Source organism: Artemia franciscana, chromosome 7 (genome assembly GCF_032884065.1).
Source record: "Artemia franciscana chromosome 7, ASM3288406v1, whole genome shotgun sequence".
Lineage (NCBI taxonomy): Eukaryota > Metazoa > Arthropoda > Branchiopoda > Anostraca > Artemiidae > Artemia > Artemia franciscana.
This window is the reverse complement of record NC_088869.1, coordinates 52,177,729-52,321,907: the sequence shown is the minus strand read 5'-3', so window position 1 is coordinate 52,321,907 and position 144,179 is coordinate 52,177,729. Positions and strand designations below refer to the sequence as shown.

Below are 144,179 nucleotides of genomic sequence, written 5' to 3'. Positions count from 1 at the left end.
TACTATCACCCCTGGGAAAAAAAACAAACAAACAAACAAAATAAATAAATAAAAAAAATAAAATAAACACGCATCCGTGATCTGTCTTTTGGCAAAAAATGCGAAATTCCACATTTTTATAGATAGGTCCTTGAAACTGCTACAATATGGTTCTCTGATACGCTGAATCTGATGGTGTGATTTTCTTTAAGATTGTATGATTTTTGCCCCCTTTTAGGGGGTGTTTCCCCCTATTTTCTGAAATGAGGCAAATTTTCTCAGGGTCGTAACTTTTGATGGGTGTAACTGATCTTGATGAAACTTATATATTTAAAATCAGCATTAAAATGCGATTCTTGTAGATGTAACTATTGGTATCAAAATTCCATTTTTTAGAGTTTCGGTTACTATTGAGCCGGGTCGCTCCTTACTACAGTTCGTTACCACTAACTGTTTGAAAACGATACGATTTACGTCATACCACCACCAAACACATGAGTGCTTAGGAGAAGCTACTTGTTGCTATACGTTAGTTTCGTTTTGTTCCATCCCAACCATCTTATCACTACGATATTTAAGTCGTTAGAGAAAATATTTTTTTCATGAAAAGTAAAGAGTGAATGCCTTAGTTTTGTTAATCGTCACTCACTTTCTGAATAGTAGTTTCAACCCACCCACTTTATCACTGTTCGTACTTAGCAAACTAAAAAAGAAGTTTTACCCCCAAAAAGTGAAAAGGGACTAGTTTAGCTTTTCTACATCCCGCCTGCTTTCTCACTATCCATACCTAGCCAACCCACTTTTGTTCTATTCATACTTATAATTTGAAAGTTTCTCCATGAAAAGTAAAAGAGCTGAACAGAATAAAAAAAAAACTACATGCATCAAAGTTGTCGTAAGGACGTATCTGTAATATCTAAGGAACAGCCAAGGGCATTAAGTGTAACAACACTATTTTCACTACGGTATATTACAATTTTGTCAAGTTAATGTGATTTTACTAAACTTTTAACAGAAAATCATTCTAGAATAGTAAAACAGTCGATTAAATGACTAGTTTTTCTGCAAAATTATTTCAACCCCCTCCTCCCTCTGTACATCTTTTCCCTGGATTTTAGCATTTTAGGCATGAGATATTTCAACCTGTAAAGGTTAGGCTGGTTTACTTGTTTACCTAAAGTAATTACCAATAGACCAATTTTATTTATAACCACTGTATCTACATATTAAAAAGTGTTTCTGTTCTTTCTTATATACTTTCTAGTTATTAGGTGATTTACGTTTTACTGCATTAAAAAGAGAAAGAAATTAAAACTAATACTCTGAATTTAGATTTAAAATGATAGTTTCGTCAATACGGCTTTTGTCTTCTCCATAAGATGACTTCTCGCCGTAAAAACAAAAGAAAAAAAGTTCGTTAATAGAACACACATTTAAGAGCCTTATAATTTTAGTTAGCAAATGACCAATCTCTTATCTCTATTAATTAAAAAAAAAAAAAGAAAAAAAAGCTTTTCTGAGGGAAGTAAAGATCGAAGTTGGAACTTAAGAAAAAATTATTACTTAATGGTCTATTTAACATATATCAATAAAATTAGTACAAATAAACCAACTTATGATATTTCCCATGCTTGTAGAATTATAGAAACTATCGCTTTGCTGAAAACACAAACAGCATAGGAGTTAGTACAGTAAAATTAAACAATTCAGGAAACCTTTTGCACTACGAAAATAAAGCATTTTAGGAACATTTCAGGATTATCTTGTGGAAATAAAGCCATCTTGATAGTATTATGACTATAAACTATCTTAAGAATTTGTATCATAACTTGAAATTATGCGTTGTATAGAAAGAATAACTTGATTTTCGGAGTTCATATTATCTTTTTTTTTTCACTTGGAATTCTGAATCCTGTATTATTCACCATTAAGTAATACAGGAATTACTCCATTTTGAGTTCTGATTTACACTATTACTCACTATTGGTATTGTATCTGGTGATACTATCTATATCAAGTTTTTAAGATAGTTTTAATTTATACTGAAAGTTATTGATATCACAGATGGTGTAAGACTATGGGAATCTTTATAGATTAGTTTTTTGTTATGACGCTACGGTCTCACTTTTAATTCCTAAATCAATATCCTTTGTTTACTTGGCTTTTGTGTTTTCAGTAAAGCGCTAATTTTCTATAATCCTAAGAACATAAGGAAACATCATAAGCTCGTTTATTTGTACTAGTTTTATTGATATATTGTAGATGGACCGTGATGTACTAGTTTTTGTTCATTTTAAGTTGCAACTTTGCTCTTTATTTCTCTCAGAAAAAAAATTTGTTTTTAAGTTATTTCCGCCTGTTTATAAATAAAAAAGTTGTTAATTAGAAAGCTCAGTCGCCCACTCCCTTGCAAATCCTGTGGACATGGTCGGTCTTAAATCTTTTGAATCAATTTTCGTCTCCAATTGCCTAAATTTGCACGATTTTGAAAAACTAGATCTTCTCTGAATACACATAAATGACGCGACAAAACACGTTTTGAAGCAGAAAAATCTGGGGACTGCGGGTATAGCGTACCTGGAAGCATAGTTCCTAGACTTTTGACAATTTTGAACAAACCAACCATTTAAAAATTTGGATTAGTATTGCCGTGTTGTATTTAAAAAGAAAGAGGGGACGTTTTGTCTTCCAAGAACTTTTCGATATCTGCCTTAGCATGTCCTGAAAGTTTCAACTTGATACGTTCAGATATTTCTAAAATATTACTGATGCGCCCTTTGGCGACCGGCCTGAACATAGTGTTTTTCCTTCGTTTTGCTCAACTTTCCCCTCAACATTTCTTGAAAGTAGTTGCAAGCAGAAGTAGTCACAGACGCAAGTAATCACAGTAGCAAGTAGTTCCAGTTGCAAAAAATCACAGTCGCAAGAAAGTCTAAATCGTAGTTGCAATTATTCGCAGTAGTAGTATTAACAGTGGCCCAGAAATTTTCAAGTGCTGTTCCTAAGATATTGCAGACACGTCTTTTTGATAACCTGGATGTACGTAATGCCTTTTGATATAGCTCTCATAGTTATTCACAAATGGGTTCAGCCATGAATAGTCGCACTTGCAAGTAGTTGCAGTTGCAGTTGCAGTAGTAGTAACAGAAATAGTGGCCCTGAAAGATTCAAGTTAATACTAAAGTTGATTATTCTCTGAAAGGTCAACTTAATGACCATAAACGTTCTTACGATATAGCAGATATGCATATTTGATCATTTAGATTCATATAATATCTTTTGATTTAGCTCTGCACATCCCCTAAGTTTTCACCTTAATACCCTCAGCCTTTTCAAAACACAAAGACCAAACATTCCTCCTTTTCCCAATGACAAACCTTGACTGTGAACAATAGACAAATGCCATAGTTTAAAACCATTACCTTGGGGGCTGTTGGATAATCAAACAGTTCGTGGTAACGAACTGTAGTAAGGAGCGATCCGGCTCAATAGTAACCAAAACTCTAAAAAATTGAATTTTGATATAAATAGCTACAATTGACACCATCAGATTCAGCGTATCAGAGAACCCTACTGTAGAAGTTTCAAGCTCCTATCTACAAAAATGTGGAATTTTGCATTTTTTGCCAGAAGACAAATCACGGGTGCGTGTTTATTTGTTTGTTTTTTGTTTTTTTCCCAGGGGTTATCGTATCGACCAAGTGGTCCTAGAATGTCGCAAGAGGGCTCATTCTAACGGAAATGAAAAGTTCTAGTGCCCTATTTAAGTGACCAAAAAAATTGGAGGGCATCTAGGCCCCCTCCCACGCTCATTTTTTTCCCAAAGTCAACGGATCAAAATTTTGAGATAGCCATTTTGTTTGGCATAGTCGAAAATCTTAATAACTATGTTTTTGGGGATGACTTACTCCCCCACAGTCCCTGGGGGAGGGGTTGCAAGTTACAAACTTCAACCAGTGTTTACATATAATAATGGTTATTGGGAAGTGTACAGACGTTTTCATGGGGATTTTTTTGGTTTTGGGGGTAGGGTTGAGGGAGGGGGCTATGTGGGAGGATCTTTCCTTGGAGAAATATGCCATGGGGGAAAAAATTCAATGAAAAGGGCGCAGGATTTTCTAGCATTACTATAAAAAAAAAACAATGAAAAAATAAACATGAAAACGTTTTTTCAAATGAAAGTAAGGAATAGCATTGAAATTTAAAACAAACAGAGATTATTACGCATATGAAGGGTTCTAAAAATACTTTAGCATAAAGAGCGAGGTATTTAGGAGGCGATAAATACCTCGCTCTTTATGCTAAAATATTTTTAGTGATTTCAACTATTTATTCTACGGCATATTTGATTCAGGGGTCATTCTTAAAGAATTTGAACAAAACTTACGATTTAGTGTAAAGAGCGAGGTATTAACGAGGGTACAAACCCCCTCGTACACATAATAAAAATATAAGAATATAAAAGTTTGTTACGTAAGTTAATTCTTAAGTTACGTATATTTTTTACTAATAAAAACGTTCGTTGAATATTAAAAGTTCTAGTAGCCTTTTTAAGTAACCGAAAAATTGGAGGGCAGCTAGGCCTCCTTCCCCACCCCTTATTTCTCAAAATCGTCTGATCAAAACTAAGAGAAAGCCATTTAGCCAAAAAAAAATTAATATACTAGTTTCATTTCAATAATTTATGTGCGGAGAGCCAAAATCAAACATGTATTAATTCAAAAACGTTCAGAAATTAAATAAAAAAAACTAGTTTTTTTAACTGAAAGTAAGGAGCGACATTAAAACTTAAAACGAACAGAAATTACTCCGTATATGAAATGGGTTGTCCCCTCTGCAGTCCCTCGCTCTTTACGCTAAAGTTTGACTCTTTGCCACAATTCTACTTTTTAAAACAACTAAAAACTTTAGCGTAAAGAGCGTGGGACTGCGGAGGGGACAACCCATTTCATATACGGAGTAATTTCTGTTCGTTTTAAGTTTTAATGTCGCTCCTTACTTTCAGTTAAAAAAACTAGTTTTTTTTTATTTAATAGCATCCTAAGATGCGCATTTATCAGGCCTGTTGACTATTTTAAATAAAATAGCTTTTCAAAATTTCAACGTGGGACACCTTAAAGGGGCAGGAGGAGGGGCAGGTTGCCCAGTGATCATTCTTCAACATCTTTCTTAAAGTACCATCAAATTTTCAACTTGAAACTCCTCCCCCGTTTCTTAGATTTTGCTTATACGGCCTTTTTGAAAACCAACATGCAGATGATGTGTTTTGATTTTGCTCAACGCCCCTCTCAACGTTTCTTTAACGTTTCACCTTAGTACCCTACCCCTCCCCCTCAGTTGTAACTATCATTTTATGTTACATTTAAAACCACTGCTGGTTTTTAAGAAAAATCACTCAGTTTCTGAATTTTCTTACCGGCTAATAACAAGTCAAAATCTTTTTGATTTTGGATGTTGGATTACGTCTTGGATCTTGATTTTGTTCAACGTCCCTCTCAACGTTTCATTAACGTTTAACCTTAGTACCCTACCCTTCCCCTCAGTTGTAATTATCATTTTATGCTACATTTAAAACCGCTGCTAGTTTTTAAGAAAAATCACTCAGTTTCTGAATTTTCTTACCGGCCAATAACAAGTCAAAATCTTTTTGATTTTGAATCTTGGATTACGTCTTAGAGATGAGATGATGTTGTGTCGTGTGTGAATTTTAACTCAAAGGTTCGCTTGTTTCAAAAAAAGAATCAATAGCAAATTGCCATAAATCTTTCCCAGGGGTATTCAAGAAGGTATGTCCCTCAGATAAATCTTACATTAATGGCAAAATAAAAGGGCTAATCCATTTGAAACTAAAAAAATTTTCGCCTTGGAAAGAAAGATGATGCCGTAGCCCTCCGTAAACATATAAAGAACGGAATACATCGGGCTGGTTCTCGTTATGTTAAGGCTAATTTTGCCCCATTCCTCCCAAAATTTCTGTTACTTGTATTAAACTACTTGGGGTGATAATTACTGCTGACTTGAAGTGGGGTGTCCATGTTCAGAACATCCTCAAACAAGCCTCCCCCTCGATTTGCTTCAGAGTATATTTGTAAGATACATATTGCTTCAGAGCATATTTATAGTGTTAAAGATATCCCAAAACGAGCTCTTAGAATCATAAATGGTGAAGAGAAGGTTCCCCATAATTTTCTACTAGGCAGGTTGGAACTCACCACGTTGGCTGCGAGAAGGAATCTAGTCTGCCTCTGTTTCGATACCCTGTCTGTTTTCCGATGTATATGAGGACAGTGACCCCCCCCTCCTCAATACCAATCTCTTTAAGCTACAAGTTTGACTTTTTGCCCCAATTACTTAGAAATGACTCATAAAACACCAGGGCCGTTTAATAAGAATTAAATAAATAAAAAAAATATTTTAACTGAAAGTAAGGAGCGACATTAAAACTTAAAACGAACAGAAATTACTCCGTATACAAAAGGGGATGTTCCCTCCTCAACATCCCGCTCTTTACGCTAAAGTTTGACTCTTTCTCTCCACTCTAATTCTTAAAACACTAAAAGACTTTTGCGTGAAGAGCGGGGTGTTGAAGAAGGAACAGCCCCTTTCATATACGGAGTAATTTCTGTTTAATGTCGCTCCTTACTTTCAGTTAAAAAAATTTTTTTTTAATTTCTGAACGTTTTTAAATTAAATGACGTCTTGATTTTGTCTCTCCGCACAAGAATAATTAAAACGAAATTTGCATATTCATTTTTTTCTCTCATAGTTTTGATCGGACAATTTTTAGAAAAAAGGAGTGGGGGATGAGGCCTAGTTACCCTCCAGTTTTCGGCTACTTAAAAAGGTAACTAGAACTTTTAATTTCTTACAAACGTCTTTATTAGTAAAAATATATGTAACTTACGAATTAACTTACATAACGAACTTCTATATTCGTATGTTTTTACTGCCTATATGAGGGGGTTCGCCCCCTCGTGAATACCTCGCTCTTCACACTAAAGCTTAGATTTTGTCCCAATTCCTTAAGAATGGCTACTGAATGACAAAGGCCGTAGAATAAATAGTTGAAATTACAAAAAAATACTTCAGCGTAAAGAGCGAGGTATTAGGAGGAAGCGAATCCCTCAAGTGCGTAATAATGTCTGTTCGTTTTAAGTTTCAATGCTGCTCCTTAATTTCAGTTGAAAAAGTTTTTCATATCTTTTTTTTAATGCTGGAAAATTCTGTTGCCCCCTTCATGGAAATTCTCTTCCCCCATGACAAAATTCCTCCATGGAAATTCCCCTCCTCTCAACGCCTCCCCCCTCCCCCAACCAAAAAATTCAGCTGAAAACGTGTGTACACTTCCCAATAAACATTAGTATATGTAAACACTGGTCAAAGTTTGTAACTTGCAGCCCCTCTCACGAGGACTGTGGGGGAGTAAGTCGTCCCCAAAGACACAGTTATTAGGTTTTTAGACTATATTGAATATAATGGCTGTCTCAGAACTTTGATCCGGTGAGTTTGGGGGAAAATGAGCGTGGGAGGGGGCCTAGGTGCCCTCAATTTTTTTGGTCACTTAAAAAGGGCACTAGAACTTTTAATCTCCGTCAGAATGAGCCGTCTCGTAACATTCTAGGACGACTGGGTCGATGCGATCACCCCTGGGAAAAAAACAAACAAAAACACAAACAAACAAATAAACACGCATCCGTGATCTGTCTTGTGGCAAAAAATACAAAATTCCACATTTTTGTAGATAGGAGCTTGAAACTTCTACTGTGGGGTTCTCTTATACGCTGAATCTGATGGTATGATTTTCGTTAAGATTCTGTCACTTTTAAGGGGTGTTCCCCTATTTTATAAAATAGGGCAAATTTTCTCAGGCTTGTAACTTTTGATGGGCAAGACCACTTTTGACGTATCCATTGTTATCAAAACTCTATTTCTTAGACTTGGGTTACTATTGAGCCGCATTGCTCTTTACTTACATTTCTATACAACGAACTGTTTTGACAATTGGCAAGTTGTGTAAGTCAGATCCCTTGCCCGTGGGGCTGAAGAGAATTATGCCATCCCTGGAAGCATACTTATTTTAGCTCTGAACTATTTTGAACAAAATGGCTATCTCAAAATTTTGATCAGATTTTCTCAAAATTTTGATCAAAATATTTATCCTATCTTTGGAGGAAAAGCAGCTAAGAAGGGCGTGAGATATCGGCTAGCTACTCTAGGATCCCTTTTAAATATTAAGAAGGGCACTAGAACTTTCAATTTCCGATCGAATGAACCGCCTTCAAAGACTATATGACTTATTTAGTGCCTCTGAGAAAAAGTAATAATAAACAATTAACACATTGAAAACTTGTGGATCCTTACTATAGGCAACGCTTTAGTGCTGCCTCTTAGTTAAAATCGTTTGACAAAAAAAAAAACAAAGATAAATAAAAGAAAAGCAGAAGGGAGCAAAAATTCGAAAGAAGAGATAAAGCTTTCTTATCATTGCGCTATAGAATCAATTCAAATTTTTACCATAATGAAGTCTATGGGTATGTTGAACCAGAGATGAAGAAGAGGAGACAGTTGCAAACGCTCAAGGAAATGACATTCTCGATGGGCATTAGGCCTTACCTATAAATTTCCTTTCGTAATAAACTTCAACTATTTCCACTAATCAAAATAATATTTATCATCTCTGAATCAGCTTCAACCGAAAGTTGTTTGCACTAAAACGTCGTTATTTCAAGACACGTTTTTAAATTTCAGCTATTTTTGACTGTAGTTTGCTCTTTATCAGATTGCTAAAGGGGCTGACAGGGCTAACGCCAAAAAGTAGGGATTTCAGATCATGTTGATTTGCATGGTACCTTTTTAATGCTTCCCAGCATTTCTACTCAAAAATTCTGACAGGAAGTTTTATTTTTGTTGGTATATTTCACTTTATGATAGAGTTATCAAGATGAATTTATAAACGCACGTAGTTATGACCAAGAGCTTTACAATGAGTCATTAAAAATATCTCTACCATGTTGCTGTAGACTTCTACTTCTGCTACTCAGCCTACGTTTTATGAAATTTACTTTGGAATAGGAGGGAGAGCAAACAAGAGGGAGGAATGTAAATCTCAGGTTTAAGTTTTTCGACCATGAAGATTAAGCCACTCAAGATTTGGAATTACCATTTTGGTACTATGTGACATTGTTACAAAGACAAAATTACAAAACCACGTAAATTATAAAAATTATCCTTTAAATGAGACCTGAAACACAGTAGATGACAGTAGATGACAGTAGATGATATATTAAGAGGATAGATATATTAAATATTAAGAGGGTTGGGAACGGACTACAAAGAAAAGGAGGAGGCATTGTAAATCTAGATTTTAACCGTAGAGAATATAATAGTACCATTTTCATTCTTCTCAACCTTTACATTCCGGAAATGGTACCCAGGGTGAAATTTTCGAGTGCCATACGGCGCTCTATGAGGCCGTTATCATTTCAAATTTATAAACATCGATTAGATATAGAAAGATATTTAAATAAGCAGCTCCCTTTAATATTCCAATGCCCAGTTACTGACGAAGAAAAAAAACAATAAAAGAAAAAAAAGAGGGCACATCAGTGCTACCCATGCTAAAAAGTAATTTTCCTTCTTCCTCAAGATGAGGGGCTGTAAGTTTTCCATTCCAGGTTTTCACCAATGGCAATTCCAATGGTGGGCTTTTTATTTCGATCCGACACCCTATTCGAGGGATTTTAGGCTATTTTTCAAAATTCCTGTAGATCTGTTTTCAGAATATTTTACTATTAAGATTAATCAAAATAATAACTACTATTTTTCAATCAATTACGAATATATTTTTTCGCACTAGACAGTCCGTAATAGAACTGAATTTTAAGCTGTTGGACCATATGGACCATAGCTCACTCTTTACTAGGTCTCAGCTATTCCTTCAGCTATGATTGGAAATTATTTCAAGGTACTTATGATTAGATTGTATGTGCCACTAAAATAAAACTGATTTTGATTTTATTTTTAATAAAATCAAAGCGGATGGACATTATTTTTTGGCATTTATACAGTCTGCCTGAAGACATTTTTGCTGCTTTTTCCCTCCTCGGTCTTAAAATACTTTCTATGCACAAAAACAATGTGGCAACTCTGCTTGTAGTTACGGCAGCATCATCTTAGGGTACCTGTTCGATTAATTATGCATTTATTGAGCCACTATCAAATAGTATAAGGGCTCAAAATTATCTTTATTTGACTAATTTCTAATTTATAGGCTTTGCTTTTTATTCGCTGTCCTCTTGTTATCACAACCAAAGAAACGAAAGCTTAGTCAACAGCTACCCAGACTACCTAATCGATCCTTGTCCAGAGACAACTCATCGTTGGACAGCTGAAACGTTTCCATTCCATTCTAATGGGTTTTCTTCCCCAGAAGCAACACTTCGAGTTGTCAACTTTTTTCAACAAATTAATAAGGATTTTAACGAGTTCAAAAAACACATGGTAAGATGGTTATGAATTCAGTAGGCTTGGAGCTTTATCTTTGCACCCTAGAGGCTGGTAACTGGTCCCTAATGAACAAGAAGCTATAATTTAGGCAAGACAACTAATATCTAAAGAGAAATGCGAATAGTTGGGGAAAACAGAAACGTTGTGACTAGTAAAGTTAATAGGGGCTTTATGTGTGGGCTTCCCTGGAATCTTGGGGCTTAGTTAAAGTCTTTTTCTTATTTATAAATCCCTCACAATTTGCCAAATCCAAGGGTATGCATTGTTCAAGAGTGTCAAAAATTTCACAGAAGTAAATTTTAACTTCAAGATACGAGGTTTTCAAAGACTAGTACCTCCAAACCTATATCCCTCATTGCAGCTAATACTGGACCAAAAACACTTACCTTAAAAATGCCATATATAAATGATTTCAAAGGATTTCCTAAATACGCACATACAAACTTTCCATAATCCATCAGCAATGTGAAAAGAGATATCGCCAGATCCAAAATATGTAGGTAATAATACCAACAGTAATAAAAGAAAATTCAAATAAAAACATTAAATATATTTACTTTGCTTCAGGATGGCGAACGTAGTTCATTTACGCAACAAGCGTTACACCGGAGCTACCGTTTTCAGAAACTGGACCGGCATGCCTTAAATTTGAACCGCGAGTTGAGTAAAATTTCGGTTTTGGAGGGGAAAATTTTTATAATTCTTTCACTAGCCAGTTCTTTAAATCTTTCGAAAATGACTTCTCTTTTAGATAGAATTAAATCGATGATTTTTATAAATATGCAAATTTTTGCTGCAGTTTCAGCTTTTAGAAGCTGAATTGGGATATATATGCACAAAGATAATGTCTAGAACAAAGTTCTTACGTTGATATGCTGAACTACTCCCGATGTGCTTTTTAGTCAGTCTGGTAAAGATTGTTTATGAATTTAGCAGTTAGTTATGTTGTAGGGGGAATAATTACTTTTCAAACAAACCTACATAGAGAAGACAGCCCATTTCCGTTCATTCCGTTCATGTTTAAGAATAAAACACTTTGTCTAGGTGAACCGAATTTTTGGAGATTTTTAGGAGTTGATTTTTGATTTAATTTATAAATATTTTATTTATATAGCTCAACTATTTTCTTTGAAATATTAAGGAAAGATTAGCCCTTTTCAAACCTACTTTGATTAGCCCTAATACGTTCATTTGTTGGCTTAGCCAAAAAAATTATTGTACGAGCAACACTTTTTTTTGTTTCTCGGCCAATTAAGTGCTGTAGTTGTCAACTCCTCAACACCTTTAAAATGGTATTCTGGAAGACATTTTTTTATTTATTTACAACCTCCTTAAAACAGTCATTGCCACACGCTGTAAAAAGAATTTGCTACAAAAATAAATTACGATTGATAAAAGGAAAACTTCAGTAAATAAATAAAGAGAAGAAGAAATTATTTACTTTTATAAATGTATTGCAATGTTAATCAATGTGGCATTATCCTATTTATTTTTAAACGTTCAGATTAGTTAATCAGAATAGGGTTCGGAATGCTTTTTTGTTACAGTCTGGTTTTATTTGAACCGAAATCTTCAGTTATAAATCTGTCTGCAGAGACCCCCCCCCCCCGGGAGCAAAAAGCTATTGGAACATTTGGGATAGGCGGCCCTACGTATGGCCCTCCTTATAAAATGATTTTTTTTTCGTGTTCAATCGACAAGAGCCTTGAACAATGAGTGGAAATTGCGCTTTGCATCATTCGCACCTAAATTTGCGTCACCAAGCAAATTAGTAGACTACGACCCGCTAAGTAAGAAGTAAGTATACAGTATTAAGAGGACAGATACTGCTAATCTTTTTTTTTCTGCCAGAACTCCTTGATGTTTCGTTGGACTCGGTGTTGCTTAGGTTCTCACACAGAGGTAGAGGGGCATCGTATTTTCAGCTGTATAAAATCTACAGCTTTCGTCCTGCATCATGGAAATCTGGGCCAAAGATCATTCACCGTATTTGTCCTCTTCAGAAGAATATTTAACACCACTGACAGTCTTTCAACTTTCTATCATAATACAAAATATATATTTAATGGACTAAAAGAGGAAAAACTTTTGGGCTGACAAAAGTGATGTTAAAGTCTTCGAATTTTCACATCTTCTAAAGTATCTTCAAACTGCACTGAATCAAGCAAATCTCGCTCACATGACATAAAAAAGAATGCTTGCAAGAGATCATCTCATATTGTGGTTCTTGATCTAATCTTAATGAGCTTCAGTTTGCTGAAGGATATTTCACAGCTGACTTGAGAAACAGAAAGTTTCAGCAGATATTTGTAGGCTATAAAAACTGAAGCGTAACCAGATGTGCACAGATTGAGCCATAATAGCAGCCGATACGTGTAAATTATTCAGTTGTTGCACGAACTGTAGGAACTTGAATATCGCCTGTAGGCCTCTCCACATTCAGCTTAAAGTTCAATTCTATCCTCATATTCTGCACTGGGCCTATGAGGCTATTTTTATGACCGTGTTAATACTTTCGTCGTAAACTGAAGCAAAGCATTTCAGCTCTGACCTCAGTTCGTCATAAGAAACCTTCGCTATCTCTGCAACGTTTCGAAAGGCAGACTCTGACATTTCACCTCGGTAGACAGGCTGAAAATGGGGGACTGCAAGTAATATTCGTCGGAAATAAGCTGTTTGTTGCCTGAAAATCTTTATTTCAGGCTAGTTGTTATTTGGTCAATTACTAACCTGAGCACTTGACTCGAAGTCGCAGTTCCAAATCTTCAGGTCCGAGAATCTTTTGTTGTTCTTCCCACCATGTACTTTTTCTCGGCATCTCGACAAGCTGGTAGCACTTAGCTAATTTCAAAGTCTAATGAAGTGGTCTTTAGAAGGCCCTGAATCTTTGACACGAACCAGGAGGCGTTTTCTTTGAAGCTTTCGAAGAAAATAATCTCTAGATCCTTTCGTTCTCTGTCAACCATGTTCAAGGCCGTCAAAAATGTCAATACTTTTGACAGGAGATACCTTGAAATAGGGCCAATGACTTCAGATATTGCAAGTAACAAGTAAGCGCTTAGGATTGTTTTGTACTCCATAAGCTTACTCGGCAGTGAGTCGGCTTCAGATTCCGTTTTCTAATTGAAAGAATTGCTTTTATGAGGATAAAACGTGCACTGTGTCTAAATCGTCACCGGAAAACATCCAAATAAGCTACTTCTCTTCTTCTCACCAGCGAGTTTCACCGATTTTCTGTAACCATTTTAACTTCGACTATCCTTCTTTCTCGTTCTATACTTGTTATCGCCACTGGTCCATTGGTTTTGTGCGACTCATCAAAGAAACTTGAAATTTAGTTCATGGGGCTTAAGAGTAAAATTGTCTGTTTTGAGTCTTTTCTAGCCTCGGAAAGTTCTTTTCTTCTTGACAGTCTCAGTTTTTCCGCACCTCCCTTAACTTTTCCATCAGTCACTGTTCATTTTCCCAAAATTTTAAAAATGATGAAAGCAATAGCCAAAATGCTACACTTTTTCTAAGCTAAAATCCTTTTACTTAGGAAATTTCCCCTTTACTTACGAAATACTTCCTAACCGAACTCCTTGACGCTCCAGTATGTACTGGCTCTCTTACTACCTTGTAACGGAATGGGCACACAATAACAAACAAAAATCCAACCTGAGTCAAGTGACAACCTCCAGGTTATATTTTATTAGATTCCAGCCCAAGAATGAACCTGTTTGACAGCAGCATCTGTCCCTTCCTAGGGCAGGATGCCGGAATCTACGCTAAATCTTTACGAGGGCGAATGATAACGCAGTTGAAAAATTTGTCAAGCGTAATTTATCGTCGTAGATCATGTCGACTGCACTGTTGTATTTAGAAAAAAATGAGTGACTGGCTTGAAGTGGCCCAAAACTGACTAGCCAAGGTTTCAATTGCCCTATTGGCCCCTGTTTCAGTCTGCCTTTGTTTGTCTCCAGAGTCACTGATAGTAACATTATAGAAAAGTTTACTGTTTATTTAACAGTGAAAAAGGGGCGCTAAAGATAAAAAAAATATTGGAAGGCAATACCACGCGTACGAGATTACTAACTAAGATTGTCAGTCTTCATATTACTTAAGTCAACATATAATTAAGTTTCAACAACAATTAAGTTTCATATAACAGTGGAAGTCAACAACAAGAAATTTTAGAGTATCAATATTTGGCGTAATCTTTAACATAAGCAATTAGATAATTTATTTTTATTTATTACTTCACTAGACACCACTCGGAGATAAAGGTAATAGAAAATAGAAAGAGGAGAATGTTCAGTGCGGAAGAATCTGAATCTACAAATCAAATTTTCAGAAGACAAACAAGTGTGGGTATAAAAGCTCATTAATGGCAAGGGCACCTGTGGGCATCTTAAAACCTTGAAAAAAGTTTCCAGGTTTTAGTGTTGGACTAGTCCAGGGGATCCTAAAAGAAGTTTGGTAGCTTAAACACTTTTGAAATGGAAGAACTCGGTCTCTTTCCCTTTCTATAAGAAAAACGATAAAACCAAGTGCTACATGTAATAGACACTGTTGCATTTACCATCGAAAATAGATATATTGTGGAAGTATTTCGGGTAATATTATTGAACTATTGTGATAAAGTTTACTCGTGAGCAACTTTATTTCATAAAAATAAATGTTTTCAAAGATGTAGTGTTTTGAAGGTTCGAAGTGGCATTACCTGTTTTCTTACATTTTGTGTTCGGTTTCTTGCAAGCTATTTAGTCAAAATTGTTTTTAATGAACATAAAAAATGTTCGTAATTTCAAGCTACAAAGAACTTTTGATGCTAAAATATGATATTAAAAACTTCTTAAACAAATTTAAATTGTTTCTCAAGTTTCTAAATATGATTCTACTCCCCAATAATTCACTATAGTAATTACAGATAGCTTAAATAGAGCACATAGTCTACAGCACCATATTACACGCTATTTAGCCGCTAATGAACACACAGAAATAGCTCTAAGGAAAATTTCGAAGGAATAATTGAGCAAAATCTTCAGCTATGTGGGATAAAACAAATTTGGCTACACAACTGAAGACACAAAAAAATTGCTTCTCTTATATTAAATTGTTTCTATTAGCATTAAAGCAACATATGACATTTTCGGCATTAAAATTTTACGACATATATTTGGCATTGTTTCTATTCTTTTAGAGTCTTGACATGTGTGAGGATTTTTCTCTCCGATCATTGGATCAACTTCAATCCCATATTCTAGGACTGGTAAGTAGACAATTTTTTTCCACATTTAATTCTTAGAAAAACTGAACAAAGGGATAAATGTTTCTGCCTAACTCTATGAAAAAAAAAAAAAAAGAAATCATACGGACTATGGACTTTGGAGAAATGAAATTGAAATCAACAACTAAATAAACATGAGCGCACTGAGTGCCCAATCTAAAATCTCTTTACAGACGACATGAAGCAACAAGAATGAGTGTCCTCTAAGGTTTAATGATAACAACTAAACAAAAGACACATCTATAAACATGAAATTTTCACTAGCAGCAAACTTAAAACTGTCTTGAATGAGCAATTATTCATAAAGAGATGTTGATCATCTTCATCATCGGGAAGTTAATAAAAAAATCATTTACGAGAATTGTCAAATCACAATCAGAACGTTTTTTCCAAATACACTTGTAAATCATACACGAATCGAACAAAGTTATTTATTTATTTTTTGAAGATTGTATCAAATAAACTAGCCTTGATTTCCCTATGTTGAAGCTGGGTAGTAATTCTAATGAACGGTAACCACAGTCTCTTTTCCTTCAGTCGGATAGTCTGTTAGAGCGTTTCCAGCACTAAATTTCATCGGTCACTAGAACTAAATAATCTTCTAAGCTTGTTTCGGTGGGAAACAGTAATTAATTGAGTCACGCTCTCTTTTATTACTTGAATCTGCCATTTTGAATCAACCCCTGAAAGGTGTCAAGGCAAAGGGTAACGGGGTAAGGAATATAAAAACAGTTTCAGGTCATGTTTTTTTCGGGGGGTAGGACCTCTTTGACAAGCTTTCAACTTATTGGAACATACTATCACTTTTTGAATCTAGATTACAACTCGGTAAATGTAGTTTGACAGAGACGCCGTAGTCCTCTCTTTTGTTAAGGGATTGTCATCGGTAGCATTTCCAATGCAAAACTTTAACACTTCCAGGAATAACGAAACTTTCATACACTATTTTAGACTGTATGGAACACTATTAACGACCTGTTTGGACAGTATTTGGACAGTATTAAAAAACAACAGTCTGTTGAAATGTTGGGGAACATTTTCCTTTGCTATCTGAAACGGCGATAGTAATAAAAAAAATTGCTTGAATGAACTCTCTATGGATTTATAATGCTTTTTGTTTGAAGCAAAGACCTTTGAAATTCCTTTCAGATTTTTTGCGAGGAGGGAAACGCTCGGAAATACCAAAACATTGCTACCAACGAATAATTGCTGCTAGTGGGCAACCTGGAGCTAGTAAGCAACTTCCTTAAGTTTTATATATTGGGCAATTTTTCCACATTTATAATTTTACTTTCCTTAATGGCCTATATTTTTTTTGTCTTTCTCTAAAGTTTTTTTGTTCTGCTTCATTATGCTTGACTTTTTTTTTTTATTTTATCAAATAGCTTATGCAGCAAAGTTATTTCAGAGTCATGATTTTCCAAGAATTTCATGAAAACATCGTTTAGTAGAACTAGAGGTGCTTAATAAAAATCTACTATCTTCTTTGGACTGTAGTATAATACCCCCTCCTCCTTCCTTCTCCAGTTTCAATGACACAAAAGTGGTATTTCCACTACTCTGAACTTTTAAGAGTACAAAGAGATTTAGGGTAACAAATTCTTTTTAGTATTTTTTTTTTTTTTTTTTTTTTAGAAGCAGTTCCATCTGACAAATTCCCTTATATTGGCCATTGCACACCTGAAATTTCTTTACCGAGATTCCGACATAGAGGCAACTTCGTGTACAGATGGATACCCCCAGTTAAAATATCGTTTATTGACATTTAAGTAAGTGCCAGCAGGAACAACCTGATACAGTATGAATGTATATATATATGTATATATATATATATATATATATATATATATATATATATATATATATATATATATATATATATATATATATATATGTAAATACATTGAGTATGTATTTATGTGTTAATTTATTTAATTATTTTTTCAAGAAAACGGCTCTATGTTCTTATAAGAAAGTTGGTATCCTGGATTTTTTTGGCCTAAAAATAGATCTGTATAGGTCAGAAGTTTGAGAAAATTCATTAAGAGTCTTGATTTTGGTAGAAATATTCATGTCAGTGACGTCATATTTATGAATTCATTCGAAGAACATAGATCCGTCATATTGGCCTCAGTAGTAGTTGCATCGTTTTTAGTGTTTATGATACAGGCAAAATTACACAAGAAATAAATTATGGACAAGAAAAATCATATGATTGACGCCATATTTATGAGTGAATATGGCTCAGTATAATATTTAATTATCATTGTTCTTAGTTCCGAAATATGTGTCGTATGGAAAATTCAAAAGAAGTTTTATTTTCTATCAGGTTAAATCCACTTATATCATAAAAAGAGAGATAAAACAGAATAAATACCAGTAAACTTACAGTTTTCAATGCAACAAAATAAACTTGACGAAATTGAATTACCGGAGTTAAATCTATGACATGTGAAACATTTTAGAAGCAACATGGATTAGTATTTTTTAGCTTTAAAGTTTGCATTCTAAATTAGGTTTCTTTTTTATGTTTTGCTTGTGTTGTGCTGAGGACATCCCTTGGACATACGGCCAAAATTTTCATTTAAAGTTGCATTTTACTGTCTTATACAAAAATTTCCTTATTGTTCAACTGTTGTTTAACTTTCTCTCTCTCTCTGTCCGAGAAGAGAAAGCAGCATAAGCTGATCAGACAAAGAATTTCTATTCTCTTCGTGATCGAATAAACTCTGCAGCTATTAAATCTGAGCTACGCATTGTGGCCTTGTGTTATAATGCCTAATAAAATGTGAATTTTTAGTCTTTTGGCTATTTTAATTTGAAGCTTTAATCTCTTTTTTTAGAGAAAATGCAGTTTGAGTGTTTTTCTTTTTTTTTAGGTTGTCAGAATCCTTGACTAAGTTATTATGTATTGAGACGCTACGAACAAAATTGGAACCAGAAACAAAAGGTGAGATATATCGCCATCTATCTTCAAGAAGTATTCTACGATTTCATGAATGTTCACCTAGGCAAATGAGGGATTGTGTAGTTGCGACCTTTATTAGTAAGGTATTAAATGTATTCCAGTCTGGTATAAGGCTTGAATCTCTTGAAAACGAGTGATAGAGCATGTTGTTTTAGGTACAAGAAGGGCCAGATTTAAGCTAAGGCTGGAATTGTCACACAATGAATTTTTCATGTTCCAACTAGGAGTTTGAACTTTAAAGAACAAAAACTAAGAAATGATGTAATAGCAACGGACAGTAAAAAGTATATATAAAAATATATAAAGATATCGCCAATTTTCATTTTTCAATGAAAAGGATGGAAAAACCTAACAGGTATATATATAATAAATAAAAATAAAAGGGAGAAGGAACGTAGAAAGAGTTAAAGAACTTTAAAACCACAAGAAGAAAAGATGCGCTCTTTGTGCTCATACCTGTGTGCTATCAAACATTTACTTAAATAAGAGTACAACCTTTTATGATCGCTGAGCATCAAGAATTAATAGTCACAAGCAAACCCAGCATCCCCAGAAAAGCCAAGATCAGGCACAATTAGAAACAGTAAGCATAGAAATCAAACAAAAACCAAATTATTTCCTATTTAAGGAAAATGTAACTAACCAATAAATAAAAGAATTAATAGTTAAAAAGGATAAATATCCCGCTAAAGATTATAAAAGAAAGGCTCCACACAAAGATCTGACTAGCTTATATGGGTTTCTTCGCTGTGATATTTCTTAACTCTTTAAAAAAAATTTAGGTAGGAAAGCTTTAAAACTAAAATTATATCGTAGCCATTGAAGTCTATTTTAAAGTTCATATGACTATTTTTCTTTTAATAATTGCAAGTCCACACACTAGAAAAAATAGCATCAAAGCCAATAAAAATAGTTGCCAAACCATTAAAAACTACTATGGATTGATTTTTGTATAAGGAAAAAAAAAACATTACTGAGTGATTTTCCTTCCTTTATTGTCCTTATACTCCATAATTATTACCCTGGTTATATGTTCCATTGTAATTCAGATATTTTAAACGTTCAAACTTGCTTACACTTTTTGATTTCCATTTTTGAGGAAAAACCAAGTATCATTTGTCAGCGTATTCTTAGCGTGGGACCTCTTTAGAGCAGTGCTACCCTCAAATTTGTATTCAATAATTTTAGAAATTCTATAATATCAATTTTTGTAGAGAATAAAACTCATTTGTGAAGTGGATAGGCTACTCACCGTTTCTTCAACATATAATGAACAACCAGAAGCCTTTCCTATCATCATCATAAAACGAATATACTTTTAAGTAATCTGAACTTTTTTCTACTTTTGTTTAACAGGTCTCTACCGTATTTGTCAGTACTTATAAATGCTTACACTTACACAGAAATAAATCTTCTTATTTCAACTTACAATCCTTCTTGTAACTATCTTTGTAAGAGTACATGCATTCAACTCTACAAAAAGCAATGTCAAAATAGTGTTGAAATTAGATCCTGGGAACCGAAATCACAGGACTGAAGCAAGGTTATTGGTATTTAGCATTGACGAGATTGTTGTTTCTTTAGGTAGAGAAAAATATAATTTTTTTTTCCTAGCATCTCAATGCTCTACGACAAATTGCAAATGAAAGACTGAAAGACCCTCTGATTCTGAGGTTCTTACATTTTTAGATTATTAAATTCTTAGATTTAATCAAACATTATATCAACCTTAGAAAAAAATAGCGTAGTTTGACGTAAATTTCAGTATTTCGATTAGGGAGGGGGAGGAGGGGCTCTAATTTCAGGGGTCTGTGGGGTATGGGATATTCTTCGGGGCAAATAGAGGTTTCTTGGGTCCTCCCCATGGAAAATTTTGCATATCTATTTTCGCACACTCACCATACCTTACCTTATCAAACTTCAAATAAAATTAGTGCAATCGTAAACTTTGCCGTATCGATTTGAATTTAATCGAAAGTTAATTCAAAATTTAGTTCTTAACCTAGCCCAGTTCCATGTTTTGAAATAAAAAGATTAACACTTAACCAGACCAAACAAAGCCAAAGGCATAACCTAACACAAATCCAAGACCAAACATAACCAAGCACATAGCCAAAGATTAACCCATAACCAATTACCATTATTAGGTTTATTTAATAAATTATGATAGTTCCAAATCATTGGGTTGGCGACTGCCTACCTGCCTCCCCCAAGTGACGGCTAGCCCAACACTATTTTTAGAGACTTAGAGACGGTTTTAAATTCTGTCTGAACTTAACATAAGCTAGAATATCTTGCATATAAGAGAAAAGGCCTATTACTATAATTCATTTTGACTTTTCTACTGCCATTTTTACAACCTGAGAGACCTCTTTAACGGTATATCTGAACTTGCCTTGGCACTCTTTTGTAATAATCTCCTTTAGAAACTTAAAGTCAATTGAGAATGATAAGACAATAAGAAGCAGAAAAGCGACAATAGGGAAGGGAAGAAATCAAAGAGAAAAACACCATTTTTCAGGCTGACAAACCTTTGACTAGTATATCTATAAAGAATGTTTGGCTCACCATGACACTCAGATTTTCCTCCATTGAAAGTAAACTGCAATAACTTGTTTTATCAATTAATAATGGCTTTGCTAAGACTATGAGTATCTTCCCAGTGAGTCTGGACATTCAAAGACACTCGTTTAGAATACTGTTCTTTCAAAATTGAGGGTGTATGACGATAAGTAAAAACGATAAAAAGAGATAGAAATGAGAGAGAGAGGTAGGGGAACGATTAGAAAAGAAATCACCGTTTCTACTGGCTAAAAGATCTTTTTCCAGTTAATAAAGCAAAGGGGGAACTCAACTGGAGCCTTACTTAGGATTTTATTAATCGGAAACTAAAAACATATTTCATTAATTTTGTATTTTATTTTTACAAGCTGAAAGATTGGCTGAATAGATGGAAAACAAAATATGACAATTAATCAAAAACTCGACAATTTTTGTAATGTTGTCTGTTCAAAAAACTACTGTAAATGCAAGTGATTAAAGGAAGAAAAATGAGATAGAGAAATGAAAAGGATTAGAGAAGAAAAAGTGCTGTTCTCAAGGACTTAAAGACATCAATGTGTAAAGTGTGTTTCAACCATGGCAATCATTTAATTTTTTCTAATTGGAAAGTTGAAGCCATGTAGCGATAAATGTACTCAAGAAGAGGAAATAACAAGAAAGGGAGAGAGGGATGTAGTTGAAGGAGATATAGTTGAAATTGAAGGAGCCAAGTTTTTGAGCAAAGCATGGAAGGGATGGGAAAATTTGTAGCTGGAGCTGTTTCTAAATATTAATAATTTGCTCAAACTTCTGACAGATTAAAGGCTATGTTACCGTGAATGTCCATAATTGTTGGATGTCGACATTCACCGGTGAATGACAGAATTTTTTTCTCCTTGGATTTAGTCAGCGCTGCTAGTCAACTTTTTCAGTTTTAGCAAAGTTTGCTGGTACAGGTTACATTAGGTCGGGTTGCGTTAGGTTGGGTTAGTTTAAGTTTTTAACCCATTTCGAGATTTATAGCCTAACATAACTTTAACTTCTATCATAAAAGCTTGCATAAGACTGTAGAAGCTAATTAGCAAAGCTAATTGAATCCAAGCAGAAAAAAATGAGTTTCATACATTCACTCTCGAATGTCGACATTAACCAGATTTAGAACATTCACAGTAACAGCTACACGAGATGGATAAGTAACATAATTCTTCTACAGTGGCTTAAATTTCTAATAGTTACGGTGAATACAATTAATTTAGTAAAAATTGGACTTTTTTTCTTCAATTGACAACATAAACATCAATAAACTAAAATTCTTATTTAATTTTTCCTTCCGTTTAACCGTATCGCTAGCATTACCTATTTTTCAATGCTATGAACGGTCTTATCTTATTATGCTTTAACTTGAATCTACATTTTTTATGCTTTAACTTGAATCTGGTCTGGATTGGAATTTCAAAAATTTAATTTTTCACTGGTGTTTGGAGTATATTGTATATTATTACCATATGAGTGTGTATTATCATTTTCTTTGCAAGTGCATTTCTTTGGCTTTAACGAATTTATTTTTTTACGTTTTAATCCAATTCATGTATATTTTGAAATATTAAATGTGAAATAAGACAGCAGCAGGTATTTGTGTGTGGGGAAAGATGTTTCACAACGTAAAAAAGTATTTTCGGAAGTTGCAGACTCTAGGTATAGATGAAAGAGATAATTCAAAGCAAAACCCTTTAAAAATGTTGCAAAATCATTTGGCTCTATTGTATTCCTTTTGGGTCAGAAATGGAAAAAAAGACCTGAGAATTCACATAATGTCACTGAGAATTCATGAAATGCAACTGAGATTCCTCCTTATGTCACTCAATTTCTTTTTGTGGACTTGAGGTGTTACTATTTTAACAGAACTTTAATTAAAAAAAAAAAAAAAGGCATACCAAAATATGGCCGAGACCAAAATCCTGAACCTAAGATTGCCCAAAATGTAGCTGGGATTGGATGAAGTATCGCATGGACTCACAGGCAACCATGATTGGAAGGGAAACGGATATTTGACCCTCCCCCCCTAGATTTTGAAAGATACTTCTTTTTGCATCTTCTTTATAAAAGATAAACGGAAGAGCCTTGTTTATCTTATATATCCCCCCCTTAGATTTTCGTGAGGTTATGCCACTGATTGAAGCCAAATTAAGAAAAATATTAAATTTGACCTGTTGGATTTCTTAGAGAATCGACATTAGCAAGCTGTTATCCTGACTTTAAAGGTGTTTATGTCCCAGAATTGGCAAACTACTACCCCATATTAAATACCCCAGAACACCGGCTTGGTCACAGAAAGCCTGATTTTAGTGATAACATAAATAGATGCCTTAAAATACCATTTATATTTTTGTGTCTGTAAGCCAAGAGGGAGAAAATAGTCTTTCTCTAGAAAACACTTTGCCAGCATGAATAAAAAAAATCCTCAGTAGCGTTTACTTCCCCCTAGGTCTGTGCAGTTTTCTCTTCTATTCATACAGCTTTGTCGGACCATAAACTAGATTCCACAATTATTTCAAGTTCTGAAAGGAGTTCCATCTTTTTCATACGCAAAACAGTCGAATATATGGCGTATTTCTTTGGGTCTATTTAGGAGATGAGAAGTGCTGTCCCTAATGATAATTCTTCTACAATCAAAATCCTTGAAAGAGTGTTTTGACGGATGATTTTTTTTACAGATAACGGAAAATGTCACACAAACCATCGAAAAATTTTGGTATGAGGGAGGGAATTTTCTTCAGCTTAAGACAGTTTTCCCTTATATTAATACGAATTTTTCGCGCCAAAAAAGAGAGATAAAAGATATAACACTTAATCTAGTTTTTGAGAGGAGTTGAATTTTTTAGAAGTTAAATATCCATATGTAGGTAAAATTCTATAAAATATCCATCCAAAGGCCTCGCCTCTTTGCTGAAGAATGAAAGTATTATACTCTAAAATACGTTTTGTAACGGTGTGATCCGTGTTTCAAGAAATAGGTTTGCTCGTAATCTCGGCTATCGGTCTTGCAATTTCGGCTCCACTTGTCAATTCTCAGTTACACTTCTTACAATTCTTGGTAATAGCACCTAAAATTTCGGCTTCAGTTTGTGCAATCTCAGCAAGTGGTTTATGCTATCTGCGATTAGTGGTTTCGGTAGCATTTCGGTATTCCTAGGATAGCTTTTATTTTTTGCCCTTTTAATAAAGAAATCTATAAGAAAACTTTAATAATCCATGAGAAAACTAAGGGACAAAAGCACCAGTTTTGGTTGCATTTGACACAATCACAGCGACATTTTGTGCATTTTTATCTGCTTTCTTATACAATTTTGACCCAAAACGAATATCAAATACTTATATAAATTTGGCTTAAATTGAAAAACTTCTTGGAAATTTTAGTATGTGTAAAGCAATTCTTAGGAACGGGATCACAGTTTCAGGAGCCTGGATTCATGAATAGCCTATAAATAGGCAATTTATTGAATACATATATAATTATAATATCCCCTCCTTCGCCGTAAGTCTTCAGGCTGCGAACTTTTTTTCTTGCAGATATTTACCTAGCGGCATCTTACATATACCTACATGTGTTGATATAAATTTTCATTTAGTTAGCCTAATTCTATTGGCATTTCATAAGCCTTTCACAAGAAATGTTGCCTTAATGAGAAAAAGGGAAGTAAATGAAGTATTATGAGAAATAATTGAAGCAAAAACTTACCCTACCAAAAAATTTTTCATCAAAGCTTACTAATTGGTGAACGATGAACTTTTAGTGAGGATGTAGCTGTATTAGGCGGACTAGTTCTGATTTCCATGCGCACATTTTGATTGATAGTTGCTTCTGAGACCCTTTTGTGAACTTTCTGGAACTGTCCTCAAATGTAGCATCTTTATATTTTTGTTTGTGAAGGCATTTGAACTATATACTTATAGCAATGTTTAAGCGAAATGTGTTGAACTTAGTGCACCTGAAGTTTGCTCATTTTAAGCAGAATTGAAGGGTCCAAACAGATAGATTATAGTTGATAGTGGCTAAGCATTAAACCTTTGATTCGTAAACGAAATGTTTGTTATGCTGTTACAAACATGCCTTTTTGAAATTAATATAAATACTAGAAATTCCATAACTGGGTTTATAGCCATTTAAATTTTCTTTTTCTTTTTTATTCTTTTTATATCTTAGCTCAAAAGCCCAGACTCATATTGTAAAAATGTAATCATACCTTATAAAGTAATATAATAAATATGATTAGTAATATAATAATATGATTATAAAGTAATATAATCATACCTTATAAAGTAATAATACCTTAGATGAAAATCGATGCTTATATTTTTAAGGGTGTTGATTCTAAGTATATTTTTCGACATATATTTATTTCTCTAAATACTTTTAAAGTTACATCAGGTTCACTGATGATAATTGCGCCATAAATCAATACAAACACCAACTAAAAGCCATCATTCTTGAATTAAATGTTTTGTGCTTTATGTTCATTCTTATAAACTGTATTCAATGTCACAGATTTATTGGATCTTAGATGTTTTTGGAAGGCTCATTTTTATTACACTAAATCAAGGTTGCATTAACTATGTCAATTTGATAGCTAAATCATTCTGGATTTATATTATTTATTTTTTTAGATTAATTTATAAGACAAATTTTTTGATTATTTATTATTTAGATAAATTATTTCGATTACGCTAGCCTAGATTTAGGTGACCCACATGTCTTCACTGATTAAGTATGTTTCAATTTTTAATTAATAAGTTTTGAGTCTTAGGCGCTTTTTAAGCATGCGTAGTAAGCCTAAAATCAACACATGTACAGTGCGTTAAATGTTAGCAGTTTTAAAAGTTTAAAAGTCCTTAAAAAGAGTTTTAAAATTAATATGCAGCATACTAATTCCTAATATAATTCACGGTCAGTGGCTTTTCCCTAACCAAGACATGTCCTACACCCAATTCTAACATTTAAACAGGTAGTTTTATGAAAAGGCTTATGGTATTAATGTGTCATTCAAAGACTTGGAGGGATGTGTTAACACATTAGCTTTAAGACGTGTATCAATTAAAGACGTATATTAATATATACAGTATATTTGTACAGTGACTAAGCATATGAAAATCTTATATGCAGCTTTTTTGGCCGAACTAGGGTTTTTTCCGCCAGGCATTATACAACCTTTACTTGGGTATTATACAGGCTTACAAAAAGGGAAAAATATGTTCTGCCTAAAGAGGGCTGGCTGTTTAGGCTTTAGTTTTTTGTGAGCGTGTTATCACACTCGAGTTTGAAACGCAACAACATTTCAAATGTGAGTAAAGCGGCAAAATGAAAATATATAGTTGGCTTACGATGCCAGACAATTTATACCTTTGCTTATTTATTTCGGTTTTACTTATTTGAGTCTTATTCTGGGTTTTGATTTCAATTATCTGTTAATTCTTTGGTATAAAAAATCAAATGGGGAGTCCAGAGTTTGGTAGCAATGAGGGTTATTTCAACCACATTAAATCTAACCAACTTTTCGTTTCATTTAAGTTGGTAATTGCAGTGACTTCATGGTAATTATTTTTAAAGGTGAAATGTATTTAAAGGGGCAATAAATGTATTTAATAGGGCTATTAGTGAATAGGAAGGGTTATCAAGGAAACAACCAAGGAGAATAAATTCAAAAACTCGGATAAAATATTAAGACGACATTTAAACTAGAAAAATAAATAAGTAATGTCAATTTATCACAATTTCACAACCTGTAAAATTTGTTTTGACACAATTATTATGTAATGTCACAAGTTTACATATTATTTTTCTAGTTCTACTCCTGCCAAAGGGTTTCTCTTTTTCTTCTCAGCATTTGCTTCTATTTCGATTGATCTTAATTCTAAAATTTGCTCTAAACAATGATGTCAATTCACATAAATTAGAGGGGGAGCAAACATATTGATAACGAAAGTACCAACACAATTTTCAATGAAAACACCCAAACATAGATATTTTTCAATATCTAGGCAGACAAAAATCTTAGGGCCCCTCCTCCTCCTATTGGCACCACAGACTCTAAAAAGTTCAAACTGACAAATGGCAGAGTAACTATTTTTGATATTTGCTTGGCAGTTTGGAGCGATCCAGGGTAAAAACGGTGATATAACCTTACCTATGTGGCATTACTGAATACCAGTTGATGTCTGTATTCTTGAAACAAAAGTATAATAGAAATTCATTATCGTCTTTAAATGAAATACTGGTCTTAAAGGATTTTGACACTTTGCTGTTTTATGTTGAAGTATTTCCTAATTTATCTGGAGATGTTGCTACGGAGGACCTGTTTTGACTGACAATTCAAAATTTTTTCATATTTGTGTGTTTAGTTTGAATGTATGAGCAATGATCAAAGGTTTTCAGCCTCCTTGGCTAATTTAAAAAGCATCAACTGCTGTTCAATAATACAAACGAAAATTAGGGTTCGAGTTCAGTACAGGTCATCAGTACATAATAATCAGTAAAAATATTCATGTTTTCAACATGTATTTATTCAACTCCATGATTTTAGTCAATTTATAAACTGAATAAAGCAAAAACTAAACAAATGCAAAATGTAGCGCTAAAGTATCCGCTTAATATATCTCAACTATCTAGGACCTTTTCGTTTCATTTAGTTTCAGGAAATTCAATAAACCGTCAATATATTCACTGTTATATTTAATAAAATTACTCAAAATCAACAAAATCAAAATTACTCAAAATATGATAAAATGCTAATATTTAAGTTTTAAGCTAATATTAAGTTTAAATTAATATTTACTTTTATTTTACTAGTTTAAGTTATCTTTATCATTATTGTAATTCAAATGTAAAGTAAGCTTACATTTACGTTTACTTTAACCAACTTCAGCACCATATCAATGTTTTTGATGGCTACTGATTATGATATAATTTGAGGGGACTTGATTGCCAGTTTTGGATTTTATTCTGAAAGTGCACTAGCTGCAGAAAGTAATGATACACCCCTGAAAATATGGCAGGCCATCTTTTATATCCATTTTAATTACATTAAATTTAGATTCTATTTTATCTGGGAATTATCTTTCAAGTACAGATTTTCAAAAAAGATGCATCACCACATATTCGAAAAAAAGAGGGATATGCGATTTACGAGCACTCTATAGGAGTTACCAGCTATTGTATCACATTTTCCAAAAACTAAGAATGCCATAAACATGAATAAGTATTTTCAAACACGCCTTTAAAATTCCAGAAAATTTCAGAATGAAGCTCTAGATTGTCACTCTGATCGTTTCCCCCTATGTTTAAAATTAATTGCTAAAATACCTACTTTTTTTCTTTTTTCTTGCATTTAAATAAAACTAAGTAATTTTTTTTTAATAATAAGCATTAGCTATTTATGGTGTTACCAAGAATAAAAGTAATTAAAAAAAAGAATAATAGTATTTATACTTATAACCTTTGATCATTGCAACGAGGATGATATGTTTTTGAGCCACATTTTTTTCTATTTCCTAAACAGTAGTACTGGTGACACTTCTACAATCACGGACTGTCAAACTGATTAACAACAATGACATGTAAACTTAATAGCATATATTAAAAAAAATAGCAGCCACTGTTGTCAGTTGCCCATTACTACACGTTTTCTTATTCGATCAATCAATAGATTCACAACAACAACAAGAAATTTCAACATAGTTTCCCCAAAAAGGCTCTATGGCCAGGGGAAAAACAGGGGAGAAACGAAAATGAAACAAATACATAAAAAAAAGAAAATGATGCTTACTTTATATGTATTTTGTTTGCCACTCATAGAGAGAGAGTTATGTACTATTGATTGCAGTACCAACCGAGGTGGACACTCAACAAAAAAGAACAAAATTCAAAAACTCAAAAACTCCTTCACAAAAATAAGTATGAGATTGACAATAATTTTTACAAAAGAATAATATCCACTTACTATTTTTATTGGTCGTTAATCAAACGCATAAGAGTTATGACAGAAAAAATTAGCTTTGAAGTTCAATTCTTCAAATGTTCTTTTCACGAATTTCACGAATTAGATTTAGTTTTAGTTTTAGTTTCAGTCGCTAAAATAAAAAAGAGAACAGTGTCCTGTCACGTTTCTAAGTATAATTTGTTAGATTTATTTATTATTGAAGTCCACTTCTGCAAAGGCTCTTATGAACAACTTATTTACGAATTTGATGCCGTTTTAGTTTCAGTTGCTAAAATAAAAAATAAAAGAGTCATTCGACTTTCAAAGAGGGAAACAGTTTAATTTGTTTATTTATTTCTTTTTTGTAGAACAAAACATAATTTATTACATTAGTTCTTTTTTATTTGATTGTTGTTTACTACATCAAAATGAAGATAAATATTATGAATTACGATGTTTGTGATTCTAACTTTTTTTTTGCTGCAGAGCATCAGTTTTTTTATTTATTTAATTTTTATTCTTATTCTAAGGATACTTGTTAATATTCTAATTAATTTATCGTCTATAGTAGGTTCTGACAGCAGAAAAATTGCGCTTTGGCATCCAGATTTCACCCCCCCCCCAACACAAAAATATATATATTTTTGACGCCAAACGTCTGATTTACTTCTTAGAGTTTAAAAATTATTGTTTCCAGCGGGTGAATTTGTGGTTAAAATTAATTGAAGCTCTTTGTTTTCACCTTTGCAGCCGAATTTTACGTCCTGGGATAAAAACTGAATATCTCTATTCTGCTGAGTATTTAGTTCATTTCTGTGAGAGCTTTGAGTCTTAAAAACTTTTTCTCCGGTTGGGAAAATTGTATTTAAATCAAATAAAAGCTTCACAATTTCGCTCTGATCACCGTATTTTATATTTCCCAATGCATATTTGCCCTTATCTGGGATCAGAGTTTGCAAATTCCCATCTCCGATGGGCAACTTATGGTTAAAATAGACGAATCTTTTTGCTTTCACATTGGCAACTGGATTTTAAGTCGTATATGAATAAATTGTACTAGTAAGAATGCTCTATTAGTATCCTTTTTAAATATCTTCATTTTTTCGAGAATTGTTCTAGAAAGAACTTTCAATCCACCAGCCAAAAGGCATAGAGTGATATCAATTACTTAATATCGCCTACAGTCTTCTGTCAGAACTTAGCTTATGGTTTAAGAAGGATTTTACTTTTGGCTAAAAAGTATAGTAACTTATAAAAGTGGAAACTGGTGCCAATGCCGAGAAAATACACAAGCACTATCTAAATATATGGTGTTTCTTGGTGTTTTTTTTTTTCTGTGCAAAACAAGGCAAAATTTGTGTATTTAGTGTAGCTGGCAAAATTAAAGTAGTCCGAAGTGATCTCAGATGTTAAAAAAAAACAATTTCGAAGTTCAGAAAAAAATCCACGAAACGCCAAACACTAGAGGGTGTTGTTGGTTCTTCAAATGAGCACTAGTTCCAACTTTTATATGACCTATACTTTTTGTTTTGGATACGAAAAAAAAGTTAAAGTTTGACATACTTGGTGTGTTTAACATTCCGTAGATAGCTGACCCATTTTTGACCATAAGCTGAAGCTTATCTGCTAAGTCAAGGTTTGCTGTGATTCTTGTAGATTAGATTTAACTTGTCTGAGCATAATAGTACAAAATCTGTCTGTATGTATCTTTTGTGTGTTAAACTGTATTTATTTATGTGTAAAATAAACAAGCAGCAATCACAAAATTGTGGTCATTTTAGTTAAGTTTATTTTAACCTAGTTTTCTACTTATTTTTGTTTTTCATTAGGCCAAATAAATAATACAAAAAAGAAGGAAATAACGTATATAGGTCAAAATGATATATACTAACGAAAACAAAAACACTAGTTATTTAAGTTAATTAATAAAAATAAAACTTAACCAAATGCATGCAAATATCTATATATATATATATATATATATATATATATATATATATATATATATATATATATATATATATATATACCAGCTGTTGGGGTGGTGCTTCGCTCCACCCCAACACCTAGTTCGTAGGGGCGCTGCGCAGCCCCCCCCCCCAGCGCGTAAGTCTTTACGCGCCATATTAGTTACGCGCCATTGTAGTTGTGTCCCTGTGTCCCACCTGTGAATATAGATATATATATATATATATATATATATATATATATATATATATATATATATATATATTTAACTACGTAAAACTTGCGAATATACAACATTTTTGGCTGTCCCATTGTCTGTGCATATAAATAGATTTTCAGGTTTACCGACTCTTGAACATGCAACATATAATTGTCCATGGGAAAAACAATCTGTATTCAGATCTATACTTCATTATTCTAATGATTGCCCTTGAGCTTTGTTGATGGTGATTGCTAATCGAACATTCCCTGTGTCCCCGTCGTCATTTATATATCCCCCTGTGCCCCGGCGTCCCCGTTGTTGTTGTTTCCCTGTGTCCCGGTCGTCATTTGTGTCCCGGTGTCCCAGTCTGTAATTTCTCTTTGAGTGTCCCGGTCGTCATTTATATTCCCTGTGTCCCGATGTCCCGGTCGTCATTTGTGTTCCGGTGTCCCGGTCTGCAATTTCTCTTTGAGTGTCCTGGTCGTCATTTATATTCCCTGTGTCCCGGTCGTCACTTGTGTCCCGGTGCTTTGTTGATGGTGATTGCTAATCGAACATCCCTTGTGTCCCAGTCGCTTTTTCTTTGAGTGTCCCGGTCGTCATTTATATTCCCTATGTCCCGGTCGTCATTTGTGTCCCGATGTCTCGGTCTGTAATTTCGTCAGTCGACAAACATGACGTCAGTCGACACACAGACAAACAACTTATTTTTATATATATAGATAAATACATATATATATATATATATATATATATATATATATATATATATATATATATATATATATATATATATATATATATATATATATATATATATATATATATATATATATATATATATATATATATATATATATATATATATATATATATATATAATATATACATATTTATATGTGTAATGTATATATATATAACAAACAAATACAACGTAGAGACAATAGGGAAAATTTCAAGACAGTGGAAATTATTTCTGTAGATATTTTGGCCCTATGTCCAATGGCCGTCTTCAGCACAATACAAGAATAAGAGAGAAACTATATATATATATATATATATATATATATATATATATATATATATATATATATATATATATATATATATATATATATATATATATATATATATATATATATATATATATATATATATATATATATATATAAAAGAACTTACATCAAATTGTGAGGATTAAAACTGAATAATTAAAAACACTTTTTAAAACTTTTTTTAAAAATAGCCCTAGCATCCTTACTTCAACTAAGTTCAACCAGGACTGGCAAAAAGAATGAAATGAGAATATAAGCTCATTTAAACTGAAGAGAATAAAATGATTAGATGCAATTTCTTAAAGCTAATCTTGCTGGTTTAGCAGCCTGTCTCAAAGGTCTTTTCGTAGTCGGTTCAGTACTATTATAAATCGGTTTAGTAAAATATTTTGTTAGATCATTTTTAATTAAATTTGAGTATAAAGAATTTAGTGAGTATTCCCCCAATTCCCTGTTCAAAGAAATATTATTATTTATTTTGAGATTAATTCATATATAAATGCAGAAATAAACTTTATCAGAGATATTCTTTTTGGTAATGGACACCCCATTCCTTTTGTCAATAAAATAATTAACCTTAACCATAGAATAAAACGACATTCTTGTAAAATCGAAGAAGATACTTCACAATGTGAGGCTACTGATAAGCCCTCAAATATTGTCTTTCTTCCGTATATCCCAAACATCACAACAAAATTAAAAAATATTTGCACAAAAAATAATCTGTACGTAGTTTTTACTAATAGTTTTAAAATCATCAATTTCTTAAACTCGGGTAAAGATAAGACCCCAGTTACTCGCCAAAGAGGGGTCTATCAAATACCATGTGATTGCGGAAAATACTATGTCGGCAGGACCCATCAGAATCTAGACAAACGGTTACAACAGCATAAAAATGACATAGACAAGGCCTTAATTTCAAATAGTTCCAACAACTCCTTTGATTCTGCTTTAGGTTGGCATATATTTAATAATCCGTCCCACATGATACTTTTTGAAAACTCTTCACTCATTAGTAATGATTTGGGAATAAAACAGGTGGTTCGAGAATCAATCGAAATTAATCTCAAAATAAATAATAATATTTCTTTGAACAGGGACTTGGGGGAATACTCACTAAATTCTTTATACTCAAATTTAATTAAAAATGATCTAACAAAATATTTTACCAAACCGATTTATAATAGTACTGGACCAACTACGAAAAGACCTTCGAGACAGGCTGCTAAACAAGCAAGATTAGCTTTAAGAAATTGCATCTAATCATTTTATTCTCTTCAGTTTGAATGAGCTTATATTCTCATTTCATTCTTTTTGCCAGTCCTGGTTGAACTTCGTTGAAGTAAGGATGCTAGGGCTATTTTTAAAAAAAAGTTTTAAAAAGTGTTTTTAATTATTCAGTTTTAATCCTCACAATTTGATGTAAGTTCTTTTATATATATATATATATATATATATATATATATATATATATATATATATATATATATATATATATATATATATATATATATATAGTTTCTCTCTTATTCTTGTATTGTGCTGAAGACGGCCCTTGGACATAGGGCCGAAATATCTACAGAAATAATTTCCACTGTCTTGAAATTTTCCCTATTGTCTCTACGGTGTATTTGTTTGTTATGGAAAGGCAGTGTGGTCTTCGTCGCTATTTATATATATATATATATATATATATATATATATATATATATATATATATATATATATATATATATATATATATATATATATATATATATATATATATATATATATATATATATATATATATATGATACAAAACAAACCAAGTCATTCAACTAAATTTTCTAGTCTGCCCTTGAACTTGCAAAGGCAAGTTGTCCTAGGGGCGTGTCAGGAACAGAAGAGAAAAGTGGAAATTTTAGTACTATTAATAACCAGAAATTAAATATGCCAGAAATACGGATAGTGCAAAAAAAAAATATATATGTGTGTGTGTGTGTATAAGTAAAAATACATAATTGTGTTACAAGAGCAACACTTTGGTTTATTCCTGTTTTTTTGTTTTTTTTCTATCCCGCCGATCTCGGCTTATTTCTGGAAACTGGTAAGGGTCTAACCTGTGCGGTTTTTACGGAAAGTGTGGACCTCAGGCCGAATTGATGAATATGACATTACATTTTGGAAAGCTCCACAGAACTCTTGCCTGGGGCTAAAAAGGATGGTTTTTGCTTTTCCACGAGCCAGAGCCTATGGTGTGCGAAGTGAAGTGGAGTTATATAGCCTATGTCAAAGAGGAGTATCTGAAGTTGTGCAGCCAAGCTTTCGCTTCATCAAACCATGTTTCTGCTTTCGAGTGAAAAGCTCCGTTCTAGCAGGCGAGCAGGCAGGCACCACTTTCAAATTGAAGATGAACTAAAATTTTAAGTGTTAAATATATGCGGTAGTTACCCAGCCCCACAGCCAATATATCTTCTTTGAGTGATAAATAGTAAAATTTACAGAAGCAAAAAAGCGGCATTTTCCCACGGGTCCGAAAGTGCTGCCGTGATTTCGGCTGGGTTTATCAATTGTTTTTTCGGACTTGGGATTGAGGTAGAGAAATGTTATCAGATGTACCTCTTAAACTTTAAAAGTTCTGTCATTGCTAAAGAAATTGGAGCTTATCCTTTGCTCCTTTCTAAGTGGTGACGTTAAAAAGTTGGCCTACGGCAAAAAAAAATCAACTTTTGAACAAAGACATATAGAATTTTTTTCGACGGCAATCGATAGCTCTTGATGAGCTGATCAAAGCATATGTCATCTATTTTTTGGTACAAAAATTCCTTCATGAGATATACTAGTTTGAAAGTTTCAAGGGGATGACAACTTCAATAGTAGGGTACACACTGAAACTTCTTAACGCAATCAAACGGTTTCAGAAGGTTTCTAAGACTTATCCGTACACTGAAATTATAGCCAGCGTGGGTTTGCAAAGTGTATTTTCCCGACTGTATGAAAGTGCCATGCTATTTGGTCCGAAGTGTCATGCTAAAGACCACGGGCGTCACACTTCAAAAACTCTTTTCTTTCCCGCACGGAAAGATAGTGATCTTGCTTAGTGAAGGAAATTCTCCCTATACAAAACTAATCTAATCTTAGCCTATCCCTACGCTCTTGACCCTAGTCTATACTTAGGCGAAAATAAGTCTAAGGTAAGATTAGAAAGAAAGCTTGTTATTGACGGCATAATTCTACACTTTCAAATCAGAGACAAGACTAATACAACAGTACACAAACACCTCACAGGTAAATTCTGACGCATAGGTAAGTTCCAAGCTTCAACCCTCTGGCTATGAATGGCAGATTCCAATTCAATTTACCAAACATCCTTTGCAACTGTGTGAGTTATCTCTGTCTGTCTTTTTGAATCTGGGATAGATTAAAGAATTTAACTTCATAAATGAAGCTAAATTTACAAAGAGGACATTTTTCTGATCAAAAGAAGGGCCAAAGGTTCCAGCACCTCCGTCCTAAGAAAAATTCAGAACATAAAAGACGAATCATAAAATATACACCACCAACTTCAAAATCACTAAATTTTGATTTATTTTCTCTCTTTTCTTCTTTTTTACGTCTCCACTACAGCTGCCGCTTGGCCTAGCTTCATTGCAATTCCATGTCTCCGCAGAACTAGTTGAAGCTATTGTCTTTCCATCCCTCTAGGTTAAGTTTGGGATTTCAAAGATGGAATAATCCACAAGATTTGTGGAACATCATCGTACTTACCATGATTAAATCGAAACTTTTCTCGCTCTCACAAATGTACAAATGAGAGTAACGTAGAATCAGGTTCTGGCATATTCGATGATGACAGCCATCAAAAAAGATTGACTGAAATACCCTCTTAATCTCCAACGGTGAAAACAACACCACATCTCAGTTAAAACACAAATCACCCCTTGGAATAATTTGAAAATATTCATGATTGGAAATACAAAGGCCTGCAAAAATGATAGGGGCACGAGGAAATCAGATAAAAATCTGATTGAACCAATAATCTCTTTTGTTCTGTGTCTCATCTCCTGCCAGAAATGAATGAAGAAGAAACAGCGATGGGAGCTGAACATCAAACTCGGAAGTATTGCTCAGGAAACCGTATTTGGAGGAAATCATTGTCCGTTTCATTTGGGGGGTAAGAATAGTGAATGGGAATACAGGGTAACGATTTAAACGAGATATTTTGTATCGGCTGGTAATGGGAAGAGTTTCTCCCTGAGATTCAAGATTGGGGAGGAAAGACCTCGGTAATGGGATCACAGCTGGCCAACTAGTTGTACATTGAGGGAAATGGCACTTTTCACGTCTTCCCACAGGGGTATCCTCCCTAAGGGATTCCTCTCCCTCATAAAAGAACAAAGCCTCTTTAGAGTTCATAGGACCAATCTCAGATTCCTTTCCGAGCTTATCCAGCCCGAAATTAAATATCTCCTTACTTTTCCATGGCCTATTGTAGTTCATTCAATTCTACCCATTGACTATCTTGTTTTATTCCCAATGGGTCCAGGACATATTCCTCCCTCCTAAGCTTTTTCATCTTCTCATAGTTTTGTAATTCTCCCAAACCTTTATTCTCCGCAACTACCGTCTGAATCTGCAAATTTTATCTTTTTTACATTTCATTTTTCTTTTTTACTTTGCTCCCATTTCCTTGTTAAGCAGATTACTTCACCTTCAACTTTAACTTAGACTCTCGTGTTTCTTTTCTTAGATTGAGTTTCTTTGTACTTCCATTTTTATTTCTCAATCTGAGTATTCCCTAACTGTAAATAATTCCTTCTGAGTCTGCAGTCTATTTTGTTCTCCCTCCACCGGTCGTACTAGAAATCGTCCTATTCGTGAGCTTGTTGGAAAGTTTCCTCCCTGGCACGGGTCAGAATTGGCTGTTTCAACCCCTGAAAGATATTGGGCTCCACTTGATGGTGAATTCCTATAGATACTCCCAGCAGGAGTCCAGCATAAATATGAATCTGCAAAGAATTTTTTTCTCTTTCACCGGTATAGCTTTTCTCGAATTAATTTCTAATTCAATTAAGTTTTGCTCTTTTCTAGACCTTATGTTAATATTCTCTTTGTCCGACATTATTTCAAAATTCAGCTAGCAACAAATATTTCAATTAACATAAAAATAGTCCTCCAAACGGTCAAATTCACCTCCGGTATTATCAAACAGTTTGTGGTAATGAACTGTAGTAAGGAGAGACCCGGCTCAATAGTAACCAAAACTCTAAAAAATTGAATTTTGATACCAATAGCTACACCAAAAGAATTGCATTTAATGCTGATTTTAAATATATAAGTTTCATCAAGTTTAATCTTACCCATCAAAAGTTACGAGCCTGAGAAATTTGCCTTATTTTAGAAAATAGGAGGAAACAACCCTTAAAAGTCATAGAATCTTAACGAAAATCACACCATCAGATTCAACGTATCAGAGAACCCTATTGTAGAAGTTTCAAGCTCCTATCTACAAAAATGTGGATTTTGTATTTTTTGCCAGAAGGGAGATCACGGATGCGTGTTTATTTTTTTTTATTATTTTTTTTTCCCAGGGGTGATCGTGCCCTTTTTAAGTGACCAAAAATTGGAGGGCACCTAGGCCCCCTCCCACGCTAATTATTTTCCCAAAGTCACCAGATCAAAATTCTGAGATAGCCATTCTATTCAGCGCAGTTTAAAAACCTTATAACTATGTCTTTGGAACGACTTACTCCCCCAAAGTCTCCGTGGGAGGGGCTACAAGTTACAAACTTTGACCAGTACTTACATATAGTAAGGGTTATTTGGAAGTGTACAGACATTTTCTGGGGGATTTTTAGGTTGAGGGGGGATGAGAAGAGGGGGATATGTTGGAGGAACTTTCCTAGGAGGAATTTGTCATGGGGGAAGAAAAGTTTCATGAAGGGAGCGCAGGATTTTCTAGCATTATAAAAAAAACAATGAAAATATAAATATGAGAAAGTTTTTTCAACTGAAAGTAAGGAGAAGCATTAAAACTTAAAACGAACAGAAATTATTACGCATATGATGAGCTCACCTCCTCCTAACAATTCGCTCTTTACGCTAAAGCATTTTTAGTAATTTCAACTATTTATTCTACGGCTTTTGTGATTCAGGGGGCATTCTTAAGAAATTGGAACAAAATTTAAGCTTTAGTGTAAAGAGCGAGGTACTGACGAGGGGGCAAACTCCTTCATATACGTAATAAAAACATGAGAATACAGAAGTTCGTTACGTTAGCTAATTTTTAAGTTACGTAAATCGTTTACTAATAAAAACATTCGTAAAAAATTCGAAGTTCTAGTTGCCTTTTTAAGTAACCAAAAAATCAAGGGGCAACTAGGCCTCCCCTCCCCGCTCCTTTTTTTCTCAAAATCATTCGATCAAAACTGAGAAACCCAATTAGCAAAAAAAAATATGCAAATTTCGTTTTAATTATTCATCTGCGAAGAGCCAAAATCAAAACATACATTGATTCAAAAACGTTCAGAAGAAAAATAAAGTTCTTTTAACGGGAAGTAAAGAGAGACATTAAAACTTAAAACGAACAGAAAATACTTCGTATATGAAAGGGGCTGCTTCCTCAGCAATGCCCCGCTCTTTACGCTAAAGTATTTTACTGTTTTAAAAAGTAGAGTTGAGAGAAAAAGTCTAACTTTAGGAATATCACAGCTAACACAGGTAGACATATACACACTGCCCTAATACTGTGGTTTTTAAGCCATTGTAATTTCAGACGCACTATTTCATTTTGGGTACGACAAAATTCATTACATTGATAATTGATAAGAGATCCCTTCTAAAATATGTCCATGATACTCTGATGCCCAAAAACTATGACCTAAACGTTGGCAAAATTACGACTTGGTTTTTCCTCAGATTCTTTGGTACAAAGGGGCGTCTTTTTTTACCGGGAGGTGGCAGTTACCCCCCGAACCATTTGGAGAAAAAAATATTAAATATCCCATGCCCCTTGACCATCTGGTTATGTACCCATCTTCCTCCCCCCGATAAAAATGCTGGAGATTCGCCCCTTTTGGTACACTATTGATTAATTCTTAAAGAGAACAAACTCAAAAAATCGTAAGGGACATCAACTATCTTAAGTTCAAGCCTGATAATGACTACAGTAGAACTAGATGGTGAAAGTACAAATTCTTTTATTTGGCTATTCCATAATCACTAAGGAGAAGAACAGAAGGATTTTAAATTCTTTAAAAAAACCCACAGAGTACAAATTCCTGAAAGGTCCAAGTGAAAAATTTGGTCAAAGTGATCAAAGACTTGAAAGCATAATTAGAATAAAGCCAAGACAGATAGTCTCTGTGAGAGACAAAGATGGCACAGATTTTTCAGAGTGGTAGAAAAATGTTTATTGACAGTTATGAAGGAGAAATTTTGTTTCTTTCTTGAAAATATCTAAAAATTTTCAACTGTTAAACCTTGCAATTAGCTATTTCTAAAAATCATATAGAAATTAATATTTTATCCAATAGTCTAAATAAAAAGCATTGTCTAAACGTTATGAAGTAAAATCTTAAGGAAATAACTTTTTAATTTAATTTAAATCCCTGAGTTATAATGATTACAAATAAATAAGTTTAAAATAAAATATATTAAGTATTATATCACGTTTAATAGTACATTAAAATACAAAGAGCAGCTTTTTGTCATCTCAACTTTTTATTTCGCAAAAGTCTATTCACATTAGTTGGCCTATTACTTTTCAGCGAACTTATACACGAGTGAATTCGTGAGAATCCAACGTTCTCAATACATGCTTTCATAAATATGGCCTTTTGTGCTAGCACTATGTTTAGTGATGAATAGATTAACAATCTGCTTACGCCCTCTTTTCTTCTACTGGTATCTCATTATCAGGTATAGTATGGAAGGCATTGTTTACAGGTCGTTCTCTGTTTACTAGCTTATATATACTTAATGCAACATCATCACTGGAAATAGTTTTAGTTACAAACCCTTCAAGAGTGGATTCACTGCTAAGCCTCTTATCCAAGTCAAAGGCCTCGATTGCTGGAGTGGTTGATTCTTGTTCAATATTAGGAACAATAACAGATTCATCAACAGGAAATTTGCTACGAATTCCTGTATTCAAGTCAGTGACTTGGTCTGGTGAGACTGTTGTTGTTACTGCTTGCGATATAGAATTTCTTTCAGAATACTCAACAGTACCTGTATTTCTTATTGGAATTAAAGAAGAGTTGGAACCGTTGATGGAAGTGAAATTTTTCGCGAATCTTATTTCGCATCTGTCCCCAAGTGTATTTTCTGGACATTTACAGGAAATCTCACTACTTGACTCAATGCAGCTTCCCCCATTTAAGCAATGGTCCGGATGAAGACTGCATGATATTAACCCTAAAACAAAAAATTATAGTAACTAATCAACATATCGAGAGTCGTAATTAAAAAGACACTATGTTAAAAGTTCTCGATAAGCTAGATTTAAATCCCCTTCCCTCAAACAAAACTGTTTCTGAAGATTGGTTCGGTTCTGTTTTCTCTAACTTATTTTGTTCTTATGATATTTTGAGGATTCTTTTTTTTTCCGGAATATGGTGTGTTCTATTCTTTTTCTTGCTGATTTAGATGGATATTAGAAGTTCCGATACAATTTTTTCATATATTTGATGCTAAAAGTGTTCTAATTTTATAAACAAATGCTTCTTAATAATGGTCAATAAGCGCGAAACTCATTTTTCAGTTTACTGACCTCCAGAAAAGGCTATGATATGAAATTAAAAAAAGCTGGTAGCTCAACTTTCGATAAAAATTACTATGCAATTATTATAAAATTTATTAGGGAAAAATAAATTTTTCCATTACGAGAAACTATTTTTAACCAAGGTGTGCTTAACCAAGACGATAAATGTATGCTTTTATCAAGCCCTTTCAGTTTAATAGAACACGATAAGAAGGTTTTGCAACAAGACACAACAAACTAAATTAAACATTAGTCTTGTAGAATATCAGCCCTGGCAATTAATTACAGCAAGGGGAAAGGGTCATTTCCACAGGAATTAAAAAACTCAATGAAACGTGAGAGGATTTTGGATTTTCATCCCCTTGAATTGAGATAATAAAATTATGGTTGGATACTAAATTGACCAAAATTTTGCAAAACAATACTTTTGTTGGTTAGATGCCTTCTGGAAACTTGTATTTACGACTTGGTATATTAAGAAATAAAATTTAAATCAAATATAAATTTGCTTAATTAGCAACCTTATCAATAAGACAAAATAAAATAAAAAGTATTTCTATCGTAATTCAAACAAGGGAAAAAGTTAGTATTCGGTGATACACCCCCTCCCATTGAAAAAATAAAATTATATTTAGCGTCGTCACTTCGTGACGGTCGTTTCAATCTCCTTTTATTGATAAAATCTCTGTAATCCTTCCTCAAGACTAAATTTCTTTTTAGCTAACATCTACTACATGAGGCAACACTATAGCAATGCCTACAGTAAAGGCCAAACGGCTCCAATGTTCATTACTATTATTATTTTTTCCCGGAGGCACTTCATATGGAAGGGGTGGTCTTACAAACTTTGGAGAGGGCTCATTCGATTGGAAATTGGAAGTTCTAGTGTCCTTTTTAAGAGTTAAAGTGGCCTGAGGGCCACTAGCCCCCCCCCACGCCCTTTACCCTAAATGCATCCGATAAAAACTTTGAGATAGCCACTTTGTTAAAAATAGTTCAAAGACCAGATAACAAAACTGCAGGTCGACACAACCCCCAAAACCGAGGGGAAAGTGTTTCAAGTTATGGTCTGGGGGCACATAAGGTTTTTACGTAAGGGATGATCGTATAAACTTCATAGATGGCTCATTTGATTCGAAATTGAAATTTCCTGTTACCTTTTTTATGAATCAAAAGGGAACGGGGGACATATAACCCCCCCCCAAACACACACACAAACACACACCCTCTTTTCCCCAAGTACATTTTGAGATTGCCAATTCATTGAAAATAGTCTAACGATCAGATACAAAAATCTTTTCCTCAACTTCTATATTGAGATGTTTGAAATAGTGTTTGTTTTAAATAGTCTAATGATCAAACAACAAAAACTTCGAGGTCAACATACCCCCCCCCCCTCCCAGAGCCCGAGGAAAGAGTTGTAACTTATACCCTGGGGGCATAAAAGGTTTTTATTGAAGAAGTTGTTGTATAAACCTCGGAGGGGATTCAAATGATTAGAAATTGAAATTTATAATTCCTATTTTAAATATCAAAAGTGATCCGATGGCAACTAGTCCCTCCCCCAATCCTCATTTCCCCAAATGCATCCGATCAAATTTTATACGGCCATTTTGTTCAAAATAGACCAAAGATCAAATAACAAAACTCCACGGATAACAACCCCCCCAGAAACTGGGAGCAAGTGTTGTAAATTATGCCCGGAGGCATATAATGTTGATATGGAAGGGATGGTCACATAAACTTCAGAGGAGGCTCATTCGACTGTAAATCAGAATTTCTAGTGCCATCTTAAAGAGTCAAAAGTGATCGGAGGGCAACTAGCCTCCCCCCCAGGACCTTTTTCCCTAAATGTATCCGATCAAAATTTTGAAATGGCCATTATGTTTAAAAGAGTTTAAGAGTCAAATAACAAAAATTCAGGGGTCAGCACATCCCCTCAAAGCTTGGGGGAAGTATTGTAAGCTATGCCCCGGGGGCAAATAAGGTTTTATGTAAGGGGTGGTCGTATAAACATCAGAGTTGGTTCATTTGATTGGAAAATTGAAAATTCTAGTTACCTTTTTAAGAATCATCAAAAGTGATCGGCGGAAATATACCCCCTCCCACACACACACTTTTCCCACCAAATGCTCCCGATCAAAATTTAGAGATATCCATTTTGTTTTCATAGCCAAAAGATCAGATTAAAAAACTTTGGTGTTAACGTACCCCCCCCCCCCCCCCTCTCCCCCCAAAAAAAGAAACGAGATAAAAAAAATAGGGCATATAAGGTTTTTATAGAAGAAATGGTCGTATAAATTTCGGAGGGGACTCAAGTTATTAGGAATAAAATTTCTAGTTCCTTTTTTTAACTGTCAAAAGTGATTCAACAGCAACTAGCCTCCCCCAGCCAACCCTAAGGCTCCAATGTTTTGCTTGTTTTTCCCAGAGGAACTTAATATAGAAGGGACGGTTGTATATAATTTGGAGGGGGTTCATTTGATTAAAAATCGGAAGTAATAGTGACCCTTTTAAGAGTCATAAGTGATCAGAGGGCAAAAAGCCCTCCATGCCCCTTTTACCCAAATGTATCCGAAAAAATCTTTTAAAATAGTTCCAAGATCAGATAAAAAAAATCTTTGGGGCCAATACAACCCACCCCTGGCCCAGGGGTAGAGGTTCTAAATTATGTCCGGGGGATTTATGGAATGGATGTTCGTGTCAACTTCAGAGGGGCTCATTTGATTGGAAATTGAAAGTTCTAGGTTACCTTTTAAGAGTCATAAGAGATCGGAGGTCAAATAGTGCCGCTCCCAAGCCCGTTTTTTCCCAAGCCCATCGGAAAAAGATTGAGATTGTCATTTTATTGAAATTAGTTCAAACATCAGATAACAAAAAATTGAAATTGATCGGAAGGCAACTAGCCCCCACCCAAGGCCTTTTTTCCGCAAATGCATTTGATCAAATTTTGAGATATCCATTTTGTTCAAAATAGTTTAAAGATAAAATGAAAATAAAACTCCGGGGTTAACATAACCCTCTAGAGCCCAGGGGCAATTAGTGTAAGTTATGCACCGGGGGCATGTAAGGTTTTTATGTAAGGCAAGGTCGTATAAACTTCCAAAGTGGCTCATTTGATTGGAAATTGAAGGTTCTACTTACCTTTTTAGGGGGGTTAAAAGTCAACGAAGGGCATCTATCCCTCCCTCTTACACACACTCTCTTTTCCCCAAACGCATTCAACCGAAATTTTGAGACAGTCATTTTGTTTGAAATAGTCCAACGATGAGATAAACAAAAACATCGGGGTCAACATAATCCTATTCCCAAGAGCTGGGATGAAGGGTTGTAACTTATGCCCGGGGGTATATAACTTTTTCTTTATCGAAGAGGTAAACTTCAGAGAGGATTCAAATGACTAGACATTGAAAGTTCTATTTCCGTTTTGAGAGTCAAAAGTAATCTGATGGCAACTAGCCTCCCCACCAACCATTTTTTTTCCTAAATTTGTTCGGTCGAGCTTTTGAGATCTTCATTTTGTCAAAATAGACCAAGGATCATATAACTGAAAATCAAGTGCTTACAACCCCCCCCCCCTCAGAACCCGGGGGCAAGTGTTTTCAATTATGCCTCGGGGTCATGCAAGGTTTTTATGGAAGGAATGGATCGTATCAACATCGAAAAGGGCCCATTACATCTGGAAATTGAACGTTCTAGTTTCCTTTTTAAGAATCAAAAGGGAACGGAGGGTACCTAGTCCCCCTGCCTTCTTTACCCTAAACCCATCCGATCGAATTTTGTAAGATTGAAATTTTGTTAAAATAAGTACAAAATACGTAACAAAAACTCCAGGGTCAACACAAATCCCCAGAGCCGAGGGGCAAGGGTTGTATACTTTGTCCTAGGGGCATATAAGGTTCTTGTGTGAATATCAGATAAGCCCCCCACTCCCACTTAAAAACATAAGAGCAAAATTTATTCCAAAACTTAAGGGAGCTGACCAGCTGACCAGCTGACCCCTGCCCTTCTCTTTATGGTCCAACCCCCCATCGCCTAAAAAAAACAACGAAAAACAAGCTTTTTAACGATATTTTATTCCAAAATCATTGTAGCTATTTTCGCAAATGGTAACTATATAATTTCAAAAAACATGGTAAATATTTTGCTATTGAATTATAAAAGAAACCCAAAACGAACAGAAATTAAATAAACAATCATAGCAAAGAAACATACAATAGGTACTAATATAAATGAATAAATAAATCTTAAAACGAGTGAAACTTAAATTGAATACCGTATGCAAATCAAGGTTGATACAAGCAAAAATAACTACAAATAAGTATTTGACGTATGAAACCAAGAAAGAAAAAGAAATAATAAAGGAAAAATAAAATCAAATAGGTGAGCAAACGTGGATTTTGTCAGCCAGTAGCAAAATATGAAGACGAAAAATAAGCGAATATTTCGGCAAGGATATCCGCCAAGTCATCTTCAGTGCTCAAAAAAAAATCTAATCTTTCGAAGTGAACTTTGTTGTTGTTTTTTTTTTTTTTTTCTGAGCACTGAGGACGGCTAGGCGGAGGTCCTTATCGAAATATTTGCTTGTTTTTTGTCTTCATATTTTGCTACTGGCTGACCAAATCCTCGTTTTCTCACTTATTTGATTTTATTGTTTATTCATTATATCCTTTCCTTTCTTGGTTTTATACATCATGTATAGACAGTGTGGTCTTAGAATGTATTTACAACAAGAATTGGGGTTTTGCCTCCTTCTGTTAATGTAAAAGTCTAAAACATACTTTGTCATTGGCACTTTACTGAAAACGAGTTATATCACAAATACGTTCTTTTTTACTTATTACAACATTGGAAATATCCATAAAAATACGAGTAAAATTAAATTTTGAACTGTTGAGGTTTCAGGAACCATTAAAGACAAATGTTAGCTTCACTACAAACAAGAGTTTGGATACTACCCCTAACTGTAAGATTCTAAAGCCAACTGCGTCATTGGTGCTTCACTGAAAACGAATTATATTACAAATATTTTCTTTGTCAGTTATTACAGCACTGAAAATGAAAATAAATTACAGTAAAATAAAATCTTGAACTGATAATCCCTCAACAATTAATAGCATTATATATCACACATACAGTTTGATTTTATTTGTACTTACCAAGACTGTTCAAGACACATCCAGTTTTCAGTAAAGCGTCAATGACGCAGTAGATTTTAGACTTGTACAGTGAGGGAAGGAGGCAAAACCCAAACTCTTGTTTGCAGTGATTTTTTTTTTGGTTCAAAATTGACTTGCATATTCAATTTAAGTTTCACTCGTTTTAAGATTTATTTATTCATTTATACTAGTACCTATTCTATGTTTGTTTACTATCACAGAATTTACTGAAAGACTCACTTGACAATTTTTTCCAATCTCGATAGGAAAATCAATTGGATTCTGTATTTTGAGCCACAGCTAGGGAGGAGTAAAAGCAAGTAGAGATAGGAAGGTGGTCAAAATAGAATCCTTCTTTTAAAACTTCGACCTTGTCCACTGCCAAACGAAGCAACAACATTGTCTAAGTTAGAAGTTGAGGAAAGCGGCCCAATATTAGTGGAGGAAAGATACGGAAAAATATGGTCAACCCTCGGGGAAATTGCAACAGAATTTTTTTACACCAAAATGTTCAGAAAAATCAGTTTAATCATACAAAAAAATCCCCCCGAATCCCCCTTGCACAAGTATCCCAAATTTACCCTTGAAGGGGAAAAATGAGGGGGAAAACCTGACTTTTGTGTTTATAAATATTTTTGAGTTTAAATAGTCGTTTCCTATCAAATCAAGTATGCTGACTCCAAATCTGAATTCAGATTTTCCTTTTTTCCGCACCCTAATGCCCATTTCTACCCTTAAAGGGCGGGGGGGGGGCAAAACTCGAAATTAAGAGGTTGTTGCATTATTTGGTCGTTTCCTTTGGAATCAATGGCGGTGAATTCGAAAATGAAGTTAAAAACTCGATTTTATCGGGTCAAGTACCTCATATTACCCAAGTTGGCTGTGAAAGTTGACCTACATGAACTAGTAATTTTAATCATTTGTCAGTTGATTCACCATTTCCGATCAAGCTAGGAATGGCGCCTTAGAATATGAGTCTCGAACAGTCTAATTTCAAACCAGCATTCCAGACCCCCCCTCCAGTTTGCGGTTTCCATTTCTTAGTGTCATTCTTTGGGTGATCTAGTCAGTGGAACCATCTTTATAGTACTTGCTAGATGATTGGCGTGTTCAAGGCTATATACAAGGTTTGTACCCTTTTATTTACCTCCACAAAGAAAAGACAAAATAATAAACTGGGATCCGCGAGCCCGATATGACAAAGCAGCATCAAACCCGGTGAAAACACTGCCATATTATCCGAGAAAGGAGCCGATACCGTGAATAACGCAACCAAAGAAAGAGGTAGTAGCATAGCTGTGACGACTGGAAATGAAGTTCATACCGCGTGCCGTCGCAACTTCTGTGACAGACGTCGGATCGACAGAGACAAGAACGCTCAAAGGAAACTTGAGCAGAAAGAACCGGTTACAGCCCCCCGACCAGATCTTCAGCTCCACGCTTTGACTTTTCGAAGAACTGCCTATTCTGTGGTCAAGCAGTGAAATTATGCAAGATCACAAGTCGTGAATTCTCTGAAGCTTATGCAATACGAACTCATAGCTTCGACTACTCTATTAATGAAATGTGTAAGAGCAGGAACGATCAGTGGGCCATGACAGTGCTTGGTCAGAAAAATTCAAAGACTTTTGACCTTCATGCAGAGGATGCCGTTTATTATCAAACATGCTCAGTGAACTTCAGGACAGGAAAAGAGATTCCAAAAAATTCCGTAGTCAAGAGGAAGTGAGTGACGTGCCTCCACCAAGAAACGGAAGGGAAGACCGTGCGATAGTGCAAGGAAAGCCGCTCTCGAAGAAGCGCTTTGGTGCTATGCCAACAGTGAAGAACCTGCACCTCTGACGATCATTTTAAGAAAGGTGGCTCATATTCTCTCTGAAACTGACTGTGATAGTTTGGCCTACGGCTTTCGTCAAGCCAAGGATTTGCTAGTCAGTGAGTATGGTGAACAAGTGGTTGTGTCCGATTCAAATGGTAAAGAGACACTCGTAACATTGAGATACGGTTGACAGGATATTACAAGAACTTCACCAAGAGGAAAAAGTAGAATGTCAAAACAAAGAAAGGGATCAGCTCATCAAAGTCTTTGGAAAGATAATAAGAAGTGAAATCAAATCCATCACGACAAGGAAGGATTCCTACGAATTCCTTAACGAGATATCGTCAGTAGAGAACTGTTTGAACTTCGTGTGCCCATCTCTTTGTCTACTGCTTTCATCGATAGGGGTCGACACGCCTGGTCTAATATCTTCTATCGGACAGGCTATAATGGAGGCATGCAGACCACGTGGTTTAATGTCTCCTGTACAAATGGGACTGGCTTCGCAGCTGCATCACCATTTTTCTTCCTAATTTTTAATTGAAACACAGCACAGTATCGGCTTCTACTCTTTGTGCTTAGAGGTAAACAAATTTGAGAGATGTGCAGCAGAAAATCAAATGTTGGTGGAAGAGTCTGAAGAGAAACCACATTTTTTTCAGTATGTAGGTGACAACCTTGATCATGATATTGTTATTATCAACGGCCTGAATACCTTTCATGGAATGGGACTTATTGAAGTATCTACACCTGATTTGCCGGCAACGGAGCTTTCAGTCCCAAGAAAAGAAGTAAGTGGAGATGAGATGAAGTCAATCGGCACCGTGCCATTCTACACCTACCAAAACCCCGCCAAATCGCAACCAAGGACTTTTGTCTGCTTGACAAATAGTGGTGACACTCATGACAATGAATGGAAAGGTGAAACGCTCTGGCGCATCTCTGGCTTTTTCAGAAGCTCATACATGAGCTGGTCGGCCCTCATGTGGTCAATATACTAAAAACTACCTCACCCGGGAAAGTCGAATACTCGTTTTTTGCCAATGATTAACCACAACCCAAGCGACATCTCCTGTGTTTATTCTACACTTATGCATGCTAACGATCGCGCTAGTCGAGCCTTAAAAACTCTACTCATTACCTTTGACCAGCCGCTTTACTGGAAGGCGATGTGTATTGCTGATGCAGAGCCTGCCACAAGTGCTTTAAGAAATGTTATTGCTGTCCTATGTGGATTTCATACACGCATGAGTTTCCAAGGTGCCATTGACTTCCTTATGGCTGACTCGGGACTTTTGGAAATCCTAAGTCAAGTATACGCGCCTAACACTGTGCGTAGTATGCTACAAGGCAAAGCTGTCTCTCGTGCTGTGCGAGGCCATTGTCTGTTGGAGGTACCCCTTTATGTGAAACTTTTATCATCAGAAGAGGATAGCAGAGCGTTTGATGGCAATGACATGCTACCAGAACCCCTTGAAAAGGCAAAACAGGCGTACGAGTCACTCCTTGAAGGGGATAACATCGACGAAGCGCAGGTGTCAGAAGCAACAGAGCTTATCTATGAAATAGTTCCGGATGCAGAAGAGCTTATCTATGAAATAGTTCAAAGTGCAAAAGAAATATTATCTGAGTCCAGAACTGCCCGTCTTTGGTTTCATTATCTGTACCTACTTGGAATCCTGGGAAAGAACCTGAGAACTGAACGAAGTGGCAGCCTCGAGCTTTATCTGCAGTCGTTGTTGGAAATGCTTCCTTACTTTGCTGCTTCCGAACAGTATATGTACACGAAGTCTACTTGGTTGTTCATGCAGTCCATGCTTCAGAAGAGGAAAGACAACTCAGAGCAGTACAGAACGTTACAGGAGTACCTGTTCATCCGAAGAACTGACAACTACTGGGCGGCACTTTCTCCTTATTTGGTGATCGAACAGACGTTAATGAGAAGTATGAAAACGAGTGGCGGTCTTACGAGAGGTAGAGGCATTACTGAATTGCAGCGGACAATTTGGACATGTACTATGCCGACTCTGGTTCTCGTTATGCATGCAGAATCTGACTGGCCTCACGGAATTGACTGTTGAAAATCACGCAGAAGCGATATCTTCGAGGAGAGTTAGAGATTTGGCGGACATCGAAAAGATAGTTCTTTACATTGAGCCCCTAGAACCCTTTAGGCAGGAATCACAGCTGTTGAGCGTGGTTACTGGTGTCCGCGCTTCATCATCTGTAAACACAGACGATGCCAGATATGTGTGAGGAGCCATTCTGAAGGATATCAAAGCGAAAGACCTTGACAAATATGTTTTCAGGAGAAAGGAGAAAGCTGTAACTATGGCTGAGAGGTCATCCGTGGTGAAAGATAGCGAAATGGTAATGGTCGACTTAGCTCTAATCTTTCAACGTCTTGCCGCAGTGGCTAGCACCAGTGGTTCTGACTTGACGAGGTTCTGTTGTTCGAGCTCTGTAGCTTTCCACCATCACTCTTTAGTTCGTTCGAGGTGATGAGGACAGCCGACAAAGCCTCTCTAACAAATGCATAGATAAAAATTGAGGGGATCTATGGTCCAGTGACATTGCCAACCTCCCAGAGAGTCTTGGACGGTGGCTGGCTAGTCCAGAAAATCCCGTGGACTCCAGGATCCACATACTCTGAGGTGGCAGGATCTTACGTAGATTATGTAACAAAAAATTTCGGCCAGGCAGTGGAAGTTTTGACTCTTGCGCTGATAAACATACGATGAAAAACTGCACACAACTGAAGAGAACCAAAGGCTTGTCGTGTCCAACGATTCAATTCTCTCCTAACATGAAGATTGTCAAAAGTAAGGAAGAATTTCTGAGAAATCACAAAAACAAACAACGCTTCATCAGCCTACTTGATGAGAGGCTGATGAACTCAGGATGCAACGTTCTACACGCTCAGGATTATCCCGATGTCTTACTTATATAAACTGCAGTCAGTTGCGCTGAAACTGCGTCAACCACTTTGATTGGGAATGATACCGACCTATTAGTCCTTCTGCTGTATCATGCCAAGCTTGATGCATGTGATATTTTTATGTAGACAGGCACATATGGAAATAACCGACGAGTGTACGACATAAAAAGGATCAAGAACAAACTAGGAACCGAAGCAGCAGAAAATCTACTCGTTTGCCACGCAATGTCTGGCTGCGATACAACATCTAGACTGCACGGCGTAGGGAAACCAGCAGATGTTTCCTTATCACTTAAAGATGAGATTTTCAAAGATGCTTGCAAGACCTTTATGACACCAGGATCCAACCACCAGGAGATCGCAGAAGCTGGAGAGAAAGCTTTGCTCTGCATCTACAAAGGGAAAAGCAATGAGAAGACCCTGAAGGATCTTCGGGTGCGAGCATTTACAATGCGGGTTGCAAGTGCAATTGCTTTCATTCAGGCAGAGTGGCTTCCGCCGACTTTGGCTGCCGCAAAGTACCACTTTTACAGGTGCTATTTGCAAATAATGAAGTGCCAAGACACGTCCGATTCGCTAAAGCCCGAAGAGTGGGATTGACACCTCTCTTCGTCACGGAATATGTATCTTCCCATAATGACGGATGCTTCACCAGCACCGGAAAACCTGCTGAAGATGGTGCGTTGCCAGTGCACCAGCGGGCACGAGTCGCTAAGATGCAGCTGCCGTCGGAACGGTTTGCCCTGCAGCTTTGCCTGCGGGGAGCGTAAAGGGGCGTTATATGCTAACGCTGCAGCAAATTAGGATAAGGATGATAACGAAGGCGCGTAGGAAGAAGAATTAGTTTTAGGTTGTGTTTTAAAATCAAAATGTTCTTGTGATTAATTTACTTGAGTTCTAAACGTTTCTTTTTATAACTGATTGATGTGAAGTTTTGATCTCGTTTAAAAAAGTGGTTTTCAAGAAGTTATGCTTAGCAACCACTCATATTACAGGCCCCTTAGAGGTGAAAATGAGGTAAATAGTAAAAAAAAACCTGCTTTTTGACCTCATATCTGGCAATACGGTACTTTATTTGATATAAAATGATCCTTTAGCCGCAGGAATCCGGCAAATAATGACCTGCGTACTTTAGCCCCCTCCCCCCGTTCCGTGAAGGTGAAAGTTGATACTGGGTTACGAAACACTTGATTTCTGAAGTCGGATTCGGATTTGTCATGCTTGATTTGACAGACAACGACCACTTAAACCCAAATATACGTCCAAATAGAAATTTCGATTAACCCCCCTTCAAGGGGGGGTTTCGGGTAGTTGTGCGTGGTGTAAAAAATTTGGTGTAAAAAAAAATTCTGTTGCAATTTCCCCGAGGTCAAACCGTATTTTTCCTCCACTATATATGAAAAGCTGTCACATTTAGGCCATACACAATAGTCGCGAGGGACGCAGCCCCAAAGATTTGTGATCGGGGAAACAATGCGTTAGCTATATCTACTTAAAATCTCCTCTGATGATAACAGGTTTAGAGGCAACATTTACCTGCCTAGAAGCTTCCAGGCAGACGCAAACCGTGAATTAGACTGTTTTTTTTTAATTTGTAGGCAGATAGACATTAATTACTACATGATTTTCAAGCTTAGCGAGAATAAAGTAATCAGTCTCTGCTAATAGCTTGCAAGGAAATCTGGATAGGATAGCGAGACCGCCAGATGGTCAGCCTCTCGGTCTCACAATTGCACTAGAAAAAAGGAGATAAAAACTAGAAAATATCGGTAACAGGCTTTGGCGGTCTTCCGACAGAAAATGCTACTGAAAGAGAACTAGACTGCAAAAACTGCGAAAGAATTGGGATTCGGTCGGTAACTTTTCGGTAAATGTTCCATGACAAAATTCGGTATCTGAATCTACTTTTGAATTAAGTTTTTTTCATCAGAGCCTGTGCAATACGGCATTTGTAACTATAACGTGGATGGCTGTCTGATTTGCAAAGAGCACATTTTGTCAGTGTATGGCAGAGGGCTGTTTTAGAGCTTCCGTGACCTTTTCCTCAACAGACGGAACAATAAATTTCGTTTATACATGTAGCCTACTAAAAATATGTCCATATGATTGGCACTTAGCATTAAAGGGATAGAAACAAAAACTCTTAAATGGGGAATCGTTTGAAACCGATCACTAATGGGAACTGAATTGCTCATAATAAATCCTCTTTTCAGCCTGAAAGATCTTGTAAAGCCACTTTGCTTTGCTTCACTACAATTTGGCACAAGAGAGTTGACGTCATCAGGGGTCAGATCATTTGGGACACGTTTAATTATTCCAAAGTGAGAAGGAATTTTAACCTTGGCGCTAATGGTGCTATTAGAGCTGCGAAGTGCATTCTATATTGCATGAGCATCATATTTGGATGCAGTGATAACTTTACAGTCATCTCGGGTGCACTTTAGCTCAATAATTTTCGAGCTAACGTGACCACATGCTTGATCTAGGAAGTCCTTCCTTGATTCCGGTTTGGTTAGGTTACTTGGTAGATTTTTGGCAATCACGGCTTTAGATGGTTTGGAAATATATTCAGCAGGAACTTCAGCAGTCAGAAGTTTACTTTTTGAGAAGTTTTGTTCCATCAAAATGTCTAATTTGTTACACATTACCGTAATCTTGCGTGTAACAATCATTGTACTTTCACCTTGGATTGAGGGGACTTCTTCTGGCTCTAAAATAAGGAAAGTAGGCAGAGCAAACTTATCGTCATCACAAGTCTGTAACAATTTGATCATTTCCAAAACATTGTTAATCATAGCAACTTTAGTGGACATTTGAGCAAGACAGTTCGCTTCTGTCCATAAGATCTCTTTTACTTTCATAATGTCTTTCTTTTGGAAAACCTGGGCCTGGCTCTTTGCGACTTCATCATGGCTTTTTACAATTTTTACTGCACGTGATAAAAAGTTTAATACGGGAAATTCCAAATGAGCTTACCGGCTATCGCAAATATGCAATAAAATTAAAACAGCAAGTCCAAAATCACAGACCGTATTACACAGTGTAGGTTTTTATCGATAGGAAGTATGTCAAGGTCACTTATTCACACATCAAGTCCGTTAAGAAACAAGGTAGGTGTAGGGACCCACTCACCTATTCCCTACAATTGAAGTGTAACTAAATACCAGCAGTTACGTAATGCCCTTGTGGTGGGTTCCTACCCTCTCCTGCTTGTCGCCTGCAGAGCACTGCTTATGGGCCTAAAATGCTCTCTCGAACCCGACACACTTATTAAAAAAACTGACTCAATAAATAAATGTTCTAAAATTTGGTCAGTAGACCAAAATACATTTAATCCGTATCTAACAGTCTTTAAATGATCTCTTAATTAACTCCGGTTGCTGAATTAATTCAAGAACATACCGGATTTCGAATTTAATAAATCCAATCTAGATAGATATTTTCACCTTGAAGTCAGAATCAATACTGTTTAATTGATTTACTTGTTTACTTATTCTGTTTAAGCTTTACTCGTTTAAGATTTATTTATTCATTTATATTAGTACCTGTTGTATGTTTTTTTATCATTATTTTTTATTTAATTTCTGTTCGTTTTGGGTTTCATTTATTCTGTAATAGTACTCTTTGGTCGTTTTGAGTTTGGGTTATAGCAGATTTCTATTTTTTCTGATCTTAAGTTTAATATGGTTTTTACTTTTCTTTAAAAAAAACTTCTTTCTCGGAAAGTTTTTTTAATTAATACTTCTAAAAATAGATAGATTTCATGCAATGTCTTTTAAAATATATTTAGGGAGTTTTTCATTTTTCAATCATCGTGTTTTTTTTATCGTTCTCAGGTAGGGGTGGTTCTGGCCTCTCTTGCACCCGGGGCAAAATCTCGATTAGCGCCCTCCGTTGTTTCCAAAACATTTTTAGGCCAAATTTTAACAAAATTTCCATTTTTTAACATTTCTTGTTTACCTAAATCTAGCTTTTCTTACCCTCTATGGGAAAAGTTATGGGAAAATGAAAATTTCTGATTCAATTCACTTATACTCTCGACTGCGCCCTCTACTTTATTTTAATAAGAATAAAATGACTAAAATTTAAAAAAATGATTGTAATTGTTAGATTATTTACTTGAAATTTTACACCCCTAAAATTTATGCACCGTCGGCAAGTGCTCTATCTCCCATAAGACCACCTCTATCCTCAGGTCAGTTTTCCCAAGTTTAATATCCGTTTTCCTTGCGACCAATGACGATTCTTATCATAGGTTTTTGATATTTATACAACTCAAATTCTTATGATTTTAACGTGATGTTAAGTTTGGGATTTAGTGTGTTTTTAATGAATACTTGGAGAACTCGGTACTAAGAAATTTTTGTCTTAAAAATTGGAGCAGTTACAACTTTAATTCTGCGAAGCATTTGCATATGCAAATAAAGCTAAATTTTCTCTTCTGCACCAAAATAAAAGTGCTCAATTTATGATGAGCTTGGTAGAGGGGTGACCAAATACAAATGAGATTGCCTAACCGCTATTTAAAAAGAAGTGCACATTTATATTTCATTGTCAATATTTTGGAGGGGCTGCTGATTCTAAGCGTAGACTAGAAATGTTGTCAAAACTTCCATATAATTTGAAGGAAATTTGTTTTAAATCAGGTCCCTTGTATCATATTTTCAGGGTTTATTGACAAAGTAATACGAGGCACTTTTGGAAAACTTTATTTTAGGTTAAGATTTATGGGTTATTCTCTCAAGCAAACCAGTGGCGTGATTTCGTCAAAATCTTTGGAGGGGGAGGGGGTTGGAGCCGGTTTTCCAAATTAAATGAAAATGACTGCAAAATTGAAAATTGAACCATATAGTACCATAAAAGTAAAGATATATTGAAAAAAACTGACACGTTTCTGTGGATGCTTTAATTATGCAGGTTTACATTTGACAAGATTTTTGAAAAAAATTAAACTTCACGTGAGGTGGCAAACTGGGGTCTTGAGGGCAAACTTAGGTCTGGGGACGGGGGAAGACCGAGGTCTGGAAGGGGCAGTTGTCCCATTTTAAATTACGCCCCAGAAACAAACGTGTTCTATTGATTGGTTGAATTTGTTTTATCCTGTCTTAAATAGTTATCATAATAATTGAAATTATTTTCCAAATACGCATTTTCCTTCCAAAGTACACTATATTTACTTTTCTCAGTCAAAACAATACTTTAAAAATGAAACCTTTGGTACCAGAATTATTTGCCTCTTCTTGAACGCGTACAAGAATTTCTTTGCACAACAACCTATCTTTAATAACAGATCTGAACCAATTCTACTTTTTTTTGCTCTTATGACAAAAAATAAATCAAAAATCAATATTTGATATATGAAAGTAGCGACTGGTACTAAAATTTAAAAATAACAGGAATTATTCCATATAAGATAGGCCCCTCTCCCCAAAACTCTGTCTTTATGCTAAGGTTTTATAGTGCTTTTAAAGTATTTCTCATTCCAATTCATCAGCCCTTGTGTTTGAGCATTTGTTGTAAAAGAATTAGCATAAAAAGTCTAGCTTTAGCGTAAAAAGTGAAAGACTGAAGAGACAGAGGTGCCCTCATTTACAGAAAAGTTTTTGTTCATTTAAAGTTTTAACGTCGCCCTTTACTTCCATATTAAAAACTAGATTATTCATTTAATCTCTATTCTCTATTCATTTATAACAGTTTATCTAGGATTAGACTAATTGCGAGAAGGGCTGCCACCCCCCTCAAACCCGACTCTTTAAATTAGAATTTGGCCTTTGCAGCGCAATAGTTCAAGAAAAAAGTTCATTTAGTGTATTTGATTTTCAAAAAAGATATAATTATGCGAAAAAACTATCATCCCCGCACTAAAAGTACATGAGGATGTTCCTTATGGATGCCAAAAGGGGGGTAATGCCCCTCCGCCTCCCGATAAATAAAAAAATATTAAGCAGTGTAAATAAATATGGAAATAAGTAAATCTCAGTGAAAACGAAGCTCCTGGTAACATTCGAACAGCCCCGCCCCCCAAGACAGGTCTTGGTAATGCTCATACCCCCTAATTCTCTAGGAATGTTGGTCTAGTATGATAACAATTGACTTACTTTTATCACACAAATACCCTGTCCATCCAGGTTTGCATTTACACTCCCAAGGCTTTGTGCAGTACCCATGCAAGCAACCAGGGTAAGGATAGCAATCATTGCAGTCAGGTCCCCACCAGCCAACATGACACCTAGAAAGTATTTTTAAAATTAGGGAAAATATTTTATAGCACCAGAACGGCTGGTTTCTGATTAAACGAGTACAGGGTCGCCAATCCCAAAAATATAGGATGCGGCGATAATTCTTCTTCATTTTTTAAATGAAGATACCAATGTGGAAGTGAATCAAGATCCAGGGGGGATTTTATTTTTAAAAGTTTTTCATTGAAAATAACCACAACATGTTTTATTCAAAATTCATGGGAGTCAATTACCCCCCACCCCACCTCTCCAAAAAATTAACATCACTACAGACCCCCGGATATGGTCTCTAGCAATAACAAATCAAAAGTCAAATTTCATACGAAAATCCTTTCACGATTCCAAAATATAGATGACGAGAGTTTTTTTAATTTTCAAATAGATCTTTTCAATCTTTGGACTAAAACTTCAAACTCCCTTCGTATATGAATGGGGCTGCTTCCTCATCAACGCCCCGCTCTTTACGGGAAAGTTTGACTCTTTCTCTCGACTCTTCTTTTTAAAACAGTAAAAAAATGTAGTGTAAAGAGCGGGGCATTGATGAGGAAGCAGCCTCTTTCATATACGAAGTAATTTCTGTTCGTTTTAAGTTTTAATGTCGCTCCTTACTTTCAGTTGAAAAAAATATTTAATTTCTGAATGTTTTTGAATCAATGCATGTTTTGATTTTGGCTCACCGTAGATGAATAATTAAAACGAAATTTGCATGTTTATTTTTTGGGCTAAATGGCTTTCTCATAGTTTTTATCGAATGATTTTGAGAAAAAAGGAGCGGGGGAGGAGGCCTAGTTACCCTCCGATTTTTTGGTTAATTAAAAAGACAACTAGAACTTTTAATTTTTTAGGAATGTTTTTATTAGTAAAAGATATACGTAAATTATAAATTAACCTACGTAACGAACTTCTGTATTCTCATGTTTTTATTACGTATATGGGAGGGTTCACCCCCTCGTCAGTACCTCGCTTTTTACACTAAAGCTTAAATTTTGTCCCAATTTCCTAAGAATGACCCCTGAATCGCAAAAACCGTAGAATAAATAGATGAAATTACTAAAAATACTTTAGCGTAAAGAGCGAGGTATTAGGAGCAGGTGAGCCCATCATATGCGTAATAATTTCTGTTCATTTTAAGTTTTAATGCTTCTCCTTACTTTCAGTTGAAAAATCTTTTTCATATTTATTTTTTCATTCTTTTTTTATAATGCTAGAAAATCCTGTGCTCCCTTCATGACAATTTTCTTCCCCCACGACAAATTCCTCCAAGGAAAGTTCCCCAACATATCCCCCTATTCTCAGCCCCTCCCCCAACCAAAAAATCCCCCTGAAAACGAGTGAACACTTCCCAATAACCATTACTATATGTAAGCACTGGTCAAAGTTTGTAACTTGTAGCCCCTCCCACGGGGACTGTGGGGGAGTAAGTCACCCCCAAAGACATAGTTATTAGGTTTTTCAATTACGCTGAATTACCTTACTTTACGCTAAAGTTTCTTACTGTTTTAAAAAGTAGAGTTAAGAGAAAAGGGTCAAACTTTAGCGTAAAGAACGAGGCGTTGAGGAGGAAAAGCCCCTTTCATATACGGAGTAATTTCTGTTCGTTTTAAGTTTTAATGTCGCTCCTTGCTTTCCGTTAAAAAAACTTGTTTTTTTTATTAATTAATTAATTAATTAATCGAATCACTACGCACAGGATATCTAACCGTCTAGTAGTGGCTATGTTTGTTAATTGATTTTGTTGTTGTGAAATTACTAAAGGGTTTTCTTTTCTCTCTCTCTCATGAACATCACTTTGACAGAAACATTATATAATGTGTATTGAATTATCGCAATAGAGTTGATACATTTACAATCCTGTGACAGCCATTTTTTGCGAGATTTAGTCAAGTTCCAAATACGAAAATTTTTCAGGTAGGGTCGATTGGTGTCTGTAATAATTATTAGAGACGCCAATTGAGCCAAATATAATTGTCTGACATATTTTGGTAAAATATATAATTGAAACGACTATCTAAAATTATAAATCTGAGAAATGTTATTATACATTATCTCATAGTCATTATGAATATCTTAATTCTTTATTATAATGTATATTAACATGTTTAAGATTGTTCCTCAATATGTTTTAAATGCATCTATCATATTTGTTTCGAATAAAAAAGGGCTTAGTTTTTTTCTTTCTGAAAAGTCGATATTTTTTAGACTGCTACATGGAAACCTAATAACTTCGAAACATACGATAAATACAGTTTGTGTATATAAAATAGTTTAATAATACTGTTTTCTACGCAAGTAGGATTTTATTAAATCTCCCCTCCCCAAGAGGGTATTCAAATAGGTGTTAGGTTTCAACTGAACTGAGATAATAAAAATCCCTTTTCATAAATGAGCAGATCTACCCCAATACACTATGACAATGGATGAGAACTATAAAGATTGTTTTGTGGAAATCCAAATTTGTGGAATTGATGAAAAGTGGAGCAATATAGGCCTTATGACAGGCAAACGCCTTCGTTCATTAAGATGTCAGTTTGGTTTTGAAGATGTGAACATGAAAGGAACGCCCAAATTCATTTACGGAACAAATCGAGGTATTTCTCTCAGAACTAGAAATGGGGAAAGTGTGATTAATTGCTGAATAATAGGTTCTTCTTGAGGAAACAGATCTGATGAAAATCAAGGCAAACCTGTTTTGGGCAATTATTACTACTGTTTCATAATGCTTGGATGTCAAAAGGCCGTATCTTCACTCCAACAGCAAAATAAGCGCTTTTCTTGGTATTTAAGAGTTAATTCATTTAAGGACAACGTAGAGTGTAGGACAAAACACATATTTGGCTCGGTTTCTTATCACCACAGTGAGCAGATTTGCTGGAAGTAGCAGGATATTGAGGAGACTAGAAACGCCTTGTTAATGGGCTAAGCGCCTCAGGAGGCAAAGAATGAATGATGTCTAAGGTTTAGCCATTATTTGTTCTCTTCATAGGTTTATATGCAATCCTCAAAATATCTCGCTTCATGTCTTTAGGGGGTATCAACTGAGGGAGGGGCAATTACCCTTTTCTGTTTTTGAAAAATATCCTTCTTGTTTCTTCAATAAAAAAAATTTTACAAGATGTTTGTTCCCACCTTCATTTTCATAAATTGATACCGATGAGGTGTATACAGATGCCTTGCTTTAATTCCAAACTGAAGCTTTCATAAATGTATTCATGATCCCCAATAGCCTACAGACTTTACGTCAATATTTATTTCAAAAGTGGATTAGAGGTATCCATACTTGAAGGGCATTTACAAAAAACAAATAAATAAATATATCTGAATTCGAAATAGACTAAACTTTAAAAATCACCGCTGTACTTTTTAATTGGCACCCATAACTCTGTTAACAGTCTTAACAATATACAACCAATTATGATGGTTTCAAATAGTTCGTGGTAACGAGCTGCAGTACGGAGCGACCCGGCTCAATAGTAACCGGGACTCTAAAAAATGGAATTTTGATACCAATAGTTACATCAAAAGTATCGCATTTTAATTCTGATTTTAAATATACAAGTTTCATCAAGTTTAGTCTTACCCATCAAAAGTTACGAGCCTGAGGAAATTTGCCTTCTTTTAGAAAATAGGGGGAAACAACACCCCTAAAAGTCATACAATCTCAACAAAAATCACACCATCAGATTCAGCGTATCAGATAACCCTATGGTAGAAGTTTCAAGCTCCTATCTACAAAAATGTGGAATTTCGCATTTTTTGGCAAAAGACAGATCATGGATACGTGTTTATTTGTTTTTTTTTGTTTGTGTTTTTTTCCCCAGTGTTGATCGTATCGACTCAGTGGTCCTAGAATGTCGCGAGATGGCTCATTCTAGCGGGAATTAAAGTTCTAGTTCCCTTTTTAAGTAACCGAAAAATTGGAGGGCATCTGTGCCCCCTCCCACACTCATTTTTTCCAAATTCACCGGATCAAAATTCTGAGATAGCCATTTTATTCACCATAGTTGAAAAACCTAGTAACTATGTCTTTGGGGACGACTTACTCCCCCACAGTCTCCGTGAGATAGGCTGCAAGTTACAAACTTTGACCAGTGTTTAAACATAATCATGGTTATTGGGAAGTGTATAGACGTTTTCAGGGGGATTTTTTTTTGGTTTGAGGGGAGGATTTGAGGGAAGTTACGTATGAGGATCTTTCCATTGAGGAATTTGTCATGGGGGCAGAGAATTTTAATTAATGGGGTGTAGGATTTTCTAGCGTTATTTAAAAAAAACAATGAAATAATAAATATGAAAAGATTTTTCAACTCGAAGTAAGGAGCAGCATTAAAACTTAAAACGAACAGAAATTATTGCGCATATGAGGGGTTAATCTCCTCGTAATACTTCAGTCTTTACGCTAAAGTACTTTTAGTAATTTCAACTATTTATTCTACGGCCTTTGTAATTCAGGGGTAATTTTTAAGGAATTGGGACAACATTTAAGCTTTAGAGTAAAGAGCGAGGTTATACGAGTTGGTGAACCCCCTCATATACGTAATAAAAACATACGAAAATAGAATTTCGTTGTGTAAGTTAATTCGTAAGTTATGTATATTTTCTACTAATGAAAACGTTCATAAAATATTAAAAGTTCTAGTTGTATTTTTAAGTAATCAGAAAAGTGGAGGGCAACTCGGCCTCCTCTCCCCTTCTTTTTTCTCAAAATCTTCCAATTAAAACTATGAGAAAGCCATTTAGCAGAAAAAAAATTAATATGCAAATTTGGTTTTAATTATTTATATACGGAGAGCCAAAATCAAAACATGCATTAATTCAAAAACATTCAGAAATTAAATAAATAAAGCATGTTTTTTAACTGGAAGTAAGGAGCGACATTAAAACTTAAAAAGGAATAGAAATTACTCCGTATATGAAAGGGGCTTTTCCTCCTCAACGCCCCGCTCTTTAAGCTAAAGTTTTTTACTCTTTTAAAAAGTAGAGTCAAGAGAACGAGTCGAACTTTAGCGTAAAGAGCGGGGCGTTGAGGAGGAAAAGCCCCTTTGATATACGGAGTAATTCCTGTTCGTTTTAAGTTTTATTGTCACTCCTTACTTCCAGTTTAAAAAAACTTGTTTTTTATGTAATTTTATGAAGGATTTCTTATTAAACTCGTATTTTGACTGTATTGTTGAGATTTGGTTCAACATACCACGAGATTAAAAATTCTGAAATAATCCTACTTAATCCTATCGAATAAGTAACAATTTTCAAGAGCTACAGTTTAATCTATGCATATTTTTTAATAGAAAATCGAAAAAGTTACTCATGAAGTCGATGAAGCCTGAATCCAGGACTAAAATTCTGATCACTATAATAAGCATAGATGAAGAGATATTACTAACATATATTTAAAAGCTAAAACGTATGTTTTGATTCCATTGGCTTTTTTCCATGACATAATTTGACATTATTCTTTATTTATGGAGAGATATATAACTCAGATGTTCAAAAACAATCCAAAGGTGCATCAGTTAGCCTGACGACACTATTTTAAGTCAGTAGAAAGGGCGTAAAATCTGATTCGTTCTTTTGCTTGAAGTTCAAGGGAAGCTAGCAAAAACCGAATGGTAGTGAAAACCCAAACCATACCTTAGACCAAAAAATCAGAATGGTTATGCTCTTGTATCACAAATTGATTTTCACCATTTGAAATTTGGTGGAGGAATTTGCGGCAACTGAATGTACGCAAATCTGCTGTATCTATTCTGTGCGTACTGTTCAAAATAAAATAAGAGCTGTGTAGACCTAGGCCTAAGCAAAACTTGGATCACATGGCGAAACATCATACATATGGCTTTAATGGATAGCCTATTGGGCATTCAAAAGAAGTATTTTATACTTAACTGCTTCGAAGCTGTAGCTGTTAGATCTAATGTACTAAAATTGACTTGGTAAAGAGCGAAGTATTTTCGATTTTTTCCCCGGCCTCTTCATATGCCCATGGGGGTTAATAAAAACTCGGTAGGGGGTTCAGTCGTTTGCAAATTGAAAGTCCTGTTCCAGGAAAAGGTGTCAATACTTGAAAGTGATTAGAGGGTAACCAGCCACCTCTCTTGCCCTTTTCCTCCCAAAACCCGCTCAACTCTCCATTGCACTAGATAAAAATTTCCAGGTAACCCTATTTTTTCCTAATATAGTCAAAAGGCCGAAAAAAAAATGTCTCCAGGGCGACATGACACACGAAGCCCAGGGAAAAAGTTCAAAATAATAGAAATTGATCATTGTTTGTACATAGGTTTTATTGTGAAAAGAAGTTTTAAAACAAAATCCGAAAAAGAAGTATTTTAATGAAAAATAAAGAGCCATATAAAAACCCAGGAAGAGTAGAAATATTGCCATATAATAGTTCAAACTTAAAACGGACAGAAAATACTATCAATGAATAAATGAAAGTCTAAACGAACAGAAATCAAAATTAATAGCCACATAAAAAAAAATAACGAACAGTGGATTAGATGAAAAAATGAAGCTTTAAACAGACAAAATCAGATGAGTAACCAAGTAAAATTTAACGGCAAAAATTACCACAAATAGGAATAAGGCTACAGCCCCCTACACGTTAAAGTTCAGGGCGTCATCGAACAATCCGAGGGAAGATTTAAGACGTAATTAAATTAGAAAAAACAAAAGCTTGAAACAACAGTTTTCCGATCTGAATGATGAATCATGGTTCGAACCAGGTAAGAGCAAACCAGGGCCCACAGTAACCAAAAGTCTAAAAATGAGTTTAAAAAAATTATTTATTGAGGAAAATTGACATTTGCAGCTGATTCAAGGATGGTAACTACTACTTCGATTAATATTAATAGAAGAAGGTCATTTTGCTCAAAAAAAGCGTCGGGTCGAAACAAAAGCATTGACTACCAATAAAATCTTCGAAAACTCTACACAGGACACTTTGTATAATTCTAAGAAACTAGTGCTTTTCTGAAAAACAATCTTTCCTGAGACTTATTGAGATAAAAGGGCGTCGTAAAATTAATTCATATCATGGCCAGTAAAAGACAATTGAGCTCTTTATGAATTATATTTTAATTTTTTGCTGGTCACTTTGGGATTTTTCTGTTTTTATTCTTGTTTTGTTGTGCAGGATTTGGGTTTTTAGTAAAACGACAGTTTTTCAAAGCTGTACAAACGTAGGGAATATCACAAACCAGTTTGTTTGAAAAAGATTTTCAAAATATGTTGCTTAAACATCGAAGCAGTAATTTTGTTAGTGAAGCAGTAACTTCACTGTTTACTTTTATCAGAAAAACTTTACTTTTTAAAGGCAATTTTGCAAAAGATACAAATATATACTTCTAGTAAAAAACACTTCGGACCAAAACAAGCGCTGATGCAAAGCATTTCAAACCAATTTCTTGCCATTTCTATAGTAAAAATATGTAAAGAAAAAATATTTACAAATCTCGGCTTTATTTCAACAAGAGCAACTGCGGTGTGGCTTGGGCACGAAAATAAAACGAAACATTTAAAATAATTTCCATCGTTGCATAAAAAAGGTAGTAGGCAGAAGCCTTTATAAATTACCTGCATTCTCCTGGCTCCTCGCAATAGCCATTTTCAGGATGACATGTCGGACTGCATGCTGCTAAAAAAAGAATATAGATTCATTTGAGAATTAATTTGTTTTCTTTCCCTATCTGACCGACCCTTCAGTACATTTACTTACTACTGCCATCTTAACCTTTCTTTCATTATAACTCTAAATTCTTTATAGCCCCAAAAAGTGGGATTATATAAGATTCTTCGTAGAACATATTGTTCGACATTTGGTCAAACCTAATACCGCCTCTTCATCCTCATTTATTCCTAGTCTAATTAACTTTTCAACATTAATTTTCAAACTTATTTTTTCAGCCTGAATCCCCAAAACCACCGATAATTCACTCACTTTGCAAAGATTTTTATCTTGGAGGCTCAAATCATCTGCATAATCCAAGTCTAGGAGAGTTTAACCTTCCTATTTCATTCTATGGCCTCTTGCAGCCTTTTTTTTGGTCCTTAGAACGAAGTCCGCCCAGACAATCCATATAAATATATACATATATATATTTCCAGTGCCTTTTTTAAGGATCAGAAGTGATTGGAGGGCAACCATCCCCTTTTCACACCTTTCTTAGCTACCCTTGACCCTCTAACCTGATTAAAATTTTGAGTTAGTAATTCTTTTCGAAATAGTGAAAAAGTTCCAATAATTATGACTTTGGAGATGACCTGACCATCCTCCACAGTTCCTTGCGAAAAAACTATAAATTATGCTATATTTAAAATATGCCCATTTTTTACATATAGGCTTTATTATTGGAAAAAAGGGGGCATGTTTGATACTGAGTCTCCAAAAATTCTAAAGGTATTAAGGTGGAACTTTCAGAGAATGTTGAGGGAGAAAAACAACTAAATAAAAAAACACTATGTACGTCCAGAATGTCAAATAGACGTTCTGTAATAAGCTGTTTGAGGACTCGAAAAATATAATAGTTTTAACTGTGTATTATATAGCCTTACTGAAAACAAAACTTAAAGTTTAAAGTAAAAACAAAAAACAAATCTTACAGCTTTGGCAGAGAAGTCCTGTCCAACCTTTTTTGCAAATGCATTCCAAGGGTTTATTGCAAAATCCATTTTTGCATCCAGGCATAAGTTGACATTGCCTGCAGTTTTGTCCAGTCCAGCCTAGACGGCATCTAAACAAAATATTAGTTTTGTTTAATCCACTATTAATATGACAAATTAGAAATATATTTTGACATGAAGTAGTTGTAAAAAGTCTGTTGATCGCAAGTGAAATTCACTTTTGCGACTGTTTCTGCTACTACAATATTGGTGTAATTATTGGTGTAATACTGGTGTAATATTGGTGTAAGTGCTAAGGCCGCGCGGTAAGCTCTGTCTCAGTATTAAGCCACTTGAAGCCGCTAAAACTTCGGTATATGATATATTTCATTTTCATAATATCGGTCCGGTGTTAGGTATCCTGTAATCCTGTTTTTCCTTTACTAACTAGTGAACTTGAATCGCTTTGTTAACAAAAAGGAGAGGGTGGTAGCCAAGATTGCAACCCGGTGAAAAAAATATCACTAGATTCTTGAAAAAAATCACTAAATCAGCACATAAATTACTAGATTATTGATTATAAGTCACTAGAAATTACTAGAATTATAATACCCTTTATCATTGTAATTGAGAATAATTTTGTTTCTTTACCATGTTCTGTGCAAGCGCACCTAAAGGAAGGGAGTAAACTTACCCCCTAGCTGTGGAAAAATACCTTTAAATTGATGTTTTGTTTTTCTCAAGCGAAAATTACCCCTGAAATTCTGAAAAATGCCTTTTTGCATCTTTATTCAGAGAATAGAACAAAATCCTTGCTTTCTCCCTGTATTTTCCCGAATTGATATCCTTGACTTATACCCAGGTCACTGAAAATTGGTTATAGGCTACCTAATTGAAATATTTGGTTTTCATTTTTAATATTTTTTTCTTGTCAATCCTAAACTCTATTTTTTCCCAAAAATACAGAAACTATTTTCATGGAAAGAATTTCTAAGATTTCTGCCCCCCAATGATGCTGGACCCGGTTAAGATTTAAAATAAGAGATCTGAGTTACGAGGAACTTCTAAATATCAAGTTTCATGAAGATCCGATCACTCCTTCGTAAGTTAAGAATACGTCATTTTTTCTAATTTTTCAGAATTAACCCCCCCCCCCCAATAAAAGCGGATCCGTTCCAATTATGTCAGTCACGTATATAAGACTTCTGCTTATTTTTCCCACCAAGTTTCATCCCGATCCCTCCACTCTAAGCGTTTTCCATGATTTTAGGTCCCCCCAAACTCCCCCCAATGTCTTTTAGACACGATATCCTTCTAAATACCAAATTCCATTGAGATCCGATCACCCGTTCGTAATTTAAAAATACCTCATTTTTTTTATTTTTCAAATTACGCTGTCAAAGAATATCGTGAAAGGAAATAGTGATAAACCACTAAGAGTGGCAGCCCTGGTGGTATCCCACTGTTAAGCGTTAATCTAAAAATCCTTAAAATACCCGTCTTGAAAACGTCACATGCGCGCTTCTATTCAATGTTTAATGTCTACGTTTTTGTGCTGAGTGTAGAGAGCAGTGGTTCCTACCTTTTTCGTCTCATATACCCGTTATGAACTTTATTTTGTCTGACATGGGTGCTACTCTCTTATTTTTGCAGAGAGGGCTGCAACTTGTCCCACTGGGTTTAAACGGACAACAGTGATACTAAACTGAATATTTACAGGTTGCGTAGGACTATTTTCAAGCTTTATGTTCTCTCACCATCTTCTCAGAGGCGTATCCAGGGTGGCTCTGGCTCCAAAACTCTCGCTCTTTTTTAAGTTCACGTCCACGTTCTCAGTTACAGTGCATAACAGTGCAATAGCACTACCTAAGTAAATAGCTCAGTTGCATCAATTTAAGGGGTTGACTATTCCCCCTGGATTTTCCAAAATACCATGTTTTTTTGTAATTTCATCGAAAATGGCTTCTCTTGGGTATTTCCATTGAACTTTTTTTCAAGAAAATTTTGCCTTCCCTAGCTATTGAAAAATATATTTTCTTACACCCACTCCTCTAAATCTTTTTGGATTAACACCATTGAAAAAGCTAACTAACAAAATAAAGACGAACATTACTGAAGTGGAGAATTATTATCCTTTGTTGTAAAGTTTTGAAAGAAATGCACGCATGAATTTGCTTTTTCCTAATGCTTCATTACAAAAATCAATTTTTTTAGAAACAATGCTAATATATAAAACACATTAATACTAATTTATAGTGACCACTATAAAGTTTCAGCACGGATCAACAGACTGAAAAAAAATATAGACACAAAGCCTTAAAATAGCTAATCTATGAGCTTCATAGAAGCTTAATAGATACTTTTCATAAAACAAACAAAGAAAAATAATAAGTATAATGAGTAAGATACTAAGTATAATTTTGCTTTTAGAGACTCTCAAAATGACTCCCATGGCCAACATTGCTGAACATGTACATTAATATACTAAAATAATATAAAATTGATGATATTATGATGGTAATCTTTGAATCAAACAGTTCGTGGTAACAAACTATGTTAGGAGCGACCCGGCTCAATAGTAACCGAAACTTTAGAAAACGGAATTTTAAACTAGTGGATAGATCAAAAGAACTGGAGTTTTATGCTGATTTCAAATATATAAATTTCGTTAAGTTTAATCTTACCGGTCAAAGGTTACCAGCCTAAGAAAATTTGCCTCATTTTTGAAAAAAAAAAAGGTGGAAACACCCTCTAAAAGTCATACAATCTTAATGAAAATCACGTTTTCAGATTCAGCATACCATAAAACTCTACTATAGAGGTTTCAAGCACCTATCTGGAAAAAATGTGGAATTTTATGTTTTTTGCCAGAAGAAAGACCACGGATGCGTTTTTTTTTCCTCAGGGGCGATCGTATCGACCCAGCTGTCAAAGAATATCGTGAAAGGGCCCGTCCAAATAGAAATTTAAAGTTCTACTGCCCTTTCTATATGACTAAAAAAATTGGAAGGCAACTAAGCTCCCTCCCACGCCCCTTTTTTCTTAAAATCCTCCAATCAACATTTTTAAATATCTGTTTTGTTTAGCATAGACGAAAATCAGAATAACTATGCGTTTGGAGATATCATGACCCTCCCCCCCCCTTACAGCCCCTGGGAAAAGGATAATTTTGTATGGGGGGGAAGGTTCCATGGGTTGAATTTTTCACGGGAAATTTTACACCGGGGGAATTTACCAGAACTCCTATACAAAATTTACTTATGTCTTGTTTTCTCCTTGCCGTCTCATTATTGCGTGTGGAGATGCTAAGGGTAATTTTCCGGGGAAAATTTTCACCAGGATTGAATTGGCTACAGAATAAATCTTGGGGAGGAGGGATTTTTCTGTGGAGGAGTAGCCAGATTTCCTGGAATTATTTAAGAACGATCTGAAACTCGATAAAAAAAACAAGTTTTTCGACTGAAAGTAAGGATTAACAATAAAACTTAAAACGAGTAGAAAGCATTACGTATATGAAGGAGGTTTCTCCTCCGAAAAACCCCCTCTTTACGCTAAAGCTTGAATTGTGCCTTAATTCCTTAAGAACGACTCCTGAAACATTATGTTCGTTTAATTAGAACAATAAAAAGCCTTTTTTTTAAAGTACTAAAAAAAACTTCAGCGTATAGAGTGAGGTATTTTGAAGGAGTAACCCCCACACCCTACATACGTAATAATTTCAGTTCATTTCAAGTTTTAATGTTGCTCCTTATTTGAAAAAATTTGTTTTTTTTTAATTTTTGTTATTTAACTAACTTTTTATTTAATTTGCTTTTTTCATTAACTTTTTTTTATTTAGCTACAAGAATGAACTGGCAGCATCCAAAGAGCTAAGACTGCTATGGCAGAAGCTACGAAAGCAATGATAACAAAAATAGAAAAATGATAGTAAAAATAGAATTAATAATTTTAAAGAAGTGAATTTTTAATAATTTAAAAAAATAAGAATTTAGGGATGAAACCATGTACCAAATCAAGCGCAAGAAACAAACATTTCATAAATTATATTTCATTATCCGGGACCATTTCACAGTCTTGGCCTAATTTTCTTATCGTTTATATTGATTTTCGTTTGAGTAACATGTAAAATTAAATGACTCCGAAAACATATGAAAGAGAGGTAAATTGCGGTAGACTGATCCCTATCAATATATTTTGAAGTTGTATTTTAATCATCAAAGAATTCTTCGTCGACCTGTCCGATCCAAAAGTTATCACGTACCAATAATTCCTGCTACTCTACTAACTTCAGATTATAAGTTATCTGAAATGTGAACTTCCTCTTGAGTGAGGCGTCAGAGGGGGGGTCTCTCCCTGTAACATAGTATCAACAGACGCCAATATAAGATGATTGGGTTATAATAGGCCTACGATTAGCTTGTGTGAAGATTGACTTTCGTTTTTAATTTTAACTTAACTCTAACCGTCAAAGAATTGGTCTCTGACCTATCCGAACCACAGCTTATCATTTACCAACGATTATCTACCTCTCTTAAAACTTGAGATCACGATTTTTCTAAAGTGCGATCATGCTCTTGAATGAGACATTGATGAGTGTGGCCCCTCAAGTAATATTTACAGGCACAAATATTGAGTTTTAATAGGGTTTGGGTTTTAGGGTTTGGCTTTATTAGGGACTGTGTTTTAATAGGCTTAAGAATATGTTTTGTGGAGATCGAAATTCATTTCTCTTCGAGAGCTAAAAAGACCTCTAGGACGTAAGGCGATAAATTGCTGCCAAGATTTTGCTAGTAAGCCAATCGTAAGTCACAATACTAGACATTTTAAGATTTAATCACTCTTTAACGAAAAGAAATCAACAACTTGGCCAAAATACTTTAAATGTGTCAGGGACCAGCTTAGCACCTCTAAGAAATTAAGATCATAAATTGTTGCTAAAAGTTTTCAGGTAAGCCATGCTAAATATTTTAAGAATTAATCACGAAGAGATTAAAAGATTTTTACGAAGAGATATCAACAACTTGGTCAAAATACTTTAAATGTGTCAGGGACCAGCTGAGCACCTCTACAAAATTAAGATAATAAATTGCTGCTAAAAGTTTGTGGCTCAGCCAAAGCTGAGCCACCATACTAAAGATTTTAAGATTTAATCAGGAAAACAAATAAACAATTTGGCCAAAATACTTTAAATGCATCAGGGACGAGGGAATTATACAGCTGAATGATTGTCAATGGAATAATGGGGATTCAGTCAATACAGCATAATAAACAAGAATTAATTTGTATTATGTATGATGGCTTACAGTGATGGGTAATATCCTGTTAATTATCTTGTCCATAAAATAACAAATAAAACTTTTCAAAATGACTTACCGACATTCACCTGGTTTCTCACAATATCCACGATCAAGAGGGCAGCCGGGTGAACACATTGCTACGCATAAAAAAAAGTTGACTTAGAAACATCAGAGATAAAAGGGCCCGCAGCAAAGAAACAAGTTTTTATACATTTTTACCCTAAATGTGCTGAAGAACTTAAACTGAGAATAGCAAGTGATTAGAAAGAAATGGCTACCTGATAGATCAATACTTTACTAGTGACTGAACCAGAAATCATATATTTCCCATCTTCAGTAAATAGTAAATGACCCAATGCCAAAAAGGAATATGAAAACAGTAGAATGCACAAAAATAAACACCATGGTTAAACGAAAAAAATACGAACTATATTATAAGCGCATCACTTTAGAATTGAACCATGATCATTAAACGAACTGGTGTTGTGCCAATGATGAATCCCAATAATAACTACCATTAGCTATTACAAAATATAAAATAGAAATGAAAGCCTAATATTTAACCCCGTCTGTTCTCCATATGTGTTTAGTCTGGAACAAATCCAGAAAATACCGGAGGGCCAAATTAAAATCTAAAGTATGGCCAACCTTCAAGGCTGAAATTTGGCCAAACTTATTTGTCAATTATGTTCTTTTTAATTACTTGATCTGGAGGGGGGTGGAGTTAAGGCGATATATCTTGCAGGGAATAAGTATTGGGCTATAGAAATACTGTTTGGTTATTTGGCCAGCAAAAGGGGACTAAAGGATTCTTTTGAAGAAATGATTAAGTACAAACTTAACGGCCAGTTTAAATGACCAAAACACAGGAAAGAGGTGCATCAAATGATTTTTCCAAGAAATGGCTAAAATTTAGTGTTCAGGTAAATGTCTTCTATATTACGTATAGCCTATCTTGTTGTTGAATTAGTTTTTTTTATATTTCCTTTTTTTATTTACTGTTTTAGGCTAACTACGGTTCAAACTGATATTCACAGCATACCTTCTGAAACTGAGCATTCTCTATTGAAATAGCACGTTATACTAAAGATTTGGTTATATCTCGCTTTGTAGGGCTATTAAATAAAAAAAAACAAGTTTTTTTTTTAAATGAAAGTAAGGAGCAACATTAAACCTTAAAACGAACAGAAATTATTTCGTATATGAAAGGGGCTTTTCCTCCTTAACGCCTCGCTCTTTACGCTAAAGTTTGACTCTTTCTTTTAACTCTATTTTTAAAACAGTCAGAAACTTTAGCGTAAAAAGCGGGGCGTTGAGGAGGAAAAGCCCTTTTCATATACGGAGTAATTTCGGTTCGTTTTAAATTTTAATGTTGCTCCTTACTTTCATTTAAAAAAACTTGTTTTTTTTATTTAATTTCTGGACGTTTTTCAATTAATGCATGTTTTGATCTTGGCCCTCCGCACATAAATAATTAAAACGAAATTTGCATATTAATTAATTGCAATTAATCGGAATATTCTGAGAAAAAAGGAGCGAGGGAGCCTAGTTGCCTCCAATTTTTTGATTACTTAAAAAAGCAACTACAACTTTTAATTTTTTACAAACATTTTTATTGGTGAAAAATAAGCGTAACTTACGAATTAATTTACGTAACGAACTTCTATATTCATAAGTTTTTATGGCGTGTATGAGGGAGTTCAACCCTATTCGATACCTCGCTCTTTACCATAAAGCTTAAATTTTGTCCCAATTCCTTAAGAATGAACTCTGAATCACAAAGGCCGTAGCATAAATAGTTTAAATTACTAAAAATACTTTAGCGTAAAGAGTGAGGTATAACGAGGAGGTAAGCCCCTCATATGCGTAATAATTTTTGTTCGTTTTAAGTTTTAATGCTGCTCCTTACTTTCGGTAGAAAAAACTTTTCATATTTATTTGTTCATAGTTTTTTCAAATAATGCTAGAAAATCCTGCGCCCCCTTCATTGAAATTTTCTTCCCCCATGACAAGTTTCTCCATGGAAATATCCACCCACGCACCCCCCCCCCTCAAATCTCCCCCTAAACAAAAAAATCCCCTGAAAACGTCTGTACACTTCCCAGTAACCATTACTATATGTATTAAATGAAAAAAACAAGTTTTTTTAGATGAAAGTAAGGAGCGACATTAAAACTTAAAACGAACAGAAATTACTCCGTATATGAAAGGGGCTTTTCCTGCTCGACACCGCGCTCTTTACGCTAAAGTTTTTTATTGTTTTAAAAAGTAGAGTTGCGAGAAAGAATTAAACTTTAGCGCAAGGAGCGGGGAGTTTTAGAGTTTCGTTTACTATTGAGCCGGGTCGCTCCTTACTACAGTTCGTTACCACGAACTGTTTGAAACACAAGTCAAAGTTTGCAACTTACAGCCCCTCCCACAGGGACTGTGGGGGAGTAATTCGTCCCTAAAGACATAATTGTTAGGTTTTTGGACTATGATGAATAAAATGGCTATCTCAGAATTTTGATGCGGTGACTTTTGGGAAAAGTGAGCGTTGGAGGGGGGCTAGGTGCCCTCCAATTTTTTTGGTCACTTAAAAAGGACACTAGAACTTTTAATTTCCGTTAGAATGAGCCCTCTCACGACATTCTAGGACCACTCAGTCGATACGATCACCCCTGGAAAAAAAATAAACAAATAAACACGCATCCGTGATCTGTCTTCTGGCAAAAAATGCGAAATTCCACATTTTTGTAGATAGGAGCTTGAAACTTCTGCAATAAGTTTCTCTGATACGCTGAATCTGATGGTGTGATTTTCGTTAAGATTGTATGACTTTTAGGGGGTGTTTCCCCCTATTTTCGAAAATGAGGCAAATTTTCTCGGGCTCGTAACTTTGATGGGTATAACTGATCTTGATGAAACTTATATATTTAAAATCAGCAGTTAAAATGCAGTTCTTTTAATGTAACTATTAGTATCAAAATTCCATTTTTTAGAGTTTCGGTTACTATTGAGCCGGGTCGCTCCTTACTACAGTTCGTTACCACGAACTGTCTGATAGTGAGAGAAAGGTTAAGATGGCCAGGAAACATTCTTTGAATGAAGGATGACAGGTTGCCACAGTTCGTCTTTTTCGGCTAACTATTTGGGGCAAAACGAAAAGCAGGTCATCCTCCAATGGGATGTAAAGATGTAAAGAAGTCGTAAGAAAATACTTATGGGAAATGATCATTCTTTGGGAGGATGTAAAGAGGGAGACTCTGAATAGATTGGGATGGAGGAGGAGTGTATGTAGGCTAACTATGTCAGCCTCAAGCGGGTTGGTGCTGCAGTGATTTGTAGGTTATTTGGCTCTCCAGATTCTTAGAAGATTAGAATTATTTCCATATTATTGTGTCTCCTTTCTCTCACTGTAAACTTTTTTTTTCAACGTGGCTTTGGCATACGTTTTTTTGTGCCACATTTTTCATGTTTAGAAAAATCTTTATGTATAAGCAAGTCGTTTCAATAAGATTTAGAAAAAACGAAGAGTAGCCTATCTTTTCATTGTCCTATAAAACTCATATCCTGCAACATAACACCTTTAGGATTAACGTAGCTTGGTAGGACATCAAGATAGGTGCTAAGTAAATCTCAGTCAACACTTTTAAAATAGCAGGGAATTTAAAATGATCAGGAAAAGTGAACTTAAAACTATTCAAAAAAGTATTTCAAACTTCAAAAGTATTACACTGCGTGTACGTCAAATTACATAGGAGTATTACTCCTAAGCCCTCATAGTGGTAGCCCCTTAGCTTAGCAAAAGAGTTTGCAAGTAAAACGTGAAGTGTAAAGTAATAATATGTAACAAATTATCTTTCAAATGGGGAATCGAGTGAGTAGAATTTAAAATTAATATATGGGTTACACCTTGCAACAAATGAGCAGTGAACCAAAAAAGAGAAACTGCGCATTTTCTTTTGACATTTGCTACATAATTAGCATGCCATTGCTGAAGATTGACATAGGCACTTTCTCGTACCAGCAATTAATTTTCGCACAATTGAAAAGAAAGGCTTACGTATATTGCATAGTCTCCCGGTCCAGCCTGGTTTGCAATTGCAGTCCAAACCTCTGCTGCAACTTCCATGAACGCAGCCAAGCAGAGGAATGCATACATTACAAAATGGGCCTCCGTAACCTATAAGATGACAAAAATTGAAGACAAATCAACTGACATAATGAATGGTTGTTAATTATTATTAGTTTTGCAGGCTTTTTTTTTGTTTTTCAACACAGCGCAACTGGAACAAATGGCTTTGATTTAACACTTATTTATGGTGATCAAAGAAACGATTGAAACTTCACTTTTTAGTAATGTTATTTGTTCTTTACTGTGTTCTTATGTGTTTTTGTAGTGTGTGTTCTTTAATTGTGACTTCATAACAGTTTGTTTGGCATTTCAGGAATTTAAAAGAGAAGAATAACTTCAATGTTTATTAATTTTGCTGTAAATCATTACCACATTACTGTAATTTTCACAGTAATTCACAGTCATTACCACATTACTTTGACATTTTCTTCCGTTCTTTTTTTTTCTTTTGTGTGTGTTTTGGCTTTTTGATGTGTTTTGTGTGTGTACCCTCTAGAACAACATCAGCCGGCAATTACTTAATTGGCCAAGATTATAACTTTTAAGTGTTTTTTTAGCAGCCTTGAGCCGTTAATTTTTTTCCTTTTCTTACTAAAGGAAATTATTCAACAACATTTTAGAATTCCTTGGTGAAGAAGATATTTGGGTCATATAAAATGTATCATAACATTTTTGTGTCGCTTGTTTTTCTTTATTACAAAGACTAGTTTACCCCAAATTATCTTACCCTAAAATTATTCCAAGTCCAAATTTTTGGTATTTTCGAATGTTTCTCAGATTTATCCCCAGTTATCAGAAATTCATAAGCCAAGTGGGATAATTCATAGATCTAAAGTTCGTTATGTTCGTTTTTTGGGCATTCTTGTTGAGGAAAATTTGTCTTTCAAACGTCACATTGATTTGATTAAAATGAAGATATGCAGGAATCTCGGTATTTTAAGGGAACTTAAACATATTTTCCCTGGATCAATTTTGAAAATCCTTTTTCACTGCTTTATCCGATCTTAAGTTTCTTTCTGTGCAATAGTATGGATGTCAACCTTTCCTTCATTGTTGAAACCGCTTTCTAAGGTTTACAATAAAGCTAGAAACCTCATTAAAAAAACTAACCGTTCAAGAGATATCCCATAACTTAATCTCGAGTCACTGTATATTCTTTCGTGTGCATGTTTTACTTTTCTCAGCTTCATGGTAACCTCCCCCATCCCCTAAGTGTTCCGCCATCTTTCACCTCTGATCAGAATAATCATAATCTTGGCAATACCAAAAATCATATTTAAGTTCCTTTTACTTCTTGTGTAAGGTCAGATTTTAATCCTTTAATTGCAAGTCATTTTGTACGGAATAAGTAGCCCGAATCAGCTCGAAGGCGCCACTCATTCGGTTTGTTCAAAAAAAATTTATATATATATATAATATATATATTTGTATGTACATATATATATATATTTATTATTATTTCATTGGAGTCTATTTTATCTACTGATCTACTTAATTAATTTAGTCTATTCAATCTATTAATCTATTTAGTTTTGTTTTCTACAGTTTTTATTTTATTTATATTTTCTTTTCTTCTCCTTTTTGCTCTTCTCTCTGTGAGTAATTGATTATTTAATTTTTTTTTTCTTCTCTGAGTAAGCGACTCGTCTATTTTCCCCTTCTCTATAGGCCAAAGAGCCTTTGGGGAGAATAGTAAAATGTAATATTGTATGTGTGTTTCGTGATGAATAAATCTTATCTTATCTTAGTCATCGTATTATAAATTTCTCGTATGTGTGTCTTTGTATGCGTGTGTGCGTGTGTACGTACCGTTTCATAATTAAGGAGGGAGATTTTTCAACACCCTACCTGTCTGCCTAGGCTACTGAATATAAGACAGATGAAGTTTGTGTTCGAGTTAAAGAATTTGTGTCTGGTAGTCATCCGGATGACAAAAATTAGGGAACTCCCTCCCCCATACTGAGGCCAGATAAAAAATGAACCTCAAAAGGGAACAGTTAGCAAACTTACCTTTATTTCCCACCAGATTTTGGCTCAGTTGTATTTACAGAACCTTTTCTGTAAATACCCAGTTGACAAAATCAAGCCCCCTCCGTCATCTATCTTTAAAAGAGGATGTATTGGGTCCTAAGTCTCAAATAAATGGAACAATGGCATTAGGTCTTACGTATAACCAAGTTGGTAGATATTTGATTCGACTTTCTGGCATATACCTTAATAAAAGAATTAAATCAAAAAACAATTTTTTTTTCAAATGAAAGTAAGAAACAACATTAAAACTTAAAACGAACAGAAATTGTTCCGTATATGAGGATGGTTGCTCCCTCCTGGAAAACTCACCGTTTACACTAAAGTTTGACTTTTTGTTCCATTTATTTAAGTGTAACTCCTGAAACACAAGGGCAGTTTAATTAGAATCGTAAGCTTTTTAAAAGTTCTAAAAAAACATTTTTTGTATATTAGGGGAGCTGCTCCTTCATGACACTCGCTCCTTACGCTAAATTTTGACTTTTTATCACAATTCCTATAAAAAAGAGTGCACTCTTTTAATGAACGCAAGGGCCGTTGAATTTGAATGAGAAGAATTTTTAAATAGCTTTAAGAGTTTAGTGTAAAGAGCGAGGGTTGAGGAGGGGGTAACCCTTCTCATATACATAATAATTTCTGTTTTTCTTAAGCTTTAATGCTGCTCCTTATGTTCAGTTGAAAAAAAACCGTTTTTATTTAATGATAAAAAAGAGTTTAAATAAAACGAACTACGAATAAGAATATTGCAACGAAATACCATTAGTAGAAAGGATATGAGCTTAGATTTTGAACATCCTTCCTTTAATTATTTTGAATCTCTCTCATTTACAAAATTCATCATTTTCATGTGAGAAAGAATGGAGCTTCTAAATTCTTAAAGAAGTGCTTAGATGAAAAGTAGACATGAATGAAAAATTCATCAAGAAGTACCGTCAATAGAAAAATTTTTAAATTACAACTAAAAACTTTAGTAATAATTTTGCCTACTTCACGATTACAGAGAGTTGCATATTAATCTTCCTACGAGCTATTAGACATCCTTTTCATATTTAAAAGGTTTTGTGATTGGCTGATCCCATCAGCGTTGAAGGAATGCTTTTGAAAAGAATGTTTTCTATTGGAGAATAAGGGTGAATTAAAACAAAAGAAATGTAGGGGCTTTTTTACATTCCTTTTAATTATTTTCTACGATTTTTCTCTTTTAACGCTCTTATTTGACAAATAGATAAAAGGAGGTAGTTTCTTAAGCATAGTGAAGGTATCGAAAGAAAAATCAATAGCTTGGATAATAGGCTTATGACTTTCAGAAATTTCTTTTTGTTTTTCTTTGCTTTTTTCGGTAAAAAAAAAAAATTGCAGTCTTCCAAAACTACTGGGCCTTCAAGCATATTAAACTAAAAAAATATATTTTTTCAACTGAAAGTAAGGAGCAGCATTTTATATTAAAATGAACTGAAATTATTACGTATATGAGGAGAGGGGTATTACACCCCCAAACCAACTCGTTCTTTACACTAAAGTTTTTTTATACTTTTAGAAAAATCTACTTATTGTTCTAACTAAACGAATATAGTATTTCAGGAGTTGTTCTTAAAAGATTGGGACAGAATTTGAACTTAGCGTAAAGAGTGAGGTTGATTGGATGAGTAACCCCCTCACATACGTAAGAATTTCTGTTCGTTTTAAGTTTTAATGTTACTCCTTGCTTTCAGTTGAAAAAACTAGTTTTTTTTGAATTCCTGATCGTTTTTTAATTAATTCCAGAAAATCTGGCTACTTCTCCAAGGAATAATCCCTCCTGCACAAGGATTTATTCCCTAGACACTTCAATTCTGGTGAAAATTTACCCCGGACAATTACCCTTGACCCACGACAATTTTACCCACGCGTAAAATTGAGTCGGCAATGTGAACGCAACAGAAAAGAAGAATTTCGTATAGGAATTCAGGCAAATTCCCCCAGTGTAAAATTTCCCCTGAAAAATTAAACACCAGGAAACTTCCCTCCCCATGAAAATTATCCTTGTGGAAAATCCCACCAGCAGATAATTCCACCCCCTCCCCCAAAAAAATGTATGCATACTTCCCAATGACAAATACTATACGTAAACAATGAGGAAATTCTGTAACTTAAAGACCTTTCCCTAGGGGCTGTGGGAGGGTCATGATATCCCCAAGGGCATAGTTATTCGGGCTGTCAACTATGCTCAACAAAATAGCTATCTCAAAATTGTGATCACATGACATTGAGAAAAAAAGGGGCGTGGGAGGGGGCTTAGATGCCCTCCAGTTTTTTTGTCACTTAAAAAGGGTACTATAACTTTTAATTTCCGTTTGAATGAGCCCTCTCATGATATTCTAGGACTACTGGGTTGATACGATCATCCCTGTGGGAAACAACAACAACAAAAAAAACAAATAAACAAGAATCCATGATTTTTCTTCTGGAAAAAAAATACGTAATTCCATATTTTTTCAGTTAGGCGCTTGAAACCTGTACAGAAGGGTTTTCTGATACACTGAATTTGATGGTGTGATTTTCATTAAGATTCTATGACTCATTAAGATTTTTTAGGGGGTGTTCCCCTTTTTCAAAAACCTAACAAATTTTCTCAGGCTCGTAACCTTTGATGGGTATAATTAAACTTAATGAAACTTATATATTTGAAATCAGCAAAAAACTCCAATTCTTTTGATATATCTATTGGTATCAAAATTCCTTCGTTTTTTTACAATTTCGGTTATTATTGAGCCGGGTCGCTCCTTACTTACAGTTCGTTACCACGAACTGTTTGATGTTATGAGTTTTGACCTTAAGGATGCGCCGTATATTTGAGGAAGTATTTAGGTCTAGCTTATTTCTAACATTAACTATCACTTAAAATGGCATTGAAAAAAAAATGATAAGAATACACAAACTCAAATCAGAAATAATTGATTAGAGTGTATTACTTTATTAAATGTATAATTTCATTAAATGATTAATTATTTATTTAATTAAATGATTAATGTATTACCCTTGTTATTTAATCGTATTATTTAATTCTGAAGTGCATTATATAATTGAATAATTAATGAAAATACTTAATTAATTGTGTATATAAATTATTACTTGAATGGGAAGAGAAATTTGATAATATTTCATTTTACAAAAAAAATATCACCTATTTCCTTTGAAAAATAGAATATGATACGAGTAACATAATGTTTGTCTAAACTAAGATGGTTTAAGTGTTGAAGAAATTATTGCTAATCATTTAGACTTCCAAGTCAACAAAACAACTAGAAGAATCGAACCTTATTTAACATCTCTGTCACTCGCCATTCCTTGAGAGTGTTTTCCTTAAGGAAACATTCCTTAAGAAGTTACCTACTTCAATAAGTTTTTCGAAACTTCCACAAAACTAAGCCAGAAATTCTGAGAAACTAAACATGGCTGTACGAAAAATAGGTTGTACGAAAAATATGGATCACTCCCACTTTCTAGGGATATAAAAATAGAAAGGATGAGATGGCTAGGACACGTTCTGCAGATGAAGGATGACAGATTGCCAAAGATTGTCCTTGTCGGCCAACCGTCTAGGGCCAAACAAAAAGCAGGTCTTCCCCGAATGGCGTAGGAAGATGTCGTAAGGAAAGATTTGAGGGAAATAGGAACTTCTTGGGAGGGTGCAAAAAGAGAGGCTTTGAATAGATTGGATTGGAAGAGGAGCGTGCGTATCTTTTTGGCATCGGGTGGCTTGGTGCTACAGTGAGTTATTAGTAATAGTAGAGGTAGTAACAATTGTTTCGCAAATTGAACATTTCTTATTTCCATTATCAGATTTAGCGTTGAAATTTGAGCTAATTTGTATTTAGTTTATTGGGTATATTGGGAAAAAACCGCAGTGTTGGGTTAAGGGCGTATTAAGTTACCTACTTCAATAAGTTTTTCGAAACTTCCACAAAACTAAGCCAGAAAGTCTGAGAAACTAAACATGGCTCATAGGGGCAAACATATATGAGACAATATAACTCATATAATATATACCATCATAACTCATCATAACTCATCAATCATAACTCATATAATATATATGAGACATAAACAACTAATAGCTAGAAATAGTTTACCTGTTCTGCATCTACATTCTCCGGGGTAGGTACAATATCCATGCATGGGATCACATCCTCTTTTGCATCTAGGTATGTTGCAATGGTCACCAGCCCAACCGTCAATACACCTTAGCTCTCCATCCTCAGTGCATATGACATGGGAATTGGGTAGTATTTCGCCAGAATAACAATCCTAAAAATAGACACCAAATAGAAGGCATACTATAAAATTATACCAATTCCAGAAAACAGAGTTTTAAAATGTATCCTTCACAAAAAAAAATGTCCGAATGCAGATTTTTACAATGAAAGACAACACAGACACTACATTACACCTATGAAAAGTAAGGAGATTTGTTGGGACCATGTCAACAACTGTCGACATCTTTCACCCGATTTACAATTTAGAGATAGTTGATCCATCCGAAGTATTAAGACAGAGCGACTCAAAATTTTTTCGCTCCTTTTACCAGCTTAACATTTCATAAAAATATACCAATCAGGTTTTGTGCTTAGGCTCAAAATTTGATATACAAATAAAAGGCGAATAAACAATAGGAAAGGAGTCGATATTATTTTGTTTCCCTTTCTAATACATACTTAGAGGATTCGACACCTTACAAATCATTTTGGGAGCCTCAATGTCAGCTGACCGTCTCAAAGACAAAGTCAAAAGCGAAGTTCAAAGCGAATAGCACCACAGGGAACTATCAAATCTACCTAATTACTCAAATGATGTTTCCTTTGAACTGACTCTTAGCGTTTTCCTAGAAGGTATGTTAGGAGTTTAGCTACTTACGTGTTATAGTGGCCACGCCAAGGAAGTTAAGTTAGATTAATCATAATGAAATATACCGAACTGTAACGAAAATATAATAATATCAGCCTGCTCATGGGAAGCATGCCCCCAGAACGCATTATGTTTAATACCTAACCTAACGTAAACTATCCTAACCGGGTCTTTATATTAAATATTTAATTAAAGATACCTGCATAGATACCGTTAATTTCGTTAGGTTAAGCTGATTATCTCCAAATGGATACAAAAAACCGGTTTCAGTACAGATCAACAATAAAGTGTGGTCTCTATAACATGGAAGTACCGAAATTTCTAAGGAATGTCTCTTTCTTACCTTTAAATAGAAAATTCTGCTCCATTTAATCGATAAAATAAACTCACACTTTCTAATGATGTCAGCTTAATTAGATCTGAATTTCTCTATCTCCGGCAAAAGCAGGAGAAGTTTTACGTTTTTCTGTGATTTCGGCAAAATTCGATGTCAGTTTTTATTTTCCAGATCACAAGTTTTTTGTTTACTCAGATCTCATCCAAACTCTAAAAGCAATGGCAAGACCCTGTAATCGGTTCCAAATAGTTTAGCCACACAAACAAACTGATGAGATAGGGTTATCCTTTAAGGTATCGAACCTCTTAAGTAATGGTATGACTTGCTTAAACGTTTGTCGAATGACGTCACGAAAGTAAACCAATGCAATTAAAGCACATTTTTGAAACGGAAGTATATAACAGTAATTTCTGTCTTTCTCTTTTGGAATTTTTCGGTACTCTCCAAATACTGTGAAGCCTAGTATTTCTAAGCTTTGTTTTCTTATAGCCTATATAAACAGATTAATTCTTGTAAAATTAACTCTTGTAAAATAAACTGTAACTCTTAAGTAAGTTAAACAAAATGAGTAATTTTTTCAAAGGAAAAAAAAGAACGACAATATTTATTTGAAGGCTCAATGAGAGCTGAGATGTTTTGGCATTAAAATGCTATCTTTGAGGCATCTCCCTCCCTCCATAGCTACAAAACAATCAGAGAGCCCGATTGTAGAGGTATAAGTACCTTTTTAACTTTTGTAATTTGTTCATTGCTTACAAATAGTATCTGTTATTGGGAAACATACGGATATTTTTCGCAAGGGGTTTTTCTGCAGGGGAGAGAGATTATCCGGGGTATTTATCATAGGGTAGAAAAAATTTCGGGAAGAATTACCCAGAAGTCTTCTACAGAATTCTTTTTATTTGTCCTTTTTCCTCTTTGGATGCAAAATTTTACATATGAGAGAATTTTACGGTGACATTGCCCAGGGGAAATTTTCAGCTGGGATCAAATTTTCTGGCAAGATATTTCCATAGAAATATGTGGTTAATGCCCACAAAGATGCTGCAAGGTGGCACCTCTTATTGCTCAAAAGCGTTAATTTTAATGCATCAAATATAACCTGAATCAACTTGGTCACCCATCTTTGCCACAGCACCAATAATACCTCCACCTCATGGTTGCAGAAACATTGAAGGGCGCTCACTAGATCAGAAATTAAGAATTCTAGTTTTTTTATAAGCTAATAAATCAAAAAACTACTGGGATTTCTAAGGGATCGATGGGTCCACGCACGGGTAGATAAAACTGAGAATGACAAATACCCTAAATATTCCCCACATTATGGTACTTCATAAATATGTTGAGGTTAGAATTGCAGGTTAGCAGTTTAGTTACTATTTTTCTTGATTTGTATGTCATGCTACTTTCCCAGTCGATTGCTGAATGTTAGAATCCCTATGGAATTCAGTTAAACTTAACACTAGAGTCAAACCATTTGTTCAGTGCAAGTGTTGACAACAGTAACTAAACGGTTAAAGATAAGCAAAGCCAAACAAAGCCAAACTTGTATCTTAAAGCAGCTAAAACTTGTAAAGTATTTGAGCCAAAACATTTTATTACTGATTTGGGTTGTTTCAGCTATTTTTTATTAAGAACGGCAATTTTCAATAAAAGATTGCCCGAAAAAGTACTACTGTTCAAACATTGATTTTAAAGGAGAGGAGGGGGGTGGGTGACTGGAAAATAAATCAAAGGTTTCTTAGTTTTTTTCCTTTTTTGTTTTTACATTAGTTAAGCAGTATTTACCTGTGCAAAAAAAGGCAGGCGTACCCCCAAGGGGAGAGGAGGCTAAAGGGGCGGCACCTCCCCTTCAAGAAAAATTATATTTTGGTTTTGGATCCGCCAATAATAGACACATCGCATACTGAATACTGGTTTTCAGGAGTAGGGATTTAAATAGTTGCATCGCTGCATTCCTACTCCTAAGAAATGCACAAGGAAATACTTACAAAGGTTACAAATGCAATTATTTGGTCTCAACTCTCACGTTGACCTCTGAAACATCATTGACGGATTATTTTGGCAAAAATGAGATTGATACCAGCGGCGCAAAGGTAAGTTTATATATTATATTTATTTGCAGTTTACACGAACTTCTTAGCTCGTCTTGTTTTGAGCGGGAAGGCATAGGTCATTCACTACTATTCACTCTGAGCCTATATTGGCAGACTGAAACTATTTTTTACCTTTGTTTTGAAAATCAACTGTTTTAAATTCTATGCTGTGTACGATAAACTAGTTTAATGTTTATATTGATGCCACGGATGTAGTAGCATTTACCGGCACGTCTTGCCGTGCCCAAATAAGATGGGTTTTTAGTGAAAAACTAGTAAGAATAATTCAACTATAAATAAAATAAAAATGTAAATCAAAATGGCAATAATTTTATTTGTTTATCCATGGAGGATATTAATTACAATACCTAAAAACTAAAATGACAATGAAACATAACATCAAAATGAAAACGTAAAATAGTTAACACTGTGACAATCATAAAGTAATATGTTGGTGGATATGGTTCTTAATATTAATGTGTTCAAATTATTTTGGGTTAATCTTGAAAATACAGAAAAACAACATAACACATTCATACATTTAGATAAAATAGTTCATACAGTGGTCTCAGTTTATTACAGTCTGTGGATTAGTAAATAATTTATTAAAATTTACAGGGGCTAACTTGGAAGAATTGTGAAACTGTTAACTGTACAGTATTGAGCAATGAGAGTGAACAGTAAAAAATTTAAATTTATAGTTATGTTGAATTCATTATTATTTGTAACACGCTTACTTTGTTTTGTTTGAAATCCAGTTAAATTAAGTTAAATCCAGTTAAGTTTTCTGTTTTTCATATAAACGGTGGTTGATTGATTTTTTTTTAGACTGGAGAGCCTAATCAGAAGAAATTGGCTAGTCCTGCTTTTGACTAACCTAGTACCTGAAACTCCAACTATACACTGGACAATGTCAACATGGAATGCAGCAGTAAAATGGACATGCCTTTGTACAAAAATAAGTGGCTATCAGACACAGGGAAGTTACATGTTTTGGAAAGCTTATGGGCTCCATCTTCCAACTACAAGTTTGAAAATAACATAACACATTGATACATTTAAATAAAATAGTTCATACGGTGGCCTCAGTTTATTATTAGTAAATAATTAATTAAAATACAAAGGGGCTAACTTGGAAGAGCTGTGTAGCTATTTGAACCGTACAGTGATTAAGCAATGACAGTGAACAGTAAAAAAATTTAAGTTAATAGTTATGTTGAATTCATTATTATTTGAAATACGTTAACTTTATTTGTGTTGCGAGAGCAACAATTTGGTTTTGTCCCGGTTTTTTTTCTATGCCGCCGATCTCAGCTTATTCCTGGAAACTGGTAAGGGTCTAACCTGTGCGATTTTTATGGAAAGTGTGGACCTCAGGCCGGATTGATGAATATAACATTACATTTTGGAAAGCTCCACAGAACTCTTGCCTGGGGCCAAAAAGGATGGTTTTTGCTTGTCCACGAGCCAGAGCCTATGGTGTGCGAAGTGAAGTGGAGTTATATAGCCTATGTCAGAGAGGAGTATCTGAAGTTGTGCAGCCAAGCTTTCGTTTCATCAAACCATGTTTCTGCTTTCGAGTGGAAAGCTCCGTTCTAGCAGGCAACGAGGCAGGCACCACTTTCAAATTGAAGATGGACTAAAATCTATAAGTGTTAAATATATGCGGCAGTTACCCGGCCCCGCAGCCAATATATCTTCTTTGAGTGATAAATAGAAAAACTTACAGAAGCAAAAATGTGGCATTTTCCCACGGGTCCGAAAGTGCTGCCATCTATTGTTTCTACCCATTTCTGTTCGTGATTTCAGCTGAGTTTATCATTCGGTTATTCATACTTGGGATAGCAGTAGAGAAATGGTATCAGATGTGCCTAATAAACTTTAAGTTCTCTCATTGCTAAAGAAATTGGAGCTTATCCTTTGCTCCTTTCTAAGTGGTGACGTTAGAAAGTTGGCCTGAGGCAAAAAATCAACTTTTGAACTAAGACAGATAGTATTTTTTTTTTCGACGGTAATCCATAGCTCTTGATGAGCTGATCAAAGTATATGACATTCATTTTTTGGTACAAAATTCCTTCATGAGGTATACCAGTTTGAGAGTTTCAAGGGGTTAACAACTTCTGTAGTGAGGTACATACTGAAACGAAACGTGGCATTTTCCCACGGGTCCGAAAGTGCTGCCATCTATTGTTTCTACCCATTTCTGTTCGTGATTTCAGCTGAGTTTATCATTCGGTTATTCATACTTGGGATAGCAGTAGAGAAATGGTATCAGATGTGCCTAATAAACTTTAAGTTCTCTCATTGCTAAAGAAATTGGAGCTTATCCTTTGCTCCTTTCTAAGTCGTGACGTTAGAAAGTTGGCCGACGGCAAAAAAAAAATCAACTTTTGAACTATGACAGATAGAATTATTTTTTTCGACGGCAATCGATAGCTCTTGATGAGCTGATCAAAGCATACGACTTTTTGGTACAAAAATTTCTTCATGAGGCATACCAGTTTGAAAGTTTCAAGGGGTTGACAACTTCAGTAGTAAGGTACATACTGAAACGAAATCTAGGCCGATACAAATTGTGAGATATATAGAGGACTTGTAAGCAACAGTCTGCTGTTAGGTAATAATCACCTGCGGCAATGAGGGGTTAGCAACTTTTGCTAGTTGGTGTATCTATTATTTGTTTCCGGTGTATTTGATGGTAAAACCAATTTGGTTCCAGTGGTAAGACATGTAGGGGACTTGTAAGTAATAATCTGCTATTAGGCTACAGTCATCTTTAGAGATGAGGGGTTTGCAACTATGCTACTTGGTGTACCCATTTATTTGTTTCCGGTGAACTTGATGCCTATCACGGGAGAGGGACTTATAAGTAAGAATCGGTTCACTTTGGGTGAGAAACGGCTGTTAGTTCATAAGCATCTTCGGCAATGAGGGGTTTGCCGCTTTTGCTAGTTGGTGTACCCATTATTTGTTTCCAGTGTATTTGATGGTTAAACCAGTTTGGTTCCAGTGGTAAGAAATGTAGAAAACTTGTAAGTAATAGTCGGCTGTTGGGCTACTATCATCTTCAGCGATGAGGGATTTGCAACTTTTGCTAGTTGGTGTACCCATTTATTTGTTTCCGGTGAACTTGATGTCTATCACGGGAGAGGGACTTGTAAGTAAGAATCTGTTCACTTTCGGCTAGAAATTTGTGCAAATTGGTGCACATTGAATTCGATCTCTTTAAATCTGACAGAATTAAGTGTTTACGCAACGGGTACAAACGATAACGTAAAACAATGAGGTAGTTTCGTAATAATTAGTGTCACTTACGTTATTTTAGTTCTGAAAAGTTACGGATAGCTTTATTATACCAACTAGATTATATAAGTTATTGTTCCGAGTTTTCATCCGTCACGATGTCTACGATTGAAAAGGATAAAGGTCAAATGCCTGCAAAGTCAATTTAGTCCCTTCTTTCGATATTATTTTGTAGTTTGCTGTTTTTTCAACGCTGAGGAATAGCCTTTGGTCATGTGATAACTGATTGCGTTCTCGTTTGAACATACCGTTTTAAAAACTTCGACAGGCTGACAACTTTATCATTTAACCGATAGTGAAGAAACAAGCACAAACGAGAATGTAAAACAATGAGATAGTTTCGTAAAAATTAATAGGATCTCATCTATGGTATTTTAATCCTGAAAAGTTAGGGATAGCTTCATAGTACCAACTAGATTATATAAGATATTGTTCCGAGTTTTCATCCGTCACGATGTCCACGATTGAAAAGGATAAAGTTTAACTGGCTGCAAAGTCAATTTAGTCCCTTATTTCGATACTATTATGTTGTTGTTTTTTCAACGCTGAGGAATAGCCTTTGATAATGTGATTACTGATCGATAGCGAAGAAACAAAACCAAAGTGTTGCTCTCGCAGCACTTTAGTCGGCGAAGCCGGACAAAGGTTGCTGAAACGCTTCACGTTGCCGAGGCAACGTAGGTCTAGTTTTGTTTGTAATCCAGTTAAAATGAAAGAAAAAATTAATTTGTGTCTTTCTGTTTCTCATATTAATGGCAGTTAATAGTTTTTTTTTTAGATTGGAGAGCCTAATCGGAAGAAATTGGCTAGTTCTGCTTTTGATGAGCCTGGTGCCTTAACCTCCAACCCTACACTGAACATGTCAACATAGAATGCAGCAGTAATGATGGCATATCAGCGATCAGCGGAAACGTCAAAGGTGTTCAGGCTGTTGTTCAGAAACGTTGCCCGAGGGCAGTATATGTACACTGCGTGTCACACAGCCTTAACTTAGCCATTACAAATGCTGCAGACGCCAGATATATTCAGAAATCGTTTTGGCAGTACTGAAAAACTATGGTCCTTTTTTTAACACAAAAAGAGACAAAATGTTCCCCAGAGAAAAATTGAAACCCTAGCACCAAAAACTAAGAAACAAAAACTCATACAGCTATGCCCATCCAGATGGGTTCAAAGGCATGATGCTGTCCTCGTCATGATGGAACTGTACAACCTTATCATTGCTTTCTTAGAAGAAATCAAATGTCAGGATAATAAGAACATATCTTCAGGGGCCGATGTCTTTTGACAGCTATATGTCAGTCACAGTATATTTCAGCTCTAGTATCAGCTGAAAAGCTACTCAGCTAGACTTCGATATTATATCAAAAGCTACAGTCAAGTGATGCAGATCTTTGGGCTGCTTTGAACTATGCTGACTATGTACTTCAGAGTCTGAAGTCACTAAAAGAAAAAATTGATGAGGAGTTTTCAGTGTTGTTTCAAGAGGCACAAAAAATGGCCAAATTGAATGAATCTACAATTAGTATCCCAAGCATTGTTGGGAGGGAGACATGCAGAACCAATGTCTCAGCCGAAAGCACAGAACAATTTTAAAGAATTAGCGTATTCATCCCCTAGATTGAAAATTTTGTTTCCTGACATCGAAGAACGTCTCTTAAGGCACAAGAAAATTTTGAAAGGGTTTCACGGCTTGCTTCATACTTATCCAGAGAACTGTGAAGAAAGTAAAGAGATGAAAGAGGTGTTTTTGAAGTTGATTGAAGTTTACAAAGAAGATTTGGAGAACAACAACTTGAACGTGTTGGTGGCAGAATTAGAAGTTTGACAAGCTTTTCTCCGACGAAACAAGGCACACCACGTCAACGCAATTGATATTCTAAATATTTTTGATAAAGCAATCTTTCCAACCATCCATATCCTACTTAAGATTTTCATTGCTATACCTGTATCGACCAGCACAACAGAGAGCTCTTTTCCAGCATTTGGAGAATCTAGACATGCCTAAGAAACACAATGTCTGAGAGTAGGCTAAATGGCTTAGCCAATCTGAATATGCACAGGGAAATTTCAGTGTATACAGACAGTGTATTATCCATATTGACGAAGACCCAAAGAAGACTCAATTTTGTTTTTATAAGACAACTGATATAAAAAGATTTTGTCCTAAAATCTTATTTAATATGCTGGGTTTTTTCATTTATTCCTATACTCCCTACTCAAAACTTGCATTCAAAGAGTTAAAGTAAAGTTAAAGTAATGCCTTAAAATACCAGTTTTTCTAAGGAATTTTCCGTTGGTTGGCCCAGGGACAAACAGTAACCCCATAATTATTTTCTGAGTGCACCACTGAAATAAGGTGTTATAAACATCCAGGGTACAGAAGAAAAAAATTATAACAAAAGGCTTATTTTTCAACTATTTCTTTTTTTGATTAAGAATGGACTTCATGCTGTAATTTGTGAAAAAAAATGGAAATTTTAAATATTTTTAGCATCACGTAAAATGTGAGAAAATGAATTTAAGTAATCGATAAACTATCTTAATCCGACATCATATTTGGGGATTACTCGTTAACCTTAGTTAGCATTTATCAAACAACATATCAAGATTTTTGGACTGGAGTCGAAAAAAACCGTATAAAGGTGGCATTGAGAGTTAACCTTCTGTCATTCTTGCGTATCCACGGAATTTTATCCATAACAAGTACTAATTCTACTGTTCGATTTCACTGTGGTTTTTATTTTAATTTTTTGTTTTTCTTTAATTTTTGTTTTTTATGTTGTTTTTTTTTAGTTTCTTGTCTTATTTTTTTGGAGACTATGTGCTACATTTATTTATCCATTCTACCTTATTTTGGTGGATATATATGGAAAGTTCAAACCCAATAAAATAAAACGGTTCCTCAGCCCCGAACGACTGTTGCTTTACCAATAATATAAGACAAGATTTATATATAGACGATGAAGCGACAAAATTTCACACTATAGATCAAGAACACACTGGTACGGAACAGTTCCACCATACAAGGCAGAGTACCCGCAACGCTCAGTACAGTGCCACCAAGCTTGGCGCACTTTTGCCACGGCCGGCACGAGCTAGCTGGTGTGCGTGATTGCTGAAAGCCGGCAATCCCTCAATTTAGAACGAGTCTTATGGGACTTACATTTGTTTCTGTGCTGTCAGATTCGGTTTTCTTGCTTCCAGATTTGTCTCGAAGGTTTGCTAGCTTCATTGCTAACGCTAGCAGACTTGAAGGGCCAGCACCGTTTCCAAGTCCGTTCTTAAAACCAATAGCACCAACTGACGTAACCATAGCGTCCACTAGTTTCAAGAGATGCACAACTCAGCTCAAAATCTTCAAGCTACGAAGTTGAATATAAAAACAAAATATTAAAAAATGGCTTTACTAACTCATAATAATAACAAATGACTACAAAACGTGCCTGAATATTGAAGGAATGGCTGGAATTAGCCTCTGACAAGGGTTGTCTGAATATCCCCACTCTATATTCTATAGTTGACCTCACTTTTTTTTACCCCTAAATAAGTTTATTGGAAGAATTTGAAACACAGAACCTGATTTTGTATCGAATTTAAGTCTTTTAAAGGCTAGGAGTTATTAGGACTACTCTTGTTCCTGTGAGGGGGCCTTAATCTCTGCGCGGATAAGCACAGAAACATAAACTTTTACATTACGCTCATATTTCTACAATTAAAGAGAAGTGATCACCCTAAGTACCCATTTTGTAAGTTTGGTCCAAATATGTTGTTGCAAATGAATGGAGATTAGGGGATAAACCTCCCTTTAAGACTAACCTGGAGAATCATCCAGTAAAATTCAGAAATCATGGGTCTAAAAAGATGATTTTTGTGGATTCTGGTGTCCCTCTTCGAAAAAAATTCTGCTGATCTGACTTCTAATAGCCGGTTTGACCTTGCCGTATAACCTTGACTATTGTATTAGTTCATAACAACCGTTAATTTGTATGCTCACCATGTATATGCACGAATGCACCACCGCATGGCAACATGATCTTTAAGATTGTAGGGCTATGCATATAGTTTCTGGACAGTTCCAAGTCAATTAACCACCACAGAAATTTTGTAGAGCAGCATTTTCTTTGCATTTATCCCTTCCCTGGAAACTTGACCAACTACATTTATCTCAACCTTTGTAACTGATGTTACAGCTTCTTTGATTGACAACATACTCTCTGTACATGTTAGCCCAAAACTCAATTATATTAGCCCTATTTCTATTCATTTCCCTATTCATTCTCGTTTTAATATTCCATTTAAACTCAACTAATATTTAACTATCTGATTTATACTCTATAAAATTTGACAAGAAAGTGTTATTTCTCCATTGTGGTTTAAAGTTTAAAGACTATTTCCTCCCTGTATAGAAAGGCTATGTCTCCTTATTGTTTAAATATACTTTCTGACAATGGTTATTATGATTTTAAATAGGCAATATACTTGCTTCTGCAAGCAATAGAGTTTATTCTTATTATATTTTCCAAAATGGTATAGAAACTGCAAGATTATTTCTCGTTTCTGACTTGCCGATCGGCTAATCCTGCTTAGGGACATCGCTAAAGATCTGAGGGCTAATACTCTGAAAAAGATGTGTCCAAGTGAGCGTCTCAGTTATTTTTCGACGATTTGTAATTCAGTGGATATAGTTGTGTTGTTTATGTTCTGCTTTCGTTCGTATTTCCTTGCGGGTTCTATTATTTTCTGTTCTTTACTCCGCATTTAATTTTGTATTATTGCGGATTATAAATAAACTTACGTACTTACAAAACTTGATTGGCTTCAGTATCTTATTGGCATAATTGGCCTCATTGGCTTCATCTCCAATCTTTTAGATCACTTAAAAAGGGCCCTAGATCTTTGGCCACCGGTTAAAGTCTATATTCCCAAGCTGGCATCAGAATAAAAATTAAATAAAAAAATAAGTTTTACAATTGAAAGTGAGGAGGAACAATAAAACTCAAGGGGCTCCTTATATGAAGGGTTGCCCCTCTCTTGAATACCTTGCTCTTTATGATACAGTTTCTAGCATTTTAAAGAAGCCCCCTTTTCTAATGAAAAGGCTTTTGTGTTTCTGGAGCTGTTCTTAAAAAATTGGAACAAACAGTCAAACTTTAACGTAAAGAGCAAGGTAATTGGTTGAGGGGTAAACCCTTACTATACAGAATAATTTTTGTTTATTTTTATTTTTAATGATGCTCCTTACTTTCAGTTGTAATTTTTTTTTTTTTAATTTAATTTCTGAAGTAACGTCAATAAATCTGGCTCGCCATCCTTGACAAATTCCCTCTACTCACGGGAAAACTGTGGAAATTTCCAACCTGTAAAATACAGCCCCCCATAAATTCCCTCTGAGGTTGTGGAGGATTCGGTCTGAAAAATCTCCTTAGCATACTTTCTAATCGTAATGCTTTCATTTCTAATCGTTTTCCCAATCATCCTGGAAACCCCAATTCGGTGGAAATTTATCCTGGATTTCCAAACACGCAGAAAATAGCCTCAGGACAATACCCCCATAACAGTCTCCACATATAAAGAAAATGAGAAAATGAGACAAATAAAAAGAATTTCGTATAGGAATTCTGTCAAACCCCCCCACTATAAAAATTTACCCTGGATAGTTATACCCTGGGAATTTACCTCCCCAAGGAAATTCTCTTCATGGTAGTCCACCTCAAGCACAAAAAAAACTCTCAAAAATTGTCTGTATATTTCACTGTAATAAGTACTGCACGTAAACAATTAGCTAATTTTAGAAATTACAGGTGGTCATTTTACCTCTAAAATCATAGTTGTTGGATCTTTCAACTATATTGAACAGAATGCCTATCTCAAAATTCTGATCAAACAACGTTGGGAAAATGGGACCTGGGAGGGGGGTTAGTTTCCTCTCCAATCTTTTAGATCACTTAAAAATGACACTAGATCTTTTAATTTACGTTCCAACACACCCTCTCCCGATATACTAGGAGCATTATTGTGATACTAACAAAAACAACAACAAAAGCAAATAAACACACATCCGTGACATTTCTTCTGACAAAAAAAAAATGCAAATAAGACATTTTTTTATATAGGAGCTTGAAACTTCTAAAGCGTGGTTCTCTAATGCGCTGAATGTGATGGTCTGATTTTAATTAAGATTTCTTGGCTTTTGGGACACATTTCCCGCTTTTTCGAACATCAGATATATTTTGTCAGGCTCGTAGCTTTTGATGTGTAACCCTGAACTTGATAAACCTTATACATTTGTAATCAGCATAAGACGCCAATTCTTTTTATAGATCGACACATATTCGTTTGGGTAATACTAAACTCGATAAATCTCACATGTTTGCAATCAGCATAATAAGCTGATTATTTTGATGTGTCTATTGATATCGAAATTCTGTTTTTAAGGTATCGGTTACTATTGAGCCGAGTCGCTCCCTACTTACAGTTCGTCACCGCGAACTGTTTGATTACTGAGACTGCTAATGGTTGAAAAAATCGTCTTCGTCAAGTTTATTCTATTCTTATGATGTATTCAAATTCACATTTTATTCAAAAGTTTCTCCCCTAGAAAAACATGTCAATTTTTCATTTTAATGTGGAATTTTTGCAAATATGCGAGACCTAACGATTTCTTATTTTAAGATGGTCCGAGAAGTGATCGAGCAAACTATTGCCATATTTGTCTGTATTTTCATAGCCTTGGAAGTGTCCTATATACGGTGAAATTCTTATGTCTCAGAAAAGGATTTTCGATTATGAATGTTGCTTCGAAGGCGGTTAGTATTTTTATTGTATCATACATAATAAATAACATTGTAAGAAAGAGACAACGAAATACCCTCAGATCCCATCAATTGAGAGCCGGTGGGGCAAGTGAATGAAACACTGGATTTAACACTTTTTTACTCAACAATGTCAAATATGGCAATTCTGAATAACGTTCTTAAAAACCTTCCATGATATGAACAGTCAAATTACCCCACCATCCCCCCTCCACAATAGCTATATGATGCCCAGAGAACTGGCTATAGATTTGCCAGTAACCCCTGATCTCTTTGCCTAACCTAGTTATAATATCATTAACTGTATTTAATTTACTGATGGTTCACTAGCTAACCATGTCCAGGAAGGGAGTAGCAACCCTTTGTTGTTTGATTATATCTAAATAGGGGTGATTATACCTAAATAAAACATCGTTATAGCGGTACTACTATTTACATGCGCATTTATAAATTACTTAGTTATTATAATGAATTATCGTAGACTGTAAGATCATATAGTTTTTCCCAGAAAGAATTATCCATATATTTTGAACTATATGCTTTACCACCATCCCCACCTTTCTATTACATTGGTAATCTATTAATTGGGTTCCTAAATGAATGTTATGTTTGGATTCAGGATGAAATTCTTAACGTAAAGATATGAAGCTATGACATACCTGTCTTGTTAGTGAGTTATCGCAAAACTATATGAGTTTGAGATGGAAACCACTTTATATATTCCTCATTTAAGGCAGATTTATTTTTTATATAATTTCACTTTATTTAACATAAAGTTTATTTAAGCTCAGTTTCTTGTTCTTTCGTCAATATAGAGAATGTAACTGTTCAAAAAAGGTAGCTTGGCATTGCAAACCTTTTACAAAAAACATCTTAGGGTAATTATAAATTAATCCGGTCCTGGCAAGTAGCAGTATAGTTTAAAGTTTAAATATATGACTCAAATTAAGAAAACTAAAGTTTTTTTCGAAATTATTTTATGTCATTGGCTTCGGTTTTGACAATATGATTCCAGTCATTTGAGTTGAAATTTAAACCTGATCAATGTGTTGTTCTTGAGGTAGCATGGAAACACTATTCTTGTCATTTCAGTTGAAATTCAAGCCATATCAATGATTTTTATTGGGAGAGGGGGCTCTTTAATAACACTGGTGACAGTATACGAAAATTATTTTGGTGTTTTATTGTCCGAGAAGAAATAGTGGGTAAACTTTGTAAGAGGAGAGGCAAGGAGGACCTGGAGTGCTTAATAACTATGATTCCGCTATAAGAATGGGAGAAAGAGAGACTCCGCGGGTCATGTCTTTCCATAAGACATGAGTCATAGACGAAGCAATCTTGAGCTACAAAAACATTTTTTCGTGTGTTAGCGTTTCAGAACATAAAAATTTGAAGAGATTTTCTAAGTCTCAAAAATAAGTTATGTACACTTGTATCAAATAATTTGGTTCTGATATATTTTATTTTTATTCTAGACCGATGGAAATTCATAAAAAAAACTAAAGACCAAGCACTTGGGCAGTTGAAAAAAAATTGGGATTGCAATAGGCTCGTAGGGAATGCATGACGATCTGTTCAACTATAATGTGAATACCACATCCGTGAATACTGCAATGCAATCAACCGCTGAAGTCAACGAAACCCCATAAGTCATTGACAAACTTATACAAAGATTTTGAGGGAGTCTAATGATATTTTTAAGAGATTGATTTAGATGTGATATGCAATAATCACTTAAAACCATTCAAAAAGGCATGGTATAATCCATCGAATACTGAAACAGAAAGCCCACTAGGAAAAAATTTTCAGCAGTCAACACTCATGCTCATACTCATAGTGTGTTGTCTGTTAGAAGAAATGAGCTTATTGACTCATTTCTCAATGATTCAAATGCAACTTCTGAACAAATTGATTTGCATGAAATATGTCTGAATCAACCTACTCGAGATAGAAGGGGCACTCTTGTCTCAAATAATTTATCTCACAACTACTGCAGGAAGGAAACGTGAAAGAGACTTTGAAAAAAAAAAACATTAACTAATATTTTATGGATATCTACGTAAGTTTGTTTAAGATCAGCTTTCAATTATTGACAAACAGCTTCACTAAAAAAAAAAAAAAAAATGAAGTCTGAAGGAGGCGAGCCAGACTCCTACAGAGAAATTTCCCTATGAGGTCAGTAACAAAAATAAATATTTGATAATTTAAAAAAAAGTTCTATAAAATTCACAAACAATTGAAATTTCAACAAGGAGCTAGGAGACCCCCCCCCTCCCTGTGTAGTAGAATGAGCTATTCTCGGAACAAATCCTTATAACTGAACAATGGCTTCTGTTTTTCCTTCACAATTTATGTGTCAAATTTACAATAATTCAAGTTATAAAACTTATTGTGCAATTAATGTTTCCGCACATGGAAGAATCCTTAGGGAGTAGGAGCCCATTAAGGGAGAGGGAAATTTTAGTAAGACAAAAATCAGGTGACTGTACAACACCTTGTCTTTCTAACTTTTACCATTACCATTTTCTACGCTGAAAGTCTAACATATTGTACACATACTTTTAGGAGTACGTGCTGCAATGCAACCACATGCTTCTTAATGGCTGTTAAAGTGTTTGGAAAAACCTGTTACGTGCTTCTAATGGGCTGTCAAGATAGTCGCACAATTGATGTCTCTAGCCTTGGAAATTTAGATAAAATGTTTGGAAAAATCATTGTAATATCATTATTTCTAGAGTGTTTGAATTCATCAGATTTAGGATCAAGTAAAAAAGACTACAATATTGTTGGACTGTTCGATACGGAACTTTTTGGGCTAAAACATTAATCTTGTGGTATTATTTTTGAAGCAGCATTTTTATTGCTAGAAGAACATGGTAAAGAAATTGACTGTTACCATTGGAAGTTAAATACAATATGAATGAACACAATAGACGATTGTGAGGCTCTACATTGCACCATATGAAGCAAAAGCGATTAATCCTTATTATGAAAGTGGTACGGAACTGAAGACAGTTTAGGAAGAAGTGAAGGAAATGTGTAAATTTTTTTGAGTCAAGATATTATTTGTTAAATGTAATATTCCTACAGACAAAATTCTAATTGAAAAATGTGAACCTAATGTTCCACTGTTTGATTTAGAAGAATTTGACTGCCTAAGATTTTGACGGGATATATCATCGGCCTGAATATGAAGTGAGATACTATGCACAGTAGACACCTAAACAAATACATAAGAATGTTAAACTTATACGGCTTGATAAAAACTATGCTAAAGCTAAACCATTATTATGGAATCATCATTTTTGGATGTGTAATAGTGACCTTTAAACGTTGTTTTATATTATGTAAATATATAAATTTTTTCCAAATATTATTTCTTTGTTGAATATATTTAAGCAATAAACATGTTTTAGCTTACTTTACTTTTCTTTTTGCAAATAAAACGTACGCATAGGAGGGTGTGTTGTATAAGTGGACACCCCAAGCCATGTGATGTCCCATGATAGTTCCCAGACAATGGTATTCTGTGGCTCACCCGTGGCAATTTGTGATTGGTTCAGGACTTTATTTTTCATTTCAAGACAATGGAGGATATTTTTTTCAAGGTTCAGAGACACGTGAACAGTTTTTATAAGTCAGACACGCATCAACGGAATGTTTGTACAGTCCCAGACATGCAATAAGGAATTATTATTCCATAGACTCCCATAAAATATTAGTTGATGTTTTTCTTTTTTTTTTATTATTTCGAAGTCTCTTTCATGTTTCCTTCCTGCAATTAAGTTGTGACATATATCTTAAGGACCAGAGTGCCATTTCTCTCTGCAGGGGGTAGATTCTGACATTTTGCATCCATATCAATTTGTTCATAAATAGCATCTGAATCATTGAGAAATGAGTCACAAAACTCTTTTGTGCTTACAGATTACACACTAGTATGAGCTTGACTGTTGACTACTGATATATTTTGTATAATTGGGCTTGCTGTTTCAATATTCGATGGATAATATCTTGCTTTTTTTATGGATTTAGCCAATTATTGCATATCACATCTAAATCGATGACTTCAAAAATATCATTAGAGTAGCTTCGAAATCTTTGAATAAGTTCATCAATGACTTATGGGGTCTAATAGAGTTCAGCGGCTGATTGTATTGTAGTATTCACGTAGCGATATTCACAATATAGTTGAACAGATCGTCATTCATTCCCCACCCACTATAACAGTCCCAATGTTTTGAGACCTGCCCAAGTGCTTGGACTTTTGTTTACTTTTTATGAACTTGTATCGATCTAGAATAAAAATAGAATACAAACAAATGTTGGTTGTACCTCAAGTTTGTTTTCCTATGACTTGTGATCTTTGGGAAAGACATAATCCGCAGAGTCTCTCTTTCTCCCATTCTTATAGTGGAATCAATTTTATTAAGCACCCCAGCTCCCTCTTCCTCCCCTCTTAAAAAATTCACCCACTATGTCCTCTCTGACAATATAACCTTAATGAATTTGAATTGTCTTAAAATAAAAAGTTCCCATTGCAAAGTCCTGAAAACAAGTTTACCCCCTTCCTATTTCTAACTACCTTTCAATTAAATTCTCCATTTTCCCTCATTCTAATTGCCCTTATACTTTAACCATTGCTATTAAAAAGCCCCCCCCCACCCCCTCTCAACAAAACAAATCATTGATATGGCTTAATTTACAACTGAAATGACGAGAACTGTATTTCCATAATACCTCAAGAATAACTCATTAATATGGTTTAAATTTAAACTCAAATGACTGGAATTGAATGTTCAAAACTGAAGCCAATGAAATAAAATAATTTCAAAATAACTTCAGTTTTCTTATGTTGCGTCATGTGCTAATATTGTGCTACTACTTGTCAAAACGGGGTGAATTGATAATTACCCTAAACTGTGTTTCGTAAACGGTTTGCGATGTCAAGCCACCTTTTTTTGAGCAGTTATTTTCTCCATATTGGAGAAAGAACAAGAAAGTGAGTTTAAACAGGCTTTATGTTATACAAAGCAAAACTATACAAAGAATAAATCTTAATTAAATGAGGAATATATAAAGTGGTTTGCATATCAATCTGGAATATATTTGCGATAACTCAATAATAAGATAGATATGCCACAAATGTATATCCTTAGGTTCAGAGTTTCATCCAGAATCTAAACACAACATTGATTTAGGAACTTCTGGTCAATGAATTTTCAGTGGGTTTTCTCTGTTCTATAGCCATTCTCCTGATCCAAATATAATTTGCAAAAATTTCAAGTTTCTATTTTGATTAATTTATCTGTTTAAAGGTGCACAAAGAAATATTGAAAGACGTAAAAAGAGCACTATCAGGGAATTTTCTCAGTAGGGTTGGGGGTGACAAAGCACCAAGACTTTCGCTTCTTTCAGTGTGTACATGGGAGTATTTCTTGTTCTGTTTTTTATATAGGTTTTTTCAATGTCTTCTTGTTCCCCACGGAGGAAGTACTGCCCCTACCCTGGCTCTTCCCTGACGGTACCCATTTATTAATAGATTAAATAAAACAACAAGTTTTTAGCTGAAAGTAAGGAGCGACATTAAAACTTAAAACGAACAGAAATTACTTCGTATATGAAAGGGGCTGCTTCCTCATCAACGCCCCGCTCTTTACGCTAAAGTTTGACTCTTTCTCTCAACTCTGCTTTTTAAAACAGTAAAAAAACTATAGCGTAAAGAGCTGGGCGTTGATTTTGAAGCAGCCCCTTTCATATACGAAGTAATTTCTGTTCGTTTTAAGTTTTAATGTCGCTCCTTACTTTCTGCTAAAAAAAAACTTGTTTTTTTTATTTAATTTCTGAACGTTTTTGAATCAATGCATGTTTTGATTTTGGCTCTCCGCAGAGGAATGATTAACACGAAATTTGCAAGTTTTTTTTGGCTAAATGGCTTTCTCATAGTTTTGATCGAATGATTTTGAGAAAAAAGGGAACGGTGGAGGAAGCCTAGTTGCCCTGTGATTTTTTGGTTACTTAAAAAGGCAACTACAACTTTTAATTTTTACGAATGTTTTTATTAGTAAAAGATAAACGTAACTTATAAATTAGCTTACGTAACGCACTTTTATAATCTCATGTTTTTATTACATATATGAGGTGTTCACCCCCTCGTCAGTACCTCGCTCTTTACACTAAAGATTAAATTTTGTCCCACTTCATTAAGAATGACCCCTGAATCACAAAAGCCGTAGAATAAATGGTTGAAATCACTAAAAATAATTTAGCGTAAACAGCGGGGTATTAGGAGGAGGTGAGCCCCTCATATGCGTAATAATTTCTGCTCGTTTTAAACTTTAATGCTGCTCCTTACTTCCAGTTGAAAAAACTTTACATATTTATTTTTTCATTGTTTTTTTTTAATAATGCTAGAAAATCCTGCGCTCCCTTCATGGAAATTTTCTTCACCCATGACAAATTCCTCGATGAAAAGTTCCCCCAACATATCCCCCTCTTTTCAATCCCTCCCCCAACCAAAAAATCCCCCCTGAAAACGTCTGTATACTTCCCAATAACCATTACTATATGCAAGCACTGGTCAAAGTTTGTAACTTGTAGCCCCTCCCACGGGGACTGTGGGGAGTAAGTCGTCCCCAAAGACATAGTTATAAGGTGTTTTGACTACGCTGAATAAAATGGCTATCTCAGAATTTTGATACGTTGACTTTGGGAAAATATTTAGCGTGGGAGGGGGCCTAGGTGCCCTCCAATTTTTTTGGTCACTTATAAAGGGCACTAGAACTTTTCATTTCCTTTAGAATGAGCCCTCTCGCAAGATTCTAGGACCACTGGGTCGATACGATCACCCCTGGACAAAAAACAACAAAAAAACAAACAAACAAATGAACACACATCCGTGATCTGCCTTCTGGCAAAAAATACAAAATTCCACATTTTCGTAGATAGGAGCTTGAAACTTCTGCAATAGGGTTCTCTTATACACTGAATCTGATGGTGTGTTTTTCGTTAAGATCGTATGACTTTTATGGGGTATTTCCCCCTATTTTCTAAAATAAGGCAAATTTTCTCAGGCTCGTAACTTTTGATGGGTAAGACTAAACTTGATAAAAAATTATATATTTAAAATCAGCATTAAAATGCGATTCTTCTGATGTAACTATTGATATCAAAATATCCATTTTTTTAAGTTTTGGTTACTATTGAGCCGGGTCGCTCCTTACTACATTCCACACCCTAGACTCCTGAGCCTTATCGTCCAAAAAATAGGTGAGCCTAGTTAATGAAAAAAATAGTAAAATGTTCTACACTTCCCGTTTCGCACGTTTACTCGGGTTAATTTGTTTTTCTCATATTTGAAAATTCTTTTATATCCTAAAAATCATCAATTCAAGCAAGGTTTTCTTGCTTTAAAACTTTCAAAAGTGGATATGAATGTACTCTTTACATATGCAAATAGAACAGAAATGGAATCACTGAAAATTGAAAAATAAAAGGTAAATATACATTGAATATAATTTTATGAAAGAAAAAGAAATCATTGAAAAAGAAAATAAGACCTATTGTTTTTTACGATAATATTCACACTATAACTAGACAGATCAAGTCTGTTGTAATTTGATGCAGGAATTCGCTAGAAGTTAGGAGGGGGAATTGACTCCAGGTATCATTTATTTGTTTTAATTTTTATTGTCAAATTTTAATCGAAACTCCAATAATGCCCTAAATTCTCTTATTTGCAATCGAAATGCTTAGCAAGTGCTTATGGCGTCCTATTCTTTACGTATTGGATTCATATACTAACCCATAAATGAAGATTTGTCTCTATTTGTAAAGGCAAATTTCACTATGTTCACTTTTCCATATATTTCATTTAGCCATCTCCAAAAAAAGGATTGGCATAAACGAAGTAAAGATTATGATTAAGATCAGCCGCATTTTAAGAAACGCCAACTCTATTTGTGGGATATTTGTCTAATGTAACAGAATACTGCACGAAATGTCTGCCGCAAGTAGGATAAGGTGAATTCAAACAATATATATATATACATTTTTCTCACATTTAGAAATTTTATATGCATATAAAATGTATGCATATTTCTTTTATAAATGGTTCTATTGTTATCAGTTTAAACATGTAGTACTAGGGAACCAAACTTCGCTTGGTGAAGGGAATTTTAGAATTAGAAATGATATTCATTGTACCCTCCACCCTTCCGGAAACGTATACCCCCATACCCTGATATAAATAAGAAACAAATCTTTGTGTAATTTTTGTATGATCTTTTTTTAAACAAAAAAACAAAGAGGAAGGTAATTTTCTAACTCTAGGTGTCAATTTTCTTTCTCCGATTGACATCCTTGGCCTGTTTTAATCAATGCAAGGTTTTTATCCCAATGCTGTCAAGAATTATTCAGATTTTCTGGGCATTCATTATCAAACAGTATGTGGTAACGAACTGTAGTAAGGAGCGACCCGGCTCAATAGTAAACGAAACTCATGGATACATCAAAAGAATCAAATTTTTATGTTGATTTTAAATATAAAAGTTTTATCATTTTTAGTCTTATCCATCAAAATATACGAGCCTGAGGAAATTTGCCTTATTTGGAAAACAGGATGAAACACCCCCTAAAAGTAGAATCTTAACGAAAATCAGACCATCGCATTCAGCGTATCAGAGGACCCTACTGCAGAAGTTTCAAGCTCATATCTACAAAATGTGGAATTTCTTCTTTTTTTGGCCAGATCAAGGGTGTCTTTTTTTCAGGGGTGATCGTATCGACCCAGTGGTCCTAGAATGTCAAGAGTTTTTGGTAGTGAGAATGTCTCACTACCAAAAAGAGTTACCCAAAAAATTAGAGGGCAATTAGGCCCCTTGCCACGCTCATTTTTTCCCAAAGTCAACTGATCAAAATTTTGAGATAGCCATTTTGCTCCGCATATGCTATTGGGAAGTGTCCAGACGTTTTTCAGGAGGATATTTTTGGTTGGGGGGCTGAGGGGAGGGGGTTACATGGAAGAATCTTTCCCTGGAGGGATTTGTCATGGGGGAAGAGAATTTCCATGAAGCATGGATTTCTAGCAGGATATTTTAGCATTACTTAAAACAAAAAGCAATGAAAAAAATAAATCTGACTTTTTTTAAACTGAAAGTAAGGAGCAGCATTAAAACTTAAAACGTACAGAAATTATTATGCATATGAGGGGTTCATCTCCTCCTGTAATACCTTGCTGTTTATGCTAAAGTATTTTTAATACTATTTATTTTACGGCCTTTGCGATTCAGCGGTCATTCTTAAGGAATTGGGACAAAAGTTAAGCTTTAGTGTAGGGAGATAGGTATTAGCGAGGGGACAAACCCTCTCATGTACGTAATAAAAACATACAAATATAGATGTTTGTTACGTAAGTTAATTCGTAAGTTATGTATATTTATTACTAATAAAAGCGTTCGTAAAATGTTGAAAGTTATAGTTGCCTTTTTAAGTAACCTAGAAATCTGAGGGCAACTAGGCCTCCTCCCCTACCCCTTTTTTCTCCAAATCGTCCGATCAAAGCTAAGAGAAAGCCATTTAGCCAAAAAAAAAATTATACGCAAATTTCGTTTTAGTTATTCATGTGCGGAGAGCAAAAATCAAAACATGCATTAATTCAAAAACGTTCAGGAATTAAATGAAAAAAACAAGTTTTTTTTACTGAAATTAAAGAGCGACGTTAAAACTTAAAACGAACAGAAATTACTCCGTATATGAAAGGGGCTTTTCCTTCCTCACTGCCCCGCTCTTTATCCTAAAGTTTTTTTTACCGTTTTAAAAACTGAAGTTGATAGAAAGAGTCAAACTTTAGCGTAAAGATAGTTGCGTTGAAATTTCCTCCTTCGTGGAAATTTCAGTCAACGTCAAGCGCACCCCCCCCCGTCAAATCCCCCCCAAGCACATCCCTTCCAGCTAAAAAATGACTGTATACTTCCCTATAACAAATACTACATGTAAACAATGTGCAAAGTTCACAACTTGCAGCCCTTCCCCTGGGAACTGTCTTTACACCTAAAGACATAGTTATTAGATTTTTTGACTATGTTGAACTAAATGGCTATCTCAAGATTTTGATCGGGTCGCTTTGAAGAACAAACTGAGCGTGGGAGAGGGGTTATTTGACTTCCAGTTTTTTTGGTCACTCAAAAAAGGAACTAGAACTTATAATTTCCGTTAGAATAAGCCCTCTCGCGATATTCTACAACCACTGGGTCGATACAATCACCCCTGAGAAGAAAAACGAAACAAACACAAAAACAAATAGACACATATCCGTGATCATTCTTCCGGCAAAAAATAAAAATTCCACTTTTTTGCAGATAGGAGCTTAAGACCTCTTCAGTAGGGTTATCTGATACGCAAATGTCCCAACACTCTTTCTCCTACAGGGTATACCATGCCTCCTGACTCCTCGGATGTGGACCCCCTCCTGCCTTACCCACCCCGAATAAACGAATTTACCCCCTCCCACTAATAGGGTCAGATTTAGCCATAGGATATATGCCGATATTTGTTGTTGTTTTTGAAATTGGGTTTATTTGGTACTACAAACCCAATTTTGATGATTAATGAGGGCAAAAGATATTGACAAACCCATAAAATCAGCACAATTCTAAAATCCAGGGACTATTGCCATTGTCACGGTAGTGACTTTTATATTTGTAAGGAGTGCTGGATGAGTGATTTGAAAATCAGAAGAAATTATCAAAGGGGTCTAACTTTCCTTTTCTATATAGCTTCGTTGTCCCTGTTATACCGAAAAATATAGCTAAAATATAAAAATAATCCCCGAAAATATAACCAACTTCCGACTAGAATAATACTCACTCTTAGCAGGCGTATTATCCTAAAAATCCATTTGGAAGGAATTTATCCAACACCAAATTTTAACAGTAATAAAGAACCCAAAGGAGTGCGTCAAATACTAGGAATTTGACGGGTAATGACGAGCACGGCAAGGTACTTATGCAAGCAGGTTTTTCTCGTAGACATCAACAGGCCAAGACTTCTGCTTCCTCAAATAACGTCACAAAGCCCCACTTAGACAAGTGTAGTTCCGGTTGGTGAAAGCTTACTAATACTTAATATATGTCAAATATGTCGTTTTTATGCTGAATTGCATTCGAGATAATTTTGGTGCAAAATTCGCTTTTTTAAATAGATGTTATTATAGTAATTAAATTAAAAAACAAGTTTTTTTAAATGAAAGTAAAGAGCGATATTAAAGCGAACAGTAATTACTCCGTATATGAAAGGGGCTTTTCCTCCTCAACGCCCCGCTCTTTGCGCTAAAGTTTTTTACTGTTTTAAGAAGTAGAGTTAAGAGAAAGAGTCAAACTTTAGCGTAAAGAGCGAGGCGTTGAGGAGGAAAAGCCCCTTTCATATACGGAGTAATTTCTGTTCCTTTTAAGTTTTAGTATCGCTCCTTACTTTCATTTAAAAAAACTTGCCTTTTTTATTTAATTTCTGAACGTTTTTGAATTAATGCATGTTTGATTTTGGCTCTCCGCACATAAATTATTAAAATGAAATTTGCATTTTAATTCTTTTTTTTGGCTAAATGACTTTCTCTTAGTTTTGATCACATGATTTTGAGAAACAAGGGGATGGGGAAGGAGGCCTAGTTGCCCTCCAATTTTTCTGTTACTTAAAAAGGTAACTAGAACTTTTAATTTTTAACGAACGTTTTTATTAGTAAAAAATATACGTAACTTGAGAATTAACTTACGTAACAAACTTTTATATTCTTTTTTTTTTTTATTATATATATGAGGGGGTTTGTCCCCTCGTTAATACCTCGCTCTTTACACAAAATCTTAAATTTTGTCCCAATTCTTTAAGAATAATCCCTGAATCAGAAAGGCCGTAGAATAAATAGTTGAAATCACCAAAAATATTTTAGCATAAAGAGCGAGGTATTAATCTCCTAAATACCTCGCTCCTTATGCTAAAGTATTTTTAGAACTCCACATATGCGTAATAATCCATTCCTGAAAATACATTCATCTAATTCAACTAATTCTAATGATTGTGAAAACCCGCCATCCAGAACTTTACCAAAAACAGGTAAAATCAACTGAATTAAATAAAAGTTAAAAAGTCCCCAATTTACCTTTCAAGATAAAAATTTGGTAAAATTCTAGTTAAGTGACTTCTTGCTATCTCAGAAAGGGGTTAAGTTAGGAAAATGAAACTTTCGGGTATGGGTCTACAGGCTAAAGTATGTCCAGGGAAGGTATTTTGAAGTACAAATCTCCACTCCTTCTCCCTCTAGAGGGCCCTGACCTTTGATGACTTTAAAAATAGGTGTGTTATAAAAGTGAAACCTTACAAAATAGATCTTTTGCTTAAATGAAGTACAACAAAATTGTTTTCAGCTTCACAACTTTGCTCAATCCCAATTTATAAGGTTTTAAAGATATGCAAATACATTTCCTAAATTTTGAAAAAAAAAACATTGATATGGCTCAGAATTCTATTCAAATAACAGGAATTGCATTTTCAGAACTAAAGGCAGAGAAAAAGCAACTGGTAACTGAAAATTAAGGTAAAATGTTGTTTTGCCAAAATTTCAATAGGTAAAAAAGTTCAATAGTTAGACCTGTCATGTAGGCAAATTTCAGGGCCCTCTAGAGGGAGAAGGAGTGGAGATGGGAACTTTCAATTACCGAGGTGTCTTATTGGCAACCATAAACACAGTGCCTTTTGGTTTATTTTAAAGTAACATTTAGTTTTAAAGCATAATGGGCTACTTGCATAATTGTGGGGGGTTTACATGCCTAATACCTCTAAAAATATAGTTGTTAGACCATTCTACTATGTTGAACTATATAGCTGTCTCAAAATTTTGGTCGGATGCGTTCGGGAAATAAATGGGCTTCTGAGGATGGCTGCTTGCCCTCCAATCTCCTTTTACTCTTAGAAAGAGTACCAGAACATTAAATTTTGAATCAAATTAGCTCCTTCAAAACTGTCAAAGACATTTGTAGCTATAAAAGAGTGGTGCTGCCTATGATATTGTTTATATGCACTTTTGAAAACTTGCATGCGTACAGTTTTTTTTTCTTTTAATTGATACTTGTAAACGTTCCAATAAGACACCTCGGCAATGTGTCGAGAACGATTGGGGGCATTAAGTTGAAACTTTTGGGATACTATTGTTAATACTTCTGCTCTTACAATCTAAATAAATAAAAAGAGTGTAAGTTTATCCAAGTTGTCAAAAGAGAATAGATAGAATCTCTTGGGAATGATACTTATTTTATTTTTCAGATTTAAATTAAAAGTACTTAATGTTTCATTTTAATACCCTTATCTTCATTAGTTACAGTAATTGGGGTGGTATTATTAAAAGTATACCTATAGTGTCTTCTGGCTAGTTCCAAATCCCCCACAACTTACCCTTAAAGTTCTAAATTAATAATATAAGTTGTTCTTCAAATATTGCTCTGTCACCTTTTTGAAAGTCCACATGCTCATAATTTGTTTTGATTTAGTTCAACATCAGCCTAAATATTCCTTAAAAGCTTCACCTTAATACCCTTAGCTTTCGCAGTAGAAATAGTTGTAGCAGGATTAGTAGCAGTATACGCAAAGCACCTTCGGTTTCTTCAACATCCCCTTCAACACACGCTGAAAGTTTCAGCTTAATACTTAACATTAACCGTTCGTGAAGCGTTTCTAATGCATCCGCTTGACAACGTGTGTGGGCATAGTCTGTTTCGGATTAGTTCCATACAATTTCTATATATCCCAAAATTGTCTTCTTAATATCCTTAGTTGTAATAGCAGCAGTAGTTGTAGTAGCAGTAGAGTTAACCGTAGTAACCTAAGCTTTAGTGGCAGCAGTAGTAATAGAAGTTGTAAAAATAGTAACAGTAGCAGTAGTATGAGTTGGATCAGCAGCATTAGGATGCAAATATTTTCCTTTGGTTAATTCAACATCCCTCACAACAAGCCCTGTTAGTTTTAACTTCACCCTCTAAACTGTTCCTAAGATATTGCTGTTCCACTCTTTTGAAAGCCTGCATACAGAGGGCGTGTTCTGATTCAGTTTTTCTCTCCCACCACCAGCCCCCCCCCCCTCAAAAAAATCCTGAAAATTCCACCGTCATACCCGTAGGCATAGTTGTAATAGAAGTCAAAGCAGTAGTATTGATATTACTAGTAATAGTATTTAAAGGTGGTAGTACTGCTAGCAACAGCAGTATTGAGCTATTGCCTTTTGGTCAGTAGAACATCCCTCTCATAAGTTCTGGAAATTTTAACTTAATACAATTAGCCATTGCTATGAGATTGCTGAAATATGCTTTTGATAACCTGTATGTTCATATACTTCTTGAAAGTTTCAACTCAATGTTCTAAGCCGTATAAATAGTTGTAGTATGAGTAATAACAATAGTAAATGTAGCATTAACATTAGTATCAGCAGTAGTGAGAATATATTGCCTTTTGGTGAGATGATCTTCCCCTTTAAGTATTCTCTGAAAGTTCCAACTTAATACACAAATCAATTCTTGAGATACGCTATTTTGACAATGCACACAGGGTCTTTGTACATGCACACAAGGTCTTTGATTTAGTTCAAATTTCCGCTTAATAACGTAAATGGAGTAGTGTGATAGTAATAGTGGTGGTAGTTGTAGTACTATTGGTAATATTCAAACTCAGCCTTTTTGATCATCTCCCTTATCAGTTCCTTAATTTTCTAAATTAATATACTCAGTTCTTCCTGTGTTGCACCCTTTTGACAATCCGTATACACATAACGTGTTTTGTTTTAGTTCAATATTCTGATCAACATTCTCTGGAAGGCTCGCTTGAACACCCTTCATCTTCTTATAAAGTAAGGTTCAAATATGCATAACTTTCTCAATAACATATACTATGTGTAAAAAATGAACGATTTGCCTGTCCTTGTCCTGAGGACTGTGGGGAAGTTGACATCCGCAAAGACATAATTACTGGGTCTTTCAACAAGGCTGAACAAAATAGCTCTCTAAAAATTTCGATCGGATATGTTTCGGGGAAGGATAGGTTTAGGAAGGGGGCCGATTGCCCTCTATTCACGTTTCACTCTTAAAAAAGGGACTAAAACTTCCGACTTTAGCTCCATCCGACCCAAAATTTATACGATTACCACTTTCATAATGTATTTGTGTAAAATACGACGCAGGGGTGGGAGGCTGCCACCAAACACTTTGATTCTTAAAAAGCAACCTAAAACATCTGGTTTTCAATACAATAAGCTCCCTCTGGAGTTTATACGACCACACTTTTCATATAAACCTCATATATACTAGAGGAATAAATTACAACCATTGTGCTGAGGAGTGTTAGGGGGCTTGTCATCCTCAGAGACATAATTTCCAGACCTATCAACTATGCTGATCAAAATGACTATCTCAAATTTTGATTTGATGTATGATGGGAATTGATGGACGCGGGGGGGGATTATTACCCTTCAATTACTTTTTTCAATTAAAAAAGGCCCTTTCAATTTCAAATCGAGTGAGCTTTTTTTTGGAGTTCTTACGACAACAAATAGACATCTCAAAATTTTTATCAGATGTATTTTGGGAAAATACGAGACGTGGGGGGTATCCACCCTCCAATCACTTTGAATTTAGGGTACTACAACTTCTGACTACCATTCCAGTGAGTCCCCTCCGAAGATCCACCCTTTCTATAAAAACCTTATATGTCCCCAGGGCATAACTTACAACCCTTGTCCTTAGGACTTTGGGGTGTGGTCATCCCCAAAGAAAAAATTTCCAGACCTTTGAACAACGCCGAACAAAATAGCTATCTCAAAATTTTTATTGGATATGTTTGGGGAAATGGTGGGCATGGGGGGAAGGTTAGTTGCCCTCCAGTCACTTTTGAATATTGATTGGATGTGTTTGGGGAAATGGTGAGCGCAGAAGGGGGATTACTTGCCCTCCAACCACTTTTGACTATTAAAAGGGCACTTGCCCTTTGAATTTCCAATCGACTGAGCCCTTTTTGAAGTTTCTACAACCACTCTTTCGATACGAAGGGCCCTGGTCTAAAAAAAAGTGAATAAAAAAATTATGCATTATGCCCACATTGCTCTTTACTTAGGCAGCGCTATTGTTCTACCTATGAAACCTTATATGCCACAGGTCATAACCAGGTCATAATTTTGACTGGATATGTTTGAGAAAATGGTGGGCGTGGGAGGGTGGCTAGTTGCCCTCCAATCACTACTTACTATTAAAAAGGGCACTAGCCCTTTCAATTTTCAATCAAAAGAATTTTTCCAACAACAAATGACCATCTAAAAATTTCTATCAGACGTATTTCGAGAAAATCTGTGATGTGGGGGGTATCCACCCTCCCATCACTCTGAATCTCAAAAAGGGCAATTAAACTTCGGATTAGCAATCCAATAAGCCCCCACTAAAGTTTATACGATCGTCCTTTCTATATATAAACCTTATATGCCCTGAGGGCATAACTTACAACCCTTGCTCTGATAACTGTAGAAGGGAGAGTGTCATCCTCAAATACATAATTTCCGAATTCTCAACTACCTTGAATAAAATGGCTATCTCAAAATTTTGATTGGATGCGTTTGGGGAAACGGTGGGTGTGGGAGTCAGGTTAGTTGCCCTCCATTCACTTTTGACCATGTAAATGGGCACTAACCCTTTCAATTTACAATTCAGTGAGTCCTTTTTGAAGTTTCTACGACAACTTCTTCGATACAAAGTGCCCTGGTCTAAAACCAAAAAAAATAAAAATAAAAAAAATAATACATTGTACCAACATCGCTCTTTACTTAGGTAGCGCTATTGCGCTGCCTATGATAAAAGATAATGGATGTAATGGATCTAATATATATTAGTATTTGTTGTTCCCATGCAATTAACATTTTCTTTCAATTTTGATCACCTTAGAAATTGCTTTACTGCCTTATGATGCTTGTCGCCAAATAACGCTCTTTAAGTGATCTTCGTCGGCCTTATGTTTAGCCACTCAGGTTTCCTAATGTAATATTTATGACTTTTACAGTCTAGAAAAAAAAAATAGAAATAAGACAGAGGGTTTACTTGTAGAAGATAGTTTGACTAAAAATTTTTCAGTTCTTTAATTTCAGATTAAATTTCATATAAAACAGTCAATCACGTTTTGCGCTCTTTTTACTGGCTCAAGGTTTGGCATTGCAAAGACGGGTAAAAAAGGCAGGGTTATTTGGCTTCCCTTTCTGACATACTATTAACGAATATGTGATTGGAATCAGAAACGTGTTATATTATGCAAAGCCGTATCCGAGGGGGGAGGGGGGCTAGGGTGTTTGAACCTACCTCCCCCGAAACGTTTGTCTGACTCGTAAAAACGTAACAAAAATGAATATTAACATATTTTGATGGATTTTTAAGTTTGTATATCTCCCCCTCAGAAAAATCCTTTTGTAAAACCACCCCAGAAAACAAGAATCTGGATACGACCCTGGTATTACGTTACAAAAATAGACCAATGGAATTAAAGCACATTTTTACATAAAACTATAGGACAGTAGTTTTCTCTACCTCTGAGAATAAAACCAGACTTTAAATATTGAATATATAAAATTACAATTTAAGCAAATTTATGTACTTTTTACATACAATTGTCTGACGCTAATTCCCAAATATTTGAAACTGGAGGAAAGAATATAGGAAACATGTTGACACACAGGTACAATAGGACTTGTGCTCCTTTTCCAGAAAATCGTATAAATCTATGGCTGTTATAAGAATTTGGCAATATATTATGGATGTAAATAACTTATTTTGTTTTTTCAGAGGCCCCCCTAAAAAAAAATTCATTAAAGCATGTTTGCTGGTCTAGTTAGAGGACTCACGACAGATATAATCTCGTTTCTCGTCATTTCTTTTGAAATGTATCAAATCTTTATTTTCTTCATCCAATTGATAACAGAAATAGTGTCATAAATTTAAGCCCTTTTAAAAAACCTGCTGTATAATAAACAGACTCAGATATCCTTTCGATCTGTGGTATTCTTGAGTCGATAAATGTTTCAACTCTGTTCAACATTCGACGCCCATTTTCTTTCATACTTTGATCACTACCAGAATCAACCTTTTTCAAAGCAAACTGGACGTTCTGCTCATTTGTTAGCTCTTGTGCTGATCCAAGTGGGCTATGATTTTCATTCACACCTTTATCAGCATTAGAGTCGAACTTTTCCGAAGCGCACTCCACAATCAGTTGATTCAGGACTTCAAGGGCTACTTCAAGCATATCATCAGTCAATGTTGCTAAAATAAATGTTAGCACGGTAAATATTCGACCTTGGTAAATATAAAAGTGTATTTAACATAAAATGAGCCTTTCAGCTGAACTAGTTCAAAAGATAGTACGTAATATTATTTGTCAAGCTAAGGCTCATAATATTTATTCTTAAACTCAGCGCCTTCTATTGCTTGGTTTAGTCTATTTTACGATTTCTTATTTGGCTCACAAGATGCTTAGAGGATAAAGTTTTTTTCCTAAAATGTGTGACCTCCACTTTTTTCACTCTGGAAATATTTAGACAGTGGAGATTTTGATGACAGAACTTAATAGCCACGTCTTTGACATGTAGAAAGAGGTTATCGTACAAACTGAAAAGGATTGTTTTTAAGTTTTACCTCTTCTATGAATTTATTTCTTATAAAATAATGTCCTTTCAATTACCGGAAGCTATTTGAGCAAAGACAAGCTCTCAGTGTGGATAAGGGATCTTAATATATCCCTGTCTTCTAGCATGTCATTGTGCTGATCGCCATAAACTACTGCTACTACTAGTAGCAACTAACTGCGGCACCAAGCCTCCTGAAGCCAATAAAGTTTCTACGCTCCGCTTTCATCCAATTTATTCATATCTCCCCTCTTTACAACTCCCAAAAAGTTCCTTTTCTTAATTTTATCTCAGGACCTCTTCTCACCCCATTCAAGAACAACCTGCTTTTCGTTTGGCCCTAGATTGATGGCAAAGAAGGATGATCTTTGGCAATCTATCATTCTTCATACGCAAAAAATGTCTTGACTATCTTGACCTTTATCTCATTATATTCCTAGAAATCAAGATAGAAGACATTTTTCTTACATCTTATATCTTGAAAGCTGGTCCGTCAAACTGGTACCAAAAACAGTCCGTAGAACATTCCACTGAAAAATATCTAACAAATCCCTTTCCGTCTTTGAATTGCCCACATTCCAGAGCCATGCTTGACCACTATCATCGCTGCCGCTTTCAGTATTCTAATCATGGTTCGCATCCTATTATTCCAAACTTTTTTTTTACTTTGAAAAAAATACCCTCGACCTTCGCTATTTTACTTTTAACATCTTCAATGCATTCGCCATGTTTACTAATAATACTACCCAGGTAATTGAAGCTATCCGTTTCATCAATCTTCTTGTCACCCAACATCACATCTTCACCTTCAATTATTTCTAGTCTAAGTGACTTAGCCTCCTTAAAATTAATTTTCAAACCTGATTTTGTACCCTGAACTCTAAAACCATCCAAAAAAATATTTTTTTGCTAAAATATTCATTTTGGATGCTCAAATCATCAGCATAATCTACGTCTAGGAGATTTTTACCTTCCCATTCGATTCAATATTTTTCCATAGCCTTTGCCGTGTTCCTTAAGATCAAGTCCATCAAAATGACCCATACAAATTGGGATTGAACACATCGGTATATAATTCTTTATTCTATATGAAACTGGTCACTAACCACATTTTCTAATTTAAGTACAGTAATGTTATTCTCGTACAATAGAACTACGCACTTTAATGTATCTATCTGGTATAAAATACAAGAATAGAACCTTTGATAAACTCTTCTATTGGATGAATTAAATATTTGTGCATAATTATAAAACTTAGGTCTAAGGGTGTCTTATGACTCAGGCTAAATTATTAATCCAAGAGTGGAAATTTAGTCAACGCATATTCTCCGGTTCCTAAACCATACTGCTCGATTCTTAAGATTCAATCTTTACCACTCCAGTTCTAGAAACCCTAATAGCTCTAGGTAACTTGCTTCCGATAAAAATTAATCTTATTCTTGCATAGTTACCGCACTCACTCTCATCATCTTTCTTCTAAAGGGGTTTAATTAATATTCTCCTCATACTGTTAGCTGCCTTCCTTTTTCAAAAATCATATTCATAATCTTCAGTAATTTGTCTCTTACTTCAAAGCCACCACTTTTCAAAAACTCGTTTTCCTTACTGTCAGCACTTGATACCTTATTATTTTTCATCTTTTGGTACTATCTCTATCTCCTCCTCACAAACAAATCTTTGTTTACTTTCGAATTGTCCCAAACTGTTTCAATCTTTTCTATAACATTTCCTATAACTTTGTCACGATTCAACACATTTTCAAACTGTTTTGCCTATCCTTCTTTGACGCTTTCCCTATCGCTAGATGATCCTATTTTTGACTGGGACAAGTCTTAAATGTCCACTCCCTCTCAATTTTCAAGCATATCAGTATAATATTCTACTATAACACCGTCTGGCCCTGGCGGCATCTTTTAGGTCTTGGTAATTTTCTCCCTGGCCTCCACTTTAATTGACACATTGATTCTATTCTCATATAGTCTATCCCTCGACAAACCACTTGTCTTTTCTACCAATCTTAAAGTGTTTTCGCTAATATTCATAGCTGTATTTTGAGCTGTCCTTCCTAAAACAGGATCTTCTATTTTATGTCTACTATTTTCCTTAAATTATTCCACCCATCATCTGCATTGTCAAGGTTCAGACTTTCTACTTTCATATTCAACTGTTCATGGAAAGTTTCTCTCATATTCTTATCCTTGAATCTACCGACGTCATATCTTACCGGAATGTAATTAACCTTCTTAGATATCAGCTTTATATCAACTTTAGACACTACCAGATGGTGATCTTTACTTTTAACATGAATAAAAGCCCTCCAATATGTCCTAGTATCTTTTACCGATCCTGGCAGTCTTTGATTTACAATAGCTTAATCAATACAGTTAGCCACCTTACCATCATGTGAGTATCATGTTAACTCACTGGCCATTTCATTACCAAATTCTGTATTGGTTAAGCTAGATTGTCATACCAACAAAATTGCAACTGCTCTTAATCGTTGCTAACTCCCTTTCCTAATTCAATTTACCTAGGCTAGGATACCATTTATCCTTATTTCTACCAGCCTAAGCAATAAAACCTCAAAATAGAAATACCACATTTCCACCTGGGATTTTGTCTATTTTTTCTGTAGCCTTTGGCGTCGTTTTGGGAGGGGGCAAGGGGGCAGTTGCCTCCCTAATATATTGGAGAAAAAATATTATATAGCTCATGCCCCTTGACTCTCCAGATGGAGTCTTACCCCCTCAACAAAAATGCTGGAGCTACGCCCCTGCCTGTATATGTTATTAAAATTCATCTGAGTCACAACTATCTCCATCATTCGGATCTACAGGGGCATATACAGCTTTGAATGATACCTTACGCTTAATAGATCTAAAATGAGCAATAAGACTTCTATCATTAATACTAAACGCAAGCAAGACCAGAAGTTTCCTTTTTTATTGTGTTTCCAACACCCTGCCCATGCACCCCATGAGCCCCTGTGCCTCTTAAAATAAATTCTGTTCCACCGAATTTCAAGTTTCCTATCCTTCGCGCATAGGTTTCTGAAAATCCTAATAATTTCAGTCCAAAATGTCTGAATTCAACAGTCAAAATGTCGATACGATAGTCGTTTTTTAACATTGTAAGGCTCCAAGTTGCGATTTTCGTGATAATCATTGAAAAGGTTATAGCCTCAGGAAAAGAGATGGATCCCATCAGTACATGTCAGGGACTAATATATCTTCTCAAGTCTACCTGAAATGCTTGCACATGCTTAGAACCGGACAACAAAAAGTCCCTGGGATATCTAGTTGAATGGAGGATTTCAGCAATCCTGGGCCCCACCAGTGTCATTTCTTTTGTGTTCTTCTGTGAGGCATTCATTATTTAAAAATTGTGCTGCTTATTTCTGTTTCAAAAATTCTTGCTAAAGCTTTTCTATCTGAATTGCCTCTAATTTTACTATCGTAGATACATAAATAACTACCAATACAATTTTATTGTGTTGAATAAATTTTATTTTAAAAATTTTAGACAATAAAATATGTCTAATAAATATCACTTAAAACTTATCTAAATACAAAAATTAGTATTTCAAGTTCCGCAAGTCGTTAAGATTGCGTTTTCAATTTAAAGTTGAAGTGACTTATCCAGCGAAGGAAAAAAATAACAATCCAAACTTAATAACTTTCAAAATTCCAACGGCACTTGCTAACCTTTCACTGAACCCAAAAAAAGTATCATCTGAGAGTTTGTCAATCAGACTCAACATTGAATTTCCAACCCCATTTGAACCAATATCCAGCGCCAGTTGCTTTGTTTCTTTGTCACCTTTTTTTAATTTAGGAAAACTGGAACAGTCTTTGGAAATCTTACAGTAGAAATAACCATGTTTGATGCACTCTTGTTTCAAATTACCTAGCAAGAGAAAAGTAACTTTTGATAACAAATAACTGACAATCTAAAAAGTAAGTATATCTTAATGCCAAAAAATTACCCACAGTGCTAGCCGTTGGTTTGCAGAAGCTAAATTCTACGTAGAAGCTTTCAAATCTTGTCAAAATTATTACTATTACATCAGATATTTCAAACTCAGAAAATAAAACTTAGAGCGGTAAAGTGTTCTCCCAAAAGCAAAGAATTCAGTAAGAGGAACAATTCAGTTGACCGAGGAAACATAAACAGATAAACACGATTGCTTTTAAACTAAACTTACAAAAAGTTCTTTCTCAAACTATGCTCTCAAGAGGTTGAGAGCCTGGTTTAACTGGCTGCTCTCACAGCCAGGCTCTTAGAATAGGGCACCTGAGCAAACAAATGATGAAGAGCCTCAGCCATCCTATCCCTGGAAATCCCATAATTTTAAGATTATTCAAATTTCCGAGATACAATCCTATAATTCATCTGTTTTTGTCGCTTTGGAGTATTAGCCTCTTTGAAAATAAATAGAGAGCACATGTGTGTGGTTTTTCCTACAACATTCGAGTTTAGGAAATTCAGGGGGAGGGCATATCTTCCCCTACATCCCCAAAACCCTTGTGAAGGTATAAAATGCAGCAGTAGAAAAATTATCCAAATGAAGATTTTATCACAATAACGATATACTTCCGGCTGATCTAAAACAGAGACTACCCAATGACAGATACTTTTTCCGATGAAAACAACAGCTTAGATACCAATGCAGTTATGAAAACTCGATTTATTTTTGGGACACAGTCCGTCGTGGCGATGCTAGCGGCTGGAGACAGGAAACTGGCTCCATATGCAGCACTGGCTATATGCGTACTGGCTGGAAGTATGCAACAAAACAAAATTGCGTTCCCACCTATGGTGCTGTAGTACAATCTACGCGTTGGAGCGCGGGCTTGGAGGAGGCACGAAGTTTAAAGCATGATAGCAAAGCAAGATAGGAGTTTTCATAACTGTATTGGTATTTAAGCTGTGATGAAAACAAAAAAAAATAGCAACACTTTTTGCATTGACCATTTGAATGGCTCAAGAATCAATGAAACAGAAAGCGACGGCACATTGGTTTAATGGCAAACTGTCTGAACAACCACTATTTTATTTTAGCGTATAGTTTCCATTCAACTAGAAAACCACTAAGTGACTTTTGGGAACTTTACACTTGTTCAAAAGAAAAAAAAGAAAAAAACTGAAAATTTGCAATCTTAACGTATATTAAATAAAAAAACAAGTTTTTTTTAACTGAAAGTAAGGAGCGACATTAAAGTTTTTAATTGTTTTAAAAAGTAGAATTGTGGCAAAGCGTCAAACTTTAGCATAAAGAGCGAGGTATTTATCTCCTCATAAATACCTCGCTCTTTATGCTAAAGCATTTTTAGAACCCCTCATATGCTTAATAGTCTACGTTCGTTTTAAGTTTTAATGCTACTCCTTACTTTCAATTGAAAGAAGTTGTGCATGTTTATTTTTTCATTTTTTTATAGTAATACTAGAAAATCCTGCGCCCTTTTCATTAAATCTCTCTTCCCCCATGACATATTCCTCCGAGGAAAGCTCATCCCACATAGCCTCCTCCCCTCAACCCCACCCCCCAAACCTAAGAAATCCCCCTGAAAACGTTTGTACACTTCCCAATACCCATTACTGTATGTAAACACTGGTCAAAGTTTGTAACTTGCAGCCCCTCCCCCAGGGACTGTGGGGTAGTAAGTCATCTCCGAAGACATAGTTATTATGGTTTCCAACTATGCGGAACAAAATGGCTATCTCAAAATTTTCATCCGTTGACTTTGGGAAAAAATTAGCGTGAGAGGGGGCCTAGGTGCCCTCCAATTTTTGCTCACTTAAAAAGGGCACTAGAACTTTTCATTTCCGTTAGAATGAGCCCTCTCGCAATATTTTAGGACCACTTGGTCGATACGATGACCCCTGGGGAAAAGAAAAAAAAACAAATAAACACGCACCCGTGATCTGTCTTCTGGCAAAAATATAAAATTCCACATTTTTGTAGATAGGAGCTTGGAATTTTTACTATGAGGTTCTCTGATACGCTGAATGCGATGGTGTGATTTTTGTTAAGATTATATGACTTTTAGGGGGTGTTTCCCCCTATTTTCAAAAAAAAAAAAAATTTTCTCAGGCTCGTAACTTTTGATTAAAAAGACTGAATTTGATGAAACTTGTATATTTAATATCAGCATAAAAATCCTTTTCTTTTGATGTATCTTTTACCATCAAAATTCCGATTTTTAGAGTTTCGTTTACTATTTAGCCAGGTCGCTCCTTATTACAGTTCGTTACCACGAATTGTTTAATATTTACCTTGTTTAAAACGTGAGGACCTGAGCTTAATTGAATCCCATGTAGTGATTTTTTTCGGTTGATTGGGACTCAAACTGTGATTTGGGATTATTTCAATTAAGTGTCTATACTATTGATCAGAATTGGTGACATTGTACAATCAAAAATAGATGCATTCTGGTATTGAAACACAACATATCATAACATATAGTAACATAATCCGTCAAGCCTCAAAGGTTGGGTAGAAACAGCAGTGGCGTCAATTCACAAAAATTTCGAGGAGGGGGGAGGGCAAAATGTATTTTCAATATCTACAGGGGACAGATTTGTTCTTCGAAAAAAAAATAAATGAAAATATAAATAAGGGGCATTCTTCGATGAAAATAAACATATTTTTCAAACCTATGGGGCACAGGCCCCTACACCCTAAATTCATGCCAAATACCTTCAAAGGCCCTGGTTTGGGATGTTTAGGATATAGATCTACTTCTGAAGGCTTTATCCGAGCAGCATCAGAACTTGATAAGCTACGGAAAAGTCACTATTCTCCACTTCTACCATGCGTTCTTTCATATTAATAACATCTTAAAAAGCGTTAATGATTAGGAAAAAGAAAGTACTATATATTCAACACCTTCAAAGTAGAAGTTCCAAACTTTTAAATCTCTTACATTGTAGCAAATAGAAAAATTTAAGAAATTATGACTTATAGTTCCAATATCTAATGAATACACTAATACAAATTGGACGGCTTAGTATTAAAACGGATCATATTTAAATTTTGGCACATTTAAATCTATTTTCATAAAAATAACTATTACTGGATTAAACTTAAGTCCAAATTTTTATGAACTGATTTTTCAAAATTATCACTGCTTAATTAAGCATCAATTATATAATAATAAATTCCTAATTTTAGCAAGAGCTATATTTTAAACATAGCCTTTTTAAGAGCCAAGTAAAGCTATGTTTTAATAGCTGTATTTGGCTCAATTAATATCTAAACCCCTTCACCATACCTATAAAAAAAATTTAGCATTTGTCTTACCTGAAGTAGTAAAGTTTTGTGAATGGATTTGAACTTTGAGGGGTGACATCTCCTGCAAAATTGGACATAAATATATATATTAAATATTTTTCTTTTCTTGTCTTTTTATTCCACGTAGAATATGTCACGGTACTTGTATGATATACCCCCTACCACTCAAGTTGTTTATGGATTAACGCACTGTAAACCGGTTTCTTTTGCTAGTTTATTTCAGCTTGCCGTAAGAAAAGACAAAGAGAAGTGACAGAATAAATAGGAAATATAGAGTTTGGGCTATATATTTTCACATTAGGGGGAGCGGGGATAAATTATTTGCACAGTATGAAGTCATAAAACGATTCTTACTTCATAATATTAGAATAGGTGTAGCTAATACACTTTGCATGCAGACCTGCTGTGCTTTACCCCCACCCCCTTAATGTGCAAATGTATAGCCCAAATTCATTTTCAAAGTGTTATATTTTTTATCATAGTTAGGTACATTTTATTAGTATTAACCTAACTTAACTTCTTGAGCGGTAGGGGGTATATTATACAAGTACCACTGTCCCTGTTAATCAAGGTTCATATAAATCAAAGTAAGAATCTTAGCCCGAAATTTCAATACAAACAAATGAATTACGATTCCAAACATGTTCAAGAATACAACCCTAGCTTAAAATTTACAAAAGCCAACTGTCAATAAGTAAAAGTTCTTTGGGCAATTCTGCTTCAGTCGTAAGGTGAAACAAGAATTAAATAACAATAAAAATTTTCTCTCACCTCCCAGCCTGTGAAACTCAAAGGTTGACTCACCTCCTAGCGAGCAAATTCAAGAGGGGAGCCCTAGCAACCAATCTCAGAGGGAGGGGGTTGTTATTAGAGATGTAAATAGCTTCTTGTTTTTGATGTTTGTTATTAGAGATAAATTTAAATCAAATTAAGAGTTATTTCTAAGAGGTTTTAATGGAAATACTAACTTTCTTTTAGCCATGACTATGCATATTCACACCACCGCGACAATTTGGCTGACCCACCCCCTCGCGAGTAATGCCAGCGGTGCCCCCCTAAAATCCAATTCCACCGGGGGCCTAGTAACCAATTCAAATGGGACCCTAGTGAGCAATTCCAGCGGGACCCCTAACAACCATTGCAACCGGGACCCTAGCAACGAATTCCACCGAAGGATGGCAAATTTCAGCGCCAGTGCGCATCTAGAAAGAACCGATTCTCTTTTTGAGGCAACAGGAAAAGGTGATCAAAAGAGATGCTTATCCTAACCAGAATTCACTCTAACGACACGATAATAAGCGCTTAATCGATTTTTGACAATTATGACCGTGTAGAGGCGCTGAAGGACCAAGAAATGTACTTTGATGACCAAAAGATGGCGAAGTGATTGAGCAGGCTATGGGATGATGATCAGACAATTGGTAACCAAACATAACCTTTACTGTATTGGCTTGCAAACCAATCTCTACTGTAACATAAACCAAGTTGGAAGTTCGCACGCACCTATAACATGCGCAAAATCACACGTTTAACCCATACAATCAAGAAATCGCTCAATATACCCTTAACTAGTATTGTACGTGGCGATGCTTGAATATTTGGCTACGTTAATATAAGAACCACCGTGAATTAGAAACTCACTTTCTGACGCTTAAGGCACACTCCTCCCCCAATCAACACACAGAACAACTGACCTTTCCCTAAAATAGCTGAATCTCAATTATATACAACTGTATATAATTTTTTCAACTGAATCATCTACTCATTGAAGCATTAAAATAAATGGTTTTGTTGCCGTTAATTTTGTGAGACTACCCACACCTTTAGAAACGAATGTGTTACCGTACGGCATTACTGCCTCTGAAACTGGGATTCAATAAGAGTATAGTTTTTTGACAATTCTAATTCAATTGACTATCTCAGAATTTTCACAAAATAGCATTTTGGCCTTCTTTTGGCTAAGATTGTTGTTTTGCATCACAAACTGGCTGTAGAAACCGCTTTGCTGGAGGACAGACGGTTTTGCTAAAACAAATGTGTATGTTAACCGTTTATTTTTTAGAACTACCTGCACCTTTATAAACCAATGCGCCACCGTACGGCATTATTGCCTCTGAAACAGGAGGTTCAATATGCATATAGTTTTTTGGGTAATTCTAAATGAGTTGACTATCTCAGAATTTTCACGCAATAGCGTTTTGGCATTCCTTTGGCTAGAATCGTTGTTTTGCACAACAAAATGACTAAGGCGGGGCACGCAAAGTGAACCTAAATGAACCAAACTAGAATGTATTTATTTGATGTTGATATATTCCCAAGTCATAAGTCTCTAACTCTGAGAACTTGAGATAGTCAAAATGTTTCGTCATCAATGAGTGAAAATGAATGGATGGCAGCAGTAGGAATGCAGAATTTTTTACGAACAATCTCTTTTTTTGGATTTTTTTTTGTTTTGTAGGAATTATTTTCGGTTTTGGAAGGATGATTTTCATTTTTTAATAACGATTTGTGATTCGTTAGGATGAATTTTTGTTTTTTAAGAATTATCTTTGTTTTGTAAGAAGAATATTGGATGTTGTAAGAAGAACTTGTGATCTTTTTGGATGTATGTTTGTTTTGTAAGAATTATTTTTGTTTTGTAGGAAGTATTTTTTCTATTGTAACAAGTATTTTGTATTTTCAAGAAGAATCTCTTATTAATTAGGATGTATTTTTGTTTTGTAAGAATTATTTTTTGCTTCGTGAAATATTGTTTGTTTCGTAAGAAGTTTTTTTATAATAAGTAATTTGTATTTTGTAAGAACAATCTCTGATTTCTAGGATTTATTTGTATATTTTATGAACCTTTTGTTATTGTTTAGGATGTATTTTCGTTTTGTAAGAACTAGTTTGGATTTTGTGTGAAGAATTTGCAATTTCTTAGTATGTGTTATTGTTTTGTAAGAATTTTTTTATTTTATAAGAAATATTCTTTATTCTGTAAGAAGAATTTTTGACCTTTTGGGATATGTTTTTGTTTTGTAAGAATTTTTGCTTCGTTAAAGTATTTTGTATGATGTAAGAAGAATAAGTGCTTTCTTAGGATGTATTTTTTATAAGAATTATTTTTTGCTTTGTAAGAAGTATTTGTTTTTGGTTCGTAAGGACTTTTTTCTTTTGTAGGAAGAATTTGTTAGCTTTTGGGATTTATTTTTGTTTTGTAAGAATTTTTTTGTTTCGTAAGAGGTATTTTGTATGATGTAAGAAGAATCTGTGATCTCTTAGGATGTATTTTTGTTTTGTAAGAATTATTTTTTGCTTCGTAAGTAGTTTTTTTTTCGTTTTTTAACAAGTATTTTGCATTTCGTAAGAACAATCTCTAATTTTCAGGATATATTTTGTATTTTTTAAGAAGCATTTGTGATGGTTTAGGATGTATTTTCGCTTTATAAGAACTGTTTTTGCTTTGTAGGATAATTATTTGATTTCTTAGGATGTATTTTTGTAAGAATTAATTTTTGTTCTGTAGGAAGTATTTTGTATTTTCAAAGAATAATTTGTTTAATCTTTATGATGTATTTTCGTTTTGTGAGAATTATTTTTTGTTTTGTAACAAGTATTTTGTATGATGTAAGAATCTTGTATTTTGTAGGAACAATTTGTGATTGCTTAGGATGTATTTTTTTTTGTAAGAATTATTTTTTGCTTCGCAAGAAGTATTTTTGTTTAGTAGGGATAATTTGAGATTGTTTAGGGTGTATTTTTGTTTTGTAAGAATTTTTATTTGGTAAGATGAATTTGCAATTTCTTAGCATGTATTTTTGTTTTGAAAAAAATATTTTCTGTGTTGTAAGAAGAACTTTGTATTTTGTAAGAACAATCTCTGAATTCTTAGGATGTATATTGTACTTTTTAAGAAGCGTTTGTAATTGTTTAGGAAGTATTTTCATTTTGAAGGAAGTATTTTTGTTTCTTAAGAAGAATTGGGTATTTCTTAGGATATATTTTTGTTTTGTAAGAACTATTTTTTGCTTTGTAAGAAGAATTTGTGACGATTTGGGATGTATTTTGTTTGCAATAAGTATTTTATATTTTTCAATAAGAACTTCCAATATTTTAGGATTTACATTTATTTTGTAAGAATGATGTTTTGTTTTTTAAAGAGTATCTTGTATGATGTAAGAAAAGTTAGTGATTTCTTAGTAGGTATTTTTGTTTGGTAAGAATTAATTTTGTTTCGTAAAAAGTATTTTTTGTTTTGTAAGAAGTATTTTTATTTTCAAATAAAAATTTGTAATTTCTTAGAATGTATTTGTTGTTTTGTAAGAAGTAGTTTTGTTTTGTAATAAGAATTTGTGATATTTTAGGGTGTATTTTCTGTTTTGCAAGAATTATTTCTGTTTTGTAAGAAATATTTTGCATTCTGTGCGAAAAATTCATAATCTTTTAGGATTTATTTTTTTTGTAAGTATTATTTTTGTTTTGTAGAAAGTATTTTGTGTTCTGTAATAAGAATTTGTTATTTATTGGGATGTGTGTTAGAGGGTGTTACAGGGCGGTACCTCGCGTCTCACTGGCCTTAATTGCCAGGAGTCATTAGAAGATACATTATTGGTGGTGTTTCATTAAGTTTAAATGATCGACTCTAGTTTAAAAGAGTATTTTTGCAGGAAAACGCCCAAAAATGTTATAACTGTGATAATTCCTGCTAGAAGGTGCTCTGTGTCAGCCATTGAGTGTCACGCGTTGGGAATAACCATGGAACATTGTAATCTATCAATGAAGTAGTATGTTTCCACAGTTCAATTAAAAACAATGGTAATTTTTAGTTTATAAAATCATTTTTGTGGGAAAAAGGTTTAAAATCCTTAGGTGTGATAATGTACGCTAGAGGGGGGTGTTATTTGCCAGGCATAGATTAAAACAGAGGCAGCCGCATACAAAATCTTGGAATGATGGAGTTTTAAGAGGAATCGACGAGATCGGAATTGTGGAATCGGAGGGCAAAAGTGGGTAATCCAGAACTAACGCAACCGGAGGCAGACTTACAGTTGGGATCGGAGGGGGCATATTAGGAACTGGAATCGGTTGAACCGAGGTGGAAGCTAGCAGAATCAAAGGTAGAACCGTTTTAACATGGGTCAGAAGTGGGGGAAGCGAAATGAGATAGGACTTTATTTAAAAAAAAAATCCAACAACGTATTAGAAATGATGAGGGGAGTCAGAGGGACAGTATTGCTGTATAATGGTACATTCGTTTCTACAGGTACATGTAGTCCTACAAAACCAACGTCTAACTGAGATATTTTGTTTTGGCCAAACAGACTGTCCCGCGGCAAAGCTGTGTTTTCAGTCATTGTGGTGCAAAACAACGATTCTAGCCAAAAGAATGCCAAAAAGCTATTGTGTGAAATTATGATATATCAATTGTTTGAGAATTACCAAAAACATATAGGTGTAATAAGCCTCCTGTTCCAGAGGCAATAATGCCATACGGTGGCGCATTGGTTTATAAAGGTGCAGGTAGTTTTAACAAATAAACGGTTAGCATACACATTTGTTTTAGCCAAAACGTCTGTCCTCCAGCAAAGCGGCGGCACATTCGTTTCTATAGGTGCAGGTAGTACTACAAAATAACGGTTAGCACAGACATTTATTCTAGCCAGAGAGACTGTCCCACAATAAAGCGTTGATTTCAGTCATCTCGTGGTACAAAACAACAATTCTGACCAAAAGAAGACCAAAAAGCTATTGTGCGAATAATCTGAGATAGACAATTGATTTTGAATTATCTAAAATCTATCCGCATATTGAGCCTCCCGTTTCAGAGGCAGTAATGACTTACGGCGGCGCATTTGTTTCTAAAGGTGCAGGTAGTCCTGAAAATAACAGCTACATAGATATTTATTTTAGCCAAAAAGACTGCCCCAAGCAATGCGATGTTTTCAGTCATTTCGTGGTGCAAAACAGCAATTCTAGCCAAAAGAATGCCAAAAAGCTATTGTGTCAAATTCTAAGATAGTCAATTGATTTAGAATTATCGAAAATCTACACGCATATTGAGCTTCCAGTTTCAGAGGTAGTAAGGCCGTACGGTAGTGCATTGGTTTCTAAAGGTGCAGTTAGTCCTACAAAATATACGTTAAACGTATACATTTATTTTAGCCAAAAGGACTCTCCCCAGCAATGCGGTGTTTTCAGTCATTTCGTGGTGCAAAACAACAATTCTATCCAAAAGAAAGCCAAAAAGCTATTTTGTGAAAATTCTAAGATAGTCAAATGATTTGAAATCATCGAAAATTCATACGCATACTGAGCCTCCAGTTTCAGCGGCAGTAACGCCGTACAGGGGTGAATTGGCTTCTAAAGGTGCAGGTAATCCTACAAAATAATAGTAAAACATAGACATTTATTTTAAGCAAAAGTCCATCCCCCCGCAAAGCCGCATTTTCAGCCGATTTGTGGTGTAAAACCACAATTCTAGCCAAAAGAAGGCGAAAGTGCTATTGTGTAAAAATTCTACTCTGTTTGAGATAGTCAATTGATTTAGAATTATCAAAAACTATTCTCATATTGAGCCCACAGTTTCATAGGCAGCATTGTAGTACGATAGCGCAGTGCAGGTTTGGAGCTGAGTGTGGCTTAAGCTTAAAAAAGTGCGCATCTAATTCTTAGTGGATCTTTAGATAAACATAGCCAGATTTTCAAGCGTCGTCACGTACAACACTAATAAAGGGTATATGTGTGATAAGGGTATAAGTTGGAAGCAAACTTCCAACTTGGTTCATTTTTGCAGTATAGAGTGATTTGCGCGCCAATACATTAAAGGTCATGTTTCATAATCAATTGTCTGATCATCATCCCATAGCCTGCTCAATCTCTTTGCCATCTCTTGGTAATCAAAGTACATCTCTTGGTCCTTCAGCACCTCTACACTGTCATGACTGGTCAAAAATGATCAAGTTCTCTTTACCTTGTCGGTTGATTCAATTCTGGAAAAAATAAGCATCCCTTTCTATCACCTTTTTCGGTTGCCTCAAAAAGACAATCGAATCCTTCTAGACATACCCTGGAGCTGAAATATGCCATCCCCCGGTGGAATTGGCTTATAGGCCCCCGGTGGAATTGGATGATAGGTGGACCCACTTGAATCGCTCGCTAGGGGGAGCGTCAACAACCTATCGTCCCGGTCGCGTGAATCTGCATAGCCATGGCTCAAAGAAACGTAGTATCTCCATTAAAACCTCTCAGAAATAACACTTAATTTGGTCTAAACTTATTTCTAATAACAATCCCCTCTCCAGTAGTGGTTGCTAGCCCCCCCCCCCATCCCCATTGGAATCGCTCTCTAGGGGGTGGGTCAGCCATCGAGCGTCAAAGGCTGGGAATTGAGAGAAAATAATGTCAAGAAAAAAGAACAAAAAATAAAATTAAGTCACATGTCTTGTGTCCCATTTCCCTATATTTTGAGCAAAAAATGGATCGTTCTCTAAGAAAACATCTCTAAACATCCCCTAAGAAGGACTATTTTCCTATGTTTTGAAAAAGCTTATATTATCCTCAGAAATTTTCCTCTAGAAATTCTCTAAGAAGGACCCTCTAAAATACTAGGATCATATGGCTAAGAAGTGAAGAATCACTGTGTCTGGGTTTATAATACCCTTCTAAGCCTTTACTTAGCATGCAGGTGCACTTCAAATATAACCAAACTCTAGTATTGATTTTCCCCTTTGCATCTCAATTATTGCAATCGTAGGAAACGCGTAATTAATAGCTTAAACATTCTAGTAAGCGGGACATGGGAATTCTCGGCGTGTGGAATTGGTTGATTAGTAAAATCTATTTCCTGAATGATAATATTAGAAATAGATTGCTGGTCCATCTGTCTAGGGCATAGTTACATTGGATAGAGCTAACACTATCGAATCCTAATGGGGACAAAAACCTTTAGTCAATCTTTAGTTAATAAAGGCTCCCAGAGAAAAATGCTTTGAAAGAAAATGAAGTAATTTAAAATTATTTTTGAACATCCCATGTGTGCACCGCCATTACGTAACAGCCACGTGTGTGTCCTCCCCAGTTAGAAGCGAAGATGCCCCACGAGGAACTGAAGAAACAAGTCACGTGTGAATGCGTCATCTGTATAAATGCGGCATAAGTAAACATTCCCCCATTATGTAAGAACTAAGAAATCATGAAGAAAAACGCCTTGAAGAAAAAATGTCTTGGAAAACCCCTACGCAACTCATGGCCATATCCGGGTCATGGCAATATCCATAGCCACATCGGGCCTGGGGGGTCCATATCCAGATAGTCAAAGGGCAGGGGGTGCATAATAAATTTTTTCTCGGCATTATTGGAGGGAACTGCACCCCCCTTGCCACCCTGAACAACGCCCCTGTGAGCAGTTACACGGTCATACATTCATTCATAAGCAATCTTTATGTTAAAAAATAAAAATAATTTTGCAAGACAACATTTGGATGTTACCTTTTTACAAAATTTCTTAGGTAGAATGAAAGTAGGATGTATTTCATTATTGTTCAATTTAATGCAGCTGGACTCTGAAGTTTTGTTTGTATAAATACATACACTGATAGTTGAACTCGATGAATTTTTCTCATGTCCTTCACTTGAAATTGCCCTTTCTTCAGTCTGTCTCTGCAAAAGAAATCACAATTAATATTTTGTATACAATAGATTTTAAAAAAGAAAATTGGACCACTGCCGGTGAGTTTATGGACTGAAATTCATAATACACTAGTCTCGTATTATTTCAAAAGTTTTTGGGGTGAATTGAAACATGCGTCTAAAAATAAAAAATTACTGATTTTGGAGAAATTATCTATCATTTCCATATAATTCATTTTTTTGCAATTTTTAAAGAAAATGTAATTCTGAAGTCTAAAGCTTGAACTATAAACCATTTTGCGCACCCATATTTTGATTCGGCGGATTATGATTTTCAAAATGGTTTTCCTGCTTTTTAAAAATTCAAACAATTCTATTCCGTAAATAATTCTATTCCAGAAGACCTATTCCACAAATAATCTGGGGTACATTTTAATTGAAAAAAAACTTAAGTCGGTTTAAAAATCAAATACAATGATGATGAAAGTACCTGTTAAGATCTAACAAATAAAAGAAGGAATTTTTTTCCCCAATGAGAGCAAAGAACATCATTAAAACTTAAAACAAGTAGAAATTATTTCATACATGAGGGATGCTGTCCCCTCCTCGAAACACGCTATTTACGATTAAGTTTTGTAGTTCTTTGTTGAAAGTATTCATGAGAGTGGTTGGGCTTGAGCAATCGTTCTTCAAGTGTTGGGAATAATAAGTCAAATTTTAACATAAACAGTAGGTGGTTAAAAAGTGGCCCCCTCATATATTGAAGGATTTCTGTTCATTTTAAGCTTTAATATCCCCTTTAACTTTCATTTTTTAAATGTCTTTTTATATTTAATTTCTGTTCGTCAATAATACCATACCTAGAGTTACTCTAAATATGAGGAGAGGTACTGCCCGCTCAAACCCAACTCTTCAAATCACAGTTCTACTTGCGGCGATCAATACTTCAAGTCGAAATTTAGGAGCCTGAAAAATTTGTCTAATTTTTGAAAAAGGGGGGAAACACCCCTAACAAATACACCATGAGATTGAGAATGTAAGAAAAACCTACAGTCGAGCTTTCAAGCTCTTATATACATTAAACAAAAAAAAACAAGTTTTTTTAAATGAAAGTAAGGAGCGACATCAAAACTTAAAACGAACAGAAATTACTCCGTATATGAAAGGGGCTTTTCCTCCTCAACGCACCACTCTTTACGCTGAAGTTTGACTCTTTCTCTTAACTCTACTTCTTAAAACAGTAAAAAACTTTAGCGTAAAGAGCGGTGCGTTGAGGAGGAAAAGCCCCTTTCATATACGGAGTAATTTCTGTTCGTTTTAATGTCGCTCCTTACTTTCATTTAAAAAAAACTTGTTTTTTTATTTAATTTCTGGACGTTTTTTAATTAATCCATGTTTTGATCTTGGCTCTACGCACATAAATAATTAAAACAAAATTTGCATATTATTTTTTTTGGCTAAATGGATTTCTCATAGATCATAGATATGGCTTTCTCATAGATTTCTCATAGAAAATTTTGAGAAAAAAGGAGAGAGCGAGGAAGCCTAGTTACCCTCCAATTTTTTGATTACTTAAAAAGGCAACTAGAACTTTTAATTTTTTTATGAACGTTTTCATTAGTAAAAAATATACGTAATTTACGAATTAACTTACGTAACGAACTTCTATATTCGTATATTTTGCATATATGACGGAGTTCACCCCTCGTCGATACCTCGCTCTTTACACTAAACCTTAAATTCTGTCCCAATTCCTTAAGAATGACGCTTGAATCACAAAGGCCGTAGAATAAATAGTTGAAATTACTAAAAATACTTTAGCGTAAAAAGCGAGGTATTACGAGGAGGTAAACCCCTCATATGAGCAATAATTTCTGTTCGTTTTAAGTTTTAATGCTGCTAAGTTTTAGAAAAAAATTTTCATACTTATTTTTTCATTGTTTTTTAAATAATGCTAGAAAATCCTGCGCCCCCTTCATTGAAAGTCTCTTCCCCCATGAGAAGTTTTTCCATGTAAAGATCCACCCACGTAACCCCTCCCCCTCAACTCTCCCTCCCAAACAAAAAAAATCCCCCTGAAAACGTCCGTACACTTCCAAGTAACCATAACTATATGTAAACAAAGGTCAAAGTTTGTAACTTGCAACCCCTCCCACGGGGACTTCGGGGGAGTAAGTCGTCCCTAAAGACATGATTGTTGGGTTTTTGGACTATGGTGAATAAAATGGCTATCTCGGAATTTTGATGCGGTGACTTTTGGGAAAAAATGAGCGTTGGAGGGGGGCTAGGTGCCCTCCAATTTTTTTGGTCACTTAAAAAGGGCACTAGAACTTTTAATTTCCGTTATAATGAGCCCTCTCGTGACATTCTAGGACTACTCAGTCGATACGATCACCCCTGGGAAAAAAACAAAAAAAAAACAAATAAACACGCATCCGTGATCTGTCTTCTGGCAAAAAATGCGAAATTCCACATTTTTACAGATAGGAGCTTGAAACTTTTAAAATAAGGTTCTCTGATACGCTGAATCTGATGGTCTGATTTTCGTTAAGATTGTATGACTTTTAGGGGGTGTTTCCCCCTGTTTTCGAAAATGAGGCAAATTTTCTCAAGCTCTCAACTTTTAATGGGTATAACTGATCTTGATGAAACTTATATATTTAAAATCAGCAGTTAAAATGCAGTTCTTTTGATGTAACTATTGGTATCAAAATTCCATTTTTTATAGTTTCGGTTACTATTGATTTTCCGACTATGGTGAATCAAATGGCTATCTCAGAATTTTGATCCGGTGACTTTGGGGGAAAATGAGCGTGGGAGGGAACCTAGGTTCCCTCCATTTTTTTTGGGTCACTTAAAAAGGGCACTAGAACTTTTAATTTCCGTTAGAATGAGCCCTCTCGTGACATTCTAAGACCACTGGGTCGATACGATCACCTCTGGGAAAACAAAAAAACAAAAATAAACACGCATCCGTGATTTGTCTTCTGGCAAAAAATGCGAAATTCCACATTTTTGTACATAGGACCTTGAAACTTCTACGATAAGGTTGTCTGATACACTGAATCTGAAGGTGTAATTTTCGTTAAGATTGTACGACTTTTAAGGGGTGTTTTCTCCTCTTTTCTAAAATGAGGCAAATTTTCTCAGGCTCGTAACTTTTGATTGGTAAGACGAATCTTGATGAAATTTATATATTTAAAATCAGGATTAAAATGCATTTTTTTTAAGTAACTATAGGTATCAAAGTTCTATTTTTTAGAGTTTTGGTTACTATTGAGCTGGATCGCTCCTTACTACAGTTCGTTACCACGAATTCTTTGAAAAATGTGGAATTTTGCATTTTTTGTCAGAAGCAAGATCACGGATGCGTGTTTCTTTGTATGTTTTTTTTTATTATTATTATTATTTCACCAGGGGTGATCGTATCGAACCAGTGATCCTAGACGATCGAGAGCGGGCTCATTTAATTGAAAATAAAAATTCTTAGTACCGTTTTTAAGTGAGCAAAAATATTGGAGGGCAGCTACCCCCTCCCCCCATCCAACCCCTTTTTTACCCAAAATTGTCCAATCAAAACTTTGAGATGGGCTTTTTCTTCAGCATGGTCGAGAGATCTAATAACTATGTCTTTGAGGATGTCTTGACCCCGCACAGACTCCGGGGGAAGGGGTGCAAGTTATGAACTTTGCCCATTGCTAACATATAGTATTGGCTATTGGGAAGTATAAAGATATTTTGGAAAAGAGGGGGATATTTTCTAGGGGGATGCTTAAGTTGGAGGATCTTTCCATTAAGCTTAAGCTTAATTAAGTTAAGCTTAAGTCTTTCCATGGAGGAGTTTTCGTGGGGGAAGGATGGGAGGGGAACTGGATTTCCCACCATTAATTAAGAACTATCAGAAATTAAATAAAAAACAAGTTTTATTCTTAAATAATCGGTACAAAAAGTCAACCTTTAGCGTAAACAGCAAGGTACTGAGGAGGGGGCAACCCCAAATATATCTAATAGTTTCTGTTCGTTTTAAGTTTTAACATTACTCCTTACTTTCAGTTGAAAAAACTTTTCTTTTTTTATTTAAGTTAACAAACAGATACTGACAGCGTATCCAGCAAACCCAATCTATGCACTGGTGTTATGTTTCGTGTAGTATGTAAGAAAAACGGTCACACATGCTAGAGTGCAAATTTATTGTCACTAAACAGAAGCCGACCTCTGCTAGGCTATGACTAAGAAACCCCACATAATATAGTCTGATATCTTGGAATATCAATGGGAACTTCATAAACTGATCCACTTTCGTCCTTGATTTTCTTCGTGAGTGCGACATAATATGCCTGCAAGAGCATTTTATCATGGAGCAGGGCATAAACTTGTCGAATCTTTCACCTTGTCACAATGTATATGCTGTGCCTGCGAAGCAAACAAAAGATTGTGGTCGTCCTTCAGGTGGTTTAGTTATGTATGTCTGATCAAACCTAAGCTCTGACCTTTTGGATTCGAAAGATTACTACCTCGCTGTTAGAGTAGACAACATGGCTATAATTAATGTCTAGCTTCCCACTGACTACCGGGATGGCAAATCGGAACGTTGCTTCGCAATAAGTGTTTCTAAACTTTCTAAATCCCTGGGAAAAGCTCGTCAAGAAAATCTCCATTGCATTACAGTAGGTGACTTCAACTGCGGCTTGTAATTCGACGACCAAGAGACGTCAAGTCGCAGAAGTGTTTTACTCGGTATTACTCGGTATCGGCTTTCTTCTATCACTTCTTTGATCATCGAGAATAACATTTCATATGAATGTCAATCAATGCCATATACACAAGGTTTGCCTTGAGATTCAAACAAAAGAAAGATTCGGTTTCTTTTTCGATGCGACAGACTCGTCTAATCAACAGACTTATTTGCAATGACAAGAGTTTTTAAATGAGTCAGTGTATGACTATAAATGTCATACAGAAAGTAAAATGATCTGAAAGGAGGTAACATTTTTAAGCACTTTTGTTTAGCTTTGTCTGTTTAAGGGAGACTGTACGGCCCCAGTGATGATCTATGTGTCAGAGCCAAAAATGAAAAATATACATACATTCATAACTCTAGAAGTACGTCCAACTTGGAACATGTTGTAATAAGCCAATATGGTCAATATTCCTGCTGTGCTTGTTATGATAACAACTTCACGTCTGACCATCTCCCTGTCAAGTTTTAAGCGTATCTCCCGCAGACTCAGTTACCGCAAGATACGGACAGTTCCGAGTCGCATAAGAAATGGATTAAGTCACCGTATTGATCTAGGGTTAATGTTAAAATTTAATGAGTCGTGTGATGTAATCTTGGACAAAATCCGTATGTCCTATGATCTACTTTGTAAGTCTACTTGTGCAGACTCGATTGTAGGCGAGTGAAGCCAAATGTATATTGTGCCAAATTGATCCATTCTTTGCGCGTTGTCGAGCTTGTGGCTGTTCCTATTAAGCGTATTAGAAGTGGGGTGGAAATTATTGGGTGGTCAAAGAACCCAGCACTTGTAAAGCATGTGATAAGGCAAAACTTTCGGTGAAAATTTGGAGATACTGTGGTTCTCCTAGGTCTGGTGTTGTAAGATAAGATTGCAGACTAAAACACAGTTCGCGAAAGATCTTGCCAATAACAAGAGCTCAATTTAGTCAGTTTATTCTGATAAAGTTCTTAGTAATCCAAACAAGCTTTGGAAAATGGTGCTAAAATCACAGAGTAATTGCCTTAATAATATACCTGATTATGACATTTTTGAATCAAATTGGGTCGAATATTACGAAAACGTGTTCTCAGCTCCTGAAAAGTTCTTTGCACATTATTATAAGTGTGAGTTAGATTTTTTTTTCTTTTTTTTTAGCTAGTTCGTCTGATTCTTATGTTGTGGTTTCTCTAGATTGTGTAGTGAATGCTATTAACCGTCTTAAGAAAAAAAATCAAGGGGTTCAGATAATATTTCCACGTTCCATGTGAAAATATGTAGTCAATTATTTCTTCATCATATTACGCTATTATTTCAAATGATTTTCATCACCGAAATAGTTCCGTCATCTTTTTGCATTGGGGCTTTAACTCCGACCCCTAAAAAAGGTAAACCTCATGTAGAATGTTCATCTTTCGAGCCGATCACAGTTTCGACAGCTTTCTGTAAAATATTTGAACTTTGATAATTAATGAGGCCCGAAATATAGCTCAGACTCACGGTTTGGATTCCAGCTGCGTCTGGGTTGTTGCCATGCGTTGTCCTCCGTAGCATCTATTCTCGTTGATGCCGAAAAAACTGGAGAAAGTTTGGCTTTCGCGGTGTATGATGTTCAACGTGGCTTCGACTCTTTGATTCATGATTCATATGGGAAAGCGCGGTGTAAAAAAAGGAACCCTTCTTCCTTTAAAAGATATTTATGTAAATCTGAAAGCCGAACTTAAGCTCCCTCATCAGTATCCAAATCTTAAATAAAAAATAATCCTGATGTCCCGGTTAAAAAAGGGGCTCGACAAGGGTCTTTAACTTTACCTACTGTCTTAAATAATACTATAATCCGAGGGCAAGAGAGATGAACAATAACTTGTGTCCTGCGATGAATCGATGTTTCGTTAATATTATATGCGGATGATATAATTAATTCAAGTCGCACTGTTTCTCAAGTGCAGAAAGGCACTTTTTGAGATTTCAGCCTCACGCACATACACTCCACCTACATAACAGCTAATGTGCAATTATACATCCCGGTATAGAATTTTATCAAGCCTCAAATAAATCAACTCAGGTTAATGAAGCTTTTGAATTAGTGTCTTGATTAGCCATAGGGGCAAATGTGCCACCCCATAGTGTTACTGTCTTTGAAATTAGGACCTCACTTTTTAATATTTCGGCAATTCTAGATCAATTATCTCATTTATATATCTTCATTTATAAATTCTATATTTAGAGGTTGATGGGTTTTTCCCCTTGCTTGGGACAACTTTTCACACCAAAAAATGAGAGGAAACACTACCTTGCTGTGGCAAAAAAATTATACTCAAATGGGCAATAGAACTTTTAATTTTCGTTGAATGTGCCTTCTCCCGATTTTCTAGCACCATTGGTTTGATAATATCATCTCTGGGGGATAAAAACAAACGGAGAATAAATACGATTTGAAAGAGAATAGGGATTTGAAACTTCTGCAAGATTTTCTTCGGTATGCTGAGTTTGATGGTATACTTTTTAACAAAAACACTTATCCTTTCTGGGCTATTTTTCGTCCCTTTTTTAAAAATCAGGCTAATTTTCTCTGACTCATAGTTTTTTCACTTAACCTTGATATTAATAAATTTTATAAATTTAGAATCACCATAAAAAGTCAATTTTTTGTGTATATGCTATTATAAAAACTGCTCTTTTTGAGATTCCGTTGTTTGAGTTTCAATTACCACAAAGCATTCAATACTTGCACTAAGTTACCATGAACTACTTTAAAAGCGTATAACCACCGTTTGCTTTCAAATTGTATTAAAAAAAAGCACACACAATTCTTTAAATGAAAGTAGAAAGCAATATTAAAACTTAACCAAACAGACATTATTCCTATATGAGGGATTTGGCACCTCCTGAATTTCCCATTCTTTATGCTGAAGTTTCATAGTGCTTTGAAATGGTTTTACTCCAATTGATTGTGTTTGTACAGCCGTTCTTAAAAAAAAAAAAAAAATAAAGGCAAACTTTAGCGTAAAGAGCGAGGGGCTTAAAAGGAGGTAGCCGCACTAAAATACGGCATAATTTTTGATCGTTTTAAGAATTAATGTCGGTCTTTCCTTTCATTTAAAAAAAATTTTTTTTAATCTAATGTTTTTGTGGCATACCCAGAGTTACCTGGAAATGTAAGGAGATCTACCACTCCTCAAACACGACACTTAGGATCACAACTTAACTTTTTGTAACTTAATGATTCTCATTTACTGTATTTGCTTTTCCAGAAAAGTATAATTATACAAAACAAACAATGATCTCCGCAATATAAAGGGAGCTTTCACCCCATTAGGCCTAACTGAGACAATATATACAGAAGAACATATACAGAGAATATGTAAATATATGCACTTGTACAGGGTATATATACATAAATGTATGCATATAAATAGGTCAATGGTTGACAAAATAGGTCAATTGAACTTTGAAAGTAATTTCAACAAGATATTAAAATCCAAAATATTATTATTTTGGACCTTACTTTTATTAAAATAAATTTGTTTTTCCTTTGTACAGTTCCAGGGCACTAATCCACGAATTGACTTGACTAAAAGATGAAATGAATGTCAATACAACTGAGTCAAGAAAAACTACACAAAATTTACTACATTTCCGCGGGGGAATTTTCCGTGACAAGGTAGGATTTTTTCAACAGGGGGAGCACGCTTGACACCAATTGTATGTCTAAAAATCGCTTCGCCGAGCAAAGTTTGGTCCCCCGTTATTATAAAGCCAATTATTTTTTTTTCTATAATTATGATATTGAAAAAAATTCTGTTAAATGAAACCTTGAATCTCGAATTGCTGAGATTTTCAGGAATCAACTTGATTATAGGCTAAAACTTCGGTTTATTTTAATTAATGCTTTTCACTCTTCTTAACAATTATCGTTATCTTATTTTTATTTTTCTTCGATGTTTTGAAAAATTAAACGAAATTAGCCAGAATGCATATATTTTCAAAACAACGCAAATCAAACAATAGTCTTTAGAAGTTTCACGGGTGGGTTTCTGTTGGTTTTTACTCTACCTTTCTTTGAAAAACTTCTCTGTCGTAAAGTTTATATAACCGTATTTTGGTCTATAATAACCGTTCATTTTCTATGAACTGCATGATTCCTTGGAAATGAATCTTAGACTAGGTATTTTAATATACAATTTTTTGGTAATTTTAAACCGACTGTCTGTCTCAGAATTTTCAATCGATAGCAACTTAGCCCTCTTTTGGGCACAATCTTAGTCTTGTGCCACAAAACCGCAGAATCCACCACTCTGTTTAGGCACAATCTTTTTGGATACTTCAGATGCGTACTTGACCTTGAAATTTAAATTTGAATTTGGTGTCTCCTGATTTCCTTTGACTATTGAGTCGATACAATCACCCCTGGGAAATAAACGAACAAACAAATAAACGCCCATCCATGGAAAAAAATCGAATTTTCCATATTTTGTAGATGGGAGCTTAAAACCTTCATAATAGGGGTCTCCGATGGGTTGAATTTGATGGTGCCGGATCCAGGGAATTTTTTTATGTTACACAGAAATAAAAAGTCTGCAACAAAAGGGACTCGATTACTCCTTATATTAATATTACAGGTGTACTCCAGAAAATCTGCCATTAATCAATGGGAGTTAAATATTAATTTCTATCCCCCTTTCCCCAACCCCTATCTACAGTTGGCTGAAAGTTCATGAAGCTCAGAGAAATTTAGGCATAAAAGCATACTTGTAAGGCTTTTAGCACACATCCCCCACCTACACAAAGATTCACCTTCTCCATAATAGTTGATTTTGCCTATTTCCAAGCCTCAAAGTACTATTATACTTCCAAAGTATACTCAAAGTTCACTATACTTCCTTAATGAAGCTTTGGAACAAATCCTTGTATTAACCATATGTTTCGTACGGACTAACTGACTATTCAGAAACGAATACGCTATCACCATTAATGCCTCTGAAATAAGGAAACCCCAATATATAGTTTTTCGATAATTTTAAACTGATTGGCTATCTCAAAATTTTCAGCCAATAGGACTTGGCCCTCTCTGAGTCAAATTATAATCTATTTGGCTGCTTAAAAAGGACCCTATGGCCGTTAATTTCCGTTCAAATGTGCTTTCTTCCAATTTCCTGGGACCATCAGTTCGATATGAAATCCCTCAGAAAAAAAAATAAACGTATACCTGTGATCTTCCTTTTCAAAAAAATAAAGAATTCCACAGTTTTATAAATAAAAGCTTTAAGTCTCTACGATAGCGTTTTCTATACGCTGAGTTTGATGGAAAACCCCTTGCCCTTTGGGACTGTTTTCCCTCTTTTTCAAAAATGCAGCCAATATTCTTATGATCGTAGCTTCTCATTGGTAGCTTTAAACTTAGATTTTGTTTATTTGGAATTACCATAAACGGGGGATTTTTTAATATGTGCATTGCTAATCAAAGCTCCTTTTTTAAATAGTTTTGGTTACTGTTAAGCCGAGTAGCTCCTTATTTACAGTTCACTACTTGTAACTACGTGAACTATAAATAAGGTATTAGAAAAGCTAAACACGCGAGGCTCAATCAAAAGCACGTATTAGAAAAGATATGCCTCAGCAATAGTGTGTTTTACAATGAAAGGAAGGAACTTACCATAACAGTGAATAGATAAATTAATCCTATTATGATCTTGTTCAACATATTGCATGTCGGCTCAACAAGAGCGAAAAGACATCTGTGACATACCCTGCGCGGCATTGTTAACGAAGCCGTTAAACAGTTAAAAAGTTCGATTCCTCTTCTCTAACTTTCTTATTTTTGACTAACGTTACGTGTAAAATATATTACAAAGTGTCTTTTATTATGTTATCTTCTTGGAATTTTATTTGAGAAGAAACCTTCAACGATAATTAAATAAAATGTAATTATTTTTTATTTAATTTATTTTTGAATTATTAAATAATTCAACGATAAATAAAATTCCAAGAAGATAACGTAATATAAGGCACTTTGTAATATATTTTACCCGTAACGAAGGTCAAAAATACGAAAGTTAGAGAAGAGGAATCGAACTTTTAACTGTTTAACGGCTTCTCAAATATCTCTCAGACATTCAGATACAAAATCCGTGAAAAACAACAAAAGCAACATAAACACAGACGAAACCTGAGGTGATTATAGAATGTTGCTACAGGTTATTGGGGGGGGGGCACTTGTTTCCATCTGGGATTGTAGGAACGTCTAAATATATATATATATATAATTCTCCCCGTCCAATCAGCATACCTGGTATGTGCAAAGGCTGGAAGATCTTATTCGAATTCTCAATTGCTTATAATAATACCGTTGGATCAGAGCAAAACCAAAAATAAAAATTTCTCCGATTGTAGAAAGTCCTATATCAAACAGTTTGGTGTAGAACGAACTGTAAGTAAGAAGCAATAAGGCTCAATAGTAACCGAAACCAAAAAAAAGGAATTTTGATATCAATAGATATATTAAAAGAATTGGCTTATTATGCTGATTCCTAAGATTCATCAAACTTAGTGTTACCCATAAAAGGCTATGAACAGGAGAAATTTTGCCTGATTTGTGAAAAAGTATGAAAACACCCTCTAAAAGTCCGAGAATTTTCATGAAAATCAAACCATCAGATTCAGCGTAGCATAAACCCAATCGCAGAGGTTCAAGCTCCTATCTGCAGAAACTTGGAATTTTGTATTTTTTTGCCAGAAGAAAGATCACGGATGCATTTTTATTTGCTTTCTTGTTGTTGTTTTCTTCCTACTCTTTTTATTTGTCTTACTTCCTCTTTACCAACTCAATTTTGCATGTGAAGCTGTTCCGGGGGAATTATCCGGGGAAATTTTCACAGTGTTTTGATTTCCGGGAAAAAAATTCCATGGAAGGGGGGATTTCCGGTGTGATCGGAAAAAAAGATTAGAGGTTAATATCATTTTTCCAAATGAAAGCGTACTAAGGATAATTTTTCAGGCTGAATCGTCTGTGATAAATTTTAAAGAGTGGGGGGGATTTTCAGCCAGGATGGAATTGTCCCGAAGGAATTTTAAGAGTGTGTATTTTTCGTCGGAGGAGCTTTCCATGGAGGAGTTTCAGTGAGGGAAGGGAATTTTTCACAGAGGGCGAGCCAGATTTACTGGTATTATTTGAAAAGCGATGAGAAATTAGAAAAAAAAAGTTTTTTGAAATGAAAGTGAGAAACAACATTAAAGCTCAATACGATCAGAAATAATTCTGTATATGAAGCTATCACCCTCTTCATCAATACCTCGTTCTTTATGCTAAAGTTTGACTGTTTGTCCCACTTTTTTTAAAGAATGATTCTTGAAACACAAGGGCCATTCAATTAGAATAGGAAGCTTTTCAAAAAATGCTGATTACATTAGCGTGAAAAGCAAGGTATTGAGGGGGAGGGGCAACCTTTAGGGTGTATAACTTATCAAACAATCGTAAAAGCACAATGCAAAAATTTACTTGGGTCGAAAGTTTTATGAATAGTAATGACGTGATTGATATTCAGTCACACTAGTTCAACTGTCAAAATTGATTTTGACAGTTTTGGTGTTTTGTTTCTTAATTTCAATCCGCATAGGATAATTCTGGGCCACCTGAACTTCTTTTAGAAATTTTGTATTTTGAATCTTGTTTAAACCTTAATTACGTAGAAATTTTCAGTATGCATGGTAAGAGAGCCAAAGATGGCTAGTAGCCACTTCCGACCCCCCGCCTCCCACCCATTACACATGTAACTTCTATTAAAATCCCAGTTGATTGCAGTGGCTTCAATTTTGGGCCTGGGGTAGGCTGTAATTCTGTATTCTCCCCCACCTCCACTCCTAGACTTTGAAAAATACCTTTAAGGGTGTATTTTTGTTAAAAACTCTTTTTCTGGTATTTTCATTGAAAACTAAAACAACAAATTTTCTCCCACCCTAGATATTGAAAAATACATTACCCCTCTATAAACTGTCATTAATTGGTGCCACTGGAAAATTTACTTTTGCTATCTTAGAAAGTGGTCTAGTTAAGTGAATGAAACTTTCAGAGACGGGTTTAGAATCTAAATTATGCCTTGAAAAGTGTGTTTGGGCGTTTTTTTCGAATGGCATAATCGTATAGAATTTAATTCTCTTATAATTTCAAAGGCTTCTAGGAAATGCTGAATACCACTAGAATGAAAAGATCTATAGAACCAATCAAAGACATAATTGGATCTGAAATTTGCATAATGAGCTGAGATTTCAACCGGAATGGAAGGTTTAATTTTATGTTTTAAATAAAACAAGAACTGGATAATCTAACCAAATGGACGTTTAAATTCCAAAATATATTTTGTTGCTGAATCTGGGAAACTTGAACTAACTAAAAATAGAGCAATTCAGAAAGCACTTATTTTCAGACCGACACTGCAGAAAAACTTATGAGAAAGGAACACGTGTCATTGTTGTTCTTTTTTAGTGTAATGTCTGCTGCTGCAGAGCAGCTGTTGCTGCTCTGCAACTAATTCGCAACTGTTGCTCGCAACTAATCAAAACAGAAGGTAGATTTTAGCCAGATTAGCAGAGTGAAAGTGTGCTGCGCTCCAGTTCCCTTTTCTTTGCATGTCCAATAGCTAAGATCCATACAAGTGGGGGGGACAAAAGAATAGAACACGAGACCATGAGGAAGAAGATTAAGAGGAAAATTAATAGAGAAATAAGAGAAGACTAAATTAGACGATTAAGAGAAAGTAAAATATGTACTACTTACTTTAGTTAATGACAAGCGTTAAAATTAGTGTTCTCCTTTTTCAATTTTTCTAAAAACCATCGTTAATGCAACCGCGACGATTTTGCAAAGGGAGATATGTCTCCCGCGATTATTTTTAATATAAAAGATACTGATGTGGAAACTAGGTAAAGAGCTCGTTCGATCGTAATTTAAAAGTTGATTGTAATTGTGTCATTCTTAAGCTCCAACGCCGATCGAAGGGTGGGCGACTACCTTTAAAGCTTCATCTATCCCTGGGTTCCCCCTCAATATATCCAATGTTCATCCAGTATATCCACAGATTATAGATACGTTTTAATAGAAAGGTATACATAGTTGAAATCTGGGTTGAAAAAGGATTTTTAAGGGTCTGTCCAAACTTTTCAATAGACTTGCTATGCCACTCCCGTTATAAATATTAACGATACTGTTAAAACTACTAACAACTCAATAAAGCACTAAGACACCTGAGGTCAACATAGCTACGCACAATTCTCCCCCACCCCATTCTATTCAAGAGTACACTTTTTATACCCTCCTTAGAACCTCCAACTTTCGTTGAACCCTTCTTTTATTATCTCTCCCAGCCCTATTGGGGGCAACCAAAAATAACGATCCGTAAAACATTCATCCTCCGTAGAACATGGCCTCGTCATCTAAATCTTTCTTTTATTATAGACTTAGTGCAATAACATCCCATTTTCCGGACAGTTTGTTGTTTGTTGTCTGATTGGTCAACCAATCAGGTACCTGAAATTATCCTTAGACAATTCCTCAAACATTTAGAGAATAAACCTTCTTCTTCCTTCCGAAGCGTCTACGTTTCGAAACCATGCTTTACCTCTGTCATTACCGTAGCTTCGATGTAGGCGATTAGGCAATAGTTGAATCTCTTACCGCAAAAAAATAAATGCCTGGAATCCAAAATTTACCATCTATACAATCCATTAGCAGACATCCTTCCCAGAATGTGGAAGTAATTTGTAGGTCACTGTTTATAAAAAAAACTCAAGTCTCTGGAAAAAAAGTGGGTCATTGGTGAGGTTTTAACGCGCTCCAAGCGCTTCTATCTTATGAAACAATTCTACAGAGATTATTACTCCACCAGGTTTTTTTTTATCTGGTCGACGTTTTCTGTGCTTCATCTTGATCAGAGTCATTGACTTTTTAAAGAGCCATGACGCATTTGTCCATAGATATTGCTTTTTTTCTGTATTTCACTATTTAAAATGGCATCGGGTACTTGTGTATTATTCAGAACA

General features: G+C 35.0%; 3 protein-coding genes across 11 annotated transcripts; 1 reads left to right on the top strand and 2 right to left on the bottom strand.

Annotated features, from left to right (window-relative positions):
- The first annotated feature begins 8,497 nt into the window (after nucleotides 1-8,497).
- Nucleotides 8,498-19,069, top strand: LOC136029723 (uncharacterized). Its single transcript, XM_065708228.1, has 5 exons — nucleotides 8,498-8,510; nucleotides 10,250-10,479; nucleotides 15,668-15,736; nucleotides 17,390-17,523; nucleotides 18,634-19,069. Exons 1-5 carry the CDS (start codon nucleotides 8,498-8,500, stop codon nucleotides 18,857-18,859), a joined length of 672 nt encoding a protein of 223 aa, XP_065564300.1. The 3' UTR covers nucleotides 18,860-19,069.
- Nucleotides 19,070-40,078: 21,009 nt separating this feature from the next.
- LOC136029446 (delta-like protein 4) lies at nucleotides 40,079-105,855 on the bottom strand. 2 transcript variants are annotated; one of them, XM_065707857.1, is made up of 9 exons: nucleotides 105,701-105,855; nucleotides 91,186-91,384; nucleotides 81,512-81,686; nucleotides 75,300-75,419; nucleotides 71,331-71,391; nucleotides 65,958-66,088; nucleotides 64,932-64,992; nucleotides 57,222-57,352; nucleotides 40,079-40,861 (listed from the first exon to the last, which is right to left on the bottom strand). In XM_065707857.1, exons 2-9 carry the CDS (start codon nucleotides 91,333-91,335, stop codon nucleotides 40,326-40,328), a joined length of 1,365 nt encoding a protein of 454 aa, XP_065563929.1. In that variant the 5' UTR covers nucleotides 91,336-91,384; nucleotides 105,701-105,855; the 3' UTR covers nucleotides 40,079-40,325. The 2 variants fall into 2 exon arrangements, with proteins under 2 accessions (XP_065563929.1, XP_065563930.1); XM_065707858.1 differs by having other exon boundaries at nucleotides 64,932-64,989.
- Nucleotides 105,856-112,768: 6,913 nt separating this feature from the next.
- LOC136029444 (uncharacterized) lies at nucleotides 112,769-143,977 on the bottom strand. 8 transcript variants are annotated; one of them, XM_065707856.1, is made up of 4 exons: nucleotides 143,850-143,977; nucleotides 129,388-129,456; nucleotides 120,826-120,877; nucleotides 112,769-113,160 (listed from the first exon to the last, which is right to left on the bottom strand). In XM_065707856.1, exons 1-4 carry the CDS (start codon nucleotides 143,850-143,852, stop codon nucleotides 112,802-112,804), a joined length of 483 nt encoding a protein of 160 aa, XP_065563928.1. In that variant the 5' UTR covers nucleotides 143,853-143,977; the 3' UTR covers nucleotides 112,769-112,801. The 8 variants fall into 8 exon arrangements, with proteins under 8 accessions (XP_065563928.1, XP_065563924.1, XP_065563926.1 ...); XM_065707852.1 differs by having other exon boundaries at nucleotides 129,286-129,456; nucleotides 143,850-143,966; XM_065707854.1 differs by having other exon boundaries at nucleotides 143,815-143,928.
- Nucleotides 143,978-144,179: the final 202 nt, after the last annotated feature.

Coding starts and splice junctions, on each gene's coding strand:
- LOC136029444 (XM_065707849.1), bottom strand. CDS start 139,905: ATGCCGCGCAGGGTATGTCACAGATGTCTTTTCGCTCTTGTTGAGCCG. Junction 129,457..139,800: donor TTTATCTATTCACTGTTATG/GTAAGTTCCTTC, acceptor TTTCTTTTGCAG/AGACAGACTGAAGAAAGGGC. Junction 120,878..129,285: donor CTAAGAAATTTTGTAAAAAG/GTAACATCCAAA, acceptor CCAATTTTGCAG/GAGATGTCACCCCTCAAAGT.
- LOC136029723 (XM_065708228.1), top strand. Junction 10,480..15,667: donor ACGAGTTCAAAAAACACATG/GTAAGATGGTTA, acceptor CTATTCTTTTAG/AGTCTTGACATGTGTGAGGA. Junction 17,524..18,633: donor TATCGTTTATTGACATTTAA/GTAAGTGCCAGC, acceptor CTTTTTTTTTAG/GTTGTCAGAATCCTTGACTA.
- LOC136029446 (XM_065707857.1), bottom strand. CDS start 91,335: ATGGTTACGTCAGTTGGTGCTATTGGTTTTAAGAACGGACTTGGAAAC. Junction 81,687..91,185: donor CTGACAGCACAGAAACAAAT/GTAAGTCCCATA, acceptor GTCTATTTTTAG/GATTGTTATTCTGGCGAAAT. Junction 57,353..64,931: donor GAGGAGCCAGGAGAATGCAG/GTAATTTATAAA, acceptor AATACTTTCTAG/GTGTCATGTTGGCTGGTGGG.